Consider the following 114,401-nt stretch of genomic DNA (forward strand, 5'->3'; position numbering starts at 1 on the left):
CCCGAAGGGAGGCAGACGGCTGCTCCGGCAGGCCCTGGTTGGGAACGGCAGCCTGCAGCGGGCAGCGATGCCGCGCGGCCGCCCCGCGCTGGGTCGCCGCAGACTCCAGCAGAGCTGGCGACGCTCCGTGCGCCCTGCGAGGCTGCTCCGGAGCCGTCCGAGGAGCGCGGAGCGGGGCAGGTCATTGCTCCGCTGAAAGGCAATCCCAGAAGGAAAGCGGCGGTTTCGGGGCCGAGTCGCGATGAGAGCAGCTCGCTGCTGTTCTGCAGCGCTCGGGCTGGCGCTGAGAGCTCAGCGCCTTCCTCCTGCTCCTCAAGGCCCTTTTCAACGCGAGGGCCCGGGCACGTCTGCGCGGGGGAGGCTGCGAACGCGGCGCGACGAGCTGGACCGGCGCTCTCGTTTCCAGCGCGCCGCTGCCGTGCTTTCCATTCCCGGAGAGCTCGTGCAGCCCTCCGTGGAGCTGCTGTTGTGAGAGCAAAATAGCATCCTCTGGGAAACACGCCTTTCCCTCGAGTTTTATTGCAGCTAAAAGCTGGCACGGGGTCGTACCTCTGTGGTGTCTTGCTTATAAATTTCAGCTTGATTCAGTGCCACATCCTGGTTTGTTCTGCATCAGGATAGTGGAAGGGTGGGACAGAGGAGGGGAAACTTGGGTCTATGATGGAGCATGGATGTGAAGTGAAGGTTTGGATGGGTTTGCGGATGAGCTTTAGCAGGAGAGAGGGAGAGGAGATTGTCTTGTTGCTTTGGAGCAAGGGCACCCAGAGTGGCTCCTGTCTGCGCTGCCGTTCCCCTGAAGCCCCTTTCTAACAATCTGCTATAATAAAGTACCCTTAACTAGACCAGGGGTGACTCCCAGTAACACTAAATCCACCACGCTTCATAATAAGGTTCTAGTGCCTGGAGTATTTTGCCTAAAAATAGTAAAAAAAAGGATGACTGTTAGGGGAAATCTAAACCAGAAGGAAACAAACAGCTTTTAATTTTTCCCTCTGTTTCAGAGTGAATGATGCCGAGGAAGAAGAAACCCACAGAGGGCCTTGATTCTCGAGGTCAGGATGGGGAGGAGGAAGAGGAAGAGAAGAGGGCCCTGCTCAATGCCAAGAAGAAGCGCAGTTTTGTGGACGCGTTTATTGTTATATCCGACAGCGACGGAGAGGTCAGTGGTCCCAATGGGGAGCCCAGAGTCCGGGCAGAGCTCCAGGAGGGTGTCTGAGCATCCCATGCTCTACGTGCTGGGTCAGGCTTTGCTCTCTCTGTGTGTTTCGTGCTGCTCCTCTCCTTATATAGGAGATGAATCAAATCCTATTTGACTAGGAAATGAATGGTACACTTGGTGAGGGTGAGTTATGAGTCTGGGATTTGATAACCAAATCCTCTCAGTACTGAATTTGAAACGTAATTTAAAAGTAACCTTTCCTCAATCCCTTTACAATTTTTTTTTCATAAATTTTATTTGATTGATTTCCAGCTAAACCACCGAAACATGATTCTGTATTATGTGCAAATAGATAAGAAAATGATTCAGAACACAGGCTTGCAAGTAGTTCAGAACACAGCTGGTGTCTGATAAATTGATCCTGCATTATGGAGATCTGAGTTTTTAATGCACTTCCGTAGGGTGTAAAGGTGAACTGCAGTGCCAGTTTGCTTGGCCAAGACCTATGGGCCCAGATCGTTTATTCCCAGCATTATGTTATGTCAGCTTTACCCTAAAAGATTGAAATGCCTGTAACTGTTGCACTGGCCTTGAGGTGCTATTTTTTAGGGAAAATCCAGAGCCCTGAGAATCTGGCTTCAACACAAATGATGGACATGAGAGGAAATTATTAGAATCAGTTCTTTATGTATGGCTGTTAAGGCTTTGCTGTTTTGCCTGTGATTTGGGATCCTAAGCTGCTTTTTATAATTCCACCATTTTCAAAAGCATTTCAGTTCACTCTCAAGCTGTAGATCTTAAATCAAGGCCCCCTCGCTCCCACATCTGGAGCATGAGTCTCTTCAATAAGGCGATTATCATGTGAGAAGGGGAAAAGCACTAGAAATAAACAGTAAAAAGCTGTAGGGCAAATGATATTGGATGTTTTTTTTTTTCTTCACATTGTCTGAGTTCTTTCCCATTGGGAAATTCCCTGAAAGAAATGGAACATATGGCAGTAATAGTTCATTGGGGTTAAACCCTTAGCTCTGCAATATGCTAAGTTAACTTCAGATGTCTGCTGCATCACTGGCCTTTACTGTGAAACCTATAAGGAAAAAAGAAAGCAGCAGCTATAAGAGATGCTGCAGTACATAAAAGATCAGGACCTGTTATTGTCTACAATTATTCATCTCAATGTGCGTGTATCTGAAAAAGAGGAAACAAACGTCTCTTAAAACCCATCTATAAAAAGGTTAGGCTCCCCAACTGTTCTGTAAGTTTGTCTATAAACAATAAATTCTGATGGCATAATCGGTCATATTACAGAAAAGGATATGCTCAGAGAGGCCGTTAAAGAGCCAATTAGGTTCTGTTTAAGTGACAACAGTTCAGTCGGTTGAATAAGTGCATTTATTCAGTTCAGTCTCTTTCTTTCTGTGAGTCATCGGCTTCCAGAGCCACAGTCTCTTGTAGTGTTGTTTTCTGGAAAAAACAACCAAAAATTTGATTTACATGGGATCTCAAAAAAAAATAACTGTCTGGCTTCTGTAACTGTCTCATTTTTTCCGTGTGCCTCAAGTTGAATTTCAATCTCAAACCTTGTAGCTGTGGTTCTTGCTCTAGTAAGACCTTGTTATGTGTTCAAGAAGAGGTGTGGGAATCTCAGATCAATAGCAATTTTAGAGAACAATACCTTCTCAATTAATCTTGCATCTGTTAGGACATGGTTTCTTATGAATCAAATGCTACAAGGACAATTTGGGCATCATTGATTCAATGGCTTTCTTCCTTGGCAGTCTCTTGGCAGGTATCTATAGAACAAGTCCCTAGTTCTGCTTCCAGACCAGCAGATCTTGTAGCAGCTGCACCTGGAAAGCCTCCAGCTTCTCACTTTTGATGATCTTTGGCAGACTGCCTCCCCTAGGAATGTTTCAGTCATGCTGGATTATCAAGCTCATCCATGTTATTTTGCCAAGTTTTCTTTCTTTACTCATGTCTGTGCTGTGGCATCTGTGGAGCTGCATCAGAAGGAGGTTTTCTGGACACGGGGCTTTCTGATCTCCGTTACATCTAATCTTGGATTCAGGGAATGTGTCTCTCTTTAGAGTAGGGTCAGACAAATTAAGAACAGTCTCCCTGGCTCTGTGGAAATGAGAGGAGATGACCTTCGCCGCATGCAGACAGGGTCTCCGAAAACACAGACCTGATGAATGAATAAAATGGTTACTGTCTCCCTTGACTGTTTGAATCTTGCAGGGAATGCCAGAAGAAAGGTAAGTCATTCACTTGCCCTCAAACACACAATATTCTAAGTAGTGCCAAGGAAAGCCTTTTTACAGATAACTCCTGCTTGTTTTCTGGTGCCCCTGCATGAACAGGGGTCAATCTTTGACTGCCAAGATTGTCTGAAACCAGGCCTGAAACATGATTTTCACCCAGCAGGAGGTCTGATCAAGCGAGAGCATCGAGCATGGTGAGAGGCCAAGTAGTTGTGCTAAAATGTCTGACTGATCTGCAGCCTTCAATGCAGTTGATCCTACAAGACTGCAGATCTGCTGGGGGAACTTGCAGAGGGGTCACACAAGGATGATTTAACCCATTTCTCTCAGATTCTTTGTGAACCAAGAGGACACCTGCTTCAACTCGTGGACTTCACATGAAGTTGTATGGGCTCCTTCTGCCAGATCTTCTGTTCATCAGTTCCACCAGCCCTTGGGAAATGACGAAACCCCAGGGTGACAGTGTCACCTACTTCTGCCTGGCATTCAGTGCCTGTCTTCCTTTAGATGTGGAGCATCTCTGCTTTAGCATTCCCATTCTCAGAGATACTTAATGTCTGGGGCATATTAAGTTCATCGATGCTTCAAAAAAAGACCATGTTGCTCTTGGTAGAAAGAGGGAAGCCTTTTCGGGATTTGCCAATAATAGTTAGCCCCTGCCCTGCTCCTGTTCTCTGTCAGACGTGACTGGACTTTTCATCTTGGGTCCAGACACAGCCTGACGGCCCCCTCTCCAGTGGAGGTCTTGCTCTAGAGATGATGGTGCTGGAAGCATCCCAGCTGGAACAGCAGTGCCTACCTTACATGCTGCCCATCTTTTTGGGAAACAGAACCATATGAGGACGTCACCGCAGCGTCCCGCTGGCCCCGCTGGCCTCCTCTCTGCTGAAGTCCCAAGGGAGACGCTGCCTCCGATCCCTGGGGAAAATGCAGTGCCAGGTTTGCTCTTGAGGAAGAGGATGGCTCTGACTCCTGTTGCAGTCAGAGTGGGACTGAACCAGCCTCCCAACACTCCAGTAAAAGCCCCTTCTTCCACGCGGGCCTCCCTCCCAGGCGTGGGAAGCGGCGAGTCTGGCGTGAGCTCTGCTGTGTCGCCCTGTTCACCTCTCCACTTCCAGGAGGTTTGTTCTAACGAGCTGAAAGACACAGCAGAGCTGAAGCAAATTCTGAACTCAAGTCAGAAACTAATAAAGTAGGGTGTGATATTAATTTCAGCAGCAGCCTTGGCTAGAGCCAACACGTGGCACTTCCAACATCTAATTGGCTTTTAAAAATAATTTAGTCTCGTTTTCATCTGCGTATTTCCCATGCAGGACATGTGTTGTTTGGCTATGCCCTATTGTTAGATGGTCCCAACTGCTGTTGAACAGCAAAATTAAGCAGACCTTTTGACTTTGCAGTCTGTGCCGTCGGCTGTGGAGACGTTCTTTTGTAGCCTCTCCTTTCCTGAGTCAGTAGAGCTGTTTTTTTTTTGGTCATTTCTAATGTGGATTCAAGGGAACTGCCTGTGGGAGTCTGGCTACTAGATTCTGTTTATAGGCTTTTAGAAGTGAGTAGAGCTGTATATTTTCTACTGATAGTTCTAAGTATGTGCCAAAGTGTTTTTAAAATGGGAATTTGCTTTTCTGCTGTCTGTTGCGACCCAGCAGGTTAAAAAAGGAGGCAGTAGTGGCTGCCTTCCACTAAATGTGTAAAGAACTTTGGAAACCTCTATTTTTCCTGATCTGTGTACAATATCGACAGTGAAATCGCTCATAAGAGAGCGTCATAAATTAAACTGCAGAGCATGGCACATGAGAAAGAAAATTTGGATTCCTCCTGGCCATTATGCTTTAAATTGACGGCATTGGAGGAGAGAGACTCTCCAGGCTGGCACGGAGCAGAGGTGCTCAGTTCCCAGCTCACCTCAGCTATAATAATTGTTTTCCCTTGGAAGTTGTGTGTTGGAGATGACCTTGTAACTAAGAGCATTGGCTGCAGTTTGGGAATATTTTAATTGATTAAGATTATTTTTGGACTAGTGATCTTATTAGAAAGGCAGTTGGTTGAGTGGCCCCCTGAGTTCCTATTATCCTCGTAGACAGATGAGCATTAAAAGGTTGGGTCAGATAGAGCAAACCCTGTTGTCTTCTCTCTTTCCTGGCCTCTTCTGTTACTACCATCCATGCCTGCATTTATGCAGAGCACTCTGGGGCCTGCGGGGCTGTCTCCCAGCAGAGGTACAAACAGCTATAAATCCTAATTAAAAGGTATGTTTTATTTTCTGTCTTTTAAAGTAAGGAAGATTTAAGAATTCTTGGAATTGAGATGTGTGTGTATGTTTTGGCCCATCAGGATTAATTGGATTTGCTTCAGCAGTTCCCTGTACTGGAGCTGTTCACTAGAACGTGGCTCAGCAATTTAAACATCTTTCTCAAATGTATGAGGTTCACACAACACGTGTCCTGCAGTGATTTTGCTCCAAGAGCTGCTGTAAGTGTCGCCGTTCTTCGGGACACGGCGTGGAGAGCAGAGGCACCTCCCTGAGCCAGGAAAGCAGGCAGTTCTCCTGGAGCAGGGCTTGCCTTTAGCTTGGAGCCCCAGAGGACTTGGAGCCTGTGCTGTCCGTACTGCGTATTGCAGACGTGTGTGTCTGTGTACAGACCAAACACTGCTAGCCAGGGAAGGCTCGGTGTGCTGATAAATCACATTGGTGCCCTGGAGAGAGCTGTGGACGAGCGTCAGGGTTGACCTTCCAGCAAGTGCAGGGCAAGATTGATGCCTGGAGAGGAGAACTGGGGATTACAGAGCCCACTGGGATGAAATTGCCCCGTCTTAAGCAGCAGCAGCACTGCTTAGCACTGCTGGAGGGTGTTTAGTGGGACAGCTTTTGCATAACGTCCTCCAGTGTGTAATTCTAACGTGCTCCGGGTGCCATCCCACAGGCTCTTCCCCACTTCCGTATGCGTGAGCCCCCCACAAGGTCAGCACGGAGGCTGCCAGTGCAAACCACAGCAGGGCAGTTTGCAGGTTAGCAAGTGGCATTATGGAAAACTGTGGAGGGGATGAGGTGTCCTGGGGGAGAGCGGTTTTAACTGCTGAGCTTGAGCTAGATACGCTCACAAGTTCATAGCATTTGTCTTCTAGTAAGAGCGAATCTGTCTGTGAAACAGTCATTTGGAGACAGAGGAGTAGCTCTCAGAAATGGGATACCAAAAGCAGGTTGGTGGGAGAAGGGAAGGAATCAAAAGGGAAAACCCCATAGGAGGGAGCATGAGGGTGGTGGAGGGGAGTGTGACTTGCTAAGCCTGATAGCTTCCTTCTTGTGAGCTGATTCTTAAATCAGAAGGAGTGAAGTATGCATTAGGGGATGTAAGAGGTGTAATGTATTAGGGTTTCAGAAAAGCGCTTAATAGCATGTCTTGCAAAATCTTAGTTAGATAAATAATTCAATTTGGTCTCGATAGTAACATTCCTGGATTGAAATCCTGCTAAAAGACTGTCAGGAAAGGCTTGTGATGAACAACGGAGCTGCTGCTTCTCGGGAGATCTAAGGCTGAGGCCAAGAAGATCAATATTAGGGCTGTGTGTGTTTTAACATCCTCATTAACGATCTGTTAGCGGGAGCAAGTGGTATATATACATTAATAAAGTCTACTGATAGCACTCGCATAGTCTTGAACAAAACTCAGCATAGAGATGCAGTCCAAAGGATTTAATAGATTAAGACACATGGGCAATGAACAGAAAAAATAGATTATATCTGTGGCAATTTGCATTAAAATAGCCTACACGACATGCATCACCTCAAAGGCTGCCTTTTGGCACAGGGGGCCAAAGGTGCTGCAAGGCACAAGTGTGAAGCCACTTTGCTGTGGGTCTCGTGGGACTGCACAAACCTCAAGTACAACTGCAGACAGAGTCATACCAAGTCCCTTGCTAGCCAGGCGTGGGTGTTTTTCCCTGAAAAACCATTTTTGATTCTAATCCTACTTGATTTAGAGAGACAAATTGGAAGGAGGCCAGTGGCAGCCTTTGGTAACGTGCAGGCCCTCGCTGGAGCCGTTGGGACAGCGGCCTGTGTCAGTGTGTGCCAGGGAAACCTGCGTGCACCCCTGTTGGAGGCTGCGTGCTCGGGGTAACGTGGTGCTGGCTTGTTTTTGTGGGAATACTGCAGGAGGCCTCGTGACCACAAATATCTGAAGTATTCAAGCATCAAAAATGAAACAGCTGTGGCAATGCTCAGGGCAATACAAGGAGGGAATAGCACCAGAAGTGCATACAGAAGAGGTGTCCCTCTTGCTCTCGAGGTGCATTAGCCATGGGAGCGTGGCTAGACCACGAGGTTTGGTCCCCTAAGGTCGTGTGGGCACAGTGCTACAAGCTGTATGGCAGGAAACAGTCCTGGCTGACAGGTGTGAGGTTATTTTCTTACAAAAAGGTGGTGTTTATTTTCTGCTTTGAATGCCTGCAAATACCAGGGTTTTAGCAAGGCCAAACAAACCTCCTCTCAAATCAGAGGCAGCAGGTGCAGTGCATGGTGGTGACTGGCATGAAGTCTATTGTGTCTCCTCCTTCTGTGTTTATGTCAGTCTGTAACTCTTGTTGCTCGTTATGCTTATCACATAGCTTTTAATAGTTACAGAGTGTGCTTGAATTATGTTTGAAATTCAAATCTCATACAAATGGAGGCTTGTTCCTGAACCAGTGTTTGTGTCGGAGAGGCAGCGGGGAGGGGGCTGGTAGTATTTCCTACACATTGTGTGGACTCACATTTTTTTTTGTTGTTGTTTTTCATTGCAGCAGGAGTCAAAGGAAGAGAGTGGATTGCAAATTAAAAGAACCAAACAGCAGCTGGATAGAACGAAGTTTGCTGCTAAAAGAAAAATTGCACGTAGGTCTCAAGTGTGGGCTTGGGGAAGCATATGGGTGCTGAGCAGTTCCCACTGTTTGTGTTAGACATTGTTTCCCTTGCAGAAAGGCTGTGATGGAGCTCGGGATGTGCAGCTCTCGGGGAGCACCCTCCTCAGTGGCAAAATTTGGCTTCCTGCATAGGCAGACTATTGCTTCTTTGCTCCCAAGGCTGCATGTGCACAAGCGGGTGCACTTCTAAATTAGGTGTGTGGGGGTGTCTGCCCCTCATCAGGTTTCCAGACTGACTAAAGCTGGTCTGAAGATGTTGTCTGTGATCATGAAGTACTTTCCTGTTTAGGCCTCTCTGCTGCTCTCTTTCGCTGAAACCTTGTGATGCTGTGACCCAGCAGCCACTGTTCAGGAAAGATCTCAGTTGCAGTTGACAGTTCTCTGAAATCATCTGCTCACAGCACAGGGCAGCCAGAAAAGCCAGGAATGTTGGGCATCATCAGGAAGGGTGTTAAGAGCAAGAGATTTGTTACGTGTCATTTTGCTGTTATATAAAATGTAGGTGCTCCCACATCACACTGTGTGCAGTTCTGGTCTCCGCATCTCAAGGACATGGTGGAGCTACAGGATATCTGGAGAAGGGCAGTAAAATCATTAAGGGCAGCAGCAGCAGAGCAGCAGCATTAAGGGAGAGACTGAAAAGCCTGTGACTCTTCATTTGGGAGAGGAGAAGGCTGAGAGGGATGGAATCAAAGTTCACATCAGGAAGGCAGTATGTAAGTTGAGCACAGAGCTGTTGTTTGCCAGCTCCTGCAAAGTCAGAATCAGAATGCACTTAGTAGAAATAGCAGGAGATAGGTTTAAAACAGATAAAAGCAGGTAAATCTTTACACAGCACAGAGTGAACTCCTGGAACATTTTTACCACAGGAGGTTGTAGAGGGTTTGGTATCAGCAGCTTTAATGATGGATTAAACACATTCATGGACGACAGGTCTACAAACAGATGCTAAGAGGAACAGGCTGGCATATTCCCTCTAACATCCATCATACAGCAGTTCTGAAAGCTGTGGGTGAACGGGCAGAAGGGACCACTGAAAGGGCCAGCATGTGCATGCTCCCTGCAGAGCATCATTTTTTTGCTACAGTTGCTTGGCCAAATGGACCATTGCTGTGATGCGGAGGATCAACTCTCGTGTTCTTAACGCTTTGCAAGGCAGCAGTCTGGCACGTTAAATTCAGAATATTTTAAAATTAGAGGATGTTTTCTACTGCAAAACCCAAAGCAATCACTGAACAAAATGGAGCACTCTGGAGCTCCACGAGCAGCAGCAGTTGGGCATGTCTGTCCTCAGAGGTCTTGTGTGAATTAAATTGTTTTTAATAGAGGCCTGAGGCCATAGCATGAAACAGCCTGGCTCTTTGTGGGGGTTGAAATCCACTGTGCACGCCCTGTGTCGAACAAGTAAGATAACAGTCGGAAATGAGGGAAGAGTGTTTTTGTTTGCTTGTTATTTTTTTTGAGATAAGCGAACTGAATGTGACCACAGATAGGATGCTAAGAGCGCCCTGTTGCTGCAGTTGGACGTCCTCTTTGAGCGTGGCTGGTTTAAGCAGCTGGTGTTGTGAGATAGGTGTTCTGGGTGCTCCAGAAAATCTGCATGAGACACTGCCAGCTCTCTAGCTGTTGTATAACAGGAGGGTTTTGCTGCATTTTTAGATGCTGAAATTCTTGGTAATAGCTTTTCTCTTCCTGGGGCAAATGCAGCGTTTTTTGTTTGCTTCCCTGTGAGTGTCTGTGTGTCCTTGAAGCAGTAGCTTGGGGGTATCTGACCAGCAGTTGGTTGTGTGCATTGAAATGTCCAGTCCACTGGCACCTTGCCCCTAGGAAAGGCGTTGTGGAGGGTAGGAGAGCGACCAGGATTTGTATTTTTTTCACTGTCTCCTCCTGCTGTGGGTCAGATAGCTCCGAGTCACCTCATGATGTAAACACTGCACTGGGATTCCCGCGCAGATGGGCACCTTCCTCAGCTGCTTTTGCCTCCCTGCTGCCAAGGAGCACCCAGTGCTCCATAGACTGGGGGCACAGCCTCTCCTGGGCATCTCTCACGTTCCCAGCAGAGCTTCACTGCTCCCCAGAACCTGCGCTGGAGCGACAGGCTTGGGGTTTGGGTGCCACATTATATTTTCTACTGGAGAGCGGTCACCTGTTTATTAAGCACATGGGATAGGTCTGCTCCCTTGCTTATTGGAAACTATAATTAAACTTTTGGTGTTTGCTTTTAGGCAAATGAAGATTTGAAGTAGTAATTATTTTTCTCAGTGTCTTTAAAAATATTCCTTGAATTGCAAGGTAAATTGGTCTTTTGTAAAGATTTGGTGCTCCTGGGTAGAGTTAAGTTCTATCTCCTCAAAACTGGAAAATTGCAGATACTTGCAGGCTCTGGTTATAAAGCATATCCTCCCATTTTTGCATTGTTGTGGCTTTATTCATTTTAACCTAAAGCCATAACTAAAATATATCTGTGACGTTTCATCCTGACAGGATAAATGGAAATACAAAAAACCTAAAGAAGTCTCTCTCTTTTTTTCCGGATGAAGTCGGTGCTTTAAAGCACATTTGAATGTTTTTACTGTAATTGCGCTTTGGATATGTGGAAATACTGAGATCCTGCATTTCCATTATTTTTGAGTAAATCTCTTATTAGTAAGTGTTAGAACTACAACTAGTGGGGTTTTGCATCTAATTCACGTTGCAAATGTCAAAATGGAACATAAATCGCTTAGCAAATTGCCATATTAGCATTTAAAAAGGCTCTGAAATGGTTTAATTTGTTTAGGGCTGTAGTGCCTTCAAAACATTTTTTTCCTGACCCCTCCTTCCTTTCCGTGTGTTTCTTGGATGGGACTGGTCCCAGAAGACGATCTGTGCCGGATTCCATATTGCGTGGAGATGGACGTGTCATTAATGGATCCTGAAATGTGAAATCCAGAATTCTCAGCTTGGAATAGCAGTGCTATCCCCGCTTCTTGCTGCAGACAGCAGAGCATCCTCCGAGGAAGAGTTAGGATGTGCGTGAGCATGACCGAGTCTTCCCTGCCTGGATGGAGAAGGGCCAGTTCCCTGGAAGCCGGAGTCACCGCTGCCCCGTAAACACGGGCCGTTTTTGCGCTGGCTCCTCGGAGCTCTCCGATTTGCACGCGTCACTCGGAGGCCAACACAACGCTCAGAATTTCTAATCATCATAAATTATGACCGATGTAATCAACATCAAGCTCAGGAAGACGCGCGTCTCCGCACGCGCTGCGGAGGAGTGATGAGATGTGAAGCACAGGGTAGTGCCCGAGCAGCACAGGCAGCTCCAGAGCCCTCTGCTTAAAGCGGGTCAGCTCCCTTGGAAGGGGCCAGCCCAGAGCTGCTGCCTGCACTTGCCACCACAATTCCAAGTGGATTTGAACTCAAGATTTCCCCATCTCCAGAGCACCTACTCAGTTGGAATGTGAACTAAGTGCATTTTGTTTGTCGCTGGTTTCTTTGCCAGAGGCAGCATTTGTCTGGCACATTCCCTGTCCCCAGAGGGGAGATTGCTGTGCCAGGGAGGGAGAAGAAAACAAAATGTACACTAGTAACTCGCCAAAAAATGTTGCTTTATATTAAGCTTCATGAATGTTGATAGCCTGAACTGGTGAACACTTAGGCCCCTGTTTTAATTTAAGCACGTGGGAAGTCTTGTTGTGTTCAGTGGGGGGGAGCGATCACACGTGCTGCGTTTCTTGCACATGTCAAGGTTTGCAGTATCTGGCCTAATTTTCCCTGCTGTGATGGTCTGGGCAGGGAAACAAATCAGCCTGTACTCGCTGAGTGCTCGGGAGGTGCTGGGTATTATGGAAGTGCTGAGCATTACTGCTGGTTTTGGGGAGCTTTCCTTGTGCACCAGATTGTAGCGTGCTTTCCATTAGAAGGGCTCTTTTTTTCTCTAGTCCCTTCTGGCTGTAACATTATAGAGTGACTTTGTCCAAGGACAAAAGATCCCCATGAGTCCTGAGCGCGCTGCAGTCTGCCTTCACTTCAACCTCTTTCTTAATTTTTAAAGAAATTTCCCAGGGAAGAAAAGAAAAACAACAACAACTAAATGCTGATCTGGTAGGACACATAAGGGAATCTACTGCTGGTATTCAGAACAGTCAAAAACCACCCAGATCCTGCTTTTCTGGGGGAAAAAAACAGCCAGCTGGGGGAAGGGCAGGCGGGCGCCCGCTGCCGTGTGGCTGCCTGGCTCTGTGCTGTCCTGCCAGGTTCTGCTTGACACAGGGCGCTGCGCTGGGAGGCTGCGTGTGCTGCTGGGGACAGGATGGGTTAGAGCACGGGAGCCCGTAGCTTCCGAATGCAGCTTTATCCAGGGATGCTGCTGTCCCGACCCAGGCTGCAGGGAGGGCACGTTTTGTGCTTGGGCAGCCTTTCTGCTCAGTTCCCCTGCGCTCAAGCTCGTGTAACCCATCAACACGGGCCTTTTGGTTCATGCATGAGGTGGCGTGTGCCTGATTCTGCCTCGAGGAGCGAGGGGGTTTTGAAGGAAATCTGTCAGCTCGTTGCCAGTGCGAAGATGTATTTTTCAGCTCCTGAGAGAGCTGTTCAGTTGTTTTCTGAGCTGCACTCTGTTCTGCAGGCGTTGTATATTTTAAGAATAGTGAAAATGTTGGAGTGAATCTAAATAAATAGGTGTTTTTCCAAAGTAACTAAGTGCTTTGTTTCTAAATAGCCAGCCTCAACTTCTTGAGTGAGGAATCTTTTCAGGAATAAATTTTCTGCTGAAATAATACTTAGAACTCAAGCAGCCCTTTCCCATGCATGGCTGGCTTAGTGATCCCATGGAGCAGCGATGTGAGCAGAAGGGGGGTGTATCCATGTGAAAGATCATGCATGGAACCACCGAAGGAGTAATATTATCCTCTGTAAAGATTCACACCAGCCACTTGGGGTGAATTTTTGCTCTTGGTTAGGTCTCTGACATTTTGCAAGTGTATTTATGTCAGAAGGCAATGGGACATGTATTAGACTAATAATGAAGTAGATTGGAGAAGGACTGCTCTTTATCCTGCCTTGCTTCTGAGTCAATTCCATGTAAAAATATCTGTGCTTTGAAAATGCACCTTTTTCTCCACTGAGGACCTGCTGCATGTAGCTATAGTGTGTGCTTTGGATGAGAGCGTTAAGATGTCCCATGGTAGTTAATACACCTAAGGATTCAGTGTTTAGATTGCTATAGAAACCCTAACTGTATTTCCTGATTTGTACTCAGTGATTCAGCTCTGCACACATGTACTATTTTCATTTAGCGTTGCCTGCTCCCGCTTGGTAGTACCTTTTAAGGAAAGCTGAGATGTGGTTGTTTTGCTCTGTGCTCATCTTGGGGAGGGGAGGCTCTTTGGGCACCTCTCTCAAGATGCTGGGTAAATATTGGGTGTTTACGTACACCTGCAGCTGTGGCTTGACATTATCCTTCCTTCCTTCCTTCTGCAGAGATGACTGAAGAGGAACAGTTTGCTCTGGCCCTGAAAATGAGTGAGCAAGAAGCCAGGCAAGTGAACTGTCAGGAAGAGGAAGAGGAGGAGCTCTTGAGGAAGGCCATTGCTGAGAGCCTTAGTGTGAGTGTGCTTATGTGAAGAGGCTTACTAGGGTCCTTCAGAAACGTTGCATTCTGTGCCTGCTCTGCCATATTGCACAAAACAAGGTTTTACTGGGGGCCTAGCTATTTCTGGCACAGGCTGGAGATAGACCAGCCACAGAGAAGTTGTTTTTATCATTCCTGATGAGGCCTGGGAAGTCTAAACTGATCTGTGCTCTCACTCAGGGGGCAGTTTTGGCCTGTGGGGAGACAGCCCCCAGTTTCCAGATGCCTGAGTTGCAGCTGCCGGGAGTGTCCTTGGTGGGCTCTGCTGATAGAGAACCAACCTTGTGTTTTTCAGAGCTGTCAGCCCTCAGAGTCCTCTGACGCAACGCCCGAGTTGCCTGCAGAAGCAGTGGGCAAAACAGGCCCAAACGACCTCGCCGAGCAAGAAGGCTCTGAGATCCTGGGAGGTCTGGCACTCTGCCCTGACACCCCTCGCTCCGAGTGCAGCTCCCACTCACAGAGTGCAAGAGCTGATGGGAATGGACAGATGGATGTCGCCCGGAGTCCCCTGGTAGTGTTGAGGCGGTTAAGCCAGGAAATCGTTGAAAACTCACTAGTATCCAGCATAATCGTGTCTCGGGGGAAGGGCCAGCCTTTACCAAGGTCAAGTGAAAAGCCTTCCTCACCAGCAAGAAGGGATTCTGATAGCCTGTTACCCAGCGCTTTTGGAGAGGACCTCTTCTCTTTGAGTCCCACCTTTGGCAGGATTGCTCCAGGCTCCTGGCGACTGACACCTCGGAGACTGTTCACAAGCCCCCGCAGCCCTTCAAAAGCAGAAGAGCACGAAGCAAAAGAGCAACTCCTGCCTGGCACTTGCTCCTCTGTGGGAGCAGCCAGCACTGAGAGCCCAGCCGCGCTCTGTAACACCTGGACCACGGACAGCTGTGACAGTCCCGAGAGGAGCTGCGGAGGGGCAAGCACCAAACACACCCGGCAGCCCGGGCACGGCACCAAAGTCTGTGTTTCCACAGAGCAATCGGAACAGAACAAGGGGCCTGGCAGTGCCCCAGAGCTTTGTGTGCTCAGGGGGCCAGAGGAGGGCAGGAGCAAGGAGGAGGCGAGAGACACAGTGCACTACTACTGGGGCATTCCGTTCTGCCCCAAAGGAGTGGACCCCAACCAGTACACCAAAGTCATCTTGTGTCAGCTGGAGGTTTACCAGAAGAGCCTGAAGCAGGCTCAAAGGCAGCTATTGCATAAGAAGGAGTTTGGTAACCCAGTTGTGCCCAGCCCTTCTTCCCTGAGCCAAAATGAGCTCGGGAAAGGAGATCAGATAAGTAGGGAGAACGGGCTTGCAGATGACACAGAAGATGGAGACCCAGAGGTGCAGAAGGAGTCTGAGAGCATCACCTGGCTCCTCCCTTTGAAGAGAAGTGAGGCAGAGGACAGTCCAGGGCAGAACATGGAAGAGGAGAAGAACTCTGCCTCTGACGATGAGCCAACCACCAGCTACTGCCAGGTAAGAGCTTGACCACAGAGCAGCGTTTGAGCAGGGATGAGTCATGCTCTTCCCTCCACTTTAGGGTTCATTTCCTTCTGCAAAGCAAACACTGCTGATGAACAATGTAAGGGAGAGCAAAATCTGCAGGCTGAGATCCAGCTCACAGGTAGTGGCCACCACGCAGCCTGGCAGTTGTCCATTAATGCACCACTGAGGTGATGACTTCCAGCTGACACTGCTCCTCCAAGGTGTTTGTGGCCGTACGTCACGGTGGCGAGCTCGGAGAGAGCGCTGACTGCTCGTGGGCCTGGCAAAGCAGCTGAGGGAACGTGTGGCCTGTGGGGAGCTCTCTGCTTGCCATTATGCTCTGCTTAGCCATGGCTTTGCAGGCAGAAACTGCGCTCTGTCCTTGCAGTGCCTCTTTCACATGGTCCTTCGTGTTTGAATGCGCCTCACCCTCGCACGGGCGCTTTGCCCCTTGTTCCTCTGGCCATAGCTGGTGGCTCTGCATCCCTGCATGCAGGTGCTGCCTGCCCAGAGGTCATCTGTCACCACAGCAGCCCTGGCTGTCCTTGTCCCGCGCTCGGGCACCCTCGCGGCGCGCTGGCTGCTTGGGGTTCGTGGACACTAGGTGTCAGCCTGTGTCTCCGTCAGGGCGCTCGCGCTGGAGCGGAAGGCAGCTTTCTGTCACTGCTAAGTTTAAACAGATTGCTAGTCAGATGAAGTATTTATTACTGCTGTATTTTAGGTTTGTGTCAGCCTTTTCCAACCCTCATTTTTCATAATGACTTCACTACCGGATCGTTGTATAACTTTATCTTCTCTATGACTGAAGCCTCGGCTCTGTTGTTCCTGTTTTCAAGTGTATTTGATCATTTACCCTGGTGTTAGAAAGATACTTAACTTGTTTTGTGATATTTATATTCTGTCTTGTAATATTGAACACTTAGGAAAAACGTCATGTCTGCATTTTTTGGTTGCAGAAAAAAAAAAGAGCAGAGCAGTCTGTGCTGAAATGTGGCTTTTCACGACAGTGCTTGGTTCGGGTTTAGCAGGTACAGATTTAAACAAGCCTTAGAGGTGACCTGCAGAGCAAAGAAATGGACTTGTGCCCTTTTTCATTTCTTCAGGATAGACACAAAGACCTGAAAGGTTCTTAATGCAAACTGCTATTTTTTCTCTCTGTCTTTTCCTTTGAAAATGGAGGTTTCTTTATTCTGGAAGATTGGGGTGACTGCAGATCTATGGAGGTGTAAGCTAAAACCATAGGAAAGCTGCAGCAGCTGGGAGGGGCATGAACTTCTAATCATTATTGAAAAATGCGGGGCATTTTTTGTTGTTCTCCATTTAACGCTAATACCTAATTAATTCTTGGGGAGAAAAGAGGTTTTAGTGGTGCTGAGTGGGAAACTCTAACGTACTCATCCTGACCACAGGGGCTCTCTAGAAGAGCCACAGAAGTGTAGATTTAACCTTTCTGATACTTTAAGGTGGAAGGAAAAAAAAAAAAAGGAAGGAGGGGAAAAGCAAACTTAAAATTTCAACCCTGGGCAAAATTCTACGAGTCTTTTATTTACTTGAGAGAAACAATTTCTAAATATCCCTTCATCTGCCTTATCGCTTTTAGCTTAAGAGGTTGCTCCCTTCTCCTCTCGCCTCTCTTTGCAGTCGCCTGCTGAGGCCAGCGCAGGTGATTTACTTTCAAGATCGATATGTTTGATGTTTGCTTGTGCCTCGTCTCGATTTCTTTTTTCCATCAAATGCAGTTCCACGGGCAGGGACAGAGGAGGGACAGAGCCCCCGTGTGCCGCGCTGCCCCGGGGCTCCCCCGCTGCCGCGGGGGCGGCTCCGCTGGTGGGAATCACGTATTTGGGGCTGTGCCAAGGCTGGAAAATGTCCCCGGGGACTCGAAGCTGCTCTCTGCCTTACTGCATTTTTTCAGCAGTTCTTAGAAAAGCTCCTTGACTTGTGCTGTGCCAGTGCGAGGAGGGTGCAAACGGTGTCCCTGGGGAGCCCCTCTGGATGCCCGCTTTGACACGTGTGTCTGCAGCTGCAGTGACCTCCTGTGCAGGCCGTGTCCCTTGCTGGGACTGCCATGGGCTGCCAAGTAGCTCTGGCATGGAGAAAATCACTGTTGTCAAGAGATCTGCTCGCTTGCGAAGCTCTAATAACAAACCTCAGGGCTAATCGAACGCCTTTCTTTGTACTCTTTCAAATAAAGTTAGGAGATTCCTGGTCTTTAAGAGATTTAGAGAAAAAGGCCCGGCTTGTGGAGATTCCAAATCTGTGATCTGAACCAGTGCCGTAGCCTCAGACATATCTACTGGGGATAGCAGAAATGTGGTGACTCAGTATTTGTGACCAGAGCAAAGATGGCAAAAGATGTGCACTGTTCAGGAGACAGAGAAATAACAATACAGGAGGAGGTGGAGAATTTTATGCTAACAGCAGGTTGTGCCTCAAAGAAATAAAGAATATCTTAGGTAAAAAATGAACTTTTTTGGATTGGAACTCTGGTCAGAGGCTTTGTGTACATCAGCCATCTAAGACTGGAGTTGATTTAAGTCAAGATCTTTGGTGAAAATCAAGTTTAAAGACTTTAATATACTCAAGGAAAGGAGGAGAAGACTCCCTTAGATTTCTCTGAGAAATGACATGAGAAATTGCAGGTCTGACAGCAAGGACTGCTAATAAACTGTTGTAATTCCAGCTGATTAGAGAAGGGCAGGTGTAGTATGTACACTGAAGAAGAAGAAAGGGATCTGGGTAATGACTGGCAGGTTAGCCTGACCTCAGCAGTGCATAAGGCTTTTGAACATTTTTTTAGAGGAAAGAGTAAGTAAAGTCATAAAGGCAAATGGAAAATGGGATAAAACGCACATGGATTTACCAGCTGTAGATTGTGCAGTTAATCCGTTTCCTTGCTTTGATGGGACACCTGGGTTCCTGGTCAAGGGAACGGCAGCAGAGCTTATCTGTGTGAAATTCAGGGAAGTGTTTCTGGTCAAACATGGACTGGAAGGGTCAGCCACGCTCAAGGTCATCAGCGGGGATAGATGGGGCCACTGCAGTGCGAGGGATGCGAGGGGACACCAGCAAGCTTGGGCTGTTTGGCTCAGGAGCAATGCAGGGGGGAAAGGGTGGGTAGTGCTGCCTACAAATACAGCAGGGTAGGTACCAGGGACGGGCAGAGGCCATGGAAGTGCAAGGACAAGGTCGGCATGATGGTGATGGACACAGGCTGTCCAGGGGTTCCTCTGGGCAGCAGGGTGGCAAAAGGTGCTGCCAGCTGTTACCGCAGAGGGTTGCCAGCCCACCGAAAGGATGAACGGGGGCAGAAAACTGGCTAGTTCAAGATGGATAGTTGGCCATTTTGAAAAAAAAAACAAAACAAAACATAATTTAGTGCCCAATACCATGGCAGAACCCCGGGGACCCAGCGGATCCCTTTGGACCCAGTTAGCAGTGCTCACTGTTTTATATAATAGCAGATTTTTTTTTCCTTTTCAGGCCTCCCAGGTGCTGGCTGCAGTGGACATGCCAGAAGATGGGGAACCAATGCAAATTACACAGAGGTGAGGAGGGTCATTTCAGAGCGTGGGGCCCGGGGCCTCAATTCTTCCACTCCCCTGAAGCAGTTTGAGCCAGGGTCTCGCTGGGGCTCTCCAGAGCTGCCGAGCCTGGCAGCAGGTCTTGCTGCAAAGGCTGCTCTAGTTGCTGCTGGTTCCTAGCCCTGGAAATATTCCTGGTTGGAGCGTTGTGGGAGAGAGGTGAGGTGCCGCAAGGGAGAGGGATCTGTTACTACTGGCACTTTATAAAACCTGCAAGCTGCATTTTAGCACAAGTAAAAGGACTTGATCCTTACCCTCTGAAGCTGTGTCTAATTTGGCATACAGTAAAGCTGGAGCTTGGGATAGGTGAGCTGAAGGTGAGTTATAGGAGTGGGTTGGAATGATCTGTCTGCAAAGGCACATACACGGCATGTTGGAAGGATTACTGGATGTGTGCGTGTGTATTTTTATATTCTTGCCTTGCTGCAGAAGAGGAAAAGGGAGGAAAAGTAGGGAGGAGGAAGCCAGACGGCACTGCCTATCAGCCAAAGATAGAGTGCAGTGCTCCAGAAAAGCCACTTCAGCATATGACAGGTGTGGGACAAGTCAACAAGATTTTCTTCAGATTTAAGCCTACTCTTCTTTTTTCCTTTTTCCCCTTTTTTTTTTTTTTTTTTTTCCTTTGGTGGGATGCAGTTCTGCAGTGAAGGCTGTAGGAAAAGAAGGGTAAGTGAGAGCGAACAGGAGATGATTCAAAGGAGAACTTGCAAGAGAGGGCAGATATGTCATACCTTTTATTTGTTAGGTTTTATAATCCAAACATATTTAGGAGCAGAACTGCCAGCTTTTCTCCAGTCTAACGATGTTTGGTCTGAACAGTTGATATTAATATGCAAGGTTTGAAAATCCCTTTTACTTGCACTTTCTAACAAGCTTAAAGCTTACCTTGGGGAGCAAAGGAGCTGCGGCTGGAGTTGCTACAGATGCCAATGTGCCTGGGACAGCTGAGTTTTTAGCTTGCGTGTTTGTGTGGAAGGCACCAAGGCACAAACTGAGGAGCTCTGGCCTCCCTCGTGGTTAAGGCAGAAGAGGCCTGGGTTGCGTATGAGGAGAGAGGGATCCCCGCTGTGTCGCTGATGGGCTCGGAGGCCTCTCTGGCTTGGCCGTTGGCTACGCCGCGCGGTTCAGCTGGTGACACCTTGGTGCCCTTGGCCAGCCGGGCGTTCCCGGCTGCCCTCCCGAGGGCTGAGCTCCCCTCGGCGCGCCGTGCCCCTCGTTCAGCAGCTGGCACAGCTGCAGGAGGACAAGAAATGGCTGCAGCCTTCTCAGTTTTGTGCACTTTAAGTGTTACCATCTGGCTCCTGGTAATTTGCCAGAGCAGTCTTGGGTAAAGCTCAGGCACCCTGGTTGGCCAGCCTCAGCTCCACTTAATGGAAAAACCCTGCTCCGAGTTGTCTGGAGGTATTGAAAAAGGTTTTGGAAGCAGCAGTAGCGAAAGGAAGCTGCTTTGCTTTCTGCGGGCCACTCTGCCTGATTGTTTTATGCTTTGTGCAGACTATGGTAGATTGGGGTTTTAATAAATGATTATAGGCTTTGTTACCAGGAGATAGCTGGTGTAGCAAGCAATGTGGTTTGACTTCAAATTGATTAGCCCATTTTATAAATGTCATAGCAAGTTGTTTTGTGTGAGTTCTTTTGAAGTGAGCCCTGATGTTAGACACAGAGTAAAACATGCTCAGCCTGGATTCATAACAAATGCTTTGAGAATCTTTATTTAGAGAGAGAAACCACTTGTGATTTCCTATCAGAATTTTGCTATTTATCATAAATCAGCAGTGGCTGTTCTCTCCTCTCTAAGGCCTACAATTGAGCTTAATAAATCTTCTGTTTGTCAGTATGGGGATTCATGTTTTTAAAGTGTATTCTTGCATACTTGATCAGACTAATCAGAAAGCCATGCAAAGCGCTGAGGGTGTCAGCATGGGTGCCAGACTGCTCAGCAATGCCAGCCTGTTCCAAAAGACATTGTGCTCCGTGGGGAGATATAATGGAGGAATACGAAGGTCAAGAAGAGAGGACTTGTGCAAAATGCTACGTGAAGGAAGCACTACGGCAGTGTTGGCAGGACTTTGCTGCCAGGAAGCTTTGTGGCGTATTGCATTGGTGCTGCTTCTGGCTGCCGCGGGAGGAGGACGAGAAAGAAAATTAGCAGTATGAAGAGGGAAGGAGAAGCAAATCTGTGTCTTTCCTCTATAAAATGAGCCTTGGCACAGGGGAGGATGTGCTAGTACCTGCAGAACTTCCTAATCTAAGAGCAGAAAAGTCAGAGTCCCACAGATCTGAGCAAGTGTTTTTCGCGCCTTTCGCATGAAATACTGACTCTTTGTCTTTTTTTTTTTTTAATTCTTCTAGAAGGAAAATATTTCCTTTGGGTATTTATGCTTAGGATAGCATTTTAAGTCTATGCATTTCTCTGTTCTGCTGGTCATTGGAAATTAAGAAGTTGTATGCCTTTCTGAACTGTGTGAGATGGGCAGGTGCAACTGTCACACTTATTTGAGGTGAGATTTATGTGCATATTTATATTTTGACAGCATCTCTGCATTGACCTCACTTGGCAGTAGGAGAAGTCCAGATACTGCCACAGAAAACTCTGCTGAAGAAGAGGTCAGTGTTTGCCCAGGTAAGAGGCACTTAAGAATGTTCTGAATATTGCAGTGAAAGTAACACACTGATACAATTCAGAAAAAGTAAGAGAATTGTCAAGTTATTTGAGCAAAACAACATCTTTCCAGCTTTGCTTATGAGCACTGAAAGTAACTGATTGCTTTTGTTTGATTCCTTGTTTTGGGATGCATTTCATTTAAGACAGTGTTACAGCTCTGTCTTTGCCAGAATGTATGTCAGGGCAGAGTGCTCATTCAAAATGAGGTGTCAAGAGTGGTCTCTTCAAGACCATCAGGAAGTTTTCAGATCCTTTAGTGTAAAGCTGTGTAAAGCATAAGTGACTTTTCTGTTATATTAATTAGCACACGTGTTTGGGACCAGTGAGATTTTTCTTTTCTGGTCTTCTCTAGCATGTTGGAGTCTTCTCTTAATTTCCCAGTTCAGGGTTTTAGGTGAGAAACCTGATGAAAAGACGGCTCTTGTTCACGAGCATCTGTACAGGGAGAAGTCATGGTGGTGCTCGGAGGCATTTTTTGTTGCTAACGAAAATGTGGAGGTCTGAACAAGGTGCAACTATGTGGCAAGCCACAGAAGGGGAGCTCTGGCTGGCTCCTTGGGTGTGAGGGAGGGCTCTATTCTTGCATTGTCTCTATCCCAGCAAGTGTCCCACGCACATTGCCTCTGTCTAGTCTCACTCCCCATGAAGCTGCTAAGCTACAGTGGCTTTGTCCTCACACCATTGTGCTGTGACTTTTAACCCCTCATCTGGCTGTGTTGTTGCACATTGTCTGTTAACATTTGTGTCAAGTCTAAATAAAAGTGTTTAGAAGCTGTGAAAACACTGTTCAGAAATGGGCTGAGTTACACCAACAACTGAGGAGAAAGTTTGGGGGCTGCAAACCTTCCCTGAGATGGTGATGTTTTTTGCAGAGACCCAGCCGAGTCCGTCAGAAGAAGAGCCAGAGAGAGAAGAGCTGGGCTTGGACAGCAAAGATGCCTCTATGCAGGTAAGAGTGTGTGAAGCTGGGTAAGTTGTCCTGCTTCCAGCCTGCCTCCCTAGTCTTTGGCTCAGCTGGGCTATGCTAGCGTTTCCCCTGGGGTGGCTGAGAGCATGAGTTTCTGCTGCTGGGATCCTCATGATCGCTTCTCTTTTCACTTTTTTTTCAATCCTTTTGTAGCTCAAGTTGCCTTTGGCCAAGGGCTGCCTGCAGCTGCCTCTGGAGCTGGAGAGTTGCTATCAGTTCCAGTTTGTTATTCTACATCATGTCCATTTCTGTCTGGGTGATGTCCTCAGTCTCAACAGCAGCACTGTTGCTTGCCCAGAGTTAGAAGCAGAGTGCTGTGGTAGTCAGTGATGCAGGGTATTCCAGGAGCTCTGGTGGGATTCCTGGTGAATCTTCGTTGCATCATCTTTCGACACATTTTTCCCTGCTACAGTCCTTTGAACTTGTGTCTTTTGTTTTCCACAGACCGTTTCTGAGAGGAGAGATTCACTCAGAGAGATTGGGTTGAGATAAAGATGACATTGAAATGTTGAGAGGAGGCAGCTGATGGTTTGCAGTCCAAGGAGAGTGAGCTGAGCCCGGGGATCCGGGTTTTTATGCGGCAGCAGTTAATAGCAGTAGTAAGTCAGTGGCAGGGCCATCCTTTCTGCCTGCCGATGCAGATGCGCGTTGTTGTGTGGCTGCTTTTCCTGTGCTGGCACACCTGTGCAGCAATTGCTGTGCAGCTGTCGCCGTACCGACATCTGACTTCAGTTCCTGCTTCTGATAAAACTCCCTTTGTCTATTAATTTAGAGAACTGTATCAAAGGGGTTGCCAAGTACTGCTCTGGCAGGGTACATGAATAGAGAATCGTACAGCTCTTGACAAGAGGGTTCATTTGTGGAAGGCGCATTCTGGGAGGCTGCAGCTTGTGCAGGGTGTCTGCAGCTCCCATGTCTCTTTGTCACAGGCCTTTTAATAAACCAGATTGTGCTCTCGTGTGCCTTTCATTCTGCGTGTATCTCAAAGTAGCCCTCTGTCAATCAGAGCCTGCAGCAGGAAGAGGCAGGAGAGACAGTTGTCCTTCTGTGCAGGGACCTGTAGCCTTAGCCACTAAAGTGCATTCGTGGCCCATTCAGGTATGGCCGGAATATTGGCCTGTCCCTCACACGTTGTAGATGGTGCCTTTGGCTCTCAAGCTTCTGCCTAGACAGCTGCTGGGCACAAGATGGTCAACCCAGTGTGGAGAAGTGATGTGGTTGTGCTTGCTAAGGATTGCTCAGCAACAGTATCACTGGCAGCAAGTCCTGAGCCTGCAGCTGCCCAGGAAGACTGCTGAAAAAACTGCTGTGTAGATGAGCAGATAGTGTGGAGCAGGCAGAGACCAACGGGACTGACGTTTTCCCAGCAGATGCTGAGCCAGGACAGAGGAGTCTTGTTCTTGAGCTCAGCCTCTAGCCTTGCTCTTGGCTGGCTGTTGGCTGCAAGTGCTATGTCTTGTAGGCACTTTTCTCTGCTGAAAAGCAGAGGCAACAATTCCTGCTTCTGGCAGGGGTGGTTGGTTCTGCAGTGAGATTTCTTAGGTTGTTCCTGCAACGTTTGGTACAAGCAATTTTGGGACTGTGGTGCCTTTTGTTACAGAATTCTGCCTTTCCATTTAAAATTCGTAATTTGCTGCTGAACGTAGGCAGGCAGGGAGTGCAGAATTGGTGATCTCCTAAGATTGTTTTTAAAATGGCAGCTAGAAGAAGCAGTGCCTGCTACTTTTCCCAGCTTATATTTCTGTGTTGTCTGAGTGACTGCAGGTTTGATCTGAGCGTTGGGATTTGACGTGTCTTGTTTGCGCAGCTCCTCTTTGTGATGCCCCACGGTGAGGACTTCACAAGATGTAGCGACCCTCAGATGTGAGAGCAGAGTGTGAGAGCAAATGCAGTAGGCGATGTATCTCAACAGCCTGTGTCCGGATGGAGAAATTCTTGAGGCAACTCTTCCATCGGGCAGAAAGTTTCCTTGGAAGTGAGTGTGCTGTCTGGCCTTGGGGGTTGCTGCCCGGAGACTGTCAGCCAGGTACCGGGAAGGGGTTTTCTGGGTTGGATTCTCAGTTCAAGCCCAGTTCTGCAATCTCTTGCTTAGCTTCTCTGAGTCAGTAAAGTGTTCTTCTTCCCCTCAGGACAGAAAAATGAGGATGGGTGTTCAGGATGAAACCCTCATTTGGCAAAGCAGGTGATAAACCAAGTAATACGGCAAACTGCTGCAGCGGCGCTGAGCATCTTGGCTGACCCCAATTACTGCTTCCCCGAAACTACACTGTTGGAGGGAAGCAGACAGCAGTTTAGCTGCACACACGTCACTGCTTGGAACCAAGGACAGAAACTCTCCTGTATTAATTTCCCATGGCTTTCTCCTACACGGTCAATACTTAAATAAGTTTTTTAATCATTGTAAAAGAATAAATTCTTTGTTAAATCTAGACAAATCTTGTAGGAAGCTTGACTAGGCAGAGCTCTAGTTACAGATGAGATGGTTCAAGTCTGCTGTGTCTTGGACGCATTACTAGTGTGGGGAAGAGTTTGCATTTCAGAGGCTCAACAGCTGTGTAATCAATGCAAAAGGAGAGATCAGTGCTAACAGCACCCAGAGAACAAAGATGGGCTGTGACATTTTGCCCTCACAACATGGGTGCAAAGCCACCTCTAGAAATTTTGTGTGACGTGGATTTTAAATGTATTGCCTCTCTCCTTGGTCTGTGGCCCCTTTGATGACTGTTCCAGCCACATCCTCTAGAGAGGAGGAGCTCCCTGGGGATCTTGCCGTACTCGCCATATGCACAGCAGGCTCCTTTCATCCTGGAGGAAGATCTCGTCCCAGACAGTGCAGCCTGTGTAGCATGGATCATGTCCAGAGACTGATGAGCACAACTCAGGTGTTGAACTCTTGCTTTGCTCCATGAATTTTCCATCAGTTTCGCTTCTGAGCTTTCTTGATTAATGGAGGCTTTGCTGTTTTTCTGTGGTAGTGCAGGTGATGTTTGCCTTAAATGTTGTGCACGGCTGTGCAGGGAAGTTTCATCGTGATTCAGCAGGACGTGTTGCCTTTGGAAGAAGAATTAGACAGTACTGCACAGCTCACTCAGCCAGTGGTGTTATTCCTGACCTGTATGTGCTGAAGGGAGAATAAAACTTACCGAGAAAAGCTGCGTCTATGGGGGTAGCTCTCCGACAGCACAGAGCTCAACACCCAGCAAAGAAGGAGAAGCAGCACAATAACCTGTCTGGCTGATTATTTTTCCCTTTCTCCTCTTCTTCCCTCCTAGGCTGGTGGAGATGAGAACGCCAGCAGGGCTGTGCCTGAGGGCAGCCCCGCAGCCGCTGGGCGCGTGTCGTGCCCGCTGTGCGAGCGGCGCTTCCCGGCCACGGAGATCGAGCTGCACGCCATGTACTGCAACGGCGCGGGAGAGGAGGCTGCCCACGACTCCCCAGGTCTGCCGGGGCTGCCTCTGTGCGTTTGCTCGCTGTGCTTGTCCCCCTTTCCTGCTGCTTGCAGCCGCGTTCTGTAATCCTGTCCCCATCAGGACATTTTGTGTGTGGCATGGAGAGAGGTTTGTTCTCTCTGCCTTTTTCTTCCTCCAAGCTGGCCAGGGAGAAAGTTACTGGAGGCTCCTGTCTTTCCAGCACCTACGGCACAGACAGCTCTTCTCTCTGAATGGCTTCATAATTGATCATATTATTAGTCCCTTGGAAAGTGTGTAAGCTGAATATTACCCCAGGATCTGGCCATGGCTGCTTCACTCAAAAGGCACATCTTTTGTGTGCTTTGTGAGGGCCTGCAGAGAATTTGCCAGTGCTAGAAAATGACAGACTCCAGAGCTACGCAACTGAGAGCGTCCTTCAGAGCTCCCGAAAAGGGAGCATTTTCTGCATGACTCCGAGCACAGTCTGCGCTGTGCAATGAGTCTGACATTTGTATTTATATAGGTGGTTTGCTCAGCAGTGAGAAACTGAGAAAAGTTTCCCCTTGTTTCTCTAAAATTATATAATGATAACTATCGACCTGGGAGCTCAGATCTTTCTACCTCATGTGAAGACTGAAGCGTCGGAGTGCGGTCAGAATGTTGTTATTAAACCCTCTTTGCAGTTCTCTCCATGTCAGTTTTTCATAACCAACCTTTGTAGAGCTTAAATGAACAAATACACCAGTTGGTTATCAACATATTCAATAAGTTATGGTTTAGCTTCTGCTTGAAATGTAAAGTCTATGTTAGCATAATGTCAGGTAATATCAAAGTAGTAGCTTGTAATAAGATTAAGTTTTCAGGTTGTGCACATATAATTTTCAGTTACATATTGAGTTATTAAGTACAACCTTAATCTATGATGTCTAAGCAATTTGAGCAAATCAGAGCTGGTACAAGAACTCTAACTTCTGCATTTCTCTAGCAAAAGGAAGTTTCACCATGTAATCTTAATGCAGAATTGATGTAGTTTTAAAATGCAGGGTCCCTGTTACACTAAATCTTTGGAGATACGACAGAAAGAGCCAGCGTAGCAGCTGGTACTGCTTGGTGCTGAATTCTGATGGGGGGTTTGTCTCTGTGGGCACAAACCAACTGCTTCTGCAAAAGGGAAATGGCCCCTGCAAGTCATGAATTATCACAGTTTTGCTGCCATCCTCAACGCTCACAAAGGTCTTATGCATGCTACAAAATGAAGCTGAATTTTTAATATACATTTTAGCAGAATATCTTTTGTCCCACGGTAATCAAGTCCCAAGTGTGCCTAGATTGAGAGTGTATCCATTGATCCTAGGGAATCCTGACTGTGATCCAGAGAAGGCTTTGAGTTTTTTGGCAATGCAAGGGAGCTTGTTCTTTCTTTTGGTGTTACATTTCAGCAGGACAAAGTTCAGGGCTGGCCTTTTCATGCTGCTCTCAGGCTGGTCTCCTTGGGGATGTAGGTAGGGATAGCTATTTTGGAATTGCTTCTCTGCTATGTTCAGTATAATCCCTCCATATGAAAACTAGCCCGAAAGAGAAGTGATTTTGTTCTCCAGTAATAGCTCTGGGAAGAGCAATGGTTCTGGGACAAAATCACATTAATTCAGGTTTTTGATTTTGAGTTATTCCAGCATTTTCCATGTAAACGTCAGACTTTGCTAGTCATAAGAGTCTCTGCCTGTGTTGTTTGGTCCAAAAGTCTTGAAGGAGCCGTGGGCTACTTGAACTTAGACCAAAATGTGGTGTCTGGTTGGGGTTTGGCTTGCAGGGCACCAAGTGCCCGTGCAGGGATTGGAACCACCTGGGAAGGTCTCGGCTGGTCGGAGGTGTCCAGGGTGCATGGGCAGGGATGGTGTTTAGTGCCGAGCTGAGGAACGTGCAGCCTGGAATGTGTCTTGTTGGAGGTATGGAGGGCCTCTCTTTCCAGGCATGTTGTGGTGGCATCATCCCCTGACACAAAACATGCGTAAAGCTAATGTGGAGAGGTGGTGAGGGGAGGGAGAAAGTGGTTGAATTGTCTTCTGAAGCAAAAAACACAGCAGTAATCCCAAGAATGCAGCAATAACCTCATATGAAAGAAAATCAAACTTCCCTCCCCTCCTAAGCCCTCTCCTGATCTATTTAAAAAAGGCTTCAGATGCCCTTTACTGCACTGGGTCAGGGGTCCTGGCCTGTTTTAGGATTTATTAATTCCTGATACTCCCAATATCTTTAGTACTGCAGATTGCTGTAATCTTCAGTGTTTTCTGCTTTAAAATTATAAAACCATTTCTTTCATTTTTTCTACTCTTCCTCTGTCTTCTAATCATCCACCAAAGCCTTGAAGTGCTTTGAATGAGGAGGCCAGCTCAGCCTGGCTGATATTTAAGGGTAGGTTTTCAAACCATTTAGCTGGGCAAGATGAGTTACAAGGCAAGATGAGTGACAATTGCTTCCGTTGTGTATGGACATGGTTGCCTTGGCTGGGTGCCTGGATCACTGCATACCTGGACTGTATGAAAATCTGGTCATGAATTTCCATTTCCTTGTCGTCTGAGTAGATGACATGGAAGAGGCTGCTGGTGTTTTAGCTACTGCACCAGCTTGGGGAGCCTTGGAGCGGTAGTTGCCAGGTCTGTGAATGCTGCAGATTCCCAGGGAATGAATGAACCCCTTGGAGGTGTCGTGCCAGCTCCTTCCTTTGTGCAGTCATGTGAAGGGTTTGCTTGTGAGGGGGCTCTCCGATGAAGTTGTCAGATCCGTCGCCTTCTGCTGCTGCCAATACGGGCATCGGTCTGGAAGCGAGTCTTGGCTGGTGCTGAGCATATTGAATAGGCTCGAGCTTTGGGCCGTGCTCTGTTCCTGTGGCCCTCCATCTCTGCACTCACAACATCTCAATTCCCAAGTAAGCCCAGGAAAAAGAGGATTTGATGCATCTCTTCCTCCCCAAGCCTCGAATACCACCTGAAGCAGCTGTCAATCTCCAGAGTGGCAGAAGCAGCAGCGATGGTGCTGTTAAAAAGCTCCTGACATGAATAGAAGTGGCACTGTTACAGCAGGAAGAGTAACAGAACGGGTGCGGAGAAAAGCTTCATCACTTGTGAAAAAGGACAAGATGCTGGAGAGGCTGCCATTAATAGGATCTTGCACAAAAATAGTACAGCGGGTAGTAAGAGTAGGAAGCTGAGTGCCCGGAGGAGGAACCCGCTGCAGCAGGTGCCTCGTGCAGGGTCCGATCCGGCCCTGCCGCCGCTGCCCTCCCGCCGGCCCCGGGAGGCAGCCGGGAAGGGCTCGATCCTCTTCCCGCCGGGGAGAGCTGGAGCCGAGCGCACCAGGGATCACTTGTCAACCCGGAGAAACGCGGGGCTGGTGAAAAGGTCGTTTTCAGGCTACAAAACACATCTGACCTAGCAAAGAGCATTACAGCTGGGAGAGCTACAAAGCTCCCATCACACAGCTGGTCAGGCCTGCCCGGTTGCAGTGGAGATTTTCCCTGCGGCAAGCTGTTTTTTTTCTCTCTGAAACCCCTTCCCACAGGCTGCTGGGGTGTTTTGGCAGGGGCTGTGCCTTGCCAGTGTGTGTGAATATGTGAACGGGGAACAGGCTGACTCTGCTGTGCTTCACCAAGCCCCTCGTGCTGCTGGCCCTGTTCGCTCTCCTTTGCTCCTGCTTTCAGCAGCGCAGCTGGGGGTCCTCCCCTGAGCATCTGTAGAGCTGGTCCCCGAGATCCCTAATGAGCCCCATTATGCCAGATGTGTTCACTGCTTTTGATAAAAAATAGAACTGATTAACACCTGAGCTAGTGCACGAGCCCCCCGAGACGGTGTTAAAAGAATATTAACAAGTGCACACTGCTGTGGAGAGCAGCTTTCACCACGCTGTCAAACACACATGGCAGTTGGGTTGTGGGGAGGCTGGATGGCCTGGGGGTTGGCCGTGGTTGTCCATCCTCTTAATCAAGCTGCTACTTCAAATCTGGGCCAGGCTGGGTTAAACAGAGAAGCTGCCTTGATGCCTGTGAGGAAAAAAAAAGCTGCTGTCCTCAGTCACCACCTGATGATGGTGCCCACGTCCTAGGACGTGCTCGAGCTCGAGCCGGCTTCGGAGCGGGGGTCTCAGCCCCAAGAGCTCGCGAGGAGCCCGCGGCGCCTGTGCTGCTTGGGGCTGCGGATCAGAGGTGGCTGGGGGTGAAAAGCCTTCCTCTGTCAGTACTGGGCATGAATATTGGGGCTAGCAGGATTGCCTCATGCTCTGGAAATGGGGCTTTCCTAAAGCTCTGAAGGATTTCCCCCATTCTCTGCAGGATTGCCCCCTTCTTTCCTACAGAATTTGTGCCAATAATAACAGGCCTATACATTGGCCTTTCTTTTAGGGAGAATATCAGGTATGGGAAGCAGTGCTGCCAGGCTGTAAAACAGCTCCATGCATTGAGCTTCAGCCAGATTGCAGAGAGTGCTTACTGCAACATCTGTTTTGGAGCTGGAATCTTGGATGTCCCTGGTGCAGCGAGCTAAGATATCCGATACGCTCCCCGAGGATCTTTGCTGGTGGCATGTCAACAGAAATATGCTGAGAGGAATTCAACTGAAAGAGACAACACTTAGACATGCTCCCTGCAAATGCCTGGAGAGCAGGTTTGGAGAGACTGCTTGGGATTGCTGAGGGAACAGAAAACGTTGGCTCCCATCATCAGCAGGCTGGTCAGGCCAGGATCTCGCTAGCTACCTGCGCGCATCGGAGCAGGCCCTGGCTTGGGAAGAGCCATCCAGAGCCCTCACGGAGCTCCATGCGGAGGATCAGGATGTCCTCCCGCTTTCACTTGCGAGGGGAGGAAAGTGGTGACCGTTCAGGCTATTTGTCAAAGCCTTCCCCTTCCAGGGGAAGGAATTACTGTGAGTGGCGTCCTGTTGATAAAGCTCTTTCTGGTGGTCAGGGCAAGTTACAGTGTGAAACAGCTACCTGATCTGCAGGTGCAGGGGAAAAAAAAAACAAAAACAAAGGAGAATCCTCCAAAAAAAAAAAAAAAAGGAGAATTGGTCACTACACCTTCTGCAGGAAAGACCTATCCCAGTCCAGTGTTTTTTTGCCTTTTTTTCTGTGGTGAAGCCTGCTGCAGACCTGAGTGGAGGAGGCTGAAATGCAAGCTCCGTGGATGCTCCGTGGGATGCGGTGGGGTGGATGGTCGTGGATGCTCCGTGGGATGCGGTGGGGTGGATGGTGGGTCACCCTTTCTGCTTTGTCTCCAGTGCTCACCCGGCGCCAGAGAGAAGCGAGAAGCAGAGCTGCCGGCAGCGAGAGCGGCCCGGCGTCCTCAGGCACTGACAAGTGAGTAGGTTCCCTTGCTCCTCCGGCACTGGGTCCTGTGCTTCCGTTCTAGCTTGTCTGTGGATGTCTTTTCACTTGCATAAATTCTGGGAGATGGCCTTCTGGCAGTATTTCCCTAAGAAATTGCCTTCCCTCAGTCCATTTTGTTGCAGTACTGGGTATTTTTATAGCAAAGCAAGAAGAATTTGCTGTGTTCAGAATGGTTATGCTTTACGCTAAGTTCCTTTTGGCCAACCCATGGCGAGCTGGGATGTGCAGTCTCTGGCCATTGTGGAGGGAGGTGCAGTTAAAATGGTGCTAACTCAGCCAGTTTCTAATGGGAGATTTGAGCTTGGTAGCCCCAGGAAAAGGAGAGGCTTGGACAAGGGAGGCTGTCAATATGGCACCTGTAGTGATACTCTTAATTAAATTAGACTTTCAGAATCGCAGTGGCTTTGTTTAATCTCTTCCCATGCAGCCCCTCCTCCTCCCACCCACACAAAGCATCATAAGAGAGGATCTGACAGTAAAATCCCTGCTATGGAAGCAATTTTGCCGTTGCAAACAGTGGATGGCAACATCACTAATGGAATTAGGCTAATTATAGAGAGGACAGCTTCTGTTTAGACACATTATCTGGGTAATCAGCACTGACTGGAAAGAAAATACAGGAAAGTACTGCAGAGTTTTGCTCGATGGGGGCTCTCCATATGCATTTTAGAGCCTGGGGTGAGTTTTAGTAGGTGAGTGCTGCTTATCAAACTGAACACAGTGCTGCTGGGGCTGGTCCCTGAGGGCTCATCTCTTCATGCAGATGGTCCATCCCTGAGTAACTCCCCGGTGGATGCTCTTCTCCTGAAGAACCAGTGTCCTCTTCTGCATGGTGCCATCCGTGCTGAGAGCCGGCCTGGCAGCGAGTGTTGCTGTGTAAATCCATGCCTGACCTTCATCTCCCTTCACCCAAAGTAATTTTCTTCCTAGGCACATTCAATCCATCCTGCATGAGTCTGGGCATCCTCTGCGCACATGAGGGGGTTTGAGGAACGCGACTGCAAGAGAGGGTGCCTGTGCCAGGCACCCAGCAGGACCGTGTGCTCCGCATTCCTCTCCCAACATGGCTTGATGTAAAATGGAGACAGTGTAGAGAAAGACTTGATTTACTAGTCAGACAAGTTCATCCAGCCCTGGTAAAATGTCTCTCTGATTTAACACACTTGGTTTGCTTTTCAGGCAGAATTTAAGTCCCCTTTGCAAAGCCCTTGCACTTCATTTCTGCGGATTTTGACAGGGTGCTTTATGTCTGGGGAGAAGTCAGTGGTGTTTGAGATAGTTAGATGAGCAGATTTGATTACTGTCCTGCTGCTGCAGCAGCAGGATACAGAGGAACAGGCAGGGAAAACTGATAATCACTCAGTCTTCGTCACTGCTGCTGGCCCGACCCTGCTGAGCAGGTGCCGATGTGGTGACACGTCCGTCTCCTCCGTGGCACGGCCTGCAGGAGGAGAGTGGCCGCTGGTGGTTGGTAGCCCAGCGCAGGGTGAATCCTAATGCAGTGCTCTGTCCTTTGCTGCCTGGCAGGTGTGAGAAGTGCTACCTCTGTAAGTCACTGGTGCCACTGCTGCAGTATCAGAGGCATGTGGACAACTGCCTTCAGGCTGCTAGGCAAGCTCAGGGAACCAGGAGGCTGCGAAGTGCCAAGGTGAGGGGCGACTCCGCAGACCGGCTCCTTCGCTCTGTGCTGCGCTCGGGGGTGGGTTGCCAGCAGGAGCCGTTTCCCTGGCTCGGGATGAGCTGACCCGCTCTAGGTTTGCCCGCCTCTGTGGGTAGCTGTGGCCAGAGAGCTCGTTGCCCTCCCTTCCACAGCGTTTTGCAAGAGCGTGGACCAGTCCCAGGGGATGAGCTAATCCAGCGGAGCTGCCAGGAGCCTCTCCAGCAGGCAGGGAGCCAGGGCTGTCCTGCTGCCAAGCAGCGCCTCCGTCCTGCAGGCTTCCTGGCCTGGGCAGAGACGAGTGGAGGGCAGTGTCAGGGTGATGAGCGTGGCTGACTCTGTCCACAAGCCCCTTCCTTTTGGGGAGGGCTTTAGAGCCAAAGCAGGGAGAACCACCGAGTGCCAGGAGCAAAGCGAAGCATCCCAGGAGAACCGTGCGGAAGCGAGCACGGTGGCTGCTGCGTGGTGGGTACGTGGGGGACAGGCCTTGCCAGGAGAGGTGGGAGGGTAGCGTGGGGAGCAGCTGGCACACAGTTGTTGCCACGTGTTGGCCCCCGCCGTGATTTTTGCTGCTCCCGGCTGTCCCAGGGGAGCGCAGAGAGGGGCCCTTCCAGGCCTCCCCACCGTGGGCACAGCCCTGGCGCAGCAGCTCTGCCTCTGCTCGGAAATGTGATTCGCAGCGTGAAGATGCAACATGATGTCTTAGTTTCCTATAATCCCTTAAATCCACCACAGGCCTCAGCCCTTGGGGATTCAGATGCAAATGATGAGATTTCTGGTTGACGATTCTTGGCTGGGATACAGCCAGGCGCTGCGTGGCTGGGAGCGCTGCAGGGCCCGGCTGCTCCTGCGTGTGACGGGCGCCGCGGCGCTGTGCGACGCTGCCCGCTCAGCTCGCTGGTGCTGGAGATCCTGCAGGCAGGCACAGCACCGGGAAGGGTGCTGGAAACCAGCTGCCCATGGGACAGCTTGGCAAGGCTCCGTGTGTCCTCTGGCTCTGCCTTGTGTTGGGCTGGCTGCTCAGCTGTGGGGAGCAAGTTGTACCTGGACATGGCCTGGGCCATTGGGAAGCTTCCTGGTGGCACTGTTGGATTGCAGGTCCCTCTGGGGGTTATTTTCAGCTCCAGCCTTGCAGCAGGACTGCCAGTGACTTCTAGAGCATTTCTAGGGGACGGAAGGCAGACAGGAGAGGAGACTTTGCTGGGCAAGCCAGGCTTGGAGCAGCCAGGCAAAGTGCTCTTCCCTTAGCCTGTGTGAGCAGCATGGCCACGTTTTCCCGGGGCCTAAGAAAGGGCAGAAGATGTGTGCTCTCCATCTGATCATGCCGAGGAGGAAGTCTCTTCACTCCAGCACCACAGCCTCTCCAAGACGGAGCAGGATGGAGCCTGCGCGTGGCACCGCAGTGCCGGGTGACGTGCCTGAGGTGTCGCAGCCCTCGTGTGTCCCCGTCTCCGGGCTGCAGCCCTGTGCTCGCTCGCTGGGCTTGGGGATCCGGCCTCCCTTGGGATCAGGCTCTGTTCTAGTAACGGCTGCCAGCTGCAGCGCTCGGGCTGGCTCCACGGCAGTGCCACTCGTGTTGGCTGCTGCTCCTGCTCAGCCGTGCGTTCGGAAATGCCGAGTGTGCTGGGAGGACCAGCAGCCAAGAGGCTGCCTGGGGCACGGGAGGGGATGTGTCCTTGCAGCACTGCTGTGGTGTGACGGCAGTTCTCCTCTCCCTTGGCAGGACGTTGGAAGGCACGAGGGGCGACTCCTCAGCATGCTGGAGCTCTCGGAGAGCAGATCTGCAGGTGGGAAGCTGCTTCTGGGGCTGCCCGGCCAGGTCAGGGCTGCCGAAACTCCCCTTTCCTGGCTGTCTCCTTTTGAGCCCTTCAGTTTCTGCCGCAGGTCTCAGCTTGGCCTGGGCTGTGTGGGCAGCAAATTCCCCTTGAAAGGAGCCTGCTCTTCTTGAGCAGAGTGGGAGGCTGTGGCCTTCATCAGCCTTTTGCACCCCCCAGCAGGCCCAAACTGCCACAAATCCCTGGGGCAGGGGGCCTGGCACGCAGAAGGACACCACGGTGAGGGCACAGCCCCGCTCGGCGCTGCTGGAAGCCGTGACGCTGTCTTGGTGGCTCCCAGAGCCACAGAGGGTGGCTGGGCTGCTGCCAGCCCCGAGCACCATGGGGGGCTCCTGTGGCTGGACATGTCCCTGGCTGTTCCTGTTGGCAGGACCCCAGGATCCTGCTCTGATGACCAGAGGGACAAGGCAGGCAGGGCTGTGCTCCGAGCCACTGTGCCAAGAAGGCTCCATCCACCTGCCTGCTCCCTGGAGGCGGCAGAGCGCGGCCTTCCCTGGATGAGGTGCTTTCCCCCCTGGCTCTGAGGACAGGTGATCCCTGAGCATGGAGAAAGGCACCTCACGGCATCCTGCTCCCCTCACCATGGCCCTCACCTGCACTTTCGTTCCAGGTGCTGATGCGGGGACCCCCTTCTCTGGACTAAGAGACCAACAGTCGCCTCCTGCTTTCCCTGGCCGAGCCGAGGACGATGCTGGGGACAGCCCGGGCTCCCTCTCGTGTGCTTCTTTCAGCATTTCCCCCGCCAAGTCGCACGTCTCCGTTGCAGAAGCCGCAGGCTGCGTGTTGGACTTGGAGCCACACGTGGCTCTTCGCTTGGGCAGTCGGCAACAAACCAAAGCCTGCCGGCGGAGCAAGAGGAAATTCTGAGACGAGTGTGGGAGCCCTCGGCCCGCGAGGATCTGCACAGGGTCTACCCGTGCTTCCCCTGCAGCCTCCTTCTGCCACCCCCATTTTATATGTTTTATACGATCTGTGCAGGGAGCGCTGGGTAGAGAAGTGACTGTGTGTTTTTTAGGTGCCTGTGCAGCTTTGCTTTCCTGTTAAAGAAATGGAAATATATTTATGTATGTTTTTATGAAACTGCAGCAACACGAAGGAGCTGTGCTGTCTTTCTCTGGGGATTGGGAAGGCGCTGGAGGGAGGAGAGGAGGAATAGCAGCCGATGCATGTGAAATGACTGTCTTTGGGCCACGGGGGCTGAGAGGCGGTGTGAGCAGAGGGCCCCCTGTGCCGGGGTGGTGCGTGGCCAGCGCAGGGTGCTGCGGTGCCCGCGCTGGGAGCGCTCCAAGGCGGCAGCGTGCAGCAAGCAGCAGCGCAGACAAGTGCGTGGCGGCTGCTGGCCTCGATGGGGAGGTTGGCGCTGCTGCAGACCCCAGCCAGCCGGGCCTGCCAGATGTGAGCTCAGCTGGCGCCCCGCGCCGTCCAGCTGCTGTGGGCTCCTTTGTCCTCTCCGGCACCGCTTTGCGCACACGTGCCCCGGGCAGGGGGAAGCCGTTCTGTGCTCCCTATGATGGTGCTTTAATGTGAGCATTTGCCACCAGCTGTTCCCTTTCCGCTCGGGGAAGCTGGGGGAGCCGCTTGTGAGCGGCTTTCCCTCCTGGGAGGCTCTTGCTCGTCTGCGCGTATCTTCAGAGGGTGCGTTGGTGCCAGCCAAGAGCCGTGGCCAGGGGAAGCAGAAAGGGGCAGCAGCCCTAGAGCTGTGACCCCCGTGTTCCTGCTGCGGTTGCTGGCTGCCCCGGCCAGGTAGGTGCTGAGTGCGCTGCTGTGCCAAGCCAGGCGAGCCTGTTCTGCTCTGCTCTCCTGGCCCAGGGCCAGCATTTCTGTGGAGTGCCCTGGGCTGGTGCCTAGGGGCGTCTCCTGTCCCCAGTGCCCCTGGGGACGCTGCCACTTCATACTCGTAGCTGCCGTGGCCTCAAGGACAGCACAGAGCCCTGCGGGCAGCGGGGCGGCTCAGCCTCCCTCCGGGCACTGCCCTGCAGCCACCGCGATCCCGAGCCCGGCCGCCTGCGCCGGCCTCCCGCTTACCCAGGGAGCAGCCTCACCTCCTGCTGCAGAGCCCCTCGTTAGGAAGGGCAGGGCTCATTAATGTGCCTCCTTCATTAATGGGGCGCGTTGGCGCTGAGCTAATTAAAATTTGGGCTCAAATTTAAAAGTGCTAATTGGAAAGGCAGCCGAACGCAAATGAGCCTGGAAATAGGCCGCCCCGCCAGGCGCGGGGCCGCAGGCCGGGCCGGGGCCGCGCGGGGATGCGGATGGGCCCAGGCGCATCCCGCGCGGCACCGGGCCGCCCCATTGGCCATCGCCGCGGCCACCGGCGCCGCGTCCTGGCCAATGGCAGGGCAGGGTATCCCTGGGGGCTCTGTATCTGTCGCCAAGGCAACGGCCTCCGCGTTGGCAACGGTCCCCGGGCCCAGCACCACCATCCCCTGGCCCCCGCCACCGGGCCCGCTGCCCCCGGCCGCAGGAGCCATGTCCCACCCTGCTCCCCGCGGCCCCGGGGGCGGCCAGCCCCGCTCGGGCCAGCACGGCGGGGCCTCCCGGGGCCGGGGCCCGGCCACCTTCACCACCGATGTCATCCTCCTGCTCCCGCGGGGCCTCGTCATGGTCCACAACGAGAGGAGCTGGTCGCCCCCAGCCCGCCTCTTGAACCGGTGAGGGCCTGGGGCCGTGTGGCCTCTCGAGTGCCCCTGGCGCTGGCACGGCCACGGCTGGACAAAGCCAGGCTCAGCCAGATGACCGGCCACCTCCTGCCATGCAGGCCCCAGGGGAACCTGCCGCTGGGGCGCTGCGACACGGCTCCTTCCCTCACGCCGGTAAGACTGGTCCCTGCCCCGGCGCCTGGGACAAAGTGTCCTCAGACAGGCCCTGACGAGCCACCCGCAGGTGCAGCGAGCCCTGATGGAGCTCACCGTGTCGCTGGAGACGCTGCAGGAGGTGAAGGGCCACATGCTGGAGGCCATGGCCAAGGGGCTGAGCCAGCAGACGCACGCACAGGCCACTGTGCACATGCTGCCCACCTACGTGTGCTCCACGCCTGACGGCACCGGTAAGGCCCCCGGCCGGGGACGCGCCTGGGGACAGCTGCAACAGGAGCTGCCACCTTGCGCGGGCTCCCGCTGCCAAGGGGCAGAGTCCAGGGGCTACTTCCCCAGCCCCTGCACTGCTCCCAGGCTGGGAATTGCTGCCCACCAGGGGGGAGAGCAGCACTATTCAGGACAGGTAAGGAGGAGATTTGGGGACGATGGGGATTTGACACCACGTCTGCTCCCCGGCAGAAAAGGGCGACTTCTTGGTGGTGGAGCTGCGCCGGAGACACGTGAGGACCCTTTGGGTGACCCTGCCGGGTGACGGGAACCAGAACCTGCAGCTGAAGGAGCAGCTCTTCGACACACCGGAGGACATCATGCAGGGCAAGGGGGAAGCGGTACGGGCAGGGTCGCGGCGGAGGGCGGCCCCGAGTGCCCCGCTACGTGCGGGGCCAGGGAGCAGGATATCGCTGGCCGCGGGGCGCTGGGTAGGGTGAGCAGCAGTAACCCCATCTGCGCCTTGGCAGCTCTTCGACTTCATCGCCCAGTGCCTGTGCCAGTTCCTGGACGGCGCCGGCCTCAGTGACCCGCAGCAACGCCTGCCCTTGGGCTTCGTCTTCCCGTTCAGCTGCAGGCAGACGCGGCTGGACCAGGCGAGCGAGGCGGCCCCGGCTGCCCCGGCTCCCCGGGCGCTCGCAGCAGGGCACTGAGCTGCTGCGACACCGGGCGCCGACGGCCGGGCCGTGCTCTCCGCAGGGCGAGCTCATCGCCTGGTCCAAGGACGTCCACTGCAGCGACGTGGAGGGGCACGACGTGGTGCAGCTGCTGCAGGCGGCCATCAACAAGCAGGAGGTGGGGAGCTGGGCCGGGGTCCCGGCCGGGGCGCTGCCCCCCTGCACGGGGGGGGCTGATGAGGCTCTCGCTCCACTCCCGGCCAGCGCTACCATGTGGATGTTGTCGCCCTCATGAACAACACGGTGGGCACCATGATGAGCTGCAGCATGGAGGGGATGCCCTGTGAGGTTGGCTTGCTCATTGGTGAGTGGCAGGCGCCCCATGGGCCGGTGCAGTGGGTGCAGAGGGGCCCCGCTGGTGCTCAGCTCCCTCTGCCCGGCTCCCTGCAGATATGGGCACCAACAGCTGCTTCATGGCTGAAGGATGCCACGTGGAGATAGCAGAGGAGACCAGCGGGCGGATGTGTGTCAACACCGAGTGGGGCTGCTTTGGGGACGACGGTGCCCTGAGCAACGTGCTGACCCCCTATGACCAGAGTGTGGACCAGGAGTCCCACAACCCTGGGCACAAGAGGTGCAACACGCTCCGCAGCGAGCGCAGGCTCTCCTGGGGCCCACAAACATGAGTGAACAGCACCTGAGATGCTCTTAGCGCTCTTGCAGGGCCAGAAGGGTGCTGGGGCAGCGCTGGGCATGTGTGAGCATGGCCTTGCAGGGGAAGAGAGAGCGCGGTGGGGGGGGCTGACATGCACTGGGTCTTTGCACAGGTTTGAGAAGCTCATTGGGGGCCTCTATCTGGGGGAGATCGTCCGGCACGTGCTGGCCAAGCTGGCTGCTGAGGGAGCCCTCTTCAGCGGGGCTGCAGCCCCTGCCCTGGGGACCAAGGATGTGTTGAAGACCCAGCAGGTCCTGGAGATCATCGAGTGAGTAACTGGGGCTGCCACGGGCACGTGGCGGGGAGGTGACGGGCAGGTGGCACCTCACTGTGGGAGTGGGTGCCAGTGCCGTGCTCTGCGCTGCAGCGACGAGGCGGGCCTGGCCGCGGCACGGAGCGCCCTGCAGGCGCTGGGGCTGGCGCCGAGCGAGCAGGAGTGCTGCCACGTGCAGCAGGTGTGCCGGGCCGTGGTGACCCGCGCCGCGGGGCTCTGCGCCGCCGGGCTGGCCGCCATCCTCAGCCACATGTGCCAGAGCCGCGAGCTGGAGCGGCTGAAAACCAACGTGGCGGTGGACGGCGACGTGTACCGGGGTCACGCCAGGTGAGGTGGCACGTGGGACCTCCCCCGTGGCGCTGGCAGCCACCACGGTGGGGCATAGGGAGCCCGGCCCTCGCCGTCCTCTCCCTCCCACAGGTTCGGGGAGATCCTGCAGCGCATCACCAAGCTGCTGGCCCCCGAGTGCACGGTCACCCTGGTGCCCGCGGCAGACGGGGGCGGCCGGGGGGCCGCCATGGTGACGGCGGTGGCTCTGCGCCTGGCTGCCCAGCGCCGCGAGCTGGACCAGCTCCTGGCCCCGCTGCGGCTCAGCACCGCCGACCTGCAGCGCGTCCAGGCGCTCCTGCGGCGGGAGATGGACCTGGGCCTGAACGAGGAGACCAACGCGCAGTCCTCCGTGCGCATGCTGCCCACCTACGTGCGCAACACGCCGGACGGCACCGGTGAGGGCCGCGGCGAGGGCGCTGGGAGGACGGCGGTGCTGCAGCCCCGCTGACACCCTGTGCTGGCTCCCCGCAGAGAGAGGCGATTTCCTGGCGCTGGACCTGGGGGGCACCAACTTCCGCGTGCTGGTGGTGCACGTGGAGAAGGAGGGCGTCCGCATGGCCAGCGAGATCTATGCCATCCCGCTGGCCATCATGCAGGGCACCGGCGAGGCGGTGAGACCCGCCGCAAGAGGGGACGGGACCGGGGATGTGTCTCCCTCCGGGGCTGGGATGCAGGGAGCTGTGGGGGCTGCACCCTGCGGCCAGCCCTGCGTCACGGCATCCACACTCCCCAGCTCTTCGACCACATCATCGACTGCATCATAGACTTCCAGCAGAAGCAGGGCCTGACGGGGCAGGTCATGCCGCTCGGCTTCACCTTCTCCTTCCCCTGCCGGCAGCTGGGCCTGGACAAGGTGAGGGGGCTGCTCCAGCGCCGCGCGGCCGCGCAGGGCTGGGGCTGCGCCTGGCCACGCTGCTCCCGTCGCGCTCTCCCAGGCCGTGCTGCTGAGCTGGACCAAGGGCTTCAGCGCCTCGGGCTGCGTGGGCAACGACGTGGTGCAGATGCTGCGGGAGGCTGCCAAGCGCAAACAGGTCGGGACGGGGCAGTGCAGGACAGCCACGCATGGGGACAGGGACCTGGCATCCCTCTCCTGGCCATCCCCAGGAGCCAGCTGAGTGTCCCAAAGCCGCATGCGTCCTTCTCACTTGCTTTGCAGCACACAGGGCTGGATGTGGTGGCCGTGGTGAATGATACTGTGGGCACCATGATGTCCTGTGGCTACGATGACCCCAGCTGTGAGATCGGCCTCATCGTGGGTGAGTGCTCTCTCCGTCCCCACGCACAGGGTGGGCAGCACGTCCCTATTGCCACCACCCCAGCCCCCCAGGCACGACCACACGGAGCAAAGGCCGATGGTGGCGTCGTACCCTCAGGCACGGGGACCAACGCCTGCTACATGGAGGAGATGCAGAACGTGGGCACCGTCGAGGGGGAGGAGGGCCGCATGTGCATCAACATGGAATGGGGGGCCTTTGGGGAGAACGGCTGCCTGGATGACATCTTCACTGACTTCGACCGCATGGTGGACGAGAAAACCATCAACCCAGGCAAGCAGAGGTGGGTGAGGGTCCCAGCACGGCACTGCTGCCCGGGCGCAGGGGGCTGGCGATGCCCAGCACAGGCTGCCCGCCGGCAGGTTTGAGAAGCTGATCAGCGGCATGTACCTGGGCGAGATTGTGCGCTACATCCTGCTGGCGCTGGTGGAAAAGCACATCCTATTCCGGGGCAAGCCCTCGCCCAAGCTCCAGACCAGGGACATCTTCCAGACCAAGTTCCTCTCCACCATCGAGATGTGAGTGCCGGGGGGAGCCGTGCCGTGCTGTGGGATGATGCTGCCTCCATCGGCGCCGCAGGTGCGGGGTGCCAGCGATGCTGACGGGCCACGTTGTGCCTGCAGCGACGGGCTGGCCCTGCGGCAAGTGCGCGGGGTCCTGCACGAGCTGGAGCTGGACGCCAGCTTCGAGGACAGCGTGCTGGTGCGGGAGGTGTGCCAGGCCGTGTCGCTGCGGGCGGCCCAGCTCTGCGCCGCCGGCATGGCCGCCGTCGTGGAGAAGATGCGGGAGAGCCGCGGCCTGACCCAGCTGGCGGTGACGGTGGGGGTGGACGGCACCCTGTACAAGCTGCACCCGCGGTGAGCGGGGCCGGGCGGGCGGCGCGAGGCGCCGGCGGGAGCCCCGGCGGGGGCTCATGCTCCTCTCCCGTCCCTGCCGCAGCTTCTCGCAGCACCTGCAGCGCACGCTGCGCGACCTGGCGCCCAAGTGCTTCGTCACCTTCCTGCAGTCGGAGGACGGCTCGGGCAAAGGGGCGGCGCTGGTGGCCGCCGTGCAGTGCCGCGTGGCCCAGGCGCAGAGGCTGCAGTAGGCGCCAGCACCTCCCTGCCCTTCAATAAAGCACTCTGCACCGCACCGCTGCCTCTGGGGGGGACGGGGCGCTGGAGGGGGCCCTGGGCGCAGCGCACGGCCGGGCAGAGCCCCACGTAGCAATATATATATCGAATTTATTTACATTCACGTCCGCCAGCTCCCCCCCGCCCCGGCCCCTGCCCGCCCGCGGCACCGCTATGTACATAAGGCCAAGTGTAAATACTTGAATGCACTTAATACAGAATTAAAAAAAACGGTCTTTACACAACACGGCACGGGGCGCGGGGCTGCCCGGCCCCACACGGAGACAGCACGACGGTACCGCACGCACCACGCACACCCAGCGCCGCCCCCGCCACGCGCGCCGCCGCCAACGCTCCTCTTTGGCTCCCCGCGGCCGGCCGCGGTCTCCGGCAGAGGGGCTCTGCGAGGGGGAGGCCGGAGCCGGGCGCGCTCAGCACTCGGCCTCGGAGAAGAGGCCGCCGTCCTGCTTGCCCACCTCGGCCACGGCGGCCGCCAGCTGCGAGAGGTTGCCGTTGGGGAAGTGCCGCGCTTCCCACAGGTTGAGGATCATGGCCGTGGGGCTGGGCTTGGAGGCGAAGAAGCCCAGGTGGCTGCAGGGTGGAAGGGATGGTGTCAGGGGCCGCACGACGGCGGGGGGCAGACACGAGAGCCTCGCGCGCCAGCTTGCCAACACAGTTACCTGTCGAGGTTGAGCTTCTGTGCCAGCGTTCGCCAGTCGGCCCCGTGGGCACACGGCGTGTCCAGGCTGCTGATGATCTTCTGGCGGATGAGGAAGGGGATCTTGAAGGCACTGGGGCCCACCAGGGCTGGGGAGCCCACGTCGCTGTCAGGGATCAGCCAGTCGGAGAACCGGGTGTCCTGGGGGAGCGCAGCAGGGGTGAGCCCAGCATGGAGCCCGGCGGCGCCCGCAGCCCTGCCCTGCTCACCTTGGCGATGTTGAAGTTGATGGTGAAGCTCTGCCCGTCGCCCTCCACCTGCCAGATCCAGATCTTGCAGGCCAGCTCGCAGGTGCTGGGGCTGAGGCGCTCCAGGGTGAAGGTGCAGTGCAGGTAGGGCTGCAGCCCACTCCAGATGTGGTAGAAGGGGATCTCCTGCAGCAGGCACACGTGCTGGGACCTCCCCCGCCACGGACACCAGCTCTTCCACCAGAATTTGAGGGCCAGCTGGGCTCCTTACCTGGTAGCTGGCCAGGAGCTTGCTCTTCCAGAGGGAGCTGGGCATGTCGTGGATGGAGAGGCGCAGGTTGTGGTAGCTGTCCTTGAAGTGCAGCACCCGGGGCGCTCCGATCAGCTGGCCCCCCATCTGCTTCTCCAGCTGGATCACCTCCTGCGGGGCAGCAGGGGGTCAACCAGGCCCCGAGCGCCAGGGCCCGCGCGGCCGGGGCCGCCAGCAGCAGCCTGTGCGCGGCACCTTGAGCACGTCCTGCGTGTCGCTGAGGCAGTACACGCGGATGTTGTACTCCAGCGAGGGGCAGGCGGCCGGCGCGAACAGGACCAGCTTGAGGCGCTTGGAGGCTGCCATGCTGAGGGACTCGCCGACCAGCGCGAAGCGCCCCAGCTGCTCCGTGAAGATGTAGCAGGCGTGCGCCTCGAGCTGGCAGTAGTAGAGCTCCGAGCAGGGCTCCACGCCCAGCTGCAGCACGTCCTGCGGCACCGAGCGACAGAGGCAGCCCCTGCCCGGCCGTGGCGGGCCCAGCCCGCTCCGCTCGCACCCCCGCGGGCTCCTACCTCCCACGTGCCCTCGCACGACTGCTTCTTGAGCCGAATGCTCCAGTTCTCAGCGCTGGCCTCCACGCAGTGGCCCATGGCCAGGATGGCGGGGCGGGTGAGGAGGACGCCCGGGGGGCCGCAGCTGACGATGGGGCTCAGCAGCGTCTGGCAGCCGGCGAGGGGCAACCTGGGGCGGTAGGAGAGGGTGAGCAGGGCTGGCACGGCAGGGTCCCCGCCACTGGCACCGCGCCAGCCCCAGCCACGGCACCTACCTCACCTCCTCCTGCTTGTGCAGTGTCAGGTAGACCTCGTAGATCTTGCCCCGCGGGATGGCGTCGGGCGGGATGAGCAGGCTGATCCCTGCGCGTGCGGGCAGCGGGATGAGCCCCAGGGCAACGTGCGAACCCCCGCCATGGACCCGGGGCCCCCTGCCCTCCCCACTGTACCTGTGTTGGGGATCATGAGCCGCCCCCCCAAGAAGTTGAAGGTGCCGTAGGCCATGTTGTTGGTGCCGCGGGGCAGGGAGCGGAAGTAGCTCTGGGTGGAGAGACGGGCCACGAAGTCGGCGCCCTCAGCCACGGGCGAGCTGTGGTGCAGCGTGTGCCGCCCGGCGCCCAGCGGGCTCAGCAGGTGCCCGTTGGGCAGCTGGAGCTTGGCGGGGCCGTCCTGGCGTGGGCACAGCGAGCCCTGGTAGGTCATGGTGGTGCTGCTGAGGTCGGGCTGGATGGTCAGCAGGTTGTCTGTGGGCACAGAGCAAGCTGTGGCGCTGGAGCCCTTGGATGGGGCCCCACAGTGCTGGGAGAGTCGCCCTGGAAGACACAGAGCCCCTATCCCGAGCCAGGGATGCCCCAGGGGCACAGCCATCCCTGGAGGTCCACCAGGCACCAAGCCTCTACCTGGGCCTGGGATCCCAAAGGGCACAGAGCCCCTGCTCAAAACTATGGACCCTCTACAGCCGGCCCCAACCCACAGCACTGACCCCTGCCCAGCACTGGGGATCCTATGGGTCCCAGAGCCCTGAGCCAGGCTCAGGTGTCCCATGGGGCACAGAGCCTCTGCTCAGGACCCTACATGGCGGAGTCCTCTCACCAAGGCGGAGACCCCCCGGGGCAGAGCCCTCGCTCACCGGCCTTGCTGGGCTTGATGCTGACGGGCTGGAAGCCGGCGGTGAGGATGGACGAGTCGGCCACGTCGGCGTCCAGGCCCTCCTTCTTGCGGCAGTACACGAGCACCCCCACGAGCAGCAGCAGCACCAGGCACACGGCCACGGCGATGAGCCCCACGTAGAGCGCCACGTCCTCAGCGCCCGCGGCGGCTGCCGGTGGCAGGACGTGAGCGCCGCGCGCGCCCCGGCGCGGCCCCGTGGGCCCCGGCCCCCCACGGGCGGCACTCACTGTGGCTGCAGAGCTCGGAGGTGCAGTTGCGCGTCTCGAGCTCGGGGCCGCGGCACTCCTGGCCGCCGTTGCGCGGCGCGGGCTCCGAGCACTCGCGGCTCCGCCAGTGCGTGCACTCGGCGCCGCACACCGACCACTTGCTCCACTCCGACCAGGCCCCGTCCACTGCGGGCACAGGGCCGGTCAGCGCCCGCCCGCCCAGCGCCCCGGCCTCCCCTGCCCCGGGGACGGGAGGGAAGAGACGGACACATGGAGGGAGGGCGGGAGGACAGCGCGGAAGGCAGGGCTGGGCAGCGTTGGGGCGGCCGGCGCTGGTGAGGACAGGGGTTTGCACGTCCCGGGCGAGCCTGGCGCTGCGTCGCCCGGCGGGTACCTGGGCAGAGGGTGGTGCAGGCGCTTTTCTGCACGTTTTGGCCCTCACAGAACGCGCCCCCGTTGAGGGGCGTGGGGTTGGTGCAAGTCCGGCTCCGCTTCTGCCAGCCCCGTCCACAGCTGGTGCTGCAGGCCGACCACTGCGTCCACATCGACCAGCCGCCGTTCACTGGGTGGAAAGGGAGCCGTGAGCTCCCCCCGCGGCTGGGGGATGACGACGACGGTGGCGATGGCGGGGAGGGTGACACCGGGGCTGCACAGCAGGACGGGGAGCGCGGGGGCCTGGCACGGCCGTACCGTAGACGGTGATGGCGGCGGAGGCGCTGCGCCGGCGGGCCACGATGTTCTTGGCCACGCAGGTGTAGTTGGCGGTGTCGGCCAGGCGGGCCTGCCGCAACACCAGGCTGTGCTCCGGTGTCACGTACACGTTGGCGTCCAGCGCCGGGTCCACCAGCTCCTCATTGCGCAGCCACTCCACCTGCAGGGACGTCACCGGGGACAGTCGGGCAGGGCGTCCCGTTGGAGTGCGTATATTCCCCTTGGAATGGGATATCCCATTGGGGTGCCAGCCTGGGCTGCCCCCCAGCTCACCTCGGCGGGGGGGATGCCCTCGGGGGGCCGGCACGGCAGCACGATGCCCTGCTCGATGGAGACCTCCCTGGCCATGGGCTCCTGCTCGAAGTTCTTGCGGAGATCTGGGGAGGCAGAAGGGGAGTGGGGCTGGCACGGCTGGTGCCCGGTCACCTCTGCCAAAGTGCCCATCATGCCAGGGAGGCTCAGCCCGCAGCACCACGGGCGTCTCCACGCAGAGACACGGGCACCAGGCTGCGCCATCCCTGCGGACGCGGTGCCACCGGAGCGCAGCGCAGCAGCACCCGGAGCTCTGCAGCAAGCAGCACCAAGGGCAAAGGGGCCGGCACGCCGCCCCGCGCCTCGCCAGCCCGCGGTACTCACAGGCGATGCGCACGAAGGCCTTCTGGCTCTTGGTGGTGCCGGAGGAGCTCCAGGCCACGCACTGGCACCAGTACTCCTCCAGGCCGAAGATCTTCTCCACTTGTTGGCGGGAGATGTCGATGCGGACCTCCATAACGGGCAGCCCTGCGGCGGGAAGGGGCCTGTCGGCACCGGCCACAGCAACACACGGGGAAATGTCCCTGGTGGCCGCCCCATCATCATGCTAGGGACGGCTGAGCACGGCCAGCTGGGTGCATGGCACAGCCAGCTCCTGCCCCAGGGACCCTGCAACAGAGCAGGGACCCTGCAAGGACCCCGCAACGATCCAGGCACCAGGCGGCTCCCCGAAAGCCACGTGCAGCTCCCCGCTGCTCCTGGCGCAGGGCAGCGCGCGGCCCCGCAGCGGCGCTCACCGGTGCTGCGGTCGGTGCTGTGCTGCATGACGTGGTCGCCCTGGTGCACCCACTCGCCGTTGCACTTGAAGTAGATCTGCGTGGCGGGGGTGGCGCGGCAGGCCAGGCTCACGGGCTTGTTCTTCACGATGTAGACGTCCTCGGGCTCCAGCAGGAAGCGGGGCAGCAGGTCCGGGGAGCCGCCGGACACGGGGTTGGCCACGGTGGCGCTCTGCTGAGCACCTGCAGGGAGACGGGAGGCTGCGCCACGGCCGCGTGCCCGCTGTCCCCCCCCGGCCCCGCTCATCCTTCAGCGGCAGTCACAGCTCAGTGGCTGCGCCCGCTGAACCCGCGCCGATCCCTCATGTCCGCGCTTAGCGCTAATGAAAAGGAAATGTAGTGTGACCAATAAGGGACATCGCTCACGTCGCTGGGGGCACCACGCAGCGCCCGCAGCCCCTCTCCGCCGGCCAGCGGGTGCATCACACCCCAGGGGACAGCAAGGTGGCATGGAGCGGTACCAGCCACCCCCTGCGGGGAGAAACGTCCCCTCCACCCTGGGCTGCACACACGGCTGCCAGGCACCCTCGGCCCTCACAGGGGTCGGCCACCCCTCAGCTTCATCTGCAGGGTGGCAGGTCACTGCTGCCCAGACAGACACCCACAGGGACAGCAGTGTCCTGGCACTGCCTGTGACCCCCCCTAGATGTGGCCAAAGCCAGGGCGCACCGGTCAGGCGTCCGGCGCCTGCTGCAGAAAGAGTTAATGAAACAGGGCCCTAAATAAGCATTTGATTAACAAACGATAAAATAGCGATTGTGTCACTGAATGAAGCTGTAATTGCTGCTGCTAATTGGCTGGTTAGGATTTAATAAGCAATTAAACGGAATAGAATGCGCAGTAATTAAGTGCCTTCATTTGGCAACCGCACGCCCCCCCCGCCCAAGCCCACCCCCCTGCCCCGTGCCCCACAGAACTCCCTGCCCACCCGGGGCCGCCGTCCCCCGCGTGGCCCCCGGCGCAGGGGACACCGGGGGCCCTGCTGCTCCCTGCCACGGGCTGGGCCCACGGGCCGGGCCGGGGGCGCCCAGCGGTGCCGCCCGCCCGGAGGGCTGCGGGTGCCCGGCGCGGTGCGGCAGCTCATTTACGCGGGGAAGATAAACGGCGGCCATAACGCGCCGGTTATTACCCCATCAGCACTTTTACAATGTCGACGGCAATTAATTTAATTAAAACCCCTGTCCGGGATATAACAGCCGTTCATATTTCACAGCTTTAACAACCCCCCACCCAGCACGCGGGCCGGCGCCGGGGTCGTGGCGCGGCCAGGCGCTGCGGTGCCCACGCGCGGCCCGGCTGCACCGCGGACCTTGGTGCAGGGCTGGCTGCGGCGGCCGCTGTGCCGCCCGCCACGGCTCCCCACTCCCAGCCTGGTGCCACCCGCGCTGGTCCCCGCGGTGCTGCTGCCGGCAGGATGCGACTGGCTCCGGTGCGATCAATCGCCCCAGACTTTATTTGTTCAGTCGCCCGCTTGCCTCCGCGCGGCAATAAAACACGGTCTGCCCCGGCGGGCCGGGGCTGGCACGCCAGGTTAATGGCACGGCGGCTCTCCGGAGACCTGCCTTTTAATCACATGTGAAATGAGTACGGCGGGCTCTGAGCTGCTCATTCATCCACCGCCGCCGAGCGCCGCGGTGCGGGGAAGCCCGAGGCGGCAGCAGAGCTGGCCCCGGGGCGAGCCCGGACCACGGTGAGCACGGCCGGGCGCAGGGAGGGCCGCGGTGCGCGAGGCCGGGGCGGCGCGCGGGGCTGCTGGCTGCAGCCTGGCGGCTCCTCTCCGCATCGGCAGCGCTCCGTGCCGCAGCGCGGGCAGCCAGCCCCGAGGTAACGGCCAGAGCCGGGATATCGGCACCATCGGGTATCAGGGGAGCCTGAGCCGCGCTGCAAGGCAGGAGCTGGAGCTGCCCTGGGACCCCTGAAAAGGAGGTGGCAGCGCTGCAGTGCAGGTGTCCTGTGCGCCGTGGTCTCCTCATGCACCGCCAGCATCCTCAGCACTGCACATGAGCACCGGGAGCACCCCAGGCACCGTGGGCAGCCCTTGCAGAGCGCCTGCCCCATGCACCACGTGCACGGCAGGCCCCGTGAGGGTCCCTTGCACAGCACGTCCCGTGCATCATGAGCACCCATGCAGCACAGCCACTCCGTTCCCCGGCAGCATCCTTGCTCAGCACATGCCCCACGCGCCCCATGCACCACGGTTGTGCACGCACGTGGGCGGGCACCCCGTGCACCCGAGCATCCCTGCGGGCCAGGGCCCCCCCGCGCCGTGGGCGCCCCCTCCCCACGCGCCCCCCACGCGCCGCGCTGCGCCGGGGCCCGCGGCGCTCGGCTCGGCCTCGCCGCTCACCTGCCGCTGCGTTGCCATGGAAACAGGCAAGATGCTTATGTCACCTTGGCAAAACAGAGGCGGCAACTTCGGGGAGGCTGCGGGGCGGCAGGGGGGCGCTGGGACCCCCGGCGCCGTGGCGCGGGCACGGTCCCCACCGGCAATGCTCTCCCTGGCAGGATGGGTGACAGGCACCCCGGCTTGCTACTGGCACCGAAAAATCGCGGCCAGTAAAGCCATCACATTAACCAGGGCTTTATTAGCAATTAGCCCCTGCCTCTGCAGGCTAACGAGCGTGGGGGCAGGCTTGGAGATGGGGGCAGCGTGCGGGGGGGCTGCCGGGACAGCAGTGACCCCAGTTTGGGGTGCAGAGGGACCAACCTGGCCCTGCCGCCTGCCTCTCCCTACGGATGGGGCACCCTGGAATAGGCTCAGCCAGGACTCAGCTCCCTGTCCCCCCAGGCGCTGCCACCCTGGGGCTGTGCAGGGCTGGGGGACCCCCCAGCATCCCCAGGCAGGCAGGGACATCCCTGCAGGACACCGGGCACAGCCTGCTGCGGGGGAGCTCTCCTGGAGCCACCGCCAGCGCAGGCACCATGAGGCTGCGGGGGCCCCCCGGCCAGCCCCTGTCCCCAAGGTCCCGCGCCAGGCTGCCCCAGCAGTGCCGAGCAGCAGCGCCGGTGTCAGGGTCCCTGCAGCCCGTTGCAGCCGTGCGTGGAGGCACCGCGAAGGTCAGCATGCTCTTGGTGAGGAGACGCTGCCCGCGGGCGCCGCAGCGGCACTGCCAGCTCTCCAGGCACCCCCGCCACAGCAACCCTGCACCCCCTCACCCACAGCAGCCCCGCCACGCTGCCTCACTCCGTGCCCACCCGGCAAGGACGTGCCGGGCAGCGGGAGGCTGAAGGGCAGAGCAGCCCCATGGATGGTGCGGGTGCTGCCTCTGCCCTGCCCGCTCGAGCAGTTCTCGTCCTCCTGCTCCCCACGCGCTGCCGGCCCAGCCCCGCTCCAGCCGAGCCCTACTCCAGCCCCGCTGCCAGCACAGCCCATGGGGCACAGCTGCACCAGGAGACGGGAGCAGCTGTTTGCAGCTGGAGCCACCTCAGAGCCACCCCAAGAGCTGCTGTGCAGTGGGTGCCGCACAGACACCGGCTGTCCCTGCAGCTGCCGCAGCCTGCACCGGTGCAGAGCCCGTCCCGCAGCACCTGTCCTGCAGTGCCCGTTCTACAGCGCCCATTCCACAGCACCCATCCCGCAGTGTCCATCCTGCAGCGCCTATTCCGCAGTGCCTGTCCCCCAACACCCGTCCTGCAGTGCCTGTCCTGCAGCGCCCGTTCTACAGCATCCATCGTGCAGCGCCCATCCTGAAACACCTGTCCCGTGATGCTGCGGGGCTCTTCCCCGCGGGAACACCCCGGCTGGCGGCGGGCACCGTGAGGCGTCGAGCCCGGACCTCGTCCCCAGTTGCGCTCTCAGCACTCGCATCCCTGCAGCACCCGGGCATCGCGCCGCGGGCCAGGCCCCGCTCCGGGGACCTCCCCGAATCACCGTGGGCTTCTCAGGCGGCAAATTAAGTCCCCAGCTGGTGCCCCATAAATCGTGGCCTGCGCCAGGCCTGGCATTCCATTACAGGGAAGGATTTCATGATGCTTTACAAGTGCCCAGCCCGCACCCTGACAGCAGGTAATTAAAGCAATAATTGCTGCTGATTGGGCTGGCCAAAGCAAGGGAATGGCAGGCGCAGGGGGACAATCCCGTTGTGCCCAGCATGCAGGGAGGGCCTGCAGGTCTGGCCACATGGGCAGGGGGCCCTCACGTGGGCTGGGGGCACACTGGGCGCCACTGGGGCACAGGAGCAGCAGGAAGGCCCCGACACCGGCACTTTGTTCTCTGCACGGAGGAGGGATCCGGCACAACTCGCTTCATCAAAAATTCTTTTGAGGCTTTGAGCATGGAGGCGTCCTGCTGGGGAGGCCGCCGGAGGAGCCGCGGGAGCTGCCACCGGCGCCCGGCTTGCTGCCCGCACCGCCTGGCTCCAGGGCCTGGGAGAGCCCAGCCTGGCCGCGGGGTCTCGCCAGCCACCCCTCCTTGCCCACGGCATCGCCCAGGCGCTGCCCGGCCGCATGCCCTGCTCCAAAGCTCAGCTGCAGCAAATGCACCCTCTGCACCCGCTGCGCGCCCGCCCGGCCCCCCTCGCTCCTCAGCGCCCTGGGCCGAACCTCCCCGCAACCAGACGGAGGCTGCGCCGCGGTGCCCGGGCCCCCGGCTCTTGCTTGGCGCGCTGGGAGCCGGGAGCAGCAGGCACCGGGCGCGGGAGCCATGCACATGCCATGGGCACATCCTCACCTGGGACGGACCCCACAGGCACCGGCTGCCGTGGGGCCACCGAGGCCAGAGGGTGCCGTTTCCCGTGGGCGCATGGCGGTGCCTGTGCGCTGATTAAGCACACGATTGTTATGAATGAATTAGTCAGGCGGGTTTTGCATCACAATGGAGCTACCTAATTACAGAGCCGAGCTGATAGCTCCCTGTTACATGCAATTAGCGTGTGCAAGCCCCGGCCCCGCTCCCCCACGCGGCGCCCTCCTCGCGTGCCCCAGCACCCGCTCCTGGTGCTGCCTGTGGGGGCCTGGCCCGCACTGTACCCTCGCCCAGGGCTGGGATAACTCATGTCCTAGCCTGGGGCTGGGATAACTTCCCCTGCAGTTTGGGGGGCAGCGGGGAGCCAGGCACCCTGCCCCTCTTGCCCCCTCACACGCTGCCCCACGGCTCTGCTGCCAGCTGGATCCAGAGCTGCAACCCTCAGCCCCGGGAGCCCCATGGCTCCCTGGACCCAGCCTGCCTGCTGGGGCAGAGCCGACCTGTGCCAGCCCCAGTGCAGTGACCAGAGTGTGGGAAAGGGGTTCCAGGCCAGCACTGGTTCAGTGGCCACTGGGGACTGCCCTGGTCCAGCCTGGCACCAAGACAGCACAGTGTGGGCGGCCAGTGCCATGGATGGAGTCGAGTGGGTTTTGTGGCTCTCCTTTAATTGACAGCAAAGATCCAGCACTCCAACTCAGCTGCGTCCCTGCTGGGAGGAGCGTCAAGGTCACCCTCAGCCCTGGGTCCCAAGGCCGGAGTGGGGAGAAGGCCAACTGGGTGGCCAGGAAGGCCCCACAGCACCCAGTGGGCTGGGATGCTGCCTCTGACCCACCACCTATCCCGCCCCACGGGAGCTCACAGCTGTGACCAGCACGGCCCTGAAGTGGCACAAGCTGTCCTGGAGGGGCCCAGGGAGCTGGGGGGCTCCCACAGCTGCCCAGGGGATGGGGATGAGAAGGGCTCAGCCCTGCACCCTGCGAGGTGGCTGCACCAGCACCCGGCAGGACCAAGGGGTCCTGGGCACCTCGGCTGGGCCGAGCTGGGGTCCCAGCACACCCCTGCCCACAGCCGTGCATGCAACGCGTGGGGTGGCACCAAGTGAGCACCCGTGGGCACAGAGCAGCGGGTGATAGAGGCCACGGGCTCCGTGGGACCGGCACAGGGCACAGACCCTACGCGGACATCCCTGGGTCACCAGCACCAGCCCCTGGGCGGTACCGAACCCTGCCCACCCTCCTGGAGGGACCTGCGCTCGGCTGCCCCCCTGCAGCACCAGGACAAGGGGGCTCCGTGGGGAGGGGGTCCAGCGGCGGCGGCACCTGCAGTGCCCGGTCCCCTCCTGCAAACACCTGTCAGGCTCCGCAAGGTTTGATTTAGTGCCAGCCCCACGCGGCACCGAGCCAGAACAAACAGCCCTGGGCAGGCTGCGTCTGCCGCGCTCGCGCTGACAGCCATCACCGCGGCTTCCCGGCCGCACGGCGCGCGCCGGCCGGGCCCGGCCTCCCTGCCCGCCCCAGAGCGACGCCGGCACCGAGCAGGGGGCAGCAGGGCACGGGGCGCTGCGGAGCCCCACGCGCAGCGGCGCTCGGCACCACGTGAGCCGCGCTGCACAGCTCAGCGCCCGGCACAGCAGAGCCTGTGGCTTGGAGCTGCCCCATACCCTGGGGTGCCCCTGATCCCTGCAGGTCTCTGTCCCAGCTCAGGGGAGCTGGGCTCTAGGGCTGGGATCACTTGGGGGGGTGGATTTGGCTGCCCCAGATGCCAAGGGCAAGGGGAGGTGCCCACAGGCAGTGCTGGGCTGGCAAAGAAGCCGGGGTAGCTCCACAGAAGTGGGGATCCTGCACCCCGTGCCCTTGCCCACCCGACAATGCAGTAGCCGTGCCAGGCAGCCCTGGCCCCTCCGGCTACGCGCCCTGCATGGCAGCCCGTGGATAAGCACTAGCCCATGCACACAGCTGCCCACAAATCTGCTGCCCCTGCAGGCACAAGGAGCCCATCGGGCAGCTCTCCCTGGGGGCACCGCTCGGTACCGCAGGGCAAGGGGCGCCTGCCCCACACCCGGGAGCTCTCATCCCCACCTATGCCTTAGTTTGCCAAGGGAAGGGGTGCCCCGCTGTGCACAGGGCTGGAGGGGCGCCCAGTACACAGAGGCCCAGCCCTGGCACGTCTGTGCCAAGCAGCCGCCGCGCAGGTGGCTGGGATCAATCGCGGCGCGGCGGCCGGCGGCGAGCGAGCCAAGCGCGCGGCGGGGGAAGCGCTGCCGTGCTGCACTGCCCGGAGCCGGCACTGCTGCTCACCGGCTCCCTGCGCCTCCCAGCACGGCCCCGCGGCCGGGGCTGAGCACGGGCAGCCTGGCGCACCCACCACCCCCCGTTCCACTGCCTCCCGTCTCCGGGTCACCGCGCGCCCGATCGGCTATTTGGCACCCAGAGCACCCTCCCTCCAGGGGGGTGCACCCCGGGGAGGCAGCGTGCTGCCACCCGTGCCAGCTCTGCAGTGCCCCTCTGCAGCCAGGGCCACGCTCGGAGCAGCAGTGGGCACTGGGCACCAGTAGCGCTGGCTGCTCAAGGCAGGTGCAAGGAGCACCGGGGCTGCAGTCACAGTGCGATGCCAGCCTGCATGTGCCCCCGGTGCCCGCTGTGCCCGCTCAGCGCGCCGACACTAGGCTGGGGGCCGACTCCAGCGGCAGCAGGAGGGCTGGGGGCCGGGCCCCCCGGCGGGGCACAGCGCCCGCTCCCCGGGACCCCCGGCGGAGAGCACGTCCGGCCGGCTCAGGCGCAGCTCCCCTCCCCCAGCGCTCCTTTGTCTGCAGCCGCCACTTCCAGGCTAACGTGACACCTGCCAAGGAGCTGCCAGCCCTGCCGGCCCCGGGGAACCTGGACACTGGCCCCGCAGAGCGGCGGGGAGCAGGAGGCGCAAGGGGGTTGGCCCAGCCAGCTCCCCCTGCCCGCTGTGCACTGTCCCAGGACTGCAGACACGGGGGCAGCACACGGGGGACAGACAGGTTCTGGATCGCCCATGCAGCCCCCATGCAGCCCCACGTGTTCCCACGCCACAGCCACACCAGGACACCCCTGTGGGGTGCCGGGAGCCCACTAGGCTGTGCCCTTTGACATGCTCCCCCGTGTCCTGACAGGTTCCCCAGAGGCAGGGACCCCATGCATGGGGCAGGGACTCCCATGGGCACCCCTGCCCAGGCTGGCAGGGACCTCAGTGCCCAGCAGAGCAGAGCCAAGTCGGTGGGATGGTGAGTGCCTGGCCCGGCAAGCAGGGCATGGGCAGCGTGGGGGGGCCGCCAGGTGGGCACGTGTGTGCAGTACTGTGTGGGTACAGGGATCTGGCAGTGGCAGTGCCATTTTTTGGCACAGGGTGCACACCCCCTTGCCTGCAAGTGCACCCCAGGGATCCAGAGCGGGGGTGCACCCCGCACACCATGCTCCAGGCAGCGCCCAGCACCCTGCGCTAGGGAAGGCACCCAGCGCCTCTGCCGTGAGGGCACCCAGCGCCCAGCACCTTGCACTGCACAGGGCAGCCAGCACGCTGCATTCAGGACAGCCCGATGCATGCAGGAGGACACCCAGCAGCCCTGCTCGGGTGGACACCCAATAACGCCACAGCCAGGAGGGCACCCCTGCTCCAGGAAGGCTCCCTGCAGCCGGCAGAGCGCTCAGCACCCCTGCCCAGAGCGCACCCAGGACGCCGTCCCCGGGAGGACACCCAGCGTCTCCGCAGGACACGCGGCGCCCTCGCCCCGCGCGGGCACCGGGCACGGGGCAGCCCGAGGACAGCCCTGCCGGGGTCGCCCGGCCCCCCGCAGCGCGCGGGCCCCCGTCCGGCCGCTCTCCCGGTGACCTTGCCCGGCGCGGCCGGGAGCCGCCGCCCGCCGCGGCCCCCCGCCGCCCCCCCGCGCGCAGCCCGTGACTCACCGGCGGCGGCGAGGAGCGCGGCGGCGAGCAGGGCGCCCAGGGGCCCCGGCGCGGCGGCGGCGGCGGCAGGGGCGGCGGGGGGGGCCCGGCGGCGGCGCGGCCGCGCACCCATGGCGCGCCCCGCGGAGCGCTGCGCGGCGCGACGGAGCGGAGCAGGGCGGGCCGCGCAGCGCGGCGCCCTCAGCGGCCCATGGCGGCCCGGCCCGGCCCGGCCCGGCCCCGCCGCTGCCGCCCGCGCCGCTCCGCTCCTGGCCGCTCCGCGCCGCGCCGCTCCGCTCGGGCGCCGCCAATGCGGGCGCCGGGCCGCGCTGGGTCCGCCCGCCGAAGGGACGGCGCAACAGCTGCGCGCGCCCCCCGCCGCCGCGCGGGCACGGCGCGCCCCCCGCCCCCGGCACGGCCCCCCGGCGCGGTACCCCCCCCCCGCCACGGAACCCCCCCTTCCAGCACGGGACCCCCCCAGGATGGTACCCACGCCCCGGCACCGCCCCCCTAGCACGGCACAGCCCTGGCACAGCCCCTGGCACGGCACCAGGACCCTCCCCAACAGCTCTCCTGGCATGGTGCAGGGGCGCCCGGCACCCCAAGCCCCCCCCCAGCACGGCACCCCCGGTATGGCATGACACTGGGGAGCAACAACCCTGCTGAGATGCCATGAGCCCCTCAGCAGAGCACAGACGTCCTGTGCGGCACCAGGGCATGACACCCATCCTAGCAGAGCAAGCCCAAGCCCCCTGCACGTGGCACCCCTCTGCACAGCCCCTTACGCGGTGCGCCCCCCATCCCAGCCATCTGGCACGGCAATCCCCAGCCCCCCAGGCACGGCACCCCCTGTTCTGCACCCCATGGGACACACCGGTGCTGCATCCTCCTCCCAGCTGGCCTTGGTGCACCGCGTTTCTTGAGTACGTGCAGGAATTGGGGACCCCCTGCTGCCCATCCTCCCTGTGCCCCATGGGTTCCCCCCTCTCCATGCCAGGGGATGCCCAGGGATCCCCCCTCTCAGCCTGGCACCCCCCAGCCCTGCGTGTCTTGGTGCGAAGGGATCCCTGCCCTGCACCTACTGGCCACGGTGGCTCTGGAGAGCCCAAGCTGTCCCCATGCTGTAGGGGTGACACAACCCTGCCAGCCCCAATGGCAGGGAGACACCATGTCCCAGCAAGCAGCTCCTTGGGGGGTCAGCTGTGTTGGGGATAGGGGACAATGAAACCAAGGATGAGGCCAGGTCGAGCAGGGATGCGGGGTGGCAGGGCAGCAGCCAGCGCTGTGCAGAGCTAATGTCATTAGTGGCTCTCCATGACCGATTAACGAGATGCTCTGATGCCTTCAAGAGCTTAAATGGGTGCGAAGGCAGTGCAGGCAGCACAGCTCTCCCTGTGCATTGCTCCATCCCTCGTTGCAGGTGCTGGCAATGCACAGGCCACTGCCAGGCACTGTGGGAGGCCTGGCTGTCCCCAGCTTGTCCCCTGCATGCCCTGTGCTGGTGCTCCTCTGGATGTTCTGCTGTCTACATGCATGGGGAGGCCACCAGTGACACTGGGACCAGGTGCCTGCCATGCACCCGGGGAGTATGCGGGGTATGCAGTGTCGTCCTCAATGTGTGCACATCCTGTTGCAGGGACAGTCCAGAGGGTCTGGCAGAGGGACCCGCTTCGGGTGCCCGGTGCAGGCTGCAGCCCTGGAGCCAAGACACCCCCTCCTTAAGGATCACTTGCTATTACTAATGGCATTTGATTGGAAACAGGATGTTTTTACTCCGCGCGGCTCCATCTGCTCCTGCTGAAGTCACCACCGCCGCCACACGTGAGCTCCCCAGGAGCTGCCATGGGAACGACGGTGGAGCACCAGGCAGGGCAGAATCACCCCACAGGAGCCACAGGCACCATCACCCTCCTGCCCACCTGGCAACACGGGTACCACGTGCCCGGGAATGCCGTGCTGGAGGATGCGGTGGTGGCAATGCTGGGGCTGCCACAACTGCAGCCAGCAGCACTCTCGGTCACCTCAATGGGCAGTGGGCTCAGGACCCCAGCACAGTGCCATCCCCATCTGCTCCTCACCCTGTTCTCTGGCTTCCCGTGCCACCGGCATGGCTCCCTGCTCCAGCCCGGGTGCCGTGGGGACTCCGCGGGCCCTTGGCACCTCCTCCTGTGCCCAGTGCACGGGGCTGCCAGGGGTGGCCCCTTATGGCCCTCGCACGGCCCCGCTGCCCGCCGTTCCCCGCCGTGCCACCGCACAGAGCCCAGCGGGTCGCGTCCCCGTCGCGCGGCGTCCCCGCACGTGCCTCCCTCCCCGCGGCCCCGCGCTGGCAGGGCCATCACTGGGGAAGCGGCTGAGCGCGCTGACGAGTTAATAGACTCTAATTAATACAGATTGGGGAGATCACTTCCAATTCCACTCGCTCTCCCTCTTGCAGAGGAGGAGCTGAGGGGGCGGAAGAGCTGGCTCCGGCTCCGCGGCCGCATGGGCCACCCAGCAGCTACGGCAGTGTTGATGCTGGGGCATCTCGCCTAGTGCCACTCTGTTCCCGGCTGCCACAGGGTCATGGTGGCACTCGAGCCACCCACACCATGACGTGGCGACAGGGGACAGGAGCCATGACCAGCGGTTGGTGCTGGGGCATCACTACTACAACCGTGGCACAGCCCCCGGGGGGGATGCCCCACGCGCTGGCCCCACAGGCCGCTGTAAATGGATTATTACTCGGAGTAATTAAGATGGAATTAAAAATTAATTCTTTTCTCCGGAGCGCCGTGGTCCGGACTGAGCCGCGTGCTGCAGCCTCTTGTGTGGCTTTTTCTGGAAGAAATCAGATTGGGGTGGAGGGGGGTACCAGGGTGCCTACCCAGGCACCATGACCTGCCGGCCCTGTCCACGTATGAGGCTGAGCCCCTGCCCGCTGCCTGGACACCACGGGGATGACCAGCACCGAGATTTTCTCGACTCACATCAAATATTTAAATGGGTATTTGAGCTCATGTATAATGGATCGCCCTCACGCTTCCTTCTCATCCATTTGCGGTATTTAAGGAAGTAGAATATTAAACACCATTGTATTAGCAAAACTGCTGCCTGCTTAATTGAGTTACAAACGGGGAAGGTGCCGACGAGTAAACAATGCATAATGCATGGCCCCGGCACGGCACAGCACAGCACAGCACGGCACGGCACGGCACGGCGGCTCCTGTGCCCACCTGGCTGCAGGGCTGCCCACGGGATGCCACCCTGGTATGGCCCTAGGCACAGCCAGGTGCAGCCAGCAGGGCCAGGACAAGGGACAGAGCGTGGCACCTCTCAGCCTCGTCCTGCACAATGAGGCTGCATGAATGGGGAGCAGCCAGCGGCCACCCCGTGCTCTCCGTGCTGCCAACCAGGGTGCCAGGGATGTGCCTGGGTCCAGCATCCACTGCCCCTGGGCTGGCCGCTGCCTGGGACGTGTGGAAACAGAGCCAGGCACTGGAGAAGGAACACAGCCCTTGCATAGACAGATTATGAAAATGGAAAGTAAATAAATATGGATGTTGAGGACATAATTCTGATAAGAGGATTTTTCAAAATTAGCCATTTGCAAGAGTAGATTAACTACGTTTAATGCTGGGGGTGGGAAGCACTCTATTAAGATACACGGCAAAGCCTGGCTTGGCCCAGCCCTCTGCTCCAGCCTCCAGCACCCGCCGAAGCCCTCGATGCTTTTTAAGGACTAATTGGCTGCTTGCGGGCTGGTGAGCAGGTCGGCTGCGAGGGCGCCAGGCTGGCTCCGGTGTGAGGGGCACAGCCCCGGTGCCAGCCCTCCAGGCACACAGGGATGCAACTGGGCATGATGCCAAGACAAGGAGCAACCCCTGGGCATGTGCGGCCCACAGCAGGTCCTAGCATCTCCCGGGGACACGGAGGAACTGGAGGCCATGCCCTGCTCCCCACCACTGTGCTTGCATGGAGGGCTGAACCGCGGGCAAAGCCGCTGGCACGGCCGCGCGTGCAGCCTGGTACCCATTGGCACTCAGCTGCTGTGCGACCCGCAGGCCCGGGGTCATGCGGCACCCACGGAGCGGGGCAGGAGCGGGAGCTGCAAGGGCTCCTGGATGCTTTTTGCATCCTGTCTGGGATTTTCTATCCAGGCAGCCAAGCAGAAATCTCATTACAGCCCGGCACAAAGGCAGCGTCCCTGTGCGCGGCTCGGCGCGGACGCGGATGCGGCTGGCACGGCGGGGAGCAGCGGGCGGCCTGGGGCTCGGGCGGCCGCCAGGGTTGGTGGAAGGGTTACGTGGGGCCTGTGCTCCCTGTAACCTGCCTGGCTGCCCTGCAGAGCCCTCCTCTCCCCTGCAGCCCCTGCACTGCCCAGGGGCACTGCCATGCTCTGCACCCCCCTGCATGTCCTGCAACATCCTGACTCCCCCTTGCAGTGCCCCTGCAACCCTCCACAGCTCTTGGCATTGCAGAGGGAATGAGGGACTCGCTGCCGTGGCTGTGCTGCCCACGTGCAGCCAGGACCCCAGCTCAGGGGCTGGGGGCAGCACAGGGCTGGGCAGGGTGTTCCTGGCCAGCCCCGGCGCCCAGCGCAGCCCGCGCTCCCACAGCAGCAGCCAAAGGCAATTAATTAGCAGGGCGGTGGGGGAGCAGCCGGCAGAGCTGCTCTGGGATCGATGGGTGCATCGACCGGCTGGGAAACACCAGCCCTCCCATGAAGAGCCACGGGGCTGGGCAGGCAGGAAGGGGAGCTGGCACCCCCCACTCCCAGAGCCAGCAGTTTGCAGCTGGGGGTTGCTGCCAGCTGATGGGGTCCAATGTTGGAGCACCCCCAGCCCCATGCAAGGGGACACGGGGGTGCCCAGGGTCATGGCAGGGCACGATGCGAGGAAGGGAAGCGCAGGCACGCGCGGCACTGCCCGCCACGTGCCCGGCGCCCCAGCAGCCCTGGGCTGCGGCTGCTCCCTGGAGCCAGGAGAGCGGCAGGTCCCCGTGCCGCGCCGCAGGGAAGCAGCAGCGCTAATGGAGCCCCCCCCTCGCAGGCTGTTCAGATGCATCTGTGTCAAGGGGAGACGTGGCCCGGTCCCTTCAAGCCGGTGGCATCAGCTGGGGGAGCGGAGGGCTGGGGCTGCGGCACAGGGTGCAGAGCTGGGCATGGTGCCGGCTGCGCCGTGGCCCTGGGCAGTGCCCTGCAGTGACGCTGGGGCTGGGCTGGCAGCCTGGCACCACGTGGGCACCGCGCTGGGGGGGACAAGCTCGTGGCTGCCCATCGGGGTGCACCCAGGCTATGGCACGGGGCCAGCAGGGCAAACCCTAAGGGGACCCATGGCTGGAGGGGTGCAGGGAGGGCGCAGGGACAGCTCTGCAGCAGGGAGGCTGTTTGCAGCCTTGCAGAGCAGCGCACAGCAGCGATTCCTGACGGCCATGCTGCCTCCGTCACCGTCCTGGTCCCTGTCCCTATCCCACCTGCCCGCTCCCCCCGCCTGTCTCTGGCAAGCCGGCAAGTGCCAGCCTGTCCCTGCGGGGAAGGAGAGTGCTCAGCCGTGTTGCAGGAGCGTGGCTGCCAGCGTCACGCAGATGAGAAGTGACAGCAAGGGACCCTTCTCAGGTACAGGTTCCCCGCAGTGCGGGACACAGAGACACTGTTCCCTTCTCCCCCCACCGCCTCCACCCCGGGAGTGGGAATGGCCCTGCAGGCGCTTAACCCCTTCCCCACCACGCAAACCCTGCCCTGCAAACCCTGCCATTCCCATCCCGCTATGCAAACACCGCCGTGCAACCCGAGCTCTGCACAACCTGCCGTGCAAACCTTGCTGTGCAAACCCCGCTGTGCAACCCCGGCCATCGGGCAGGAGCAGCACGGAGCAGCCAAGCAGCACATGTGCTGCTGCTGCTGCCTGCCTGGCACACACTGCAGGGAGCCTGAGGTTGGGAGCAGGACACCTGGGTCCAGCCCTGCTGCTACCCCTGGTCTCTCCTGTCACCCTCTCCTGGTCTATGGGGTCTGCAGGCAGTGCAGGGAGCCCAAGGGATCCACAGGCCCCTCTCCTCCCACGTCTCCAGATCCGGCTGCCATCTCCAGGGAGTTGTCATGGGAACAGTGCGCCCGGTACCCCTCACCTAGGAGACAGGATGCCGCTGATGGTCCCAGGGCTGGAGCTGCCCAGCGCGCACCCACATCCCTCTCACTGGGGTCTGTGGCATCCCCATGGCACCTGGGCGGTGGAGGGGACAGCAAGGTGGGCCCAGGCGGTGCCACAGGGAGCAGGGAGCTGTGGCACAGCGGGGCCCGGGCAGCGCCACCGGTGCGGGCAGGACCCGCCGTCGAGGAGCGGGCACCGGCCGGGCATGGCCCCGGCGCTGCCGCGTTGACTGCCCGCTCCCTGCTGGGCCACGCTGCCTCTGCTGCCCAGCCCATGTGCCAGGTGGCGGAGCCAGCAGTTTCTTCCCCCATCTCTTTGGGGGATTTAATAGTGTGGGTGCAGCAGGATGAGTACCCTGTGCTGGGTGCCCTCTGCACCTGGTAGCCACCAGCCAGGAGCTGGGGCACCCGGTGCAGAGGCAGTAGCAAGTCACAGTGGAGTGATCACCCCATCCCCACTGTGCCCGCCAGCCCCTCATTCCCATCCCTGCTGTGCCCTGACCCTGCATCTCTGTCCCCCCCAGATCTCTCAGTTCCCCGCTGTAGCCCCTGCTGCAGGGAGCGCCATGTCTGTTGCCATCCACTCCTCCCTGGTGATTAGTATTAATTTTTAATCATGACTGCTGACAGGGCTGCCAGCTTGGCTGCCAGCTGGGATGGCTGCCCGGCAGGAGAGAGGCCAGGGCAGCCCTGGCACTACTGTGTTCACCAGGCAGCTCCTGGCACCACTGCACCAGCGCGGGCTCTGGGGTCTCCCAGCTCACAGGCCCTCCACACCATGGGCAGGGCTGGGGATGGGGGGCATCGCGTGCCCAAAGGGAAGGTGCCCCCTGGCATTCTTCATCCCCTGACCTAGCTGCAGGCTGCCCTGCGCCCATAAAGCTGCTGGAGATAAATGGTTCCTATTACTTTTCTGATCAAATGCAATCCCAGCTATGGCTTTGCGTGAGTGGCAATAAACAGAGCCAGCATACAGCAGAGCATGCCACCCTCACTGCCAAGGTAACCTTGGCCCCCCAGCATGCCAGGGAACCAGAGCCCCCAAGGACAGATGGTTGTGGCCACCCACAGCCCCCAAGAGCATCACACCTACATGCACCCATGGACCCCCCACCCTGCACCCGTGGCCTTCCAATACCCAGTCCAAGAAAAACGGGAGACTTGGAGGGTGAACAGCTGGCAGCTGCCCTGTTGGCATTTGCCTGGGGGCATTTGTCTTGTGGACAGCCCCTCCTCATGCCCATACAGACAGGCCTTGCAGCCTTGCTGCCCAGGCACAGGGGCGAGGGGTCAGGCACAGCCCCCAGGGAGGCTGGGGGGCCTTGGCACCCACCGAGGTGTGGGGAGCCTGTGCTGGGCATGGGGATGGGTTCAGGCTGCAGAGGGGCTGGCAGGCCCCACTCCCTGCCACTGCTGGGGGCACAAACGAGGGACAATTACTGGTGCATAAATGAGGGGGGTCTCAGCACCTCCAACGCTGCTGCTGCTCCGTCTCGGTTGGCTTGGTACCGTGTGCCAAGGGGCACACGCGTGGAGGCAGCTCCGGCACCCGCTGCGGCAGCAGCTCCGCCGAGCCGGAGGCGGCCAAGGCCGGGCCAGCGGCACCATCGCGTGGCGAGCGGCCGCCAGTGCAGGCGAGCGCTCGGCCTGCGCCCGCTGCCCCCCTGCTGCAGCCCCCACAGCCCCTGCCCGCCCGGGGCCATCGCGGAGCCCTGGGCAGGGGAGGCTTTGCAGCCCCTACCCCACGGCGGGGAGCGGGACCCACTGCCCTGGTCACTGTCCCCAGCGGGGCAGCCACCCCCAGCGCAGAGGCCAGGCTGTGGGCTGCCAGCCCCACGGGTGCTGCTGGCATTTTGGGGCCTATGCAGTGGGTGCCTGTGCAGTCCCCCATCCCAGGACCCACACAGCAGAAGGGAAAACAGTGCTGGTGTGTTGTGCATATAGGGGCAAGCCTCTGAGCAGTCGCTACAGAGGGCACTTGGGGACAGAAGCTGCTACACTGTTCGTGCCACCTTGCTCCCACCTCCCTTCTCTGGCCCTCTTGCGCCAGCTGCTGTGGGTCACACCAGGCCCAGAACCCTGGGGAGGCTCAGAGGCTGCTGGGGCAGCCCAGAAGCCAGGGCAGCCACCCAGCCAGCCCCATGGGGCTGCACAGCCCCCAGGGCATCGCCCAGGGCAAAGAGGGCCTGCAGGGTCCCAGCACCAGCTTGGTGCCTCCAGCAACCATAATAGCAGAGATGGAGCTGTGACTGTCCCCTTGCTTGTGACTGCCCCCTTGCACAAGGGCCCAGCATGGAGGCAGCGCCCCAAGTACCTCACATGCCAGCAACAAGCAGAAGCAGCACTGAGTGCAGGCCCAGGACAGCAAGGGGGAAGCAGAGGGGCACTTAACTGGCAGATGCTCCGGACAAGAAGGGCTCTTGTGGTGGACATGACACGTCAAAACAGGACACAAACCCTTGTGCTGGGACTGGAGATCCTCACATGCTTGGAGAGGGAATGGGCAGCTTGAGGCGTCCAAGGACAAGGACCCCCAGGAAGGACATCAAAGGACACAGGACTGCAATCAAGATGGCCATGGAAGGAAAGGAGCAGCTAAACGGGGCGTTAGAGTCACAGGGCTAGACATGTTGGGAACAAGGGCCTCTCGCACCGCTGGTTTGGAAGCTGTGAACCCTCAGAGCTGTAAGCCCTGGCAGTGCCCCCTCCTCACCCCCCAGGCAGGAGGTGGGGGTGCACGTGAAGGCAGCCTGAGCTCAGCAGCACTCAGGCCTCCTGCGCAACCTGGACGCTTGCGAGGATGCCCAGAGCAGCCCTAGGATGGGCCTTGCTGGTGCAAACCTCAGCACAGAGTCCTGCAGTCCCTGGGCCGCAGGGGCTGAGCCCAGTGAGGAGCCATGCAGGGGAGCTGGACCCTGCACCCTCTCATCTCATACCGCAGCTCAGGGGCCCCAGGATGGAACCATGCTTGGAGCAGGGGAGGACAGTCATTCTCCCAGGGACCATCCTGAGGCTTCTGCACCCAAGGGTGCCCCTGCGGGCCCAGGTGTCGGGGCTGCGGCAGCAAGATGCTCAGCATGAGGACAGGCAGTCACCCAAGCCTGGAACTCAGCTCCCCACCCTACTCGGGTGGCAGGACAGCTCCGGAACAGCTCATGGCCACCCTCTTATGAGGCTTCCCCGCACCCCCCAAAGCCAGAGCAAGCCCTCCCCCCATGCACCAGCACCCCCAGGACACAGCAACCACCTTCAGCTGCAGCCATTTCATTGCAGGGTTTCACAGGGTCCCCAGCTCCCCTCACAGTCACACCACAAACTTGTTCTTGTTGAGGGAGCCGCTCTTGGTGGCCGTGTCCGCGTGGGCCTGGTACCCAATAGCCACCTTCGGTGACAGGCCCAGGTGCTCCTTGTAGACACGCCTGGAGGAGAGAGGGGGGCTGCAGGGGCCAGGCAGGGGCACTTTGCCCCTGCCCTCTCCCTGCTGGGGGTCAGGGCACCCACAACACCAGCCCTAATCAGCCACTAGAGACAATGGAGGAGAACAAGCTCATGGTAAAAGGTGAAGAAAAGACCCCACTGTTATGCAGCTCATCCCTCATAGGGGATGGCTCCTGCCAAGACCCCACTCCCCTTCCAGCCCAACAAGGATCCAAATGATCTTTGTGGGGAGAGAGCTGCGCAGGCCACATTACCCAATGTGGGTGACCCCTTCACGGTTCTCTGCCTCGCGAGTCCAGATGGCGATCTTGTCACCCTTGGCGCGGATGTTGATGACGGCCCCGCACACCTCATCGCTGTACTCATCGAACATCTCCCCAATGAGGCACAGCAGCTGCTCAGAGAAGAAGGGGAGTCCAGGATGGTCCCTGCCATCCACAGCTCAGAGAGCCATCCAAGGGAAAATGCCATCACCCTGGCCCCACTGCAGGGCACACTCACCGTCTCCAGCCAGAAGCGGTCCAGCTCCGTGTGCCTCTGCTGCTTGGCCAGTGTGATGAGCCAGCGCCCACCACGCTTGTTCTGGCTGTCCTCCCACATGGGCTCGATCCCATCCTGGGGACAGGCAGGATGGCAGTCAGGCCTGCCGAGCACATGGCCAGGGCCAGCTACTGGTCTACAGCCCTACTCAGCCAGGCTTGACCTCCCGCATCATGGCCAGGGCACCCTGGTGAGCCTCGGCCACCTCTGCAGGGACCTGGGAGCATCTCCCCGGGCAAACAAGTGACATGGGGAGAGGGGTGGTGAGGGATGGGGACTGTGGCAGGGAGGGATCGTGCCGTCTCTCCCAGTAGAGAAGGAGCTGCAGCACGCAGGGGGTCCCACCTTGAAGAGGGAGTAGTCACAGCCCGATGTGAGCTTGCTGGCGAGCTGGATGTGACTGTACAGGCTGCACCAGATCAGACACAAGACAAGCAGGTGAGAACGAGTGTCTTAAGACCCCTGGCACCCCACTATAGCCCACCCCTCAGTGTGGGGCTCTCCCCATAGCACTGCAGCACCCTGCAAGGTGCAGAGGCCCCAACATCCCTTATTGCTACCCCAGGGGCCACATCACCCATCCCACGAGACACTCACGCCCAGAAGTCCTCCACGGTGCTGAACTTGGTGACAAGGCGCAGGTTCGCCTGCCACATCTTGCTCTTGTCGTTCTTAAAGAACCACAGTGCCCACCTGGGGAGGGAAGGAGGTCAGCAATGCCAGACCCCCACCCGACACCCCAGAGCTCCCATCCTCATGTCAGGAGTCCTTCCCTGTGGCTGAGCCCCAGCCATCTGGCCCAGGCCCCTGTACCTGTTCTGCAGTGGGTGCTTGCCCAGGCTTTTGGCCAGGAGCAACTCTTGCTGCTGAACCCGCCGGCGCCTCTGCTCCTCTTGCCTCCTCTGGGAAGGATAAACAGCCCCATGGAGCCCCCCAGCCTCCCTCAGGACTAACAGGCAGCACACATGGACACTAGGACATCCAGAGCCTGCCAGCTGCCCCCAAACAGGCTCTGCAGCCAGGAGCCCCCAGGACACAGGGCAGGAACCCACCTGCTCCCCTGTAGCCATCGTGGCCAGCACAGGCCCCTCAGCTGCCAGCAATTCTTAAGGGCCCACAGGCGGGCGGGACGAGCGGCCAGCCCCACCACACCTGGCCCTGTCCTGCCGGGAAGGGGCAGCAAGCCGGGAGGACACATGGGACCTGCTCCTCTGCTGCTGGGGAAAGGCATGGATATGGATATGGATCTGGGAAGAGGGGGGTGAGATGGGGACAGTGTGCGATGGGGCTGAACAAGGATGGTAAGAGATAGGGCGAGGCGGGGTTGCTATGGAGGCAGAGCAGGATGGCATCAAAATGAGATGGGGAGCATGGGGTGAGGGCAGAATGGGATCAGATCAGGAATGGGATGGGGTGGAATGGGATGCAGAGGGGCTGGCCATCATAATGGGATGAAGACAGGGTGGGATGGAATGGAAACAGAATGGGATGAAAAGGGAGTGGGTGGGATCAGGATGCAATGCAAATGGTTGGTGTGGGAACAAGGTGGGATGGTACCCAAGGATGGAGGATCAGGATGGGATGGGCATGGGATGGGACTGGGAAGGGATGGGATATGGAGGAGATGGAACGTGCAGGAGATATAATGTGGAGGGGAGGGAATCGGGATTAGACAAGATCAGAACAGGATGGGACGGGACGGGCACAGGGTTGAGATCAGGCTGTGATGGTGGAAGGGATAGGATATGGGGAGGGGGTGAGATTAGGATAGCTTGCAATGGGGTGGGGACAGAACAGGATGTGATGGGGAAGGATGGGATATGGGGAAGGATCATGATGGGATCTGAGGGGATGGGAACAGGAATGCAGTGATGATGGGAAGGAGATGGGGAAGGGAAGGAATGGGGCAGAGGGGAGGATCAGAGCAGGCTACAGGGGGATGGGGACAGGTCGAGGCGGGAGCAGGGCAGAGCGGTGCCCGTGGGAAGCCGCCCGCGATGCCCCCCGCCCGGGTCCAGGGCCCCGCGTGGCGCCGCGCCGGGGGGGGAGGTGGCGGGGGGGACACGGAGCCGCTGGCGCCCGCGGCGGGGGGCGGGCGCGTCCCGGCGCGTTCCCCCCGCGCAGCGCGGCGCAGCGCAGCGCTCCGGCACAGCCGCACTGAGCCCGCCCCGCCGCAGCCCGGCCCGGCCCGGCCCGGCCCGCCGCGAGCCCCGCCCGTCCCCGCCGCCGCCGAGCCAGGTCGGGAGCGCGGCCGCAGCGCGGGGCCGGGGGCGCGGGGCAGGGGATGCGCGGGCCGGGGGGGGCGGCGGGGGGGCCGGGGGTGATGCCGTGCGGCCTGTCCCCACAGAGCCGCCATGGAGGTGTTCATGAAGGGCTTGTCCAAGGCCAAGGAGGGGGTGGTCGCCGCCGCCGAGAAGACCAAGCAGGGGGTGGCTGAGGCTGCCGAGAAGACCAAGGAGGGGGTCCTCTATGTCGGTAAGGGCCTGCCCCCTTCCTCCATCTGTCCTTGCTTGTCCCTGCCTCTGCCCTTGCTTGTCCCTGCCTCTGCACATCCCCTGCTGCCTCTGCTGCTCTGGGCTCCGCTGCACTCCCCTGCTTGCTCCCTGCCCCCTGCACTTGCACCCTCTGCCCTCATCCTGCACACAGGGGAGGATGGAGACCCGCGGGCATGGCAAGGTTTGGAGCTTGGTACAGGGCTGGGACCCTCTCTGTGTGGATACTCCCCCACCCAGCTCTCCGGGCTCTGACCTTGTGTGCCCCATGGCTCCTTGCTGAGGATGCTCTGGGGACAAAAGCACAGGGGAGCTGGAGGCCAAGCTCTGCTTTTAGTAGTTTCTCCACAGCACAGTGACAATTGTGCTGAGATATATGCATCTTGAAGGAGCTGGGGACATATTTGTGCGCCAGTCCTCTCAGAGGGGCCAAGCGCTGGACTGTATGTGCCATGACCCCTGCCCGAGCACCTAGAGCTCTGCCAGCCTCCCCCCTGCAGCGAGCAGGCAGCTGGGGACCCTCTCTCCATGCTGCCCCCCCATGGGCCCAAGGCTTGCCTGGCCCTGCCACTCGTGGCCATTTCCTAGAAGACACTGATGGGAGGGGAGAGGTGGCTCCCCAGCGGGCTGCGCAGGCCCAGCATGGCTGGGGAAAGCACCGGTGCCTGCCCGTGGCTCGCAGCCAGAGGGAGGGAGCGGGAGGGCTGGCTGCTCCAGGCCAGCTCTGTCCCACAGTGCCCAGCCTGGCTGGAGGGCACGTGAGCTCTGCCAGAGGGCTCGGACCCAGAGCTCTTCCTGTGATGCTGAGTGCTGGGGCTCAGCCCAGCTGGGTGCAGGAGCTGTGCCCGGGGGGCTGGCAGGGAGCTGGACTTATCCCACCAAGGGGGTTGTGCCCCAGGGAGGGGTCTGGAAGCTCAAGCAGAGTCTTAGGACCCCCCTCCTGCAGGAGCTGCTCTGTCCACTGCTGTCCCTGCCTTGCCCTGCTCCCATCCCGCCAGGCGTCCTGAGCCGAGTAGGTGCAGCCAGCGGCAGAACCCGGTCCCCAGGCTGCTCTGACTGCAGCGCTGTCCGCGCCGTGCTGGCATCGCCTTGGGGTATTGATCCCGGTTCCCAGAGGAGGCCTTGCTCGGCGGCACAGCCGGCACGTGCTCTGCCCATCGGCACGACACCGGGTCCCCAGGGCGCTGTGGTGCGCGGCGGTGCCACGGGCTGCCACGCGGCTCCCCTGCCCCAGAGCTGGGTCATCCTCGTGGCCCCCCAGGCTCTCAGCTGTACTTTGCCTGCGGAGCTTCCCATGGCCCTGAGGCTACTGCTGAGCAGCAGGGTCCGGATGAGCCTTGCATGGAGCTCAGCACCCCTGGCTGCCCTGACGCAGCGCAGGGCCCTGTTCGGGGCTGGGCAGGTTGCTGCCCCACGTGTGGCACAGCCTGGCCAGGCCGCGGGCCCCGGGGCATCGCTCCGGCCCTTCTAACCTCTTTTTTTTCTTCTTTTTTTTTTCTCTCTCTCTCTCTTTCTACCCCTAGGGAGCAAAACCCAAGGTGTGGTGCAAGGCGTCACCTCAGGTACGGCTGCCCTCCAGCTCCCTGAGACACCCCGCATTCCCAGGCCTGGGGTGGGCAGCTGCGCTAACGAGATCAGAGGCTAATTGAGGGGCCGTGATGTCACCCGGCTAAAGCCTCTTATATAACTGGGGCCGCAACAAAGGATTTGTGGCTGCTGCTCACACTGTGTGCCCAGCTGCAGAGCCGCATCCCAGCCCCCTCCCGCGGAGCAGCAGGAGGAGGGAATGGCCCCATCCTGCTCTGCAGGCCCCAGGGCCCCCCTGCCCCGCAGTGCCACAGTGGGGCGTCCCTGGCTGACGCTCGTCCCCGGCTCTTGTAGTGGCCGAGAAGGCGAAGGAGCAGGCGTCCCAGCTGGGCGAAGCGGCTTTCTCCGGCGCTGGCAACATTGCGGCTGCCACGGGGCTGGTCAAGAAGGAGGAGTTCCCTGCGGATCTGAAGGTGAGCCATTCATCGGGAGGGGGGCCCGGCGCATCCCCGGGGGGCTTGCAGCACTGCGGGGAGGCTGGCGTGTCCCCAGGCTCGGCAGGGAGCCGTGCGGCCGCGCGTGGGGCCGGAGCATCCCTGCCGGAGCGGCGCAGGGTGCGTGCGGCCGCGTGCGTGCGTGCAGCCCCGCACGGCGCGGGGGCCGGTGGCGGCGCATCGCTCGGGCGCGCTGCGCGGTGACCTGACAGCTGTGGGCGCCGAGGAGCGGGGAGGGGCGGCGGGTTCGCATCTCGCCGCCCCCATGAGCCGCTCGCTTCCAGCTTAGCCCAAAATAGTAGCAGCCGAAGAAATGAGGCCACAGCAGGCGCTGCCACTGCGTGGCGGCGGCGGGGGCATCGGCAGCCCCCCTTGCCTCTCGCCAGCCGCTTGGCCAGCCCCAGAGAGGCGTCACCTGGCACCACCGTCCCTGCCCAGATGCTGGAGCCTCCCCCCGGCCCAACAGGGATGCAAAGGGTCTGCCAGCCCCTGGGGTGGCCCATGGGGGCCAGCACGTGACTGTGGCCGGGGAGCAGCACAAGGACACGTGTGCCCAGGCTCCGCTCCACCGGCACCTGTCACCCCCCAGGGTCACCCCTTGGTGCGCTGCTGGCCCCCCATGGCTGCTGTTCCCCCACAAGTGTCCCCTGTGTGCGGCCTCCAGGGCTGCTGGTCCCTCCTTGGTCCCCGGAGTCTGGCAGTGGCAGGGCACATGAGAGTGACACAGGGGACACGCGGGGGGCTGCGTGTGCTGCACTGAGCGCCCGGCTCTCCGCAGGCGGAGGAGGTGGCCCAGGAGGCTGTGGAAGAGCCGCTGGTCGAGCCGCTGCTGGAGCCGGAGGGGGAGAGCTACGAGGAGCCCCCGCAGGTGAGCGGACGGGGTGGCACTGTGGAGGGCGCGCGGGGTGGCACGCGGAGCAAGGCCTGGGGCCCGCCTGGGCACACGCAGCGCGCAGCCTGGCTGGGCTGCCCGCGCCCTTCCTCCGGGCCCTTTGCAAACTCTTCCTTTCCTAATCCCGCAGGAGGAATACCAGGAATACGAGCCAGAGGCATAATGGACCCCCATCCTCGCCTCTTCCACCAGCAGCACAACGAACCGCCGGGGGCCCCCTGCTCCTCCCCACGCACCAGGGAGGCCCAGCGGCGCCCCTGCCCCGTTCGCTCACGAGTTCTTCCTCCAGTTCCGTTCCAAGGGACCGTGTCTGTGTCTCCGTGTCGTGTCTAGCCGTGAGAAGCCCGTCGCGCCCCAGCCCCGGCGCGTGCCCGGGCCGTGGGCGCTGCCCGTGGGGCTCGGCGCGTGGGCGCGTGTGTCCGCAAGCCCGGGTTTATCGCCCTGCCTCCTTCCCAGCGCCATAAGCCCCGGCTGTGTCCCGGTGCGTGTGTCTGTACAAAGCATGTTCACCCGCTCGCGGGCTGCTGTACATTTCGCTTGCACGCGTGTCCTTGTGGTTCTGCTCTGGTAATTGTGGAACTTGGTTTTTCTTTGTTTTTCTTTTTTTTTTCTTTTCCTATTTTTTTATATACATATATATATTTATGGGTGGACAGGTCTTTTGCCTTCATGAGCCCTGGGTGCCCGGGCCTGCTCCCCCAGCCTGCTGGGCGGTGGTGGTGCCCGTGCCCCCCCAGACCCCATAGTGCTGACGCTGTGTTGTGACGTGGCATGGATATCCCCCACCCTGTCGCTCGATGTGCAATAGGAGCGCGGCCGCCAGCGACACGGCTGCCCCCCTGTCCGTGAATAAAGTCAACTCTTGTCTGTACCCCCTGCTCCTGGCTGAGGGGTCTCTGGGGACAGCAGTGCCCTGGCACGCTGCGTTGCGGGGAGGAAATAGGGACTGGGGGAACTGGTATTTGTGGAGATGCCACATCATCATGGATGCTCCCAGGACGTGCGGTCCTCCAGGGCCCAGCTGCAGGTGCTCACTGAGTGCCAGGCGCAGGACGTGTCCCCATGCCACCTGTCCTGGACTGCTTCCTCCCTGCTCCATCCCCAGCACTACAGGCTGTGCTTGCAAAGGGGGTGCAGGGTCCCACTGCAAGGGCCCTGCATCCACCCTAGAGCACGACCCTTCCAGTGCCATGAGCCCAGCCTGGGTCCCCCGCCGGCTCCAGCCGCACCGCGGCCCAGGCCGGGATGAGCGGCAGTGCTGAGCCTGCCCCCACGCACGTCAGGGTAAATCCGCCGCCCACGCTGGCTCTCCAGCATCGTCGGCAAGGAGCGAGGCTGCACGGTCAGCACGGGCGCACCGCGGGCCTGCTGACACCTGCAAATCCCGGCCACGGCTCTGCCGCTGCTTGCAGCGGTTCCTGCAGGGCCCTGCGTGAAACGGGGCCAAGCTGGGCTCTCCCAATAGCAGCAGGTTAGGGAGGAGCAGGGCTAGGGACAGCAAATCTGTCAAGAACCTCCTTCAAGGACATGGGCGTGAAGGACATGGGCTATAGCTGATGGCACTATGGATTCTGCAAGTCAGTGCAGGAAACCAGGCTGCCATCTCCTGACCCTGCTGCAGTGGGTTGATTTTATTCACCAGAGGAAGATCTTTATTATAATAACATCCAGCTTTAACTGGTGCAATTGTTATAGGGGATTGGCTTATCAATTAGCAACTAGCAATTAGCACAACTAAATGGAGCACACTGCTTGTCCCAATGAAACGCTACAGCATTTCTTCACCCTGGCTACACAGGGGCCTCTCAGCCTTGCAAGGAGTTGACAAACACTAACATATTTCTTCTCCCTGAACATGCAGGAGGCCCTCAACCTTAAGGAGCCGCCTTAGGTCAGCATCCCAGGTAAGGGAAGGAAGGGACAATCGCAGTCCGGCCAGAGGAGCTGGTCAGATGCTGTTGTCGATCCCTGCTCAACTCCGTCCTTCACACCATTAGGAACAAGCTGACGTGACTGATAGGGTCATCCTTTAGGGCCAGCCATCCTTCCAGTCTTCAGTTCAAGGAGAATTTCAATTCTTTAGTGAGTTCTGTAAGTGTATTAGTTCTTCAGCAAGTTTTAGCAAAGAGAGACGGCCCTGCCTCTGCAAGACTCCACCTCCCTTCCTCGCTCTTATGGGAAAGCACACACAGTTTCCACCTCATGTCCCTGCCTTGTCTCCCGCTGCATCCAGCCGTGGAGCTGGAAGGACAGCCCCTGGCAAGTGTTTTGGTGGGAGACTGGGACCTGGCAGGAGTGAGACCTTCTCAGACAGTCACAGCGCCGTGAAAAGGAGGCACCAAGGGACCTGGGCTCCCAGCTCTACCTTCTGCTACCCCTCCAGAGCACCTTGACTTGATATCCCATGTACTGCACCTTGCTCAGGGTCCAAGAGTTCTTTTCACTTAGCAAGCAGGCCCAGCGAGAAACATAGCCCCTTGGTGGGTACCACACAGCATCTAGGTACAACCGGAGCAACTGGCCGTCACCTCATGTGGGCACAACCAGCTCCAGAGGTACCGGCAGAGGGAAGGGCTATGCAGGTAGCTGGGCTCTTCTCACAGGAACAGCTATCTTGCAGCACATGTCCCAAAGCATTCGGTGGCTTGCTGCAGCTCCTGAAAGCCAAGCCAGTTCTTGAGACTGCAAAAGCATCTCCCAAACCAAGCAGAATTATAAACATAAGTAGCCAAGAACTTCATCCTTCTCATCCTCTGCAACACCAGCAAAGCAGAGGGACCTCGGGAAAGGACGAGCAAAGATGAGATGATTCCTGGGACACTGTGGGCACCAGCTCTGTGTACACGTGCGGTGCAAAGCCTCCTTCCACAGTGCAGAGAGCTGTGCTGGGGAGCGAGCAGTCAGAGGAAAGTATCGCCCAGCTGCAGAGCTCTGGGAGCAGGCAGCAAGCACCCAGCGCCTGGCTTATTCCTCCCTCCAAAGAGAGGGAAATGCAGGGAATGCCACTGGCCAAGGTTTGCAATGTCTATGGTCGCTCAGAGATAGCGAGGGCAGCGGTTATCAGAGTTGAGAGCAGGAGATCCTGGAGATACAGCAGGGGGAAGCACTTCACCGCAGTTGGGAGCAGATGCGGGAAGGAAATCCGGCCTGGAGCAGAGGGCAAGGGCAGGACCAGCACCCTAGGAGCCTCCTGAGCAATCTGCATCCCACCTGCATGTGCAGTGCCAGCTGCCACGGCGCATCTCTCTGCACCCACGGAGGCTGCGTTTGGACACGTGTTGTGTGTTCCCCGGGCATGGGCTGGCTGGGAAAGCTCTCCTGGGAAGCAGGGGCAGGAAGATCGCAAGGAAGCTAAAGATCCCAGACCTGCAGCCAGGCTGAACACTTACCTGCAGCACAAAGGTCTTGCCGCGGAGCCCAGGCTCAGGTGAGGGTGTCCATGCAGTGCGTGCTGGAGATGCAGTCCTCAGTGTCACCTGCCCCGTGGGAGCCGCTGATGGGCTTTCCCATTACATAGACCCTGTGGGACCAGGAAGGGAAGGGCAAAAGATAAAGTTTCATCTGGTACAAGGTGTCTGAGCTTACCCCAGCACGGGGGTCAGCTATGGGGCACATTGCCCATTTACCACTACTGATATCCAGGGCCAGTGCATCGACCCCAAACCTTGTAGAGGTGGAAAATCCATCAGGACCTCAATTGCTTTGCTCAAACCAATGACACGCATTGGGACAGGAGATTTCCACAGGCTGGTTGTGCTCCAGGACACACTGATAAGCCCCTACCTGAAACATGGCACTGAGGACAAAGCGGGGTCTCCCCAGCTTCTGTCAGGCATTAAAACCTTTGGCTCTTGGTGAGGGGATGCTCCCAGCTTCCCCCTGCTCTGGTGTTAGCTGCAAGCAGTCTGCATTCTTGTGCTTCACCTGCCAGAAGGGAGGATATTAAAGCTTTGGGATAAGGCCTACCTAGAGAGACAAAACTTCCTCTTGCTGCACCAGCATTAGCTTTTCTGGTCTGGAATTATCTCCTGCTTGTCAGGACCATGAGAGGCAACACCTGCTTTCACTGCTGGGGTGGCACTGACCAGAACTGGCTGGAATTTACTCCTTTTTACCCCAGCAGTGGGATCTCCTTGTGTCTATCACTGCCAGAGGAAAGCAGTTATTCAGAAGTCCTTCAGTGCTGAAGAGTGCAAGGCCAGTCTGCTGTTGGGGGCGTTGGGCTGCCCGCCCCGTCCAGCTGAACCCTGCAGCAGCCAAGGCCAGGGACTGCAGCTGTGGGAAGAGAACAGAGACTCCTCCTCTCCCCGAGGGCTGGGAACAGGCTGGCCCTGGAGGTTATCCTGGGCTCTTGGAGGGTGGCTCCGGCTCTGCCCACTTGCAGAGCCCCTTGGGACAGGGCTGCCCTCCCGCTGCTGCTTCCCTGGAGCTAACGTAGGGGTAAGGTCAGTCAGAATTGGGTTGCCTAGTTCGTTCATTTGGGGACTTACAATGAGTCTAAATTAGTAGACCTCCTTACCACTCTCCTCCCTTGCACTCCCTGAAACCCACATGCTCCGGGTCTGTAAAGACAGCTGGCCACCCCACGGCACTCGCGCAGGGTCTTTGCAATGTCCCTTCCCAACCCTTCCAGGCAAGCAGCGAGCGCGGAAGCCCTCGCCTGGGGACCAGCATCATCCGAGCTCTCTGCCGCACACGGGGGCTGGGGGAAGCTCCGCATCTCCCTGCACGGGGCAGCAGGAACGCAGGGCAATGCCCAGGTCAGACCCTGTTGCTCGCGGTCGCTGCCAGGACCAGCCCCTGCTGCACATGGAGCTGCCGAGCGCACAAGGGGCACCCCCTGGGCCACCCTCCGCTCCCTGCCTTACAGGGCAGGGCTGAAATCTCTCTCACCCATAACCCCCTCTTGGTCATTTCCATGGTAAAATGCCATAGTATTTTCTCCAGCTCTTGTGCCTATGCAAGAACAGCAAAACACAGTTGTTATCACTTGCCCCCAAGAAAAATCCCCAGGCCAAGACAGGGCCCCCGGCAGCTGCTCTGACTTGTGCAGACATAGCCCCTCGGTGTCCCCAAGGCTGTGACCTGGCCCGACGCACCCAGGCGTTAATCCCGGCAGCTGTGGATCCCCGCTGCCCTGCAAAGGGAGCTCGCGGTGCCTTTGCCCACCCCTCCCAGCGGCGGCAGGAGCATCCCCCCCGCCAGGCGCCTCAGCCTGTCCCTGGAGGGGGGTGCACCGAGCCGTAAATCGGAGCTCGCTGCCCCTTCTGCCTCCCCAGAGCTGCTTTTCACAGGCGCAGGGCGAGTGTTACTCGTTACAAACGCCTTTTCCCCGCTTGTCAGGGCGCATCACGGTGACACGCGCAGAGGGGACGGGCTGTGCAAATGGAGCGTGAGCCGCAGGCCTGCAAGGAGAAGGAGGCGGAGGAGCCTGCGTGCATTTCCCTGCCTCCATCCGCACGCCCTCCATGGTGCCACCGAAAGGGACATCTCAGGGAGACCTCGCAGCGCTGTTGGATGTCCTGCCCAGCTCCCTGGGATGTGGTGACCACCCTGCTCATGAATGTGCTGCCAAGCCCAGGCAAAGGGGCAGCTGGTGCTCCGGGAAGGTGGGGGGCTGCCCGCGCAGGCTGCCCAGCCCCACGTGGCTCCCTGCACAGAGCAGCACCTGAGGCAGTGCAGGATGGGGCCCCGTGGCAAACGGCACGAGGCAGAGCCGAATCCATGACAACCCGGGAACAGAGACTGATGAAGAGCGAGCGCTGGGCTCCCAGCGCCACAGCCTGGCCCTCGCGCACCCGAGCCCCGCAAACGCTCTGCGCTTCCCGTGCTCCCGGCTTCCAAAACCTCCACCAAGCTCCTCTGAGTCGTAGCATCCCAAGCCCCATCCACTTCACATTCCCCTCACACTTACCCCCACTATGGCACATTTGTTGCTACTGCAGCCAGGGCTTTTATTTCCTCGGCACTGATGAAGCTGCTGAAATGAGCCCCTGGGAAAAGGGAGAGAGAAAATGAAGAGCACCTGCTGTGAATGGCACAGAGGAAATGCAGGGAAGGTTTGGCTCTCCTGAAAGAGCAGTGTCTTGATGCAGGAGGTGATCCAAAACCATTCAGCTAGACCTGCTCCTCAGGTAACCGCAGCCCCTGAAACCCCAGCGGTCCCTCTGGGCAGCCTTTGCTCAGAGAGTCCCTGGGAGAGCACAGCCCCAGCACTGAGCGCCCGGGGGGCTGGCAGTGCAGAGATGGGAGCTGGATCCCCCCCAGACTCAAAACAACAGTCTGGGGCATGTTACACCTGCAGTGAGCGAATGGTGTTGGGATGCCCACAGGAGTGGCCATGCTACTCTCGTGCTGCATGGGAAGCTGGAGCACCCGGACTGCACCCCGGAGTAACCAGCTGCACCCAAGTCCCGTGCTGGGTGCGTCTAGGGAAGATGTCCCCAAGGCAGCCCCGGCCGTGGAGGCTCCTCTCTGCTCTGCCTCTGCTTTCCCTCTACCAGCACCGCATCCTCTCCGGAGGCCGGCCGTCCCACGCCGTCCCGTGGGTGCTCATGGTGCTCTGGTCGATGGCTCAGGCGGCTGATGGCAACACCGAGGCACAGAAGCTGCAGGACCCTCATGTCCTTGTCCGGGCGCAGGAGCGGGGCCGCTTCCCAGTCAGGGAGCAAAATGATCCTGGGAAAACCCTGCAGACCCACGAGCCCTCCTGGGAGCCAAACCCCCCCCAAACACTTGGTGTGCATGAGGGGGACGTGCAGGGCAGCCGGGGGGCTGCGTGTGCATGCATGCACGCACATGCACGGGTGTGCACATGCCCGCACACGCGTGTGCGGCCGCGGGCGCGGTGCTGCCGGTGCGGGCGCGTTCACGTGGCGCTGCCCGTGCGCGCGTGGGCGGTGGGGACGCGGCGCGCGGGGAGGGGGCTGCCGCGCTACCTGCGCCCGCAGCCCCCTCGGGGAGGGGGGATGCGCTTTTCAGGCGGCTGACTCCTCCAGCGCCGCGTGCGGGAGCGCGTTGCCAAGGCGATGGGGACCATCTTACTCATCCTCCTCGCTATTGTTATCCTGGCAGCCTGCGAGGTGCCCGGGTGCGGAGCGGAGGAGGAGGAGGGAGCCAGCCGGGGAGGAAGGCTGCCTGGTGGCAGGGGAAGGGGGCCTGCATGGCCAGCAGGGCCAGCCCGGGAAAGGATGGAAAGGTGCTTGGGTGCAAGATGCTGACGTGGGGGAGAGTGGGGAAGAGCAGCCCCTGGCAGGGCTGGGGGCAGAGCGCCAGCAAGGCGGGATGGGGCCCCCAGCCCATTGCAATGGCACCGCAGGGTGTCTGCTCTCCTCACGTGGCGCAGAGTCCTGGCCGGGGTCTGCCCATGCAGGACCGTGTACAACACACACCGCTCGCCCCGCACTGTGCTCTGGACCGTGTGCTGCGGCACTGCCCTGCTCAGGGCTCCCAGTCCCACGGCGAGGCCAGCTGGGCCAGGAGGTGCTGGGGAGGTCCTGGGGCTGGGACCTGCCCAGGGGGCAGGACACCTCCCTGGGGACCAGAGCAGGGGGAGGCAGCAGCCCCCATGTGCACTTGGGCGGCTTGTGAGCACAGCAGTTTTGCACTAGCACAACAAGGAGCTGCCAGCATCACAGCTGGAGCCTGTTGCTGCTCTGGGACTGGGGGTGTCTGTGCAGTGGGGTCTGCAGGAGGGGGACACAGGTGGCCCATGCCAGTGCCCGCCGCTGCTGCTGCTCCCTGGTGCACGGCAGGGACAGGTGCTGGGGCAGGTGCCGCATGCCCCCCGAATGCAAGCACGCTGGGCCGCGCATGCACACGTGCCCTCCTGCACGCGTGTGTGAGCACCCTGCCCGGGTGGCTGCAGGGCCCGGGCAGCGCTGGGGTGGCCCCGTGCCCAGCGCAGCTCTTGGGGACCCAGCGTGGGGCGGGGGCCGGGCCCGCTCTGCCCGGGGGAGGCGTCACTCCACTATTTATTTTGAAATCCTTCCTCCCTATTTTTAGCATTCGGGGTTTTGTTCCAGCCTCGCTGTTTACTGGAAGGAGCATTTCCACCGCCAGCCTCCCCCGTCTCCAGGCAACCAGGTGTGCCAGGCCTGCGATGCGATGGGCCCCGGCGCCCGCACCGCGGCCACGCTGCCCTAGAGATCTACAGGGGGGACAGACCCACGCGAGTGGCCATGGTGGGTGCACCCCAAGGTGGCCCTGCAGGCCCCCTGGGTGCTGCAGCCTGCCAGCCTGCTCGCCTTCACCCGCAGGAGTCCCTCGCTGTCCCCATGCCCGCTGCAGGGGTATGGCTACCCTTTCCCTGGTGCCCCATGGCGAAGGACCCCACTCCTGTGCATCTTGTGTGGAAAAAAGACAATGCGGGCAGCACGGGGAGGGTGAATCAGCCGTGAGTCACAAGGTGGCAGGGGGGAAGTGGCTGGGCCCCGTGTCCCCCTCCGTACCTGTGGCTGGTGGGTACCGAGGAAGGGCTCCCTGCCCTCCACCTGCCTGCGCCACCAAAGCTCCCAGCGCCCAGCCCTGGAGGGGGACAGTGTCTGGGAGACCGGAGATCCCCGATGTGTGCGACAGGAGGGTGCCCTTCATGCTCCCTGTTTTGGAGGCCATCCCTGTGGCCACAGGACCCTGCCGGCCCCGGAGCGAGGTGCCAGCCGGGTAGGACCCTGCCGGGAGCAGGGGGAGCAGCGGCAAGGCGAGCGGAGCCGAGTGGAGCCGAGGCGAGCGGGCCACCTTCCCCCCGCAGCGAACGGGAGTGCGTGGGAAGGAGTTAGACAAAGCCCGAGCCCGGGAGCAGAGGCAGCGCTGCCAGGGAGGGAGACGGGGAAGCGGCGGGGGGAAGATCGCTCCTTCTCGTCCTCCTCCGAGGGCGAGGGGCGCGAAGGGGCTCTCTTTCCTCCCCTCTGTGGCCGCCAGTCCCGGCAACCCCTGCCCAGGCCCTGAGCAGGCTGGGGGTGCCAAGGGGCTGGGGGGCCGCGCGGATGGCCCCGTGGTGATGTCCAGGAGCAGGGTACAAGGCGGAAAGAGGCTGTTTCTGTTGCAAGGTAGGAGGGGAAATGGGCCTTGCATCCCTGTGCCCTCCAGCCAAGGGATGGTGCCTGGGGCTGCTGTAGCACTCACCAGCCAGGCACCTGCCAGGTGGGCCCTGTGCCCCACTGCGCTGTGGGGTTTTAGGGGCATGTCCCCAAGCGTGATGGGGTGACCGTGCCTGGACACACGCAGTCTGGACCATGTCAAGGGGGTGGCTGCGTGGGGTGCTGGTGTAGCCGAGTTGGGGGGGACTCTTGTGGGGCTGACGAGGTGGCAGTGCTGGGCTGCCTGCCCAGGGTGGGGGGGACAGTGCCAGGGTGCCCGCTGGGGGTGCCAGGGCTCAGCGCTGGCGCTGCTGGGGCTGTGCTGAGCTCCCAGGGGTGCTGGGGGACAGCCCGGGGGTGCCTGTCCGGGGCTGCGCTCGCTGTGGGTGCGCGCCGGGCACGGTCACGGTCACTGCCGCGCCGGGGGGCCGCGGGTACCGTGCGGCAGTGCCGGGACCGGCGGCGGGCGGGAGCCGGGGGAGCGGCCCGGGGCGCGGCGCCGCCCCCGCCGCCCCACGCATGCTCGCCACATCGCAGCCCGCCGCGCCGGAGCAGCGGCACGGCACGGCACGGCACGGCGCGGAACGGTGCGGGACGGCGCGGAACGGGACGCGCCGCCGCCGCAGGTAACCGCGGTCCCCGAGCCGCTCGCTGCCGTCGGGGCCCCTCTGGCCGGTGCCCGCGGGCCGGCGGGGTCGCTGCGGCCCCGCGTGGCGCCCGGGGGGTCTCGCGGGGCGGCGGCCCCCGCGGGGCAGCGGCGCTTTGTTCGGGCGCGCGGGGCGGGGGCGCGCGCCCGGGGCTCGCACACGCGCGTGCCCGCGCTCCCGGCAGGTGCTCACGCGTGTGCGCGCGGCGCCGCCGCCCCGGCCCGCGGGCGACGCGGGGGGGCGCGCGGCGGGGCTGGGGCGATGCAGGGCTCGGGGCCCGCGTGTTGGTGCTCGCGGGAGGGCTGAGGGAGCTGGCCCGGCTCCCGCAGCCTGCGGGGACTTGCCCTGCGCTGCTTTGGAGCCCCCGTTGCCCGCCCGTGCCCGCCCTGGTGCTGAGGGGCCACCCAGGGTGGGAGTCAGCTGGCAGTGCCTGTGCCTGGACGTGGTGGGTGCTCCTGGGTCACAGCTGAGCACTGGGCACCAGCTGGGCTTGCCGTCTCCCTGGGGAATGCATGGTCTATCCAAATGTCTTTGCGTTAGGGGGCTGGAGGGGGTTTGGGGCCAGATGTGTGACACCGGCCCATGTCCCTGGAGCATGCAGCCTGTGCCATGCAGCATGGTGTCAGTGCGGGCATGGGCCCCGACTGTGCATCGGACAGCCCAAGCGAAGCAGCCTCACCTCAGCTGTGTGAGCACAGACCCTGGCAGGGTGTGGAGACGAGCCAGGTCTGGGCTGTCCCAGTGCCTGTGGGGGCCCCTGTCTGTCCTCGAGCAGCATTTGCCATGAGCAGTGGTTGGGATGTGCCGTGTCTGTAGCTCCATTCAGCCCTGTGGGGCTGCTGGGACGTGGAGGAGCATGGTGCTCCCTGTGCCACGAGGCGCTGCCAGGCGATGCTCTCCGTGGTGCCCATCTGCTCCTTGGGAATGGGTTTGGGAGCAACAAGTTCTGGCCCCGCTTGGACTTGTGTACCTGGAGGTGCCCTGGCTCCTGCCAGGGTCCCTGTGCACATCAGGGATGTGGGAACCCGGTCTGCGTGGGGTTGGCCACAGGCCTTGGAGCTGGGGGTGCCATGGTCTGCTGGGGGTGTCCCTCGAGGTGCTGGGCTCCTCTGGGCTCCAGCAGTACCGTGAATGTTGGTGGAAAGCGAGTGCAGCTGGCACTGGAGGGCATCCGGCTTTCCCGCTCCCATGTCCCCAGGAATTGCTCTGGGAATTGCTTTCAGCGGAGCAGGGTCGCGTCAAGTCCTCAGTGCAGGTGCTTCCATGGAGTGGGCACGGCCCACACGACTGCCCCAGCCTGGGGCACCACGGGGGCTGGAAAGGGCACTGGGCCAGGCATTCCCAGGCCCTGCAGGTCGCCAGGAAGGTCCATGTGGGATTTTGTGCCCAGCCCTGATACCTGGCACAGGAGAACAGACCCAAGCCACTGCTCTCTCCGCAGGGCTGCTGGCACTGCGTCCTCACAGCTGGGGAAGCCGCCACGACACCTGAGCCTCATCCCGTGCCCGGAGGGAGGCCGCCCTCTGCGGTAGGTGCCAGCGCGGTTCCTCCTGCGCGTCGAGCCGGCTGCCGGGGCTGTCCGGGTTGCGCTCACCCTCCCGCGTCTCTCTTGCAGCCCCGCCAGGCGCCGCGGCAGGACTAGCATGGGAGAGGCCTTCCCCGGGCATGGGCAGCGCTAAGGAGCCGCGGAGCCTGCAGCAGCTGGGCCGCGCGGCCGCCACCGAGGAGGGCTGCCAAGGCGGCGGCACGGGCTGCCCGCCGGCGGGCGACTGCCTGCCCGGCGCCCGCTGCACCGCGCGGGACCCAGCCATGAGGAACTGCTGCACCGCCGAGCTGGAGCCCCGGGGAGCCGCGCAGGGGCCGGCGGAGAAGGCGCCGGCAGCTCCCGGCCCGCTCCTCCCGGAGCAGAGCCCAGCGCCCGCCGGGAGCTGCGGGACAGAGCACGGCAGCACGGCGCCGGCCTGTGGGCCCGGCGGCCCCATGGAGAAAGCAGCTCCGGAGCCCTGCCTCAAGGCGCCGGGCAAGGACGTGGGCAGCCTGGCAGCTCCTGCCAAACACGTGGCATTTCGGGAGCCCGATGGAGGAGCTGAGTCACCCGCCTGCACCCCGACTGGCGGCCAGGAGCCGGCCCGGGGAGAGGGTGCCCCGGCAGGCGGGATGTCCCTGGCCACACTGCCGGACCCCCCTGGTGCTGTGGGCAGCGAGACGGGCGCCCTGTGCCAGGGCGGAGCGGAGGGCAGCCCAGCCCCGGCATCGCACGTGGAGAGTGGCCACCAGCCCCGGACCACGACGCTGCTGTGCGAGAGCTACTCGTTCGAGGTGACACCACCCGAGGATGCCGGGACGCAGGACACGGGGACACAAGTGGACAGCCGAGCATCCCTGGTGTCAGTGGCCTTGAGCCCCATGAGCCCCCCGGGTGGGGCTGCCGCGTTCACCTTCCCCAGGAGAGAGCCGGGCTCCTTGGCTCCGCAGCCGGTGCCCTCCAAGAAGGACGCGGAGATGCAGGTCTCCATGCCCGTGGAAACCCGCTCGGTGGCCACGGGGCCCATGACGCCGGTAGCAAAGTCCCCACAGACCTCGTACCCAGAGGTGCACGTGAAGGGGGCGGTGGAGGAGGCTCCGGAGCCCATCCGGGAGGTGAGCTGGGATGAGAAGGGGATGACGTGGGAGGTGTACGGAGCCTCCATGGAGGTGGAGGTGCTGGGCATGGCCATCCAGAAGCACCTGGAGAAGCAGATCGAGGAGCATGGGCGGCAGCTCGTGATGACCCCGCAGAGCACCCGGGCCAGCTCCATCAAGGGGCCCCCCCGCAAAGGCGAGGCCAAGAGGCCGCCCAGCGTCTTTCGGGCCCTGCTGCAGAACGTGCGGCGGCCGCGGTGCTGCTCCCGCGCGGGGCCCGCCATGGAGTGAGCCAGGACAGGGGCACCGCGGGGCTGCTTGGCCTGCGTGGGGTGCCCAGGGACACAGGGGCTCCCTGACCACGGGGTGCTGCCCCCGGCATCCGCTCGTGGCCCTTGTTGTCCCCAGATGCCCGTGGCCAGTGTGCTTGTCTCCCGGGGCCAGGGCACCGCGCACTGGGACGAGGCCGCTCTGTCTCCGCAAGGGTGGGAGCAGCCCAGGGCCCCTCCGGCCCAGCCCCTGCGGCTCCGCAGGAGGGTCTGGCTGCCTGGGACACCCCGGGGGCAGCCCGGCTCTCCCCTGGCACCGTGCTCTGTCTGGAGCTGGGTGGCATTCCCACACGGAGCACTAGGAAGCACCAGCTGAGGGCGGCTCCTGGGACACGTCTCCTGCCTCTGGTGGGGGCCAGGGGAACGGGCAGGTTGCTGCTGTCTCCCCACAACTTTGGCCTCGCTCGCACCGCGGGCAGGAGCTCTGCTCCCTGTGCTGCAGGGAGGCAGGGGCCGCCGGGCGCTGCCGGCTCTGCATGCGGCTCAGCCGCACTGCCCCAGCACCCTGCGTTCTCCCGGCTGCTCCAGCCCTCCCACGCCATGGCTGCGCACACGCCGGTCCCTGGGGCACTGCCCTCTCGCCAGACCCTGTTGCAGCCCCCTGTGCTCTGCCCAGGTCTTGTGCCCTGCTGTCACACTGTCCCCATGGCCCCGCTGTGCCCATGGGGCAGCCTGGGCTTCCCTCTGAATCATGTTTGCTTGGAGGCACCCTGAGGACAACTGCAACACAGGGCTCAGGTGCTTGGGGATGCTGCTTGTCCCGTCATCATCGGTGTGAGCGGTGTTGGGGCCACCCCTGCGGTCCCCTCTGCGGGGACCTGTCTGTGCGTCCCATGCAGGTGCAGGGCACGGCCTCGCTGCGGCTGGCGCTGGGGATGTCACCTGTGCCTGGGGCCTGCGCAGAGCTGTGTGTCCATCCTGTGTCCCGGCCGAGGTGTCTCATCCACGAGGCCTGTCACCGAAGCCGCCCCACGTGCCTGGAGGAGCGGGTCCGTGCCGTGATCGCGCGTCTCTGCGTGTCCCTCTGCCCCGCTCGCTGCTCCCTGGGGACGGAAGCCGGGCTGCGCTGGCTGCAAAACGCTGCCAATTTTTACAGCTAGGGTTTTACAGGGAAGGGGGGTGGGGGGCTTTTATTGAACCGTGTTTGCATTTTTGGAGCTTTTTAAGAGACACTTTCAGCTGTGTGTGTCCTGCCTGGAGCCACCTCCTCCCCCGTGGCCTCTTTGGAAGAGCTTTTCCTCTGTTCCCTGTGCCCCGCCAGACTGGCATGGCGCAGGGAGCACCGGGCTGGTCCTGGGGCATCCCCAGTCGCGGTGCCGCCCCAGCGTTCCTGCCCAGAGCACACCCAGCACCTGCTTCCCTCCTGCAGCCCGTCCTGTGCAAAGGTCACCCAGGAGCCGGAGTGCGGGAGCGAGCCCAGGAGGGAGAACCGGGTCCCCTTGCCCATGGGTAACGCAGGAGCCTGGCCTGGTGCTGGCTCCAGAGGGATGAGCAGGACTGGGGTCTGCGGGTGCCGTGTGGGGTTGGCGTCACTGTGGGGGACAGAGTCTCTGGTGGCTCTGGAAGGATGTGGCCCCTGAGCAGCAGGAGGGAGATGGGAGGGCTCGGGGCAGCCACTGTGTCCTGTGCTGGACAAGGCTGGTCCCCGCGCTCGCCCTGTGCATCCCAGCTCTGGCTGGGCTGGAGGAGCTGCCGTGGGCCCTTTCTTGCCCCGGGGAGGCCGCGGAGGCTCCCTCGAGCAGCCCCCGTGCCGCGGGGCTGCCCGTGCCCCGCTGCGCCCGCGGCTGCGGGGAGCCCTGGCACAAGGGCTGGGGGGCTTTCGTTACCCTCCAGGTCCCGCGCTGGCTGGTGCGGTGCCAAACCAGAGCACATGGGCACAGTGAATTTACCACCTACTTTCTTCTTTTTCCTCTTTTCTTTTCCTGGTGGGGGGAGGAGGGTGGTGTGGGGGTGACTAAACGTGTCGACGTGGATGTTGGGTAATAAAACCTTGCACAAAACCTCTGCCCGGGACTGCCTGCACCTCCTGCAAAGCCCTCTGGCTCCTGCGTGGTGTGAACCCAGCCCCTGCGCAGGGAAAGCATCAGGAGAGAGGGCAGCGCTTGTCACACGCGCCAGGGCCAGCCCCGTGCTGCCCCCCCAGCAGATGAGCTGATGGCCACCGCAGGGGGCTGCGACTCAGGGGGGACATGTTTATTGTTGACACCTGAGGGCACTGTCACCAAAGCGGCCGCCCGAGTCCTGCTCTGGCCCCGCTGCCATCCGCACGCCTGCTCACAGGTCCGTGGTGGTGAAGGCGTTGTTGATGAACGCCACTTTGCCGGGCTCCTTCAGGTGCAGGGCAGCCACCAGGGCCTCATCGTTGGCTGTGTCCACGAGCCATGCTTTGTCCTTTGGTGGGAGGAGAGTACAGCTGGAGGAGGGGGTGAGGACAAGGACATTCCCCCCACCCTCCCAGGAGCTAGCAGTTGTCAAATGGATGGAGACAGGAGGACACGACGGGTCTAGGTGCCCAGTGCCACAGCAGAAAGGCACAGTGCTGGGTAGGACTCCCTGCCAGGGAGCAGCAGCTCTTTGCTCACTCACCTTGGTCTTGGGGATGCTGTCCCCAGGTGCATCTACTGTGTTTTCATCCAGTGAATTCACACTGAGGAGAACCGGAGGGTATGGGTTAAAAGGGGTCCCAGGCAGAGCCAAGATACAGAGTGGTGGCCTTTGGGACCCGACCAGAGAGCTCACCTGGACACAGAGCAGGAATCTTCATGGAAGCCCAGATCATGGGAGGGATTGAAGGAGAGGTTGAGCACAGGGTTTGCCCTGGAGAAGGATGGGTGACAGGTGAATGACACAGCCCAGGGCAGCTGTGTCCCCCGGCTGTGACAGGGAGTGCTGCTCAGAGGGGTTGCTGGTTGCAGGCTGTGGCTGCGGGGATGCGCCAGGGCTCTCCCCTGCTGAGCAGGGAGCGCACACTCACCCCTCAGCATTGTACTGGTTGGTCCCGGGGATGCCTGGTCCTTGCTGCACCATGGCAGGCGTGAGCGTCGTGGCCACCTTGAGAGCCTTCATCGCGTTCAACTTCCTCTTGAAGCTGCAAAGCCGGGGACAGAGCAGTGAGAAGGGCAGGGTTGGAGCAAGAGCGCTGGGCTGCGTGTGGGCAGTAGGGAGGTGAGGGCTGGGGTCTGTAGGGGTGGCCATTGAGGATGAGGGTGGTGGTGATGCCAGAGGAGGCAGGACAGGGCGCAGGCTGTGCACTACCTCCTGGTGGTGAGAACCAAGGCCAGAATCATGATGAGGATGAAGAGGACCATGAAGGCCACCAGCCCTGCGATGACACCAATCAGCTCCTCCTCCTTGTCAGCCTGCGTCACCTCAGCAGGGCCCTGGCACAGAGCAGAGGTGAGGATGCAGCCCCGGGCATCAGGCCCTGTGACTCAGCATGGGGCTGTCACCTTCCCCTCATGCCCCCTGCCCAACTCACAATGACGGCCAGGCCGAGGTTCACCAGCTGCGCCAAGACGTCCGGGTTGCTCTGTAGGAGCCTGCCGAGGACAAGCAGAGAGGTGAGGTGGCGGACCCAAGCTGGGAGAGCGGGAGCTGCCCACAGGACCCCCTCCCCGGGCACTCACACGCTCAGCTGGTTGACCTCCAGGGCAGTGCCGTTGCTGTACACAAAGTACACCTCCATCACAGCCTTGGCTTGAGTCCTGCAGGAGCGAGGAGCAGGGGGTGAGCACAGTGCCAGGGGACCAACCCCCTCCCCAGGATGCCACCACAATGTCCCTTCTTCACCACCCCCTCCCTCCACATCTGCAGACCCAGGTGCCCCCCCCACCAGGGCTGACTTACCCTGAGGCACGGGAGGTGCTGGCATCGTCCAGGCTCTGGATGGACGCCACGTAGACTTGTGCCTTGGTCACCACAGTCAGCGCCCTAGGAGCAGTGGGGACACAGGGAGCCCGGGTCAGGTGTCCTGCTGCTCCGCTTGCGGGCACGGGAAGCAGCCAAACCCGTGCCCCCCGGCTCCAGCAGAGATCTCCTCCACAGACCACCCTCTGCCCAATCTCCTTTGCTCCCAGGGAGGCTGGAAAAGACCAGGGCTGTGGGTCCCAGCCCCATAACGCAGCCCATGCTGCCTCCAGGGGGTGGGTGAGGAGGGAGCTTCCTGCACCCCATGTGCCTGTGTCTCCCCCCCACCAGTGCATGGGGTACCCGGCTCCCCCACGCACACGGAACACCCTGCTCCCCGCAGACCCCTTACAGTTTGATAGTGTCCAAGTTACTCTGCACTTCTTCCACTGGGGTCACGAACTGGAGGCGAACTAGGTAGCTATTATCCACCGTGAAGATCTGCATGGAAAGAGCAGGGGTGAGCAGGGCTGGCCAGGAGGCAGGGCATCGCTGCACAGGGCAGTGGGGTGACACTCACGTCCAGCACAGTCTGCGTTGTGTGCACCGGTGCCTCACCATCCTTGGCCTCCACCGTCACCTTGTACCGCCCCTTCAGTGATCTATCAAGGTTGCTGGCCACCCTGGGAGGACAGGGACATCAGTGATCCCATGGGGCTGCATAGGACACCCGCAGGCCCTGCTGCCCCCTGAGCTCCATCCCATCGCTGTGCCCAGGACAAGACCCCTTCGGCCCCCGGGCAGCCCGCGCTGGCCTTGCTTGTGCCCCTGGCTTGGCAGCAGGTGGGAGCCAAGGTGCACAGGGACAGGCCCAGCCCCCGCGCCCCCCTCCGCCCTGGCCCAGACCCACGGCGTTACTGGATGCTCCCGACGTAGGTGTCCTGCTCGGCTGTGGTCACCACCTTGAAGAGGTTCTCGTAGGTCTGGCTGTTGCCGTTGTCCTGCACGAACACCACACTGACGATGGAGAAGGAGATCGTTCCTCCGGCGCCTGAGTCGGCATCCTTGGCCTGTGGGAACAGAGCATGGCAGGAGCACAGGCGGGAATCATCCCTTGGCTGCCCAGGGCAGAGAGGATAAGCCCAAATGCTCAGATGGATAGACACACACGCAGCTCCTCACCCTCACTACAGCCACTTGTAGGTCCACAGGAGAGACATCAGGGACAACCACTGCCAAGGACAGACCAACAGACGGTGAGACCATGATCGTGTGCAGCCAGGCTTGCTGCAGACCCCATGCACCCTGGGGCTCAGTGATGGCAGGGCTCTGAGCATCCCAGCTCTGCCTTCAGCCCCGGGGAGACAGACACGGCCCTCATAAAAAGCATTAACTAATCCCACACTAGTCCCCTCATATCTCCTCCTGGTCCCTCACTTCTAGCAGTGGCAGGAAGTGCAACAGGAGGGGAACAGCTTTGGGGAAGGACTCTGCTGCTGGGAGCAGGGTGGAGTGCCTCGTGCCACCGTGCACAGGCGAGCACATGGAGCCAGGAGCACACGACACAGCACCCATGGGGCCCGGCTGCTCACCGAATACCTCGGAGGAGGGCAGGAAAACCGGTGCGTTGTCATTCACATCAGTGATGAGGATCCTCAGGGTTTCTGCAGAGGCCCCAAAGCTCTGGTCACCAACTGCATCCTACAGGGATCTCCTCCACACCTCCCTCCACGCACAGGAGCCCCTTCCTCTTGACAGGCTTAGGCCCTTGCCATAGGGACCAAAAGAGCCAAGATGCCTTCCCTCAATCCCCAAACTGGCCACGCTGCTCCTCACAGCTCCTCCCAGGGCTGTGCCCTGCCTGGGTGAGAGGAGAGGGGTGAGGGTACCGTTCTGGCTGTAGCGGTTGCCCTTCTCGGTGTAGAGGTCTTCGGCCCGCAGTGTGAGCACCACCACATCGCACAGCTCGTAGTCAATGTCTGAACTGTTCACCACCACCGAGCCGTTGGGCGTCAGCACAAACCAGTCTCTGCACACGTTGCCAGCGTCGCTCGCCCCCTTGAAGCAGGTGACCGCCAGCTCTTCAAAGACCAGCGAGTGGTTGGTGTCCAGGTCAGAGGCAACCACGGTGTGGACAAGGCCCTCCTGGGTGCCGTTCTCGCTCACGCTCACGTCATGCAGAGAGGCTGACAGGATGGTGGGGGCCTCATCATTGACATCGAGGACATAGACTACCACTGAGGCATTAGCAGTGTCCCCCACACTCTCTGCTGCCGTGTTCTCTGCCAGCACCACCAGCGAGAAGAACTTCTGCTGCAAGGTGTCATAGTCCAGGGACACGTCGGGGTCCAGGTACAGCAGCCCACTGTAGTACCCTGACCCCAGGCGGGATGAGCGGATTAGGAAGTTGCTGGAGCCACTGCCGCTCTGAAGCAGGAAGGAAATGCGGGAATTGATGTCCGTCCGGTCAGCATCTGTGGCTTCCACATTGCCCACGAAGGACTCTACAGACAGACACAGACACAGACACTTGCCCAATGACCAGCAGGCACTAATCGCATGTCCCCGTATATCCCACCGACTTGGCCACACGGCTCATACCTGCAGATCCTTCTGAGACTGAGAACTCATAGGACTGGTTGAGGAACACAGGCACATTGTCATTCACGTCCTGTGGGTGATAAATGCCATGGGCACAGCTGCTTTTGGAGACAAGGGGTCCCACAGAAGGCTGGGGGACAGGAGCACGGATCCCTGCCTTCCTGCAGGCAGGAGGTACAAAAGCCCTTTTCTGTCTCCGTGCCTCAACCATTCCCTCTGCTCCCAAAGAGAGCCTGGGGACATGGTGCCTTTGCCATAGCCAGGGACCCCACATGCCTTCCCTTCATTGTGCATCTGTTTGGTCACAGTCATCAGCCCACAGCTGTCTGCCCGTGCCCAGGACTCACCCCCACAATGATGGTGACGTTGACATCGGTACTTTGCTGTGGTGTGCCCAGGTCATACACCTCCACCGTCACCACTATCTGCCCGCGATCATCATCCAAAGCCTCACGGTCCAGTGGCCCCTCGTTTTGCATCAACCCATTTTCTGCATCAATGGTGAAGTTGTCACTGAATGGCCCTGGCAAGATCTTGTAGCGCAACTCACTGTTGGGGGTATTGGGCTCATCGTTGTCCATGGCCTGAAAAAAGACAACCAGGAAGGTCAGGGGAGGGCCCGGACTGTCTGTCACCTCTGGGGCAGGTTCTGTCTCCTCTGCAACAGTCACCAGGTCATCCTCTCCAGCCCAGCTCTTGCATACCTGGATCTGCACGCTGACATTCTGCCCCTCGTCCACGGAGATGAAATAGGAGCCAATGATGATGGGGGCGTTGTCATTGGCATCCAGCACAGTGATCTCCAGCAGCGTGGAGCCTGTCAGGCCTCCCCCATCCTTGGCCTGGAGGTTGGCATAATAGATGGAGCGAGTCTCGCGGTCCAGCAAGCTCCCGTCCTGCACTAGCACAGCCCCGGTCGTGGTGTTCACAGCAAAGACTTCCCGGCTGCAGCACATACGGACCCATTAGTGGGGCTCTGGGCTGTAAGCAGATGCTGCCCCACAGCCCCTGTGCAGGCCCGATGCCCCATTGGGACTAGCCATGACCCTACGCACATGCTCTCTGGGAGGAGCTGGTAGGTGATCTGGCCCAGGATACCACTATCCGGATCATAGGCCTAAAACAGAGAGAGAGAGAGAGAGAGAGAGACGTATCAGGTGTATCTGCCTGCCCCCCCCAGGGCAGTGATGAATCCAGGGAACCAGAGGGGATCTGCTGCTTGGAGCTGGCACCCCAAAAACAGTCATGAGGACCTGCACTCTGAGTGCCTGCTGGCACTATCTCCTTTGCATGTACACAAGGAAACCAATGCCCCTGTGCCATCCAGCAGCAGCAGGCAGAGCTTGGGGGAGGTGAATTGCACCCATTCCCTGCCCAGCACCTGACCGTGATGCCTGGGGAGATGACGGTGCCATCGGCGCTGTTCTCCGTCACATTCAGGTAGTAGACGCTCTGGGGGAACTCGGGGATGTGGTCATTGCTGTCAATGAGGTTGATGGTCACAGTGGCTGTGGAGCAGCAGTCTGTGGGGTTTCCTGTGTCATTAGCAACAATCTGCACCACAGAGAAGAGACAGTCTCATGTACAGGTCCCCAGCGGCACAAAAAAAGACCCAGTAGGCTCTGGTCCAGCTCCTCTGAACCAAACAAGCTTCCAGGCAGTCACATTCTGCCTTTTCCTCTGTTTTGCAGGGGAAGAGTCATGTCCCCCACGCCCCCAGCATGGGGAGGGGGGTTCCCCATGGTAGCCCTGCAGTCCCACCTGCACCACCATGACATGGCTTATTTCGTAGTCCACAGCCAGCGGGTCTTTCACCAGGATCTGGACTTCCCCTGAGCTCACAATCTTCGTGGGGGACACAGAGAAGGCGCTGGCATTTGGACCTTGCAGATACAGCTCAAAACTGCTGTTGACGCCCTGCCAGGGAAAGATGTGCAGAAGTGAGGGTGGCTGGCCGAGTGCCCCTGAGACCCTGACCCCAGCCCAGCACTGAGCATGGGCTCCTAACCTTGTCAGGGTCATATGCAACGATGCTGAGGCCAGACACGGCCAGGTTTGTGGAGGAGTGCTCCACAACGCTGCCCGTGAAGTTGTTCTGGGCATCAGCAGAGAAGTTGCAGCTGGAGAGGGAACAGAGGTAGAACTCAGGCTTGTTGTCATTGACATCGGCCACCGTGATTGTCACCTCGGTGCTGATCTTGGCCACATTGCCATAGATGTCCAGGTTCTTCTCCCATGCCTGCACAGGAGGGGAGAGAGGGTCAGATGGGCCCAGGGAGGGAAGAGGATGGGATTTCCCTGGCTACTTCTTACTCACCATGACTTCCAGCTGCAGCACTTCATCTGGCAGTTGTTCCCGGTCCAGGAATCCAGTCACGGTGATGGTGCCCGTCGTGACATTGATAGCAAAAGGGACGCTGGTGTCTAGGGCAAGAGGTCAGAGGGAAGCAGTTTTTGGGAAACAGCTTTGGCCATCCCCACCAGCAGCGCAAATCTGTAGCTCCCGTGAGTCACTAGTCCCCATGGCCTGTCCCATGCTATCCCCCCCTTCACTCACTGGTGATGTTGTAGAAGATGTCATCGTTCACCCCCGTGTCTCTGTCAATGGCAGTGACGGTCAGCACCGTGGTGCCCTGCAGGGACACAGCCATGAGGGCAGGACCCAGGGTGCCTCGGCCTGGTGGCACAGACCCCGCTGTGCTTTAGAGCCCCGGGGCAGGGCCACGGCAGGGCAGGCTCCTTACCAGAGGGCAGTTCTCCGGCACGGAGCCCGAGTAGGGCTCATTGAGGAACCGCGGGTCGAGGTTGGGCACGTCACGGATGGTCACAGACAGGTAGGTGACGCTCTGCTGGAAGGTGAGCACCCCGTGCAGCAGCCCCCCGCCGTCCTGCGGAGCAGAGCGCCCGTCAGCCCCGCAGCACCTTTCCTTGCCAGCCCCGTGGCCCCGGGCTGGCCAGCCCCAACCTTGGCGATGATCTTGATCTGGTAGAAGGTGCTCTGGGTATAGTCCAGCGAGCCATTGAGCACCACGCTCCCGCTGGGCAGGATGTAGAAGAGCCAGTGGTTCTTCGCGTTGTCCGGGATCACCTGGGTGTGGATGGGCACCAAGTGTCACCAGGGCGCGGAGCAGAGGCGCCCCAGCAGAGATGGGGACACAACCCCTACTCTTCTGCCCGGCTGGGCCCGCAGGGAGCCCATGGGCCGTGGGGACACTCGCTGCCGGGGTGTTCCCTGCTTGCCACCCGGTTCGGCAGGAGCTCGTGGGTGGCACCGTTCTTCAGCGGGGGCAGAGCCAGCCCCAGCCACTGCTCCGTGCGGCTGCCCTCGGCCGGGTCCCCGCTCCTGGGGCCCGCAGGGACAGCTTGCGGGTGGCGTTGGGATGCGGCGCGCCTGCTGCGCGACACGCTGCTGCTCTCTAGCGGGCACGGCCCCTCTCGGTGCCCAGGCAGCGGGCCCAGTGACAGGAGACGGGCTCGCCGTGGCGCACATGGTCAAGACCAGCCGAGGTCTTGGCAGCAAGCTTGCTGGGGAGGGGGGCAGCAGCCCCCCAGGGCCCAAGCACCCTCCTGGCTCCCAGGTCCCAGCACACCGGAGCCCACGGCCAGGATGACGTCAAGGCAGGCCAGAGCTCACCTCTTCGATGCTATAGCTGACTTTGGAGGCATTCCCGGTGTCACTGTCGTTGGCAAACACAGTGTAGATGACGCTGCCGACCGTCACGTTCTGGGGGCACAGGGTAAGTGGTGGTAGCACTGCCCAGAAGGGCAGAGGAAATGATGCTGAACCCGACACTGCCAGCCCTGGCCTAGGGGTGCCCGGGGCTGCAGGCTGAGCAGGGCTGAGCTCCTGACCTGGCCCACGCTGGGCAGGGGGCTGGATCCAGGACCCCCCACTGCCCTCCATGGGGCTCCCCAGGAGCAGGGGCTCCGAACCGGCCCAGGGTGGGACATGGGAAGGCCAGGTTCAGCCCCACAGCCCATCTGCTCCCCAAACCTCCCCCTCACCCCAGCCTGGACACAGAGCTGACTCAGGCACTTCCTGATCGCTAACTCATCCCAAGGGCAGAGTCCTGGCCCTTTGCCAGTGCCCAGGACAGGCACGGAGGCACCCGCCCGGGCACAGCCCTGCCACACGCTGTGCCAAGGTCAGACCTTCCCCAGTGCGTGGCCTGCCCGCTCCCAGGTGTGCCAGCACCCCGTCCCGTCACAGCATTGCCCTGTCCTGTTGTGCCATCGCCCTGTCCCGGCACACCACCGCCCTGTCCCGTCGTGCCATCGCCCTGTCCCAGCACAACCACAACTTGCTGCCGCAGGGAGCTACCTCAGGGACGGTGGTTTCATAGGGTAGGTTGTGGAAAACAGGGGCGTTGTCATTCCGGTCCTCCACGATGATTGGGAGCTTTTTGGAGACCTACCGGGAGCAGCGGGCATCAGTGACAGCACAGGGCGGGTACAGGGAGATGGGGTGCCCGGCAGAGCTGGGTGATGCTCCGGCGCCCCATGTCCCCACCTGCAGCGCACGGTGGCCTCAGCATCCTTCACTGCTGATCCTTGCTGGCACCGAGTCCCCACTTGCCCCCCGGACCCTGCCCCAGTGCCCCAATCACGCTGCGACCCCGGCACTCACTGCGTCGTTCTGCCCATCGGACACGGTGACGGTGAGTGTGATCCTGGCCACGGTCTGTGGGGAGACACAGCAGGGCTCGGTCACAGGCAAGCCCTGAGCCCTGGGGGTGCTGCTCCCCGTAGGGAGCTCCCCACGAGCTGGGCTCCGGGGACAGGGAGCTGGGGAAAATGTCCTTCGTTCCATGCCTGGCTCTGGGGTCCCTGACATGCACCTCTGCCTGTGCCCCCATGGGCTGCAGGAGCCCAGGGCTGCGCAGGGCAGTGACGCGCCGCTCTCCCGCTCATCCGTGCCCAAGGCACTGCTCAGGGCCAGGGTCTCGGTCCTCACCTCGCGGTCCAGGAGGTTCCTGAGAAACACTTGGCCTGTGTTCTCATCGACAGAGAAGTAGAAGGCCTCCGACCCACTGATGCTGTAGGTGAGGGGGTCCCCGTCCACATCAAAAGCCTGCAGCTGGAAAGCCTCCTGGCCTGGGGACAAGGGCAGTGTCAGCACTGCCCAGGGCCCCCGGTGCGGGGGGACAGCCAGGTGCTCCTCCTGCAGCCAGGGCCTCTCCTCACCCGGGCAGCTCTGAGACCGCCCCACTCACCAATCTCCAGGTCCTCCGGCACGTACACGATGGTCATGTTGAAGTAGGGCGCTGTGTTGCCTGAAACTGCAGCGAGGACACGTGCTGAGCACCATCCTGAGCCGGCCTCAGCCTCGGGCCCTGCATCCCGGGGCCCAGCAGAGCCTGTCCAGCTCCAGCACTCGCTCCTGGAGCTGCTTTGAGTCCTGGCGGGTGGGGAACTCCCCCACCTGCCTTTTCTCACCCTCCCTCCTTGTGTCGTTCCCTTGAACCAGGTCCCGGCCATCTCTACTCCCCGGGGTAGGATAACCAGGGCGTCCCCAACACCGGTGCCAGGGGGGTGGGCACCTGCTCTGGGGGTCTCCGCTGCCCTCATGAAACGAGACCGAGAGCCAGGGCCCTCAAGCACTTCCAGCACTTCCCACCCGCCCTTGCCAGCTGCAGAGCAAAGTCCTCACCTGCGGCCAGGAGGAAGGGGAAGAGCGCCAGTGCGCGCCATGCCATCCTGCCGGGAGCCTGCGGGCACAGCTCGGGATGTCCCATGGCTCAGGGCCTCTCCTGCCGCCGGAGCGGTTCCCTTCCCGGCGAGCAGCCCCCCAGGCGGAGGGTTCCGTGTGGGACGGTCCCTCCGCTGAACCGAGCAGGGCTGAGTGTGCCGGGAAGCGAGAGGCCGGGCTCCGTCCTGTCCCCAAAGCAGCGTATGGGGCAAGCAGCTCCTCTCACCGCCCACCGTGAGCCTTGGGGCCACGGGCAGCCCCCGGGCACAGCGCCAGCCCATCCTGCGAGCCCCGGAGGGCTCCGATTGCTGGGCCCCCGGCTGCCCCAGCGGGAGCTGCCAGGGGAGAGCCATACTTGTGTCCCCCAGGCGCTGGCAATGCCAGAGCCACTGGTGCCCCCACACCTGAGAGCCCGGGTGGGCTTGCTGCTGTGGATCTGCGGTGCCAGGTCCCTTGGGAACCTGGAGACCGGCACCCCAGGCCAGGGCATGGTGGATATGGGGCTGGCATGGGATGCAGCCAACCAAGCGGGTATCTGGGGACTATGGGACCCTCCCCGGGCACAACTGTCAGCTGTATCGCCCCGGGCTTAACAGGCCCACCCCATGCAGTGCTTGAGGTCACATTACAGGCGCAAGCTGTAATGGGGCTGCCCCCTTCCTCGGGATGTGGCACCCGGCACCCACCTCCTCCCACCGCCGCTGCACCAGAGCTAGGGCCAGCATCCCTTACCTGCAGCCGGCTCCGTGGGGATGCTGCTGGGTGGCTGCCTGCACCCTCGTCCCGATTCCACGAGGGACCTTTGCCTCCTGCGGTAAGCAGGTTCATCAATCATTAACCGGAATTATATCATGAGAAATCCTTCTCCCACCTTCCTCCTTCCTCCAGATCGTCCTGAGTTTGCCTGGCCCCGTGCACACTCCCTGGCCGCAGAGCCCCAGCTCCCAATGCCGGTGCCATCCCTGCGGCTCCCACGGGTGCCAGGATCACAGCAGGGCCGAGGGCTGCGTGGAGGGGCCCTGAGTTGCCCAGGATGGCGGGGACTGCCCTCCCAAAAGGGCTGAGGGTGCTGGGGGTGAACCCCCATCTCCTGACAAGAGGACACCCAGCTCCCACTGGGCCAGTGGGTGGGCACTGACCCTGCGGAGCAGCCGCTGGGGTGGGAGCCCTGGGCTCTGTGTCCCCATCCGGCAGCTCCCTGCTCCGTGGGGCGGCAGGGGGCTCGGCCCAGCCTCGTTGACCTACTTGGGGCTGGCGGGACAAGGGCGGATTGTGCCGCTCCGCTCAGGCAGAAGAGGGCCGGGAGGCGGGGACGAGCTCCCAGCCAGCCCCGGGCCCTGCGGCCCCTGCTCTGGGCTGCCCGGGCCCCTCATCCCCGTTAAGTGGGGGCCCGTGGGGAGCGCTGGGCACCTGGTGCAGTGAGGAGGGCACGGGGGTCCCTCAGAACATCCATCCCTGCAGGTCCTTGGCCCCCACACCGGGGTGAGGGGCAGCAGGGCTGATCCAGGACACCCCAAATCGTCCCGGGATCCCGCAGCGGGGCCGCCGGGGCCGCCCCGGGACCCGCTGCGCGCCGAGTCGGAGTGCGCTGCCACTCGGAGCATTACGGCGCAGAGCGCCCCGCGGTTTCGGCGGCGCCGCTCTTGGGCGCAGTAGGGTGGTGGGGGGGGCGGGCGCGCCCATTCGGGCGGCGGCGGCGGGGGGGGCGCTGGCGGCGCGGCCGGGTCCATCGCGGCGGCGGCGGGGGCGCCGCGAGGCGGGGCTGAGGCCGGGCCGAGGCCGGAGCGGCGGCGGCGGCGCCAGGACGGACGCGGAGCCCGGCGGGCCCGGCGGCCGCGCCATGAGAGCGGGCTGAGCCGCGGGCAGCGCCGCGGAGGCACCGAGCGCCCTTCGCGCGCCGGGCAGAGCGGGCAGCGGCGGGGGCGGCGCCTCCGGTAGGTGCGGGAGCGGCGGCGCCCGGGCCCGAGCCCGGCCGGGGGGGCGGTTGCAGGGGGCAGGCGGGGCCCGGGGCACGGCGGAGGGGGCCGGGCCCGGTGCGGCGGGGCCGGGAAGGGCCCGGTGCAGCGGGGCGGGCAGAGTCGGTGCAGCGGGGCGAAACTCGGTGCAGGGCGCGGGCAGGGCCCGGTGCCCCGGTGCAGGGGGCAGGGCCGGTGCGCGGGGCAGGGGGGCGGGACGGCGGGGCAGGGGACGGGCAGGCCCGGGGCACCGGTGGCGGCTGCGCGGGGGAGGCGGCGCGCGGGGCCGGGCGGAAAAGCCCCCGCTCCGCCCGGTGTCCCCGGCCCCGCTGCCGCCGCGGCCCGGCCCCGGGGCCGCCGCCTGCGGTGTCCCCGCCTGGGAGGGCGCGTTTTGTAGGGCGAGGTGGGAGCGCTGCCTGCGCGCGCCGCTCCCGCGCCCTGACCTGGAATCCGCCGCGCTGCGCGGAGCGGCGGGAGGGGAAGCGGCCGAACTCCGGGAAAGTCGCAAACGGGGAAGCTGCGGGGGGGATGCGCGGGCGCCGCGCGGTGGCGGCTGCCCCGGGCCCGGCGGGGGACGTGCCCGGCCTGGAGGCCGGTTCCGCAGGGCCGGAGCGCCCCCGGGCCGGTTCCGCGGGGCCGGGACTCGCTTCCCTGCGCGGCGCTCCGGCCCCGCTGCGGCTCCGTCGGGGCTTCGCGCTGCGCCCCGCAGCGGTGCCCGGCGCGCGGCCCGTCCTGCTCGGGGCTCCGGGGCTGCCCCCGCCGCCTCCGGCCTCTCCTCCCGCCGCCCCTCTGCCCCCGGCGGCCCCTCCGCCGCGGCCCGCGGAGGCCGCGCGGAGTCGGCGGGGGCTCTCCGAGGGGAGCGCGCTGCCGTCTGATGCCACTGCGGTGCAGGGCGGGTAATTATGCACGTTGCAAGGAAAATAATAAGGCCGGCTCCGTAGCGGCGTCTAAAAATACTGCTAATGCGGAGCGCCTGCCGGGCGCCTTTGTTTGTCACCTTTGGGTGCTTGCTTTGAAGCGGGCCGGGCCGCGGGAGCCGCGGGGCGCTGCAGCCCGTCCCTGGCCCGCGGCTCGGCACCGGGGCGGTTCTTAGGGGGAGACGGGAGCTGCCCGGGTGGATTCGGGGGCTCGGGTGCACATGCCCCCTGTGCAGAGCTGGGCTGTGCCAGGAGCTGCCGCGGGGCTTCCGAGTGCCTGGCCTTGCCTGGAGCTGCGGCACTCAGGCTGGCGCCTGTTCCCATGTCCCGGGGACCTGCCCCGGTGCCTCCGTGCAGATGTGATCGTGACCCGCTCTCAGGCGTGCTGCAGAGGCCGGCAACAGGGCCCGCCGTGCATCGGTCACCAGCCTCGGCGGGGCTGCCCCCCTGGAGCTCTCTGTGCTGGCACTGGCAGGACGGGAACTGCTGGGTCTCCCACTGCTCTCTGCCTGAAGGGAGCCCCAAGGGAGGGAAGTGGGTTTGGAGGTGTCACCGGTGGCATCTGAGCCTCAGGCTGGAGCTGCCAGGGGTGACACAGCTGGCGTCTGCTTGAGGCCAGCTCTGGCAGTGCCACTGGGCACCCTGTGAGGACAAGCAGGGGACAGTGTTCCCCCGGTCACACGCAGCCCTCACCGTTACCGCCGTGCCCGTAGGGTTGCGCTGCGTTACGGGGCACTGTGCCGGGCTCCTGCCAGGCACTGAAGGTGAGTTCCGAAGCAGCACTTGGAAGTGACGTTCCCTCGAGCAGCGGAACAGGCCGCCCCTACCTGACACGTCGTGCGGCTCCCGCTCGGTGAGTGCAGAACAAAGAGCGGCGAAAGGAGACTTTGCAAATCCCCATTGATTCGCACAGTGGAAGCTGCTCGCTGTGTGTTTTGTGTCTGCCTGCCTGGGACCAGGGCTCTGTGTGGAGGAATTGATCAAGCTGTAAAACTCAGAGCCAGCTAATGAAATAGGGACTATAGATTTTTATTTTAAATGGAAGAGAGTTTAGGGGAGATTTAATTATCCCTGTTTTATGGACCTGTTAGAGGAATGAAATAACAGCCAGCAGGTAGTGCTTTGGCTGGCAGCACTTCTTCCAGGTGTGCAAAGAGCCAGTGAAATCCTGCTACGCTGGGACAGGACAGAAGTGGCTTGGAGTGGAGCAGGACGTGGCAAAGTCCCCCTTGTGCTGGTGGGAATGTTGGCAAGAGAAGCACCCTGAGATGGCTGGGGGCTGGTGCTGGAGGCACCGGAGCAGAGTGGGCTGAGCTGGCCCAGCGCAGCCTTGTGGCCCGAGTGAGGCTGGTGCAGAGCAGCTCTCCCTGTCCCCGCGCGCTGGCGGGTCCCTTCCTTGCGGGAGCGCCGAGCTTGCTGCGCTCGCAGCTCCTCAGGGGTGGCCCTACCTGGGTGCTCTCCCAGCGCTGTGGAGCCTGAGCTCCTGTAGAAGCCTCCGTACCTGTGCAGAGCGTGTGGGGTTTGTAAATGAAAGCTGCAGAGCGCTGGGATTTGCTGGGCTTAGCTGTGTGTCCGACACGAGCTGCAACACTGTCACTACGGCCACTCCTACCGTGTGCATCCACTTCACGGTCACGTGCGCCTGGCCGCGGGGCACGGCCGGGGAGGGTGGCCGGGCAGGCAGCAGGAGCAGCGCTTGGCTTTGGCAGAAAAGCAGGGAGCTGTTGGAGGGTTTGGGTTTCTCATCTCTAACCTGGAAAGCTGGTGCATGGCATTTCCCTTGCACCCCTCGGCTCCCTGCACTTTGCTCCCCGTCCTGCACGAGGTGCATGGTGGCTGAGGCATTCCTGTACCCCAGGAGGGGCTCCAGTGGGCAGCTGCCATGGGTAGGCTGCCTCTTTGATGTGTGAAGCTTTCGGAGGCTGCTAAAATGTCCTAGAAAGCAGCTGAAGGGCCTGTATGTGACATTGGCCTGGCAGGAGCTGGGCAGTGCCCCGAGCTGGGCAGCCACTCAGCGCAGCAGGGATGTGCCGCGGCTCCCAGCGCGAGCTGTGCCGGGAAGCAACAACGTGGATCTGCGGGCTCTGCTCACAAGGGCATCGGGAGAAGCCATCCTGCCAACTTCTTGGGTGTTTTTCTTCATCCTTGCACCTGCAGGTTCCCGGTCTCCCACGGTGGGGGTGGGTGCTGTTTCCTGGAAGGGGGAGCCGCTTTTGGGCAGTGCCACGGCGGAGGGCAGACTGCGGGAGCCTGTGCGTGGAGGGGAGGACTGCCAGGAGGGAGGGCTCCATCTGCTCTTGTGCTTCTCTGCCACATTTGTGCCCTCTTCTCCTCAGAGGCAGGTGTGTGGAATGGGATGTGTGGGTTTTCCAGGGCAGAGTAGTTCGGGAGGACTCCCTGCTTTGCTGTGCCAAGGTGAGTGGTGTCCTGCTCAGCAAGCAGTGCTCGTGACAGGCCTCGGGTCTGGGGAATGTTATTTTCCAGCTGCATCCTGGTCCCTGGAGAGCTGGCCTCGCTGGCTGTGGAGCTGCAGCTCCGGGCTTTCCTTGGCTACCTGGGAAAGCAGGACAAGGGATTTCAGCTCGGTGCTCTGTGCTAGCAGCAGCTTCCTCTTGGGTGACCGAGTGCTCCGGCTCCTCTCCCGGTTGCCCTCGGGAAGGGAGGGTCGTTTCTCTGATCCTTCCTGCCCCTGACCAGCCCTGAGCCACAGGCCTCTCCGGTAGGTCCTCTTTTTCCCTGCTGTTCTGGTGGGGCTTACTGGCTGTGTTTGCTCTTTGATCCCAGTATCTTGGTTGCTTTTTTCTCAATGCCTGCACTTCGGGAAAGTGGTGAACAATAAAAATCCACCGGCGAAAGCTGCAGCAGAGGTCAGCTAGCTCCTGTGCCCCAGGCTGCTCTGTTGTCACTGCACAGTCGCGCTTTGTGCACAGGGGCTGTCAGCTTGGAAATCATGCTTTTTCTCTTAAAACCATCCCCAGGCACTGGCAAGGGGTTCTCGGTGAGTGATTGTGTTGGGGAGATATAGTAGCAAGCTGCTTTCGCATTTAAGGCACTGGTCAGTGCCTGTTTCAGTGCATCTTGTAAGCAGCCTCTTGGCAATTTATAAACCAAGGACGAGACAGGGTAAATCATTGCTGAAAATCCCAAATTTCTCTGAGCTCCTTTCTGAAGATGATTATTGCAGGATGTCAGTGTCCCCGTGGGCTTCTTAAAGCACCAAACAAAACACCCAGCCCAACTTCCTGATTGTCAGTAGTGTTTTCGAGAGCCACTACATTTTGCTGAACGATAACGAAATTGTTCTTTGCCATCCACTGGCTTCTGACTCTGCCCGTGTCCTTTTGGGGGAGCCATGAAACGAGACGCTGGCTCCGCTCCAGGGACGGCGGCAGAAGGGCCGCCGTGACGCGGGACGGGGCCGCGGGGCTCCCGCCTGGGCCCAGGCGGCAGAGCAGCGGGAAGGGGTCTGCAGCGTGGCTCCTGCTGCCCCAGCAGATGCTGTTAATGCTGTCCAGCACGAGGAGAGCGGGCTGGGCGAGACGGATGCACAGGCTGGGTGAGACGGATGCACACGGAGAGGTAGCAGCTGAGCGGGGACTCCCAGAGACCCACGATGGGGATAGGCAAGGGTTGCATCCCTGCTCTGTGGGGTAGCTCTGCCAAAGGGGAGGCCCTTTGTTTAAAAAAGGGAGCTGAGTAGGAGGAGGGGGATCTTCCAAACAGGTCACAGATGAATGTGGCCGCACTAGTTTCCTTTTCACTCCTCAACCCGTGTGTATCTGAGCTGCGGGGCGTGCTGCTGCATGACATGAGGTGTGTGTGAGTTCCAAGGAGTTGCCTCCATGGGAGGAGAGTCCACCAAGGGCTGTGTGATGCCCATGGCAGAAAGTCGCTAAACCGTGAGGACACGTTCCTGCTGCGGTGGCTGCTCAGTGCTGGGCTGGATTGCCAGCCAGGGCGCCTGCTCTTAGCCTGCTGCAGCGAGGGAAGGGCTGTGGAGGACACTTCCCACTGCTCAGTGCCACTGAGCTGCAGAGGCACCCAAGCTGGGTCTGGCTGCCGTACCAGCAATGTTGCAGACACGACATCCAGGTCACACAGCTGCTTGGGGGGCAAATGAAGGAAGGTAGGGCTGTCTCTGTGGATTATTTATCCTGTCCTGACAAAATGAAGGCGTGCAAGTCTGATGCCTCTTTGCAAGCCCTCTCCCCTCAGCTTTGAACCTGCTGGGTCGTTTCAGTCGTGCTGAAGGAGACTGGCCGTACACTAGCTGTCTCGGAGTTATTAGCTTGCTACAAGTTCTGGCTCCCAGGGACAAAGATGCTGTTAGCGCTCCCTCTGCAGTGCAGCTCACTCTTGCTATTAGACACCAGAGAATCCACGTGGGAGAGATCGACAGGAAACCAGGCTCTATCAGTTCCGCTGCCTGCGAGCTACTTGTTCCTCATGTCAGCATCCTCCCCGCGTGTGCGGCTGGGGGCGTTTGACGGGAGTGCTGTCATTCCGGGGGTGGCAGTGGGTGGCAGGTGATGGCAGCAGAGGCGTCCTGCCTCCCTTGCCAGCCAAGTTAAGTTCTCCGAGTTGTGCGGAGTGGGGAGAGGCCTCCTCGCTGCCTCCTCTCCCAGGGGAGAAGCACTTGACCCTGTGGCACTTGTAACAGACCTCGGGTTGGATGGGGACACTTCTCCTTACCCCTGTGCAGCCTGGGAACTCCTGCTCTTCCCACTTACTTGTTTGCCAGGCCCGGGGGAGTGCAGAGGAGGATCCGGGACCTCTCCCTCCCTCTGAGCTGGACCGAGAGGCCAGGGAGAGCGGGCACAGGGAGAGCCTGTCTCCAGGGGGAGATGTGCTCACACCGCTCGCATCACCCCGGCTAATCCTGTGACAGAGCTGACCTATATATGGGGCAGGGGAGGCGGCACAGTCTGCAGCGGCAGATGGGCGCTTAAGGAGCCCGGCTGGGGAGGCTGGGATCCCGCTGACCTCCGGCGAGGGGCCGCTGTGAGTTGGGGCGTGCGGGATGGGCGCCGGGCGCTGCAGCCCTGGGCAGGGAGCTCCCCAGGGCCACCGCGCAGTGCGGAGGGCCCAGCTTGCTCAAGATGTGGCAGGTCTCGTCGGCCAGGACGAGGGTCGGGCTCGCTGGAGGAGGGTGACCAGGTGCGCTCCGTGTCCCTTGCCCTGGCCCAAAAACACCGACTGCACCTGCAGTCCCTAGTTGGCCAGGCTGTAGCTGCAGCATTGGAGGGGTGTTGCTACAAGGCTCCTCGCGTGGCTCTGCCAGGTGTGTGGCACGTGGAAGTACTGTGACGCTGCCGGTCACCAGCAGCAGCCTGTGCGTGGTGGCAGAGCTGCCCCAGGGCAGCACAGTGGTGGCTGTGTGCGTGGCCAGGGTGCAGGACACGGTGTGGGCAGGTGCTGGCTGAGCTGCTCCTCATGCTCCCCCTTAACACTGCGGCTGGACGTGCAGGGCCCCATCCTCGCAGGAGCCGGAGGAAGGTCTGGCCAGCCGCTGTGACACAGCTGGATGTGGCACTGGGACTGTGCAGCCTCGGGAGCAGCCCCGGCCTCGCGTGCGGCCGGCAGCTCCTCGCCGGAGCGCTGTGCTTCATTGATCTGTTCTCCCACTGCTGTCCTGAGCACATCGACAGCTGCTGGCAGCGGGGGAGCTGGCGATGCTGGCGCGGGGCAGGGTGTCTGTGCCTGTCATCATGTGTGGCCTCTGCCCGGGCTCCGGCCACGCTCTGGCAGCCCGTGAAGGTGTGGGGCTGCCTCGGCCTGTGAGCAAGAGCGAGTGCCGAGTGCCACTTCCTCCGCGTTGCCCGTCTTGAACGCAGTGGGCCCTGCGGGGTGACTGTTCACATCGGCGCTGCCCATTCCGTCGCGTCTGTCCCCTCCCAGGCTGCCTGAGCGCACAGGCCTGTCCCCACTGGAGGGCTGCAGCACATCTGGCTCTGCCCCTTTCCTGTCCCTGGCGTGTCCGGGCGCAGAGGCAGCTGCCAGCAGCGATAGCAGAGGGAGCAGCGAGGCGCTGTGCCCCGCAAAGCCTGGAGGCTACTGCTGCTCAGCCCTGTTCCTGGGTTCCTGAGCTCGGGACGAGGACCCGAGACCCACGAAACGGGCCTTGAGAGTAGCCTGCAGCGAGCAGGGCTGCGACGGGACACACCAGAATGGGGCTGGTCATTGCCGCGATGAGCTGCCGGGTTGTTGAAACGTTGTCCGTGATCTGCAGCTTTCTTGAAAGGGGTGATGTTGCAAATTAATTAGCTCCCTTCTGGTCGTTAGCTCTTTAAAGCTCAGCTGCCGGGGAGGGCTGTTTTATAGCTGTGACATCAGGGCTGCCGGCTGGATCACGTTCCTACCTTCGAGTTTCTGACTGTAACTTGGGGAACTTTGTCTTGCACGCGGCATCTGGCCTCAGCAGAGCTCCTGCTTCGCGCTCCCCGGTGCGCGGGGGCCTGGCCGGTGCCGCGCCGGGAGCGCGGGAGCCGCCAGCCGTGCGGTTTGCTCCATTTACCTGCGCGGCGCCAACCGGAGACGCTCCCGGGAGGCCGTGCTCCCTATTTCATCGAAGGTAGAAAGCGCGAGGCTCTTCTGAAGCGCAAGGGGCTTGTCGGGTGGCTGCAGGTTCAGAGCAGCCAGCGATGCCCCCAGCGAGGTTTCCGCTGCTACCGGTGCCGGCCCCGCTAACCGGAGAGCGGGCGCTTCCCTGTCCTGCGCCGCCTCGGCAGGGCGGACATGCGGCTCCCTGCGGGCCGCGACGTGGCCACGAGCAGGCGGGAGCACGCGGGACACAGAGACGACGCCGCAGCCACCCCGCCGAGACGGGGGCTGCGCCGGGAGCTGCTGGCCCCGCGCGAGGACGGCGCTCGGTGAGCCGGGCGGCGAGGCCGCGGAGCAGCCGGTAAGGCGCAGGTGCGGGCCTCGACGCCAGCAGCGGCCGCGATGCCTCCCGGGGCTTGACCCGCGGCGCCTCCCGGGGCCGTTTCACGGGAGGGTGCGGGGGGCAGGTGCGGGACCCCCGTCGCGGTCGCGCGGGGCCGTTGCTAGGACACCGCCCCCCCCGTGCCCGTGGCTGCCCCGCGTGGCGGCGCGGCCCCGAGCTCCAAGATGGCTGCGGAGCGTGACACGCCTGGTCACGTGGGGCGCGCGCCGCGCCGCCCCCCCCCCCCCCCCCGGCCGCCGCGCGCGCCCCCGGGGCCTCCGAGAGTCGTGGCCCGGCCCGGTGCCCCCCGCCGCCGCCGCCGCTTCTTAAAGGGCCAGGCGTCCCCAGCCGCCGCGCGGCCCCCCGGCGGCCGCGGCAGTCCCACCGCCCGCCCCGTGCAGCGCAAAACAAAGAGGCACCGGAAACAGCGGCGGCGGCGGCGGCGGGGAGGGGGCCGGCCCCGGCGGGGGGGCGGGAGGCGGGCAGGGAGGGAGGGAGGGAGGGAGGCAGGGCCGGCGGGGCGGGCGGGAGGGGGGTGGGGGGGCAGGCCCGGGCCCGGCGTCGGCGAACAAAGAGCGGCGGGAGGGGGCGGGGGCAGCCGCGGCGGCACCCGGAGCGGCGGCCGAGGCCATCGGTGCAGGTAGGTGCGGGGGGGCCGGGGGGGAGCGCGCCCGGCGCGGGGGCGGCCCGCGGCGGCGGCGGGGCCCGGCGGCCGCCTTTGTTATTGCTTTTGTTTGGCGTCGAGCACATGGCCCCGGAGCGGCCGCTCTTAAAGCCACAGCTCCGCGCGCCGCGGCCGCCGCTCGGGTGCCCCGGCGGGCGCTGCTCCCCGCGGGGCGCTGCGGGCCGGGGGGTTCCTCGCGGCGCTGCTGCGGATCGGGTGCCCCCTTGGGCTGCCGCAGCCGTCGGGGCGCAGCAGGCCGGGGCCGCCCGCCGGGAGGCTGCGGCCGCCCCGTCGGGGGCTGCGGGCTGGGGGCCCCCTTGGGGTGCTGCGGCCGTCGGGGCGCTGCGGGCCGTGGGGCGCTGCTTGCTGTACCGGGGATGCGGGAGCGCTGGGGGGGGCCCGCTTCCCGTCGGGGTGCGGGTTGGGGCGCGCGGGGCCTCGCGCTGCCCGCAGCGCCGGAGCGACTCCGCTGCGGCCGGTGCCGAGGGGCGGCTGCCGGGCTGGGGACGCGGGGCTGCCGCCGGGGGCAGCGCCGGGGGCAGGTGGCTCCCCCGGGCAGCCCTCGCGGCCGGCGCTGCCTGAGCAGATGGCAGCGGGCGCAGGAGCTGGCGCGTTGCTAACTTTGTTCTTGGCGGAGCGGCGGTGCCCGCGAAACCGCCCCGGCCGCTCGGCTCTGCCGCCCGCCGCGGGGGCGTGCGCGGCCGGGCCCCCGTGGTGCCCCGGAGTGCGGGGCCGGGCCTGCGGTGTCCCCCGCAGGGGCAGTGACCTTGTCCCGGGAGCGCTGATCCCGAGGGACAGCGCGGGGCGGGAGGCCCGGGTGCCTTGTGCTGTTGGTGCCGGTTGCGGCAGGAAGCAGGGGCTGCCCGGGGGCCACGCGCCCCCCGGCTGTGCCCGGCAGCACCGGGTGTCCTTGCGCTGCGGTGCCTGCCCGTGTCCTGCCTTCCTGGGGGCGGTGGGAGCGCCAGCAGCTTCCCTGCTCCGGGGTGTCTGGAGCCCAGCGTGCAGCCGCTTCTCCCACCGTGCTGCTGGGTGCTCCGGGTCCCTAAGCTGCTTGGTGCTGTGTCTGGTCTGCAGGGTGGCTCAGTGGCTCGTGCAAGGCTTTGCTCCATGTGGTGTTGTAGAATAATGTGAAATTGCGGGGAAAGGTGTGTTTCACAGGCAGGACTTTTGTGGGGGCTACCCCAGGTTCCCTGAGTTGCAGCTGCCACCACAAGCCCTTGGCCTTATCCTGGCACCTTCCACCTGGGGCCAAGTCTTGGGGGTGGGATAAGACCTGCTTTCCTTTGGGGACAGCCTGTCCCAGGTGGGAGCTCCAGATGAGCCCGTGGGGCTCCAGGCGGTGCTTTTTTTTTTTTTTTTTTTTTTCCTGTTTTACAAAAGAGGGAGAAATTTGTCAGCTCCAGAAGGGGTGTCATAGGCTGCGGTGAGGTTCCAACGAGCCCTGCGCAGTGCTGGTGCCTTCCCCAGCAGCGGGGTTTGCCTGCCTGTACCCATCGCGGCAGGGCCGCTGTCACCCACTAGTGACTCCGTGGCTCTCATGGGGGTGGCTGCTCCCTGTGGGAGCGACCCCTGGCCCTTGTCGCGGGGCAGAGCAGAGCTGTGGCCACTCTGGCCTGCTCGGTTCCTCCTTGGGGACACAGGGGTCAGGGAAAAGCCCCTTTGGAGGGAGCGGAGCAGCCCCGCGGACGCGCGCTGCGGGGTGGGTGGTGCCTGGGGAGGATGCTGCGGTGGCTGCAGGACGGCTGCTCGGGGGGCTCAGAGCAGCGATTCCAGCCCCGCGCACGCAGGAGCGGAGCAGAGAGGCGCGAAGGGAAGCAGCGCCCGCCCGCAGCACCCTGGCTTGTCCGCCCCGTCCCGCTTCCAGCCTCGCCAGCCCCTTTGCGCCCAGCGTCAGGGAAGCGAGTCCAGAGTAGGATGCGCAGGAGCCCAGCGAGACAGCACAGCCCTTAGAGCAGCCCCGCGCCGGCCCAGGATGCAGCCCAGGAGCCACTGCAGCAGCGAGGGCCATCGCAGCTTCCACCTGTGCCAAAAACAAGTGCTTCTCTCTCATTCAGTGTCTGTGTCTTGCATGGGGGGTAGCTTTGGCCACGCAAGGAGGGACAGGGATGGGGCGAGTGGGATGGAGCGACCTCTCCATGGGTCCAGCTGTCTTCCCAACACCCCTCTGGCTCCGGGAGAGGTGGAGGCGGTGGGTGCAGCCGCTCAGGGCGGCGGGAGCTCCACCAGGGCACGAGCAGCGCTGCCGGCAGGGCAGAACAGGGCCTGGAAGCAGCAGAGTGGGGTTTGCTCAGCACCACTTGCACTGCGGGGCTGTAGGGGAAGGAAATGCCTCTGCCGCAGGGCACTGGGTTAAGCTATTCCCTTCCAGGTGCCTCGCAGGGGGGGCTGCTCTGCAGCCAAGCTGGGTTCAAGTTTCCCGGGAGCGTCCAGCTGCAGGCGCCCTTCCCTGGGCTGGGGGCACGGAGCCCGCGCTGCCCTGCGGCCTCCAGGCTCGCTCATCCTCGCAGCCAGCTTCTGGCCCGGGCTTCCTGGCCTGGGTGGCCATGAGGCACTGGAGGGTCCTGGCGCCACGTGCGCCAAGGCAGCGCCCCTGCCCGCGGGGCTGCACGAGGTGCGGGCAGGGGGTGCACGGTGTGAGCGCACACAAGAGCACCGGTGCCAGCTGCCCCCAGCCTTGCGCGGGCACAGGCTCCTTCCCGGCTCACACAGGGGGTGCCTGGGTTGTGCAACCTGCGTTTCCTGCAGGAGCTGCACGGCCGTGTCCCGCCGTGTCCCAGCCAGTGGCGTGGGCAGAGCGGGGGTCTCCATGTGCCCATGTGCAGGAATCGCCCCAGGGCAGAGAGCTCTGCATGGTGCCCCTGTCCCCTGGGGTGTCTGTCCCCAGCCCCTGCCATGGGCTGGAGCCTGATCTTGTCCCTGCCTGCTCTGGTTGTCCCGGGCGGGCGTGGGGCTGGTCCTGAGTGGGTGCGTGGGGGCATGTTCACCCCGCTGCATCAGTGAGGGTTTTGCTGCTGGGGAGGGAGCCTGTGGGCCAGGGCGGGCGGTAGCCTGGGGGTCACAGCCCCACGGGGAGCAGCAGAGAAGCCGCAGGCGCAGGTGGGTGCCTGGGGCAGCGTGGGGGGCCAGGGCAGTGGGCAGGGCGAGGGGGTGGGCGCCGAGAGCTGCCTGCAGCCCTGCCAGTGCCCAGGAGCTGCTGTCCGGCAAGGTAGCCTGGGACGGGAGCGGGGCAGCCCGTCCTGTCCCTGCGGAGGGCCCTACTGCTGGCAGGGCTACGGTTGCGGTCCAGCAAGGCTGCGGCTTCCTTGTGCCACGGGGCTGGTGTCCCCCGTGCCAGGGCTGGAGCTGCCTGGTGGAGCAGGAGCTGCAGGCGCGGAGAGGACCTGTCCCACGTCCATGGATTGAGCCCATGCGGATGGCGCAGGGGGGCTAGGGTGCTCGTGACACTGAGTAAAGAGGGGACTGCCAAAACTCCCCAGTCTGCGCTGCGGTCCCCGTGTACGGAGCAGGGGTGCTCGTCCCCACGGCTCGCAGCGTAGCGAAAGCCAGGGCGATGGCAGCAGACAGGAGATGGACTGTTAGGAAATGTGGCTTCTCCTTGGAGTCTGGGTCCCTGGGCTTTCATGGCCGTGCGTGTGCACGCTCCTCCGCTGGCACAGCCCCCCGCGGCCCCGATGGCTTCGCAGTCCCCCCGCTGCTTGGCCGCGCCACCCTTGCCCGCGGCACGCATGCGCATGCGGAGCGGTGCCCCCGGCCGGGCTGGCGTCCCGGCGAGGCCGGCTCCCGAGCTCAGCGGCCGCCTGGCTCCACGTGGGCCGCCCGCAGCTGCGAGCGCTGGGCGCTTCCCCAGAGCACCGGGCAGAGGAGCGGGCAGCCTCTTGGCAAGGCCTGGCACAAAAGTGCTGCTGGGTCTAAGTGTGCTGCCCGCTGGTGAAGGCCTTGCAGAAGTGCTGGTCTTGGGGCTTAAACGCTCTCCTGGACCAGGACCCGGCCAGGCAGGGGGGTAGAGGTGCTGCTTGGAGGCAGCATCTCTTCCCAACGCATCCTCCTACAGCAGACAGCAGGATCCTTCCCTGTGTGCCAGGGCTGGGCATGGAGTGAGAGGTCAAACTCGTGGTGTGGAGGGAGCACGGGCCAGAACCATGCGGGCTGCAAAGCCCTGTGTGTCCTCGGGCACCGCTGGGGCCCTGGGTGGCTCCATGCCTGTCCCAGAGCAGGCGGCGGGGGAGCGGCTGTGACGGTGGCACCGGCTCCCGGCCGCGGCGGGGTCGGGGCTGCGGAGCAGGGCACACGAGGGGCTCCGAGCCCGGCCGGGCTGCAGCCTGCGCGGCCGCTGGGCTCCGGGTGCCGTGACCTGCTGTCCTTCTCACAGGGTCCAAGGTGCTGCCGTTCTGCCCTGCCTGGAGCCTGAGGTCCTGCGTGCCCATCGGCCTCCCGACGTCACCAATGCGACCATGGGAACTGGCAGTGAATAGGCGGCCTCCCTCTGCCCCTTTTAACCACCGCCGTTTCTCAGGGGGACCCTGCAGCAGCCCCGACCACCTCCTCCGGCGAAGGTACGGGGCGCCACGCAGCCCTGCCAGCCGCGGTGCCCGCGCGGGGACGCGGCGCTGGCTCTGGACAGCCGCCACGGCATCTCGTGGAGGGCTCGGCGAGGGGATCGCTGCGAGAAGGCACCTCCGCCCGCCCGGCTGGCGGGTCCCTGGCCGGACAGGGGTGCGGGGCCCTTTTTGCCGAGGACACGAGGCGGCAGGCGCAGGGTGACCGGAGCAGCTGGCTCAGGTGCCGGCCAGGCGCGTGCGGAGCCCCGCCGGGCAGGGGGCCGCGCGGAGCCCCTTGTCCCTGGCATCTCGCACGGGGAGCTCCTCGCCGTCGGGGCCAGCGCGGGGCTGGGGGGTCACTCGTGCTCTGTTTCTCTCCCACGGTGCCCCTGCAGCCCCCCTGCCAGGCGCCAGTGGGGACGACGTGACCGACCTCTGGCAGCCCTGCTGGGCCAGGATGAGCCCCAGCTGCACCCTGCCTTCCCCCAGCAGCCGCCCGCGCCCGTAGATGAGCCGCGCAGCTTCGCCCTCCCCAGCACAGCGCCACGAATGCTGCACCCGGCCGCGCACCCGCCCCACCAGAACCCCTTCATGGTGGATCTGCACGAGCAGGTGGGTGCCGCGCAGGGCCGGCCGCGGGCCCCGCCGCGCAGGGGGACGCTGAGCTCGGCCCCCGTCCCCGGGGGTGGCCTCAGGCCCCGCGGGGACTGGCACGGCTCCAGGGCTGCGGGCCCAAATGCAGCCCTGGGCACTTGGCGCTGGGGGTGTCGGGTAGTGCCCCGGGTGGTCTCTGTGCCCAGGAACAGGGGACAGTTCACGCAGGGCAGTTCACGCCGGTGCTGCCCAAGCATCATCTGCAGCAGCGGTGCTGGAGCCCGTTCCAGCCTCCCCGCTGGAAGCAAACGGGACCAGAGGCCGCCTCAGAGCCCGGCTGGGCTCATCACTGGGGAGATGCTGGAGCCAGCGCCAGTGCAGCGGGTGCTTGGCGCCCCGCGAGGCCGGGGCAGCTCCGCTCGTGCCGGCCGGTGCAGGCACCCCCGTTCTGACGGCGCCCCGGGGCGCCCTGCCGCCAGGTGCACCAGGGACCCGTCCCTCTCTCCTACACGGTCACCACGGTCACGACGCAGGGCTTCCCGCTCCACGGCCAGCACATCCCCGGCTGCAGCACCCAGCAGCTCCCAGCATGCTCAGTGATGTTCAGCGGGCAGCACTACCCGCTCTGCTGCCTCCCGCCCCCGGTGAGTGGCGGCCGTGGGGCGCGACGGGGGCGCTGGGGGGCTGCTGGGGAGGGGGCAGCGGGCGGCCGGGCCTGACGCCCCCCTCTCCGCGCCCGCAGCTGATCCAGGCATGCGCCATGCAGCAGCTGCCCGTCTCCTACCAGACGTTCCCCCCGCTCATCTCCAGCGACCATTACATCCTGCACCCGCCGCCGCCGCCAGTGCCCCCCCACCAGCCGCCCCACATGCCCGCCCTGGGGCAGTTCGTACCTCTCCAAGCCCAGCACCCGCGCATGGTGAGTGGGCAGCGCGTGGGCAGGGGCGGCGCGGACGGGGCAGCCACGGCGCCGGGCGCGGGAGGGAGCCTGGGGACAACCGTGGGTCTGGCCTGGGGACAACCATGGACTTTGGTCTCTCCGTGGGTCTTGGGTGGGCGCGTGGGGGCTAGCGGTGTCCCGGGGGGCTCGGGACCCCGCTGGCAGCCTCTCTCCCTGCCCAGCAGCCTCTGCAGAGGATAGACAATGACGTGGAGCTGCGAGGGGAGCAGCACCCCATCGCGGGCTTCACGTACCCCCCGTCCCACCACGCGCCCCCGCTGTCGCCCTCCGTGCCGCTGCATTACCTCCCGCACGACCCGCTGCACCAGGAGCTGCCGTTCGGCGTGGTGAGTGCCCGCGGGGCGGCGCAGGGCGCGGGCGGCCGCGCCGGGGCCCTCACCGCGCTCTCTGCCCGCCCGCAGCCATATCCCCACATGATGCCCCGGCGGCTCAGCGCCCAGCGGTACCGGCTGCAGCAGGCGCTGCCCCCGCCGCCGCCGCCGCCGCCGCCCCCCTACTACCCGAGCTTCCTGCCCTATTTCCTGTGAGTACCCGCGGGCGCAGGGGGCCGGGGACGCTGCGCAGCGCTGCCCTGCCGGGGCTCTGCCCCCCGGGGCTGCCCGGCCCCATGGCGAGCGCCGTCTCCTCCTCCGGTGCCCGCAGCTCCATGCTTCCCGTGTCGCCGACGGCCGTGGGGCCCACGATCAGCCTGGACCTGGACGTGGATGATGTGGAGATGGAGAATTACGAGGTGCGTCGGCTGCGCTGCGCCGTGCTGGGACAGGGAGCTGGGAGGGTGGCCGGGACGCGTGGGAGCCGCTCGGTCCTTCCTGCAGGCGCTGCTGAACCTGGCCGAGCGGCTGGGGGAGGCCAAGCCGCGGGGACTCACCAAAGCAGACATCGAGCACCTCCCGTCCTACCGCTTCAACCCCGAGAACCACCAGTCCGAGCAGACCTTGTGAGTGACCGTGGGGCGCGGGGGGGACGCGCGCGGGCCGACGGGCCCCGCTGCGGCCTCGCTCACGGCTTCCCCCCCAGGTGCGTCGTGTGCTTCAGCGACTTCGAGGCACGGCAGCTTCTCCGCGTCCTGCCCTGCAACCACGAGTTTCACGCCAAGTGTGTCGACAAATGGTTAAAGGTACTGCCCGCCGCGGCGCGCGGAGCAGCGCGGGGTGATCCGCGGAGGGGGCTGAGCAGGGGACGGCCTCCCTCTGCGCGCGGGGCTGGCGGGGGGCCGGGGACAGCGGGGCTCACGGCGCCGTCTCGCCCCGCGCAGGCCAACCGCACGTGCCCCATCTGCCGGGCGGACGCGTCGGAGGTGCAGCGGGAGGCGGACTGAGGCCGGCACGCGCGGTGCCGCACAATTCGCTAGAGGAAGAGGACGTCGGGCCAGGGGCTGGGGGCCGCTCGCCCGCTGCCGGGGCCTGCCCGTGCGCTTACCCCCCCTTCCCCAAAGCCTCTCCTCGGATGTGGTGAGAAATTGAGCAGCGCGGGATGGCGGCCAGGCCTCCTCCTCCCCGCCGGGCCACGGACTCGGCCGGACGCCTGCCCGCCGCACTCCCGGGCCCCGAGTCGTGTTGTGCCGGTGGCGGGAGGCGCGTGGCCGTGTCCTCCGCACGCCAAAGACGCTGTTGTCGCTCCATCACCTTCCAGATCTTTGTACTGTTAGGGACTTTTTTTTCCTTTTTCTTTTTTTTTCTTGACGATGGTAGACTTTTCTTTTTTTTTTTTTCCTTTCTTTCCATTTCCTTTTCTTTCCCGTTGCGTTTTTTGGCTCCG

The 114,401-nt window shown here is 61.4% G+C and overlaps 8 protein-coding genes and 1 long non-coding RNA gene across 14 annotated transcripts; 6 read left to right on the forward strand and 3 right to left on the reverse strand.

Annotated features, from left to right (window-relative positions):
* Positions 1-797: 797 nt before the first annotated feature.
* On the forward strand, positions 798-35,764 carry UIMC1 (ubiquitin interaction motif containing 1). Its single transcript, XM_010219076.2, has 12 exons — positions 798-1,159; positions 8,203-8,293; positions 13,783-13,907; positions 14,229-15,392; positions 18,885-18,949; positions 21,520-21,608; positions 22,523-22,599; positions 25,890-26,055; positions 31,295-31,373; positions 32,931-33,051; positions 34,784-34,847; positions 35,506-35,764. The coding sequence occupies exons 1-12, from the start codon at positions 1,007-1,009 to the stop codon at positions 35,760-35,762; spliced, it is 2,451 nt and encodes an 816-aa protein (XP_010217378.2). The 5' UTR covers positions 798-1,006; the 3' UTR covers positions 35,763-35,764.
* A 1,600-nt stretch (positions 35,765-37,364) lies between these two features.
* On the forward strand, positions 37,365-42,275 carry HK3 (hexokinase 3). The gene is made up of 19 exons (XM_088522709.1): positions 37,365-37,546; positions 37,654-37,708; positions 37,758-37,941; positions 38,171-38,319; positions 38,449-38,574; positions 38,678-38,773; positions 38,860-38,959; positions 39,046-39,229; positions 39,423-39,578; positions 39,678-39,911; positions 40,005-40,309; positions 40,386-40,525; positions 40,648-40,767; positions 40,850-40,945; positions 41,071-41,170; positions 41,288-41,471; positions 41,551-41,706; positions 41,812-42,045; positions 42,128-42,275. Exons 1-19 carry the CDS (start codon positions 37,365-37,367, stop codon positions 42,273-42,275), a joined length of 2,949 nt encoding a protein of 982 aa, XP_088378835.1.
* Positions 42,276-42,720: 445 nt separating this feature from the next.
* Positions 42,721-55,904, reverse strand: UNC5A (unc-5 netrin receptor A). Its single transcript, XM_088522558.1, has 16 exons — positions 55,793-55,904; positions 47,144-47,365; positions 46,731-46,874; positions 46,368-46,471; positions 46,074-46,254; positions 45,778-45,945; positions 45,405-45,569; positions 45,137-45,325; positions 44,457-44,750; positions 44,283-44,370; positions 44,029-44,197; positions 43,712-43,945; positions 43,478-43,627; positions 43,228-43,392; positions 42,981-43,159; positions 42,721-42,891 (listed from the first exon to the last, which is right to left on the reverse strand). Exons 1-16 carry the CDS (start codon positions 55,902-55,904, stop codon positions 42,732-42,734), a joined length of 2,724 nt encoding a protein of 907 aa, XP_088378684.1. The 3' UTR covers positions 42,721-42,731.
* A 9,242-nt stretch (positions 55,905-65,146) lies between these two features.
* On the reverse strand, positions 65,147-70,646 carry EIF4E1B (eukaryotic translation initiation factor 4E family member 1B). Of its 4 annotated transcripts, none has more exons than XM_088522561.1 (7): positions 70,595-70,646; positions 66,690-66,778; positions 66,474-66,569; positions 66,222-66,285; positions 65,838-65,951; positions 65,591-65,730; positions 65,147-65,317 (listed from the first exon to the last, which is right to left on the reverse strand). In XM_088522561.1, the coding sequence occupies exons 1-7, from the start codon at positions 70,640-70,642 to the stop codon at positions 65,203-65,205; spliced, it is 666 nt and encodes a 221-aa protein (XP_088378687.1). In that variant the 5' UTR covers positions 70,643-70,646; the 3' UTR covers positions 65,147-65,202. The 4 variants fall into 4 exon arrangements, with proteins under 4 accessions (XP_088378687.1, XP_088378688.1, XP_088378685.1 ...); XM_088522562.1 differs by lacking the exon at positions 70,595-70,646 and adding an exon at positions 66,929-66,964; XM_088522559.1 differs by having other exon boundaries at positions 65,591-65,951.
* SNCB (synuclein beta) lies at positions 68,022-72,152 on the forward strand. Its single transcript, XM_088522563.1, has 6 exons — positions 68,022-68,114; positions 68,224-68,351; positions 69,892-69,930; positions 70,250-70,368; positions 71,168-71,257; positions 71,412-72,152. The coding sequence occupies exons 2-6, from the start codon at positions 68,231-68,233 to the stop codon at positions 71,442-71,444; spliced, it is 402 nt and encodes a 133-aa protein (XP_088378689.1). The 5' UTR covers positions 68,022-68,114; positions 68,224-68,230; the 3' UTR covers positions 71,445-72,152.
* Positions 72,153-78,300: 6,148 nt separating this feature from the next.
* On the forward strand, positions 78,301-80,979 carry LOC148595040 (uncharacterized). Its single transcript, XR_015913262.1, has 3 exons — positions 78,301-78,363; positions 79,306-79,366; positions 80,896-80,979. It is a non-coding gene; the product is annotated as an uncharacterized LOC148595040 (long non-coding RNA).
* Positions 80,980-82,814: 1,835 nt separating this feature from the next.
* On the forward strand, positions 82,815-83,918 carry GPRIN1 (G protein regulated inducer of neurite outgrowth 1). The gene has a single exon (XM_088522502.1). It carries the CDS (start codon positions 82,815-82,817, stop codon positions 83,916-83,918), a length of 1,104 nt encoding a protein of 367 aa, XP_088378628.1.
* Positions 83,919-86,178: 2,260 nt separating this feature from the next.
* CDHR2 (cadherin related family member 2) lies at positions 86,179-96,108 on the reverse strand. Its single transcript, XM_088522564.1, has 31 exons — positions 96,054-96,108; positions 95,617-95,682; positions 95,358-95,497; positions 95,031-95,084; positions 94,725-94,814; positions 94,038-94,127; positions 93,369-93,491; positions 93,148-93,291; positions 92,961-93,036; positions 92,721-92,827; positions 92,412-92,642; positions 92,165-92,320; positions 91,790-91,957; positions 91,459-91,520; positions 91,108-91,348; positions 90,751-90,987; positions 90,404-90,473; positions 89,692-90,306; positions 89,395-89,466; positions 88,985-89,034; positions 88,721-88,872; positions 88,383-88,485; positions 88,215-88,303; positions 87,803-87,886; positions 87,583-87,660; positions 87,435-87,495; positions 87,212-87,336; positions 86,931-87,044; positions 86,696-86,773; positions 86,543-86,603; positions 86,179-86,347 (listed from the first exon to the last, which is right to left on the reverse strand). Exons 1-31 carry the CDS (start codon positions 96,097-96,099, stop codon positions 86,231-86,233), a joined length of 3,900 nt encoding a protein of 1,299 aa, XP_088378690.1. The 5' UTR covers positions 96,100-96,108; the 3' UTR covers positions 86,179-86,230.
* Positions 96,109-97,963: 1,855 nt separating this feature from the next.
* On the forward strand, positions 97,964-113,994 carry RNF44 (ring finger protein 44). 3 transcript variants are annotated; one of them, XM_088522566.1, is made up of 11 exons: positions 97,964-98,026; positions 110,920-111,103; positions 111,484-111,700; positions 112,162-112,326; positions 112,425-112,601; positions 112,808-112,969; positions 113,045-113,166; positions 113,286-113,373; positions 113,459-113,580; positions 113,661-113,760; positions 113,899-113,994. In XM_088522566.1, exons 2-11 carry the CDS (start codon positions 110,994-110,996, stop codon positions 113,959-113,961), a joined length of 1,326 nt encoding a protein of 441 aa, XP_088378692.1. In that variant the 5' UTR covers positions 97,964-98,026; positions 110,920-110,993; the 3' UTR covers positions 113,962-113,994. The 3 variants fall into 3 exon arrangements, with proteins under 3 accessions (XP_088378692.1, XP_088378691.1, XP_088378694.1); XM_088522565.1 differs by lacking the exon at positions 97,964-98,026 and adding an exon at positions 106,455-106,526; XM_088522568.1 differs by lacking the exon at positions 97,964-98,026 and having other exon boundaries at positions 110,982-111,103; positions 111,581-111,700.
* Positions 113,995-114,401: the final 407 nt, after the last annotated feature.

The sequence above is a fragment of the Tinamus guttatus genome, unplaced genomic scaffold, assembly GCF_059628265.1.
Source record: "Tinamus guttatus ecotype Peru unplaced genomic scaffold, ASM5962826v1 Tinamus_guttatus_pri_ptg000155l, whole genome shotgun sequence".
Taxonomy (NCBI): Eukaryota; Metazoa; Chordata; class Aves; order Tinamiformes; family Tinamidae; genus Tinamus; species Tinamus guttatus.

What these genes read in the sequence shown, in the direction of transcription:
- UIMC1 (XM_010219076.2), top strand. Translation starts at nt 1,007, where the DNA reads ATGATGCCGAGGAAGAAGAAACCCACAGAGGGCCTTGATTCTCGAGGT. An exon ending in TATCCGACAGCGACGGAGAG is followed by an intron (nt 1,160 to 8,202) that starts GTCAGTGGTCCC and finishes TTTTCATTGCAG; the next exon opens with CAGGAGTCAAAGGAAGAGAG. An exon ending in GGCTGCCCACGACTCCCCAG is followed by an intron (nt 26,056 to 31,294) that starts GTCTGCCGGGGC and finishes CTTTGTCTCCAG; the next exon opens with TGCTCACCCGGCGCCAGAGA.
- HK3 (XM_088522709.1), top strand. Translation starts at nt 37,365, where the DNA reads ATGTCCCACCCTGCTCCCCGCGGCCCCGGGGGCGGCCAGCCCCGCTCG. An exon ending in CACAACCCTGGGCACAAGAG is followed by an intron (nt 39,230 to 39,422) that starts GTGCAACACGCT and finishes GTCTTTGCACAG; the next exon opens with GTTTGAGAAGCTCATTGGGG. An exon ending in AGGCTGCCAAGCGCAAACAG is followed by an intron (nt 40,946 to 41,070) that starts GTCGGGACGGGG and finishes CTTGCTTTGCAG; the next exon opens with CACACAGGGCTGGATGTGGT.
- UNC5A (XM_088522558.1), bottom strand. Translation starts at nt 55,904, where the DNA reads ATGGGTGCGCGGCCGCGCCGCCGCCGGGCCCCCCCCGCCGCCCCTGCC. An exon ending in CACAAGCAGGAGGAGGTGAG is followed by an intron (nt 44,198 to 44,282) that starts GTAGGTGCCGTG and finishes CTACCGCCCCAG; the next exon opens with GTTGCCCCTCGCCGGCTGCC. An exon ending in AGCTCCTGGCCAGCTACCAG is followed by an intron (nt 43,393 to 43,477) that starts GTAAGGAGCCCA and finishes TGCCTGCTGCAG; the next exon opens with GAGATCCCCTTCTACCACAT.
- SNCB (XM_088522563.1), top strand. Translation starts at nt 68,231, where the DNA reads ATGGAGGTGTTCATGAAGGGCTTGTCCAAGGCCAAGGAGGGGGTGGTC. An exon ending in GGAGGGGGTCCTCTATGTCG is followed by an intron (nt 68,352 to 69,891) that starts GTAAGGGCCTGC and finishes TTCTACCCCTAG; the next exon opens with GGAGCAAAACCCAAGGTGTG. An exon ending in AGTTCCCTGCGGATCTGAAG is followed by an intron (nt 70,369 to 71,167) that starts GTGAGCCATTCA and finishes GGCTCTCCGCAG; the next exon opens with GCGGAGGAGGTGGCCCAGGA.
- EIF4E1B (XM_088522559.1), bottom strand. Translation starts at nt 70,642, where the DNA reads ATGCGAACCCGCCGCCCCTCCCCGCTCCTCGGCGCCCACAGCTGTCAG. An exon ending in TCGGCGCCCACAGCTGTCAG is followed by an intron (nt 66,779 to 70,594) that starts GTCACCGCGCAG and finishes TATCCTTCCCAG; the next exon opens with AGGAGGCAAGAGGAGCAGAG. An exon ending in ACCGTGGAGGACTTCTGGGC is followed by an intron (nt 66,286 to 66,473) that starts GTGAGTGTCTCG and finishes GATCTGGTGCAG; the next exon opens with CCTGTACAGTCACATCCAGC.
- GPRIN1 (XM_088522502.1), top strand. Translation starts at nt 82,815, where the DNA reads ATGAGGAACTGCTGCACCGCCGAGCTGGAGCCCCGGGGAGCCGCGCAG.
- CDHR2 (XM_088522564.1), bottom strand. Translation starts at nt 96,099, where the DNA reads ATGGCATGGCGCGCACTGGCGCTCTTCCCCTTCCTCCTGGCCGCAG. An exon ending in CCCCTTCCTCCTGGCCGCAG is followed by an intron (nt 95,683 to 96,053) that starts GTGAGGACTTTG and finishes TCCTCGCTGCAG; the next exon opens with TTTCAGGCAACACAGCGCCC. An exon ending in GGAACCTCCTGGACCGCGAG is followed by an intron (nt 95,085 to 95,357) that starts GTGAGGACCGAG and finishes GTCTCCCCACAG; the next exon opens with ACCGTGGCCAGGATCACACT.
- RNF44 (XM_088522566.1), top strand. Translation starts at nt 110,994, where the DNA reads ATGCGACCATGGGAACTGGCAGTGAATAGGCGGCCTCCCTCTGCCCCT. An exon ending in TGGTGGATCTGCACGAGCAG is followed by an intron (nt 111,701 to 112,161) that starts GTGGGTGCCGCG and finishes CCCTGCCGCCAG; the next exon opens with GTGCACCAGGGACCCGTCCC. An exon ending in TGGAGATGGAGAATTACGAG is followed by an intron (nt 113,374 to 113,458) that starts GTGCGTCGGCTG and finishes TCCTTCCTGCAG; the next exon opens with GCGCTGCTGAACCTGGCCGA.